The sequence below is a fragment of the Stomoxys calcitrans genome, chromosome 2, assembly GCF_963082655.1.
Source record: "Stomoxys calcitrans chromosome 2, idStoCalc2.1, whole genome shotgun sequence".
In the NCBI taxonomy this organism is placed as follows: Eukaryota; Metazoa; Arthropoda; class Insecta; order Diptera; family Muscidae; genus Stomoxys; species Stomoxys calcitrans.
Window position 1 is genome coordinate 129270112 of NC_081553.1, and position 125311 is coordinate 129395422.

Below are 125311 nucleotides of genomic sequence, written 5' to 3' on the forward strand. Positions count from 1 at the left end.
TTTCAACAGATAGTCGGACATGGCTAGATCGTCTTAGATTTTCAATCTGATCAAGAATATATATACTTTATAGGGTCGGAAATGGATATTTCGATGTGTTGCAAATGGAATGATAAAATTAATATACCCCTAGTGGTAGGTATAAAAATGAGGCCTCTCATTGAGGCTTCATTGAGCTTAAAACTTAAACCGACTGGAACTGTTCTTGTTTGAGGTCTGTGATGCGTAGAAACCTAAGGTTATATAGAAATCAACACACTACCAAGAACAGAAGGATTTACATCGAATCAAGGTCGAAATTTCAGAGGAGAAAATTTAATACTATAGTTGGAACCTAAAATTGTTAGACGCGGTGAAAAGTAGCTAGAATTGGTGGTATTTGGCTAGTTCGACGAAATATTTCAATAAAGCTTGATTCCATTATTCAAGAAAGGAGACCCGCATCTGGTATCTAACTATAGAGTGCTATCGCTTATCGTTACAAAATGCCAAATTTTTAATGAAATCCTACTGAATGGTAACAATGGGTGGCTTGAGAGAAATAGCATTTTGAAGGAATTCCAGGCAGGCTTTAGAAAAGAGTATTCTACAACAGACAATATATTTAAATTTTTGAACATTGTGTACCTCAACTATTTGAGAAACAAATTTACGATTGCCTTTTCTTCAGCCTTTGATTTTATCCCAAGAAATAGTCTTTGTTTAATCCACGAGTCTCCGTCTCTCTACGAAATAATTCGGATTTTAAAGCTTTTGTATTTACAAGAGCACTAGGAGTAAAATTCGAGATGGAAGTAATCAGTAGAAACAGGTGTCAAACAGGGATGTATATTGAGTTCGTTATTGTTTTCATTATATCTAAACGATCTCCTTGATGTTCTGGCCGGTGGTGTTACTGTACCTAATGTTAACATTATGATTTTGCTCTATGCGGACGATATTGTGATATGGTCGGATTCCCCGGTTGGTTTGCAGGAAATGATAAATTCTTTACAGGACTATTATGAGAAATGGAATTTATAGCACATTTACACGTTTAATTTTTTTGATCTGAATTTAACCAAATCCAAAAACAAATCCTCACCGTTTACACTGCGTTTTTGGGGATTTAAGTGGCATGTACAAGTGTACATGAATGTGCATATGACACACATCCATACACAATTCATGAAAATAGGTGCATAGTTTGGTACTTTTATCGATTATTCAGCTATTAAATCGGGTTTATTTAGGATTTAAAAATAAGTTCTGCAAAAATGGGGACTATCTTTATATGGTAAAAACGGCAAAAAAAAACAAGATTTGGCACTTAAATCTCGAAAAGGCCATAAATCCGGGTTTGGTGGCTAATGTAAACATACTTCTATCAACTTATTTGTCCAAATCCAAAATTTAGTAGACAGGAATATCGAAAATATTAATTCTTATAGATACCCCGGTGTGGATATTTGTTATAACTTGTCTTTTAAGAAACATCTCAGGAACAAACTTTCTGATTGAAAAATGTCAATAAATTCTTCATGTTCAATATATTTGAGCAAAGCAAACATATCGAAAAACAACAACCTCAAGATATTCAATGCGTGTTCAAGATCTGTTATGTTTTATGCGGTACAAGTTAGGGGGTTTGAACAGTTTGATGATGTTGAAAAGTTATTTAGGTTTTTATAAAGAAGATGTTGCACTTGCCGATCAACACTCCAAACTATGTACTGTACCTTGCCGACTGGATTCAACTCTCTCTCTCTCTCTCTCTCTCTCTCACTCTCTCTCTCAATATTTGCAACATCGCTGAGTGTGCATTAAAATTACATAAACAAGGTTTCACGGCTTAGGCTACACAGATTACCTCACATACTAACTGCGAAAGTGATGAACTTAAGGTTTACTCGGCTGAACAATGGTCGGGTACAATGGTCGGGTATATGTGATACTCTCAACATACAAATACAATTAAGCATGTACTCAAAGGCCACAATTGTTCTTCTTAAAGTAAAGGATCACAATGACTTTCGTGCAAATGCAATTAATACTCCATTGGATGATCTTTATACTTGTTTAGATTACAGTCTAACTCCAATTTTATAAGAAAATTTTTCATCACGTGCTTCAAGCTTGATTATAAAAGCTAGAAACGGTCTGCTTAATTTGAACTCCCGCTGTTTCAGAAGTAATAACGATTGCAACTTGAACGAATCCGAAAATACCCTAAACTTTATAGGCATCTGCCCAATATACAGAGAGTAACGAATACGAGTAGAATATTTCACTCCATCCATACTAAATGAAACCGGAGTAATAAATATTCTAAATGGCACGAAATATACTTTATTGTCTTGACATCTACGGCCTTATGCACAAAAATCTTTTATTATTGGTTTAAAATCTCTTTTAACTATTACACACTTTTTGCTTTATAAAGCGATTTAAAAAGTTCTTATTTACAAACACATAATAACAGTCAAATAACTATTGAACGTTTTTCGAATTTTTTGATGTTTTTTCTGGTAATTCCGGTTATTTTAGAAGGACAAATTGTTAATAAAGATTGAAAAAAAAAAACATTTTTTTTTTGGAATTATTGGTGCTGATTTTAAGATTTTTGTAAAGGCATTAGGATTTTTAACCCGTCTTTTGCAGCTATGGACATACATATCTCTAAGTCAGTCATGAACTTGCTGTGCGCTCTAAATCGTAAATAGTCAATCTATTCAAGGAATTCCCGAATCGTATTCCTATTTATGCCCTAATTGGGTTCCACAATCCGTTCCCCACGCCCCTTAACTTGGACTGCCTTGAAAAACTTTACAATCATCAAGTTTATTAATAGCAGTACATTGGCTCTTGCAGCCGAAACCCTTTTATTCTCCTTCAGTATGCTATGGCCCAGCACCAAATCGATGCGGATTTTGTCATACTCAGGAAAGGCGAGAACTTCAAGACAGTGCGTGACTTCAATACCTTGGTTGTTATTTCTCTATTGGACAACTGTTCATAAAAACTTTCACCCTCGACGTTCTTGCGTTGACTCTGCACCATCTCAGATTATTGGTGATGATCTGTAAGATTTTTAAAAATATTACGAAAATGTCATGTTCAGAGAAGGCGTCAATTGCCTCCTTACACTCCAAGGCAGTTATTTTCCCTACCGCCTTATCGCACTAAAAGCCGTTTTCTATCTCGAAAATCTTGCATTAAAACCGTACTTCCTGAAGCATTCCTGCTATGGTCAGCAAGAGGAAACAGAACTCCGTCTCTGGGTTCTCTCTACTAGCTTTGATCCGTCAGTGTAGCATGAACAATTAGATTTCTCTTTGTTTTAAAGATGGGGTGCTTTACGCAGCCTTATGTACTCTGCCGGCCTTTTTCCTTTTCTTTTCTTTTCTTTTCTTTTCTTTTCTTGTCTTTTTTTTCTTTTCTTTTCTTCTCTTTTCTTTTCTTTTCTTTTCTTTTCTTTTCTTTTATTTTCTTTTATTTTATTTTATTTTATTTTCTTTTCCTTAAACAAACTTATTTATTATCTGAGCTTCAACCACTACTGTTGTTCCTGGAAAATATTTCTATTCAAAGAAATATGTTCCACGATCCCAACAAATCACAATCCGCTCTCCATCCAAAGCAAAACCCTCGGTATTTTCAATTGTTTTATTAAAGGAGAAATAGGCAAGTTAGTGTTTGTGAATACAAAAAAAGAACATTTTACCTTTTTTTGGTTTATAGAACGATTTCAAAGCTTTGTGAATGAGGCTGCTAGAATCTTGCATTAAATATGAAGAAGTAATACAGAATGAATATAACTTTTAAAATCATAAGTCCACTATTTGTATATTATACAAAGGCGCACAGCAAATATGCTTGGCCATATATAGATTTAAACCTCGTTTACACTGCTAATTATATCCGGATTTAAGACTCTCGTCAGCATTAAATCCGTATATAAAGAGCAGTGTAAGCGAGGTTTTATACCTTTTAGTAATATTGTACAAATTGCGAAAAGTAACAAGTAAAACGGCGCACAGTGGGCCAAATGGCAAAAAAATTGGAAATAAGTCTACAACTTTTTATCTGTTGATTTTAGCCATACAAAATGTTCTAGACATTTGTAGAGGAGGACATAGGCTTTCAGAAAAGTGCTGTTGTTGGTCCATATCTTTAATACAGGGTGAGCTACAGGGTGTCAAAGTTGACCACTTTTGACTTCTCCAAGCTTCTGGGGGCCATAACTTTTGATCTACTCAACCGATTTACATGATTTAGGACTCTAGAGAAAGAGCTTGACAAGATCTAAAAAACTTATGCATAAAGTACCATGCCATCGTGTACTGTTAAGGAGTTATGAATTGTTTAATTTTAAAATATGAAAATTTGGCCTTGGTTTTTTTCAGTGTTTTTTAAATAACTCCGTCAATTTTAAAGCTATAAACTTCATACTTCACACAAATTATGCCAGCATATGTGTGCATAAAATACAAAAGGAATCACGTGAATATCTTTGGCGGTTTAAAAATGGCATCGTTTTCAATATGAAAAATATTTTTTTTGTCAAAAAATTGCAAAATTTTTCAAAAAAGATACTCCCATTTCCTTTAAGTTTTCGCAAACTTTGGCCATCAAAGCATTATCATTTCTTTCCATTTTCACAAAGTCGAGGTATTAAGAAAAGTTTTAAGTGCTAATTTGGCTAATTTCGATATCAAACAACACCGTTATCTTAAGACCAAAATGGCCAATTTTTTTACTAAACTTCAAAAGTTTCTCACTGGAAAAAAAGTTCCACGGGGATTTTTTCGCTTTTTTTGAACTTAAATGAAAGCTTAAAATGTTCCCAACATTTTAAGGTATGTCTCGCCATATCCTAGCCATAAATGAGATCGTAGCGATCAAAATACTGAAAAAAGTCAATTTTCAAGTAGTGCTATATTCATTGCTAAAAAACAAGTATTACGTCACATTTTATTGCAAAGATGTTAAATAAACTTTTATTTGGTAACACTTCTTCTACAAAACACAAAAAGAATCATGGAAATATCTCTATTCTATTCCATTTTATGGAACCGGCAATAAAAAAGTCAATTTTTCAAAAAAGTCGAATTTCCCAAATTTTGTTTTTGTTGTCCTAATTGCACATGACACACTATAGCCATATTTACGCAACATACCTTATCGTAAAGGAAATTTTCATACCTTTCCAACGATGTATAAAACATTTCTCAACTCGGATTCTATCTACTCTAAAATTCATTTACACTTCATTAAACTCTATATAAAAATGTCTATTTGTGAAATGGAACCTTATATGGGGCCTACACTAAAACATTGATAGATTTGCCCAGGGTTTACAATACAAATGTGTTAGAATAAAAAAAGGTCTCCTGCCAAAGTTTAAAAAAATTGGAATAAAAATATGTGTTTTAGAGCGAAAACACTTCGCATCGGCGTGCGTTTATATGTATATTAGCTACTCCCAAAATAAAAAAGCATTTTAGTTTTGTATTATTTGATTTTATTCTCTACCAAATAATCTAAGGTATCAAAATTTAAAAGCTCTTTAATTTGAATGGCATCGGGATCGTCCTTATCTATATCGTCACATATTTTTGGTAGCCATTTAGTTCTGATGCTGTATAGTACCGGATCAGACGATAACAATAAATATTGAAGTAAATCATAATTTTGGTTAAATTTGGTGCTCTTTCGGGTATTGAAAAGCCGGAACTGTTTAACATCTCTATTACGGGATTCCTGAGCTTCTTCTGTAAGTTCTCCTAACGGAAGTATGTTGTATTCCACAATTTCCTTGCCATGATGTAAGACTTTATGTACTGTCGGTGTTAAAGCTTTCCACGAATATAAATCAGATAAAATGTTTTTTGTGTCATTACTATAAGCTTCAAATTTGGTTGAATTTATCATCTTTTTGCTATTGATTACAGCCAAAATCACTTTGAATCGTCTTAGCAAGTGTTCATCAAGACCGGTTATTTTAGATGTCGATACGGGGTCCTCAAAAAACCGCCTTGCCGAGTTGCCATCATTTGTGCTTCCGTATCCGTAAAGAGGTTTATCTATTATAAGTCCCTTTTGTTTAAACTCCAACTGGATTCGATTCTTCTCTTCCTGCCTCATTTTGTGAAGATCTTGGTTGTTTCTAGCAGAGACATCGCGGTTTCCAGGGCTAGTCCGATATTTAAGGTCATACGATAAATGCAAACAATACTCCATGAATCGAATTCTACAGTGCAGGGGCGAAATACCGAAATTGAGCGCATTTTCGTTTACTAAATTTTCATCAGACTTGTCCTCGAATTGCCCATTCTTCTTGCCACAAATATTGCATCTCCAATTGGACAACAATGCTGTTTTGAACGTATCTTTTATTAAATTTGGCGGATGTGCCGCCAATAGTTCCTCTTGTTTTTTCTTTTTGGTTTTCTCCGTAACTTCGTCGTATGCTTTGCTAGGCCGGCCGGGAATCAGCGGTTTAATTTCAATAAGTAGATCCGATTTCAGCCACTTCTCATACATTTTGAAAAACTTGATTTTTGCGAATGAACATTCTGGCAACCTTCTCTCAAATGATTTGTAGAATTTTTCAAGTTTGTCTAAAGCGTCTTTATTTAGCCTTATTCCATATATGTGGTCCAAAGTGTAAACAAGTTCCTTAAATGACTCCGTGTATGATTTGGAATCATTTTTGATGTCCCATACAATTTTCGAAAGAGTGGAATACTTCAGTATGACTTCCATAACTTATAAATGTCCTTTACGCCTCTACAAAATATAATGAAGAAAATTTGGATTTTGTTCAAATATTTATGCAATATATTCACAATTAATGACCCATTTCAGGTATCAGACGCAATCGTAAAAAGGGGTCCAAAGTGCCTCTTTTTACTTACTCTTCTATAATTATTTACCTGGACTCGAATTTGGTTAAAAAAAATGACAATGAATTTTTTATGGGTAGGTTTTTTCACATTCATTGATACGGTGGATTTCCTGGGAATTCGACATAGCGAAACAGGTAACATTTGTCTGCATCAAATCTTAACACAAATATATATATATATGCAGGTATATTTCTAGGTTACTTTTTATTCAAAAATCATCAGCTTACATTAAAAATAGATGTAGGTACTATACAAACGCACGCCGATGCGAAGTGTTTTCGCTCTAAAACACATATTTTTATTCCAATTTTTTTAAACTTTGGCAGGAGACCTTTTTTTATTCTAACACATTTGTATTGTAAACCCTGGGCAAATCTATCAATGTTTTAGTGTAGGCCCCATATAAGGTTCCATTTCACAAATAGACATTTTTATATAGAGTTTAATGAAGTGTAAATGAATTTTAGAGTAGATAGAATCCGAGTTGAGAAATGTTTTATACATCGTTGGAAAGGTATGAAAATTTCCTTTACGATAAGGTATGTTGCGTAAATATGGCTATAGTGTGTCATGTGCAATTAGGACAACAAAAACAAAATTTGGGAAATTCGACTTTTTTGAAAAATTGACTTTTTTATTGCCGGTTCCATAAAATGGAATAGAATAGAGATATTTCCATGATTCTTTTTGTGTTTTGTAGAAGAAGTGTTACCAAATAAAAGTTTATTTAACATCTTTGCAATAAAATGTGACGTAATACTTGTTTTTTAGCAATGAATATAGCACTACTTGAAAATTGACTTTTTTCAGTATTTTGATCGCTACGATCTCATTTATGGCTAGGATATGGCGAGACATACCTTAAAATGTTGGGAACATTTTAAGCTTTCATTTAAGTTCAAAAAAAGCGAAAAAATCCCCGTGGAACTTTTTTTCCAGTGAGAAACTTTTGAAGTTTAGTAAAAAAATTGGCCATTTTGGTCTTAAGATAACGGTGTTGTTTGATATCGAAATTAGCCAAATTAGCACTTAAAACTTTTCTTAATACCTCGACTTTGTGAAAATGGAAAGAAATGATAATGCTTTGATGGCCAAAGTTTGCGAAAACTTAAAGGAAATGGGAGTATCTTTTTTGAAAAATTTTGCAATTTTTTGACAAAAAAAATATTTTTCATATTGAAAACGATGCCATTTTTAAACCGCCAAAGATATTCACGTGATTCCTTTTGTATTTTATGCACACATATGCTGGCATAATTTGTGTGAAGTATGAAGTTTATAGCTTTAAAATTGACGGAGTTATTTAAAAAACACTGAAAAAAACCAAGGCCAAATTTTCATATTTTAAAATTAAACAATTCATAACTCCTTAACAGTACACGATGGCATGGTACTTTATGCATAAGTTTTTTAGATCTTGTCAAGCTCTTTCTCTAGAGTCCTAAATCATGTAAATCGGTTGAGTAGACCACTGTGCGGCGTTAAGTTTGGTCGGGCCGAACTGTGGATACCCACCACCTCGGGTATATATGTAAATCGCCTTTCGTCATAATCCGGTGAAAAATTTATAATTTATATCAAATTCGACACGAACATTGAGTGGTCTAATAAGTACAAACCATTGTTCAATTTTGTAGAACAAAATATTGGTTTTTTGGTAGCCATATCCAAGTATAGACCATACCCAAGTATAGACCATATCCAAGTATAGACTTGACCATATACGACACGGATGTGCCAAATTTCACCGAAATCGGATTATAAATATGCCTTTTATGGGGCCAAAAACTTAAATCGAGAGATCGGTCTATATGGCAGCTATATCAAAATCTGAACCGATCTGGATCAAATCGCGGAAAGTTGTCGAAGAGCCTAACGCAACTCACTGTCCCAAATTTCGGCAAAATCGGACAATAAAAACTAATTTTATGGGCGCAAGAAATTAAATCAAAGATCGATCTATATGACAGCTATATCCGAATCTGGACCGATCTGGGCTAAATTGAAGAAAGATGTCGAGTAGTCTAACAAAACTCACTGTATCAAATTTGCGCAAAATCGGACAATAAATGTGGCTTTTATGAGCCTAAGACCCTAAATCGACGGATCGGTCTATATGACAGCTATATCCAAATCTGAACCGATCTGGGTTAAATAGAAAAATTATGTCGAAGGGCCTAACGCAATTCACTGTTACAAATTTCAGCATAATCGACCCTAATTTCAGCATTAGACCCTAAATCGGCGGATCGGTCTATATGGGGGCTATATCAAGATATTGTCCCCTATAGCCCATCTTCGAACTTAACACAACTTATGGACACAGAAAGAACATGTGGAAGGTTCCAACTCAATATCTCTATTTTTAAAAACTGCAGCGTGATTTCAACAGATAGGCTAGATCGTCTTAGATTTTTACACTGATCAAGAATATATATATTTTATAGGGTCGGAAATGAATATTTCGATGTGTTGCAAACGGAATGACAAAATGAATATACCCCCATCCTTCGGTGTGGGTATCAAAATTTTTAATCTATTAATAAATAATAATAATAAACTTAACCAAACAGTTTTACTTGTTATAGCTTTTACACTCAGATAAATTTTTTAGGATAGACAGCAAACATATTTGCTGTAGCAGCAGAAAGTCCGCTGAGAATGGGACAGCAGTAATTTTTACTAAAACAATAAAAAATTTCTGCTGTTTTCAAACGATAAAAAGTTAACAAATGTCATAAATATTTCAAAAATTGTTATATTCTATCTTAGCTGTTAATTTTACAAGCATATAATGTAAAAGTTTTTTTTTCAATTTTATATTTTTGCTAATTTTTGAACAAATTTAAATAACAGCAGACAAAATAACACTCAATCCAATTTGTTATTCAAAACAAAAAAAAATATTTGCTAAAACAACCGTTTTTGTCTGCTGAAAATGGGAAAGCAGACATTACTGCTGTTTCAGCACACATATGACTGCTGTATTAGCAAAGGGAATTTACAAGAGCAGGCGTCCTCCAAACACTAGGCCCCAAAATTGGTTATCAAATTCGTTTTCTAATCTCAAATACCATTCATTTGAACCACATATTAGCATGGTCGAAACATTTTTACATTTTGGGGAAGGTGATGTCCTAAATGCATGGTCCTACATTTGGATATCAAATTCGTATTCTACTCCCAAATACCTTTATTTGAGCCCCATATTGCGATTCTCAGTAAAATATAGCTGTTGGGGTATTTTGGGAAAAGGGTAAGTGGGTATTAATTCTTGCTCTACCCCCCAATATCTTTCATTTGAGCCCCACATTGACATGGTCTGTAATTATGCCCGATTTAGGGGTGTTTTGGGGAGTGGGATGGTCCCCCAAACACTAAGCCCTTTAAATATATCAGCAACGTTCTCTAATCTCATATATCTATATATCTTTTTTTTGAACCCCATATTGCCATTGGCCTCAAAATTTGATATCAGATTCGTTTTCTAATCTCTAACACCTTCATTTAAACGCCTTATTGCGAAAGCCAGCAAATATGTCCGGTTTGGGGTATGGACCCTAAAACTATGAATATCGAGCTCCACTGTCTTGAAGGCCCGAATTGTCTTGGTGAGCAAATACGACCTATTTGGGGGTTGTTATGGTGGTAGGACGTCCCCTAGACAGTTGGTCCCGTATGTTGATATCAGAATCATGGTATACTCCCAAATATCTTTAATTTGAGCTCCATTTGTTCATGGTCGGCAAATATGACCGGTTTAGGGGGTGTTTTCTGGGGGGATGGGGCGGCCACTCAGTGACTTGGCTTTGAAAATATACATCAGATACGTGTTCTACTCTAAAATACCTCTCTGGTGCATATATACATATTTGGTAGGCTTTTGGGGTGGGGTTCCCCCTTAGGCACCCCATCCAAAGTTTGGATACCAAATTTTTGTTTATAGGTTACTAGAAGAGAGCACACAAAATTTCGCTTGAATCGCATCACCCATCTCCAAGATCTGGTGTTTCTGAAAATTAGGGTAAGGGGGAGGATCCGAGGAGGAACAGAAAATGTACACCTTTTTGCTCTATGTAGAGAGCTGCAGATAGATAGTTTGAGGCGTTACAAACGGAGGAATGGCATATTTTCATTCTATGATGGTGAGTATAAAAATGGACTATCTTCTAGTTTAAAATCTCGTTTATTGTTAACTGCATTTTTCATCTTCCAAACGGAAAATAAAAGGAATATCATGATCCTAATCAGGCGCATTACTTTATTATCGAAAAAATGCAAGTTAAAAGTACAAGGTCTAAAATGAGTTATAAAGTTTGGGATTTATTCCATTGGCAGATGGTATCCGTATTGGCCTTCCCAAACATTTAATTATAATGTACAATACAATATATTGACATTACATCACTGCAAACAGAATTACGAATATATACACAAAGCTTATGTGTAGGCATTTCTCCCAAATACGACACTCATAAAGACACACAAGTACATACCGGAGACATTACTAAGCGGGTGGCACTTCAAAATTTTCTACTTTGCTTTGGGTTTTTGGTTACTTGCCTCGTTTTTTGTCAAACATTATTGTGGGAGGGGGTGAGTAAGAATTGTCCAAACCATATTTTATGGATTCGTAAGCCTAATTTGGAATTCATAAATTGAGGACTTTGATCGCATTGGGCATTTGTTTGTGTGTGCATTTTAATAACCATTAACATATTTGTGTGTGTGTGTTTAAGAAGTTGCTATGGTATTGGTGCTAGTGTTACCTGCCGGAAATAAGATCACGTCGCCAAATGTCCAACGTCAAAAGTTTTATTGAACGGAAGGAAAATCACCTACTCACGCTCTATTCAAAAATTTCACTGAGGTTTAGATCAATCGTCAGATAGCTCAAATTGAGCGGCTCCCTTTTCTTGGGAGGAAATTGTGAATTATGATCATTTTATATCCCTTATGTACATTGAGGATTTCCAAATTGTGGTCTTCTTGGAAGGTTCACGCTGAGGCCTCCACAAGAAACTGGGATACCAGATATACGGTAACAATGTAAGCACCGGAAACAATAGCCCACGTTCGCGTACGCGTACGCGGGAAGGAGATGGTGTTGGTCTTGGCACTTGGTGGTTGGTTACCAGCCGCCGTGCTTGTGTGTCTGCCTAATCGAGCGCGAATAGGTAGGTATCGATGACTATTATGGTAACATAGGTTCATATAAAAATCTCATACAAAAACACACGAGAAGACAAATTTTTACCAAGTCCAATGGCAATTGTTGACGAAAAGAAGCAACAACTAAAGTCCCAATTAAGAATGCAGATCAGGTGCCCGACTGACTATATGAATAAAACGGCAGCACGCATTGGACACAACAGTACCTTCAGTCACTCTAGCAGGCAGCCAAGTGTGCGGCAGCGTCGGAATCATCGTTGTGCGAGAGAGTGTGCGTTGGCCTATGTGCCTGCCATCGAACACACATTGACAATTTAAACGTTAGTGGTATGGGTAAATGCGATGGTATGTGCGTAAGAGAGAATGCGCCTTTAAGCCGTTGCTGCACAGTGGACTGTAGTTTACACGAAAGTACATGAATTACTTTTTTGAACACACAAAATTTCAATGATAACATAATACTTTTACTAAAATTGTTTCATAAACTATGAGGGAACGTACTACTGAATCAAATCAGCGACTTTTTTTGCTTCAAAATCTATAATCTAAAAACAGTAATCACGAAAAAATGTATCGAGTGGAGTGCAGTGGGTCTAGCTGCAAATGAATGCACAACGTTACAATACCCTGCTCCACAGTTTTGGTGTAGGGTATAAAAAGTATGAATTTAGTATATATGTATGTGCATACAATTGCAATCGCAACAGGAATTCTAAAAAGTCGAAAAAATAAAGGAATTATTATATACATATGTATATTTATTTTTTCCCCGTAATGTGTTAATAAAATTTATTTATTATGATACCCGCTGTACTTAATATTTTCTTATACCCACCACCATAGGATGGGGTAATACTATTTTATTTATTTATTTATCCACTAAGTAACAATTAAAATTGTAAAGTTGAAACCTAAGGGGTAATTTAGTCATTCCGTTTGTAACACCTCGAAATATTGACTGCAACCCCATATAGTCTATATATTCTGGATCGTCTGGTCATTTTGAGTCGATCTAGCCATGTCCGTTCGTCTGTCGAAATCACGATAGCGGACGAACGCGTAAAGCGAGCCGCATGAAATTTTGCCTAGATGGATTATGTAGGTCATTGGGGATTGCAAATGGGCCATATCAGATTTTGATGTAGCTCCCATATAAACCGATCCCCCGATTTCTTGAGCCCCTGGAAGTCTCAATTTTCATCCGGTTTGGATGAAATTTGGAACAAAGGAACTTGAGTTAGGACTGCCAATATCCATGTCAAGTATAATCCGAATCGGTTTATATACAGATATAGCCCCCATATTAACCGATACTCGGATTTGACATCTTGAGCCCCTGGTAGCCGCAATTTTTGTCCGATTTGGATACAATTGGGATCAAAGACTTGAGTTATAACTTCCAACATCCTTGTTGCGTATGATCCGAATCTGTCCATAAGGATATAGCCCCCATATAAACCGATGCTCGGATTTGACTTCTTGAGCCCTTAGAAGGCTCAATTTTCATTCGATTTGGCTAAAATTTGGATCAAAGACTTGATTAATGACTTCCAACATCCATGTCACGTATGATCCGAATCGGTCTATAAACAGATATAGCCCCCATATATACCGATCCCCGGATTTGACTTCTTCAGCCCTTAGCCTTCAACCCAGAATCCTATCTTATGACTTGCAAAAAACCAAAAACCTATATAATGACTTACAACACCAGTGCCAAGTTCTTTACGAATCTGTCAATATGTTGGTATAGGCCCCCTCAGTTCTTGAGACCAACATAATTCAAATGCAAACTCAGTTAATAAGGGTAAATTTTTAGCGGAATCCATAGTGGTGGGTACCCAAGATTCGGCCCGGCCGAAGTTAGTACGCCTTTACTTGTCTTAATTTTACTCCACCTGGATATATAATTCATTAAAGCTAGCCATAGACGAACGATAAATTCGAGCAATTTGTTGGGTTTGTGGTCGCGTTTTTACGTCTGTGGGGTAGTTTGCGAACAAATTGCAAGTTTTTGAAAATTTTCAAAAACTTGCAATTTGTTGGCAAACAAATCATACGTGTGTGGGCTACTGCGCAAATTTTAAGCCATTTTGCCATTTCAGTTGCTCTTCAACCATTGTAACGAAAGGTCGTGTAGTGCACACAAAAAATGGCAAGCAAAGACTTTATGATAGAATTTTTTGATGTGTTAAAAAATGAAAATGCCATTTTCTTGTTTTTTATGTTCTATGTCGAAACATGTATATATAATTAAAAGCGCAGCTGCATCAGCCGCTGCATCGTCGCACATGTTTTTTTAAGTTTCCTATCAAAAGAAAAAAAGAAAAGAAAAGAAAAGCACAAACCGAAGTTCAAACACAAAATGAACATCATCCGCTTCGTAGCATATGCTTACTCTTCAACGTCAGCCGAATTATGATTTGTTCGAGCGTGTGTGGAGAAACGGTATGCAATAAATCGCAGCAATAAATTTGCAAATCACACCAACAAATCGTTCGTCTATGGCTAGCTTTAGACAAAACAATTGGAACTTAGACAGTTGTATGCCATATACTCGTATGAATCAATCTTGTTTTAATATTTTGTAACAAAACCCTTATTTTGGGATAAAGGCCTGACATTGTCATGGCACGGACAGGATAAAAAAAGAAATTATTTCCTGTGAAATACAATGGAAGCCACCGTAGCGCAGAACGTCTGGGTTCGAATCCAGGCGAGAACATCATACAAATTTTCAGCGGTGGTTTTCCGCTCCTAATGCTGGCGACATTTGTGAGGTACTGTACCATTTGGTATGGCAGCCATGTAAAAACTTCTCCACAAAGTGGTGTCGCACTGCGACATAATAATTGAGCTTAAACTTGAATCGGACAGCACTCATTGATATGTGAAAAGTTTGCCGCTGTTTCTTAATGTAATGTTCGTGGTCAAATTTGTATTGTTTTGAAATACAATTAAGTGTCAATTCAATCAGACTCACTCAGACAATTTTAAGTCCATTGTGATACTACGGTAGCGACAGACCCGGGCCTCCGGTGGGAATCGAACCCACAATCTCGCACTGGCAATCCGAGTACTCTACCAATTCTGCTAACGGGGCGCCATTGCATTACATTACAGCAGTGCTTGAGGCTGTTATCCAGTTTATACCAAAAATTCGATAAAGAGGATCCAAACCTTTGCCAGAAAAAGAATCTCCGAGGATAACGTCGCCACCTCCATCTTCGACCGTCTTAGGTTAGGTTGAAAAGACGGCTCGGATTTTAATCCGCCCCATGCCACTATGGGCATACACCTATGCCAATAATCGCCCATAGCTTTACTCGCGCATTCGTCGCCCACGCCCTTAACTCGGCCTACGTCGACCCGAAAGGCTTCGGGCTAACCAACTTTATTGACGGTAGTTCTGTGGCCTTCACTGCCAAATCGTCTGCTTTCTCATTCCCAGTTCGGACGTATTAACTCATTAATCTTTTCGCAGACGTTTTTCTCTAGGCCTTCATGACAATGGACTTCAGGCTTATCGACCAGCAAAAAGCCCTAATATCAAAGCGCAACCTATTTTGGACGGTGGACAAAACAAAAATCTTTATTTTCAGCAACAAATCAAAGTTAATTAGAATCGGTATTAAGGATTGTCTTAAAATGTTGTTTTCTTCTATAATCCATAATTTCGTTCGCTTGTCCTTAATTTTTGTTTTAAACAATCAATTTAAACAATAAAAAATTTAAAAATTAGTTAATATTGAAACATATTGAACAAAAAAAAAAAAACAAACTTTCTAATGGAAATGTCAAATTGCAACTTGCAACACTTAGTGTTTCCTAGGCCAGATATTTATATAGCAGCCCTCGAATATGTATAATACATTTTTTTTATAATTGTTATACCCTACATCACTACTGTGGTATAGGGTAATATAACTAATATAACTAAGGGAAAATGATTAAGCTTTCGATAAGTTTAGGGATCAAATCAAAATCACTTTCTTTGTGTACAAAGTACAGATCGCCATTTCCCTCCAATACTCAGCCGGATTCAAATGATGGCTTGTTTGTGCATAACAGACGCACTGAGCCTCTGGATATCGTCAAATTGCTGCGACCACTGCTGTGAGGCTAAGGGAGCTTTCTCTTCGGTCATGTAGAGCCTATGGACACTGTGTTATCCTTGATACAATGTCCGATATACCAGTGTGAATTTCACACTGCCTGAGCAGCTTTTTGATAAAAACTACTGTACCATTATTCCTGATAGAACCCATTGGAACTACAATATCCCTGGTAATAGAAATTACATAGACTTCTATACGGTTCGTTCTAAACAAGATGAATGATGCGAATTAAGAAGTGGTGGAATGGCTAAGATGTTATGTCATAACAACGACAAGATCTAAACAAGATGACCGGGTGGGCTTTTGGGTGTACTCTGATAAATTTGGACTGGGCATATGGTAACCCGACCACTGCGGCGTGTATCAAGTGGAAATATTTGCGAATTAAAAAGTGTTGGAATGGCTAAGATGTAATGTCATAACGACGACTGGTATAAATATCTTCTGAGACAGCCAGGCAGACACTAAATCCTTGAAGAATGTATTTCAGAATTCAAAAACCACCCACGACTGTCGCAGATCTCTCAACGAGATGGCTGAACAGTTCAAAATTCACCTGTTCTGGGTCCTGGGCCACAGAGTTATCCCAGGGAATCGTTGAGCGGACGAGCTTGCGAGAATAGGAACTACCTTACACATTCCCGGGGAACTGGAATCTGTGGAATTTTATTTAATTATGAATAAAATCACCATTTGGTTTTAAATCAAAATGTTTTCAAAAAGCGGTCGAATGGTTCACTGGACTGCAGTTTCTGGGCTATTACACCCTTCATCAGTAGCGGATTTCGACAAATAGCCCAGTCAATTATTAATCTTTAAGAGCTTGAGTAAAATTTATCCAAAGGGGAATTTGCTTTGAGAATCAGAAAAAGGCTGAAGGTAATAAAACCTTTTTGACACTTTTGAAAACATTTTGATTGCTAAGAAAAACAAACCGCATAGACAAAGAACGAAAACTTGGATCTATTACGAGTATCCCATGTATTAACGAATGTTTATGGAAAAAATTTTTTGATTAACTTATATTTCCGGCCTAGACTTCCTCGCAGCAGAATTAATTGATTACTAAACAAGCAAGAAAAGGCAAAAGTCAGCCTGTGATATACGATTTAATACCCTACACCTACCCTATTTAAACGCTTCATCTAATTCTAAACCGGTTTTGATGGACTTTTGCAGAGGTTTTCAGATGGGCAATAAAAAAATCAGTGCCAAGTTTCTACCATATCAGTTCAGAATTGTTTATATATATCTAAACCGATTTTGATAAAATTTTCTGAAAATGTTAACAGCGTTGTGTTGCAATTTTTGTGCGTCTCGGTTGAAAAATGACTATATTATTGCAATATTACTCAAAATCGGAGCAACATATAAAGGGAAATTACATCAAAATTGTTACCGACTTCGGTCACAATCCGTATATGGAATAGAAGTCATAAAAAAAGACATAGCCCAAAATTTTAAAGAAGACCGGTTGATAGGTTAGGTTAGGTTGAAAAGGGGGTGCAGCTATTAATCCGCCCCATGCCACTATGGACATACACCTAAGCCAGTAATCGGCTTGCTGTGCGCTCTGAAAACAATAAAGTAACCTCTAAAAGGAAAACTTTAAGTAAGGAATTCCGTGCTACTTACAAAATCCTTAATTGTTTTCAATACCACTACCCTATGTTTGTTCATGTCTGGTATTGGTATTCATCTAAACAAGATGAATGATGCGAATTAAGAAGTGGTGGAATGGCTAAGATGTTATGTCATAACAACGACAAGATCTAAACAAGATGACCGGGTGGGCTTTGGGGTGTACTCTGATAAATTTGGACTGGGCATATGGTAACCCGACCACTGCGGCGTGTATCAAGTGGAAATATTTGCGAATTAAAAAGTGTTGGAATGGCTAAGATGTAATGTCATAACGACGACTGGTATAAATATCTTCTGAGACAGCCAGGCAGACACTAAATCCTTGAAGAATGTATTTCAGAATTCAAAAACCACCCACGACTGTCGCAGATCTCTCAACGAGATGGCTGAACAGTTCAAAATTCACCTGTTCTGGGTCCTGGGCCACAGAGTTATCCCAGGGAATCGTTGAGCGGACGAGCTTGCGAGAATAGGAACTACCTTACACATTCCCGGGGAACTGGAATCTGTGGAATTTTATTTAATTATGAATAAAATCACCATTTGGTTTTAAATCAAAATGTTTTCAAAAAGCGGTCGAATGGTTCACTGGACTGCAGTTTCTGGGCTATTACACCCTTCATCAGTAGCGGATTTCGACAAATAGCCCAGTCAATTATTAATCTTTAAGAGCTTGAGTAAAATTTATCCAAAGGGGAATTTGCTTTGAGAATCAGAAAAAGGCTGAAGGTAATAAAACCTTTTTGACACTTTTGAAAACATTTTGATTGCTAAGAAAAACAAACCGCATAGACAAAGAACGAAAACTTGGATCTATTACGAGTATCCCATGTATTAACGAATGTTTATGGAAAAAATTTTTTGATTAACTTATATTTTCGGCCTAGACTTCCTCGCAGCAGAATTAATTGATTACTAAACAAGCAAGAAAAGGCAAAAGTCAGCCTGTGATATACGATTTAATACCCTACACCTACCCTATTTAAACGCTTCATCTAATTCTAAACCGGTTTTGATGGACTTTTGCAGAGGTTTTCAGATGGGCAATAAAAAAATCAGTGCCAAGTTTCTACCATATCAGTTCAGAATTGTTTATATATATCTAAACCGATTTTGATAAAATTTTCTGAAAATGTTAACAGCGTTGTGTTGCAATTTTTGTGCGTCTCGGTTGAAAAATGACTATATTATTGCAATATTACTCAAAATCGGAGCAACATATAAAGGGAAATTACATCAAAATTGTTACCGACTTCGGTCACAATCCGTATATGGAATAGAAGTCATAAAAAAAGACATAGCCCAAAATTTTAAAGAAGACCGGTTGATAGGTTAGTTTAGGTTGAAAAGGGGGTGCAGCTATTAATCCGCCCCATGCCACTATGGACATACACCTAAGCCAGTAATCGGCTTGCTGTGCGCTCTGAAAACAATAAAGTAACCTCTAAAAGGAAAACTTTAAGTAAGGAATTCCGTGCTACTTACAAAATCCTTAATTGTTTTCAATACCACTACCCTATGTTTGTTCATGTCTGGTATTGTGTCTCCACCTAAGTGCCGGTATCTGTTAGACGCGAAAGTCGGGCAATGACGAGGAAATGCTCCAATGTCTCATCATCATCCCCACATGCCCTACACATGCTATCGCGTTCCTACCGACCGTTTCACGTCGACCCGAAAGGCTTCGGGTTAACCAAGTTTATTGACGGCAGTCATCTGGCCTTCACCGCCAAATCGTCTGCCCTTTCATTTCACCTTACTCCGTTATGGCCTTGCACCCAAACGATGCGGATTTTGCCATCCTCAGAGGAGGCGTTAATCTCCTTCTTACATTGCAAGACTGTTCGTGACCTTACCGTCCTGGTTGTTATTGCCCTTGTGGGAATTTTGCTGTCCGTAAAAATGTTCGCAATCCGTGATCGCCCGGATCTCCGCCTGCAGTACCGTAATATGGTCAGGCAGTCTAAATCAGGCAGTCCAATGTAAACTCCCAGGCCCACCCTGTCTTCTAGCTTTGATCCAACCGTGTAAAATGATCTTCCAGATGGCAATACAAGGGTTCCGTCAATCCAAGACTGTGCCGATGGCAGCAGTGCCATACACTCGATTTCAAGATTCATCTCGTCGCCCATCCCATCGTCGCCTCTATTATACCCTGATGGTATCAGCTGCTCCCATCCTCAGCGTGATCCTCATCGCTCCGCCTATGCTAAGACAACATGTTCTCTGAACCTGTTGTATGGTTCTTATGTTGCACTTTTTTTTATGATTTATTGAAACGCTACTTCGTTCATATGGCCACCACGGGCACGTAAAAACTTTTCCTCAAGGGGGTGTCGCACTATGACACTCCGTTCGGACTCGTCTATAGAAAGGAGGCCCCTTATCATTGGGCTTAAACTTGGACAGCATTCATCGATATATGAGAAATGTGCCCCTGCTGGAATGTTCATGGGCAAATTTGCATTTGAGTGGCGTAGGGTATAAAAATGGATTGGCATATCGTTAGGACAGGGCGTATTTAATAAAATTTTTTTGCTCCAAAGTTGATTTCAGTTAAATATAACAAATATTATGCCAAAATCTTATTCCGAATTTGTACTCAAAAATGTCATTGTGGTCAACTGTAGAGCAGAGGTTGGCATGTCCGCCTATGCTGCTGAACGCCCATCAGAAAAAATTTTTTCAGCGCTGGTTTTGGCAACTAAAGGTGTTCCCTTGAGCCGTAAGTAGTCGTGTCAATTATGAATCACGCGTAAGTCACGTGATTCGTGAATGAGATCCAAATCTTATCACGTGATCGTGCGTGAGCGTGATTGAATTAAAATTCTTCGTGCATGTGCGTGAATTACGAGCCACAGCGCTAATCACGACTCACAAGAAAATCACGAACCACAAAATATCACGACTTATAAGAAAATCACGACTTAGGTGATTTTAATTGAACTTAAACTTGAATCGGACTGCACTAATTGATATGTAAGAAGTTTGCCCTTGATCCTTAGTGGAATGTTTCTGGGCAAATATAAGCTTAAATCTCATACAAACTTATTTCAGGTATGGAGATCGGTTTCACATATGGAGATCGGTTTTTAGGGTTTGGAAGTTATTATAAAGACTTTTGGCTACAATTGTGCAAATTTTATATAAATTGGAAAGAATTTGCGCTGATCCACAACAATAAGAAGTATTTGTATAGAAGTTTAAAAGCTGCAAGCTTTTCTCGATAGGAAGCGTGATTTCAACAGAAATAGGGGCAGGGCTAGACCCACTTACCATGTAATGGCGATTGAAAATTCATATTCTTTATAGTGTCTTACATCAATATATGGAGGTGTAACAAATGGAATGGCGGAATTCCATTTATTCAATCCCATACTGGAACGTTAAAAAATGTTGAGGTTACCCATTCAACAAGTGTTGACAACTAATTCCCTTGTGCAATTTGAATGAAATTTCATATGCAATTCCCGATTGCCAAAACATGGCCTTATGTGGTGGGGAATTTTGTCTGTAACTAGTTATTCGTCCACTTTACGCCAATCCAAAGAGCAGAGATACCTCTTCCATATCTCAAGACTGAATTTTTCAAAGACAACACATTCGTAGGATTTTTTCTATCCATTCGGAGTAGAATACATTCCAAGCGCCTCGATATTTTGACAGCAAGTTTGGAGTTGTCCCTCACAACTTGATTTTGGGAGATTTTGGTCGTCCCGGTTTGCGTGTGCCACCGTGTTTGCCTTTTAAAGACTTCTTTGCTGGAGCTTCTGCATCCATTCTGACAACATGACCTTGCCAACGCAGCCATTGTATTTTGATACGCGTAACTATGCTATCGTCGTCATACAGCTCGTGATTCATACGACGTCTATATTCTTCATTGACGCAAACTACATCAGGTTAAAAACCATTTTGGACCGGACTTGGCACAGGTTTTAAAAGTCGTAATAGAACACCACATGTAAAATTGTAGACAAATCGGGCAAAAATTGCGGCTTTCGGGGGCTCCAGATGTCAAATCGGAAGGTCGGGTTATATGTGACCTACATCAGGTTAGAGACCGATTTCAATCGTACTTGGCACGGTTATTTAACGTCATAACAGAACACTATATGCAAAATTACAGACCAATTGATTAACAATAGCGGCTTCTAGGGGATAAATACAATATGTCAAATCGGGAAATCGGTTTATATGGCAATATGGCCCATTTACAATGCGCAACGACCTACATCAATAAGATATATTGCGTTAGACCGCTATCGTAATTTCGGCAGATGGACGGACTACATGGCTAGATAGATTCAAAATGCCCAGACGATCAAAAAAAAAAAAAAATTATATATATATATATGATGGGGTCGTAAATCAATATTTCGAGGTGTTACAATTGGAATGACCTGGTTAGTATGCCCTCCATCCTATAGTGGTGGGTATAAAAATATTTGTACTGACGAAAATTCTGGGGACTACAGATTCTGTGGGGGCTAAGGCCTTCCTCCCGGGAACCCCTTGCTACGCCATTGGCATCGCCTGACTTTTGTCTCACCTTATAATTTTTTTGTAGGCCCACTGTAGTTGATTAGTTCGTGACAAAATTGAACCTCTTCAATTGGACCTTTTGATGGATTCTCCCTTTTGAGTAGAGAATCTTGGCATCACGGCTGATTCTTCACCAGCGTAGCAATGCTTCTTTCCTTGAATTTTTCGACTACAGTGCGGGCGGCCTATAGGCCTACAAGTAGCTTCTTCCCATTGTTTTTCTAAAGTTTGAATTTCTTAACCCGTATTCACACTTGGTCATTTAACGTGTAGCATGTATATTAGGTAGGAGGCGAAGACAGTCACGTACTTGTACTCACAAACACAAACAAGCCATGTACATACGTATACGAAGTACGTGTAGATATTGCCAGCCGGCAAGTGCATGTATAGCCTTTCCATTGGCCAAAATAAAAAACAACTGAAATGGTTTGAGGTGTGGTGCTGTGTTTGCCTGGGATCTTTTCAATTAGTTGCCAATAAGACGTTGTCATTAACGGATCGAACTTAATGTCCATTCAATCTTCCCGCAATCTTCTAGTAAATCGTGGCCCCTATAAGTCAACAAAATGAACAAGTGTTTTTAGTTTGAATATCAGTCAACCTTTGGCAACTGAATTGGGCGCGTTTGTGAGTATGTGTGTGTGTTTTTGTATCTGCTGAATGGCAGGGTCCCAAGTGCTAGTGATTTTCTTAAAGGAAGAGGAGACACGATCGCAATTTTCATCAAAATCCATTGGTCAATTGGCAAGATGTCGGCATAGCTGATATGTATTCAAAGTTTCAAAGACCGCTATGCTACATCTGGTCAATTTTTTCAATGGAAGGATCAACGTGGGATTTTCATCGAAAGTGCGAGGTCAAACAACTTGTTAAAAGGCGGTAAAATTCGTCCTGGCCACTCAGGTTAAAACATTTTTCTAGTGCCTACAGTTTTTTAAAGTAAATTAATATGTGAATATATTGCATGTTTATTATCGATTATTGAGTTGGACTTTTATTTTTTTGTATGCAAAGATACTTTAGTTGAATACTTAAAAGAAAAAAGGACAATAGTAAAAACACAGTACAGTTTTTGCGTTAAATAACCACCGTGTTTTATTTTATTTCTATCCAATCCAAGTCCGATGTACTGAAAACAGTACAACAATGCTAATCAATTGCAACACTTGCTAATCGAAAAGCAAATTTATCGATAATTCATTTGCCTTCTCTTCTTTGACAATAGCTACGTTGTAGCAATAGTAATCGTTCACAACAGTGCAATAAACTTTAAATACATAAAAGCCCTGGCATAACAGAAATGGCCAAAATGTTACTACTCTATAATTTAAATTTTTATATAAAGCGAAAGTCAATCATGTCAACGAATAAAAAGTAGATATTAACCACCACTGTGGTACAGGGTATTATGACTTTGCAATGCGAAGAAGGAAAAGATCTAGACCCTTTGATAAGTATACGGATCGGCTTAGAATCACTTCCTGATTCGATTTAGCTAAGCCCGTTTGTCTGTCCATGTATTCTTGTAATCAAGGTCACATTTGTTGCCCGACATCCAAGGTCAGTTTTTTGGTCCAGATTTAGATATATCTCCCATATATATTTCTCATCCTTTTAAAAGCTGTAGAAGCCACAATTTTGATCCGATCTTTAAAAAACTTTTACTGAAATCCTAATACGTGTGTAAATTGCTTCAATATTTTATTCGCCTTGAAGTATGCGGTAGTTAGAACTTGGGTCCTATTGTAAAAACAAATATCTGTTCTATTTGATAGTTCAGTAAGTATACAAAATTAAATACACAAAATTAACTGGGTGGTATACCCTATTATATAGTCGACGAAAAGGTGGGTTTAACGTCCATGGGTTACAATAGGTATAGCCAAACATTGAAAAAATGGGTAGTTGTAAACTATAATTCGTAAGTTAGAAATAATGGGCCCTGCTAGTAATTTACATCAGCTTAGTTTATAGGTGGATTATTTTGATAGTCACATCAAGGTATCTTTTTATATATAAATAAATTGTCCTGTTTGTACAGAAGATTAAAGCCGCTATTGCACGGCAACAGGGCGAAAGCCACAAGAGCATTAAAAATTCTGTCTCAGTAGAAAATTCTTTGGGCAATAAGAAGTTGGACTCCTTTAAGTCGCAAGGCTCTGATGATGTATCACCGGTTGAATTACAAGCTATGTCTGATGGACTTCTTCCTTGGCTTAGGAAGATATACTCTGCTTGAATCAGCATGTCATATATACCTGGTCATAGTCAATCTGAAGGCAGGAAAAACTTATCACACGAAGGCAAAAGATTTTCATTCTATTAGTTTGTCATCCTTTATGCTGAAGACTCCTGAGAGGTTGATAGAAACATATCTAAGGGCAGAAACCTATCGCGGCGGCACCAGCATGCATATACAATAGTAACGACAAATCCATTGATACAGCTCTTCACGACCTAGTCGGCTACTTAGAAAGTTCTCTCGATGTCAAGGAATATACAATGGTAGCATTTTTTTATATTGAAAGTGCTTTCAACAATGTGAAACCGACGTCAATCTTGAAGGAGTTGGAGTTTCTAGGCATCAACCCTACCGTAAGGAAAATGTTTATTAAATAATTACTTACTTACTTACTAAAAGATGCATTACGGCAGTCTTGGGATCTGTGGACCTAAAATCTCCTCTACTTTGAAATATAGTCATTAACAATATATTATTGTTTCTGGAAGAAAAAGGTGTAAAAGTGGTCGCGTATGCTGATGATGTGACAATTGTTGTTAGTAGAAAGTTTCTCAGCACTCTAAGAGATATATTTCAGGGAGTTCTACGTGCTACAGCGAAGTGGGCTACTGAATGTGGTCTAGGTATAAATCCCTGCAAGACAAAAGTAGTTCTTTTTAGCAGCATATAAAAGTTAACTACAGTGGAACCTGTCTCCTTGGGAGGAGAGAATGTTCCATTTACAAAAGCGCAAAATACCTGGGTGTTTTGCTGGACAGGAAATTGAACTTTAAACCCAACATTTTGGAAAGGGCAAGAAAGGTAACTCTTGCCCAATTCACCTGTAAGAGATCCAGTGGTTTAAACCACTTGTCATGCACTAGGTATATACTGCAGTTGCCGGACCTATAATGCTTTATGGTGTTGTGGTCTGGTGGACGGCGGTTCAACAGTCCACCTACTGCTCAATACTTAACTGGATCCAAAGGATGGCTTGTTTGTACATCACAGCCGCACTGAGGACGACACCATATGATGCACTGAATTTAATGCTACACTTAATGCCTCTAGACGAATTGCTGCGACCACTGTCATATCCGATGTTCCAGGCAGTGTGGATTACACCCTACCTGAGCCGCTTTTTGACAAAAAGTACTGTACCACTATTCCTGATAGCACCGATTGGGACTACGATCTCACTAGTAACAGAAGTTACATAGATACTCTATACGGATGGTTCCAAACTAGACGACCAGGTGGGCTTCGGGGTGTACGCTAAAGACTAAGCCTAAAAACTGGTCATATCGAAAAGGTTACCACTGCACCATTGCAGTGTGTATCAAGCGGAGATCCTTACAATTAAGAAAGTGATGGAATGGCTTAGATATAATGTCATAATGACGATTGGCATAAATATCTTCTCAGACAGACAGGCAGCCATTAAATCCATGGATAACATATTTCTGAACACAAAAACCACCCTCGACTGTCGCAGATCTCTCAACGAAGTGGCTGAAGCGTTTAAAATTCACCTGTTCTGGGTGCCGGGCCGCAGAGATATCGTAGAGCGGCCGAGCTTGTGAGACTAGGAACTGCCTTACACATTCCAGCGAAACTGGAATCTGTGGGTATGCCTCTAGCGACATGTAAGCTAAGTTTTCAGGACTAGGCCCGAAGGGCAACGAATGATAGATGATCGCAAAGAAGGGGCAGTGAGCATTCCAAAACTATGTGGCCTAATCAAGACTTGAAGAGGTCTACCGCTTTGCTGGCACTGGCTAGAACAGACGTCTCTGCTGTTGTGTCCGTCATGACAGGTAACTGTCTAGTTGGAAACAATGCTGATGGACTGCAGGTTGCAGGTAGAGATATTTGCAATGCTTGAGGACATCGAAGAAGAAGATACTATAGAACACCTTCTGTGTGTGTGTCCCGCACTTGCAGTCTGAAGGAGTCCCACTTTAGGTTGTCATTTCTTTGAGAACCTCATTTAGTGGATGTGAACATTCGCAAGTTGTTGTGCTTTTTAAAGCGAACTGGTAGGAACTAGAAGGGATCTTCCTTCTTCTGTTTCTGTGGTATCGCAATGGACGAAAACGTCTAAGTGAGTCTGATGACAGACTGCCACTAAAACCTAACCTAACCTACAAACGGAATGGCCATACTAGTATACCCTCATCTTATGGTGGAGGGTATAACAAGTATAAGCGTGCTAAGTTTGGCCGGGCTGAATCCTGGGAACCAACCACCATGGATTCTGCTAAAAGTTTAAACTAAGGATTTAGACCGTACGTGGCACGATTGTTGGAAGCGTAACAGAACACTACGTACAAAATTTCAGCCCAATCGGTTAAAAATTGAGGCTTCAGGGGCTTGAGATTTCAAATTAGGAAATCGGTTTATGTAGAAGCTATTTCAGGTTATACACCTATTTGGTCCACACTTGTCATGATTGTTGGAAGTCATAACAGAACCCCACGTGGAAATGTCAGCTCAATCGGATAACAACTGCGGTTTTTAATAGCTCAAGATGTCAAATCGAGAGATCGTTTTATATGGGACCTATATCAGGTTATAGACCGATTCAGACCGTACTTGGCATGATTGGTGGAAGTGGCAACGAAACAAAATTTCAGCCCAATCGGTTAATAATTGTAGCTTCTAGGAGCTCAAGAAGTCAAGCCGAAGGACCACTTTATATGGGAGCTTTATCCAAATCTGAACCGATATGGCCCATTTCTCGGTACAAAATTTCGTGCAGCTCTACACATTTGATGGCTATCGTGATTTCCAAAGGCGAACAGACACGAGGTTGGTCGTGCAGCTCTACACATTCGATGGCTATCGTGATTTCCAAAGGCGAACAGACACGAGGTCGGGCGGATATGTCTATATCGACTTAGAATGTCAAGACAATCAAGAATATATATTTTTTATGGGGTCGCAGATCAATATTTCGATGAGTTACAAACGGAATGACGATAACAGTATACGCCATCCTATGGTGGAGGGTATAAAAATAAAGAATTGTATATGATAATAAAACGTCAGGCTTGGTGGACGAAACAACGATTTGGTATAGTGTGTGACTATCAGATTCGTACTTGGAAGTATACAAAACCCTTGCATTTGAGTCCCATATTGTTTTTCGGAGGAGGCAATCTGAGACTTGGTGCCTTTTTATGTCATATTCATATTCTTCTTTTCGGAATAACATGCAGGATTTTGTCCATTTGTAGACCATTTAGATAAATTGGTCAATAAGTTGGGTCAGAACGAGGGATGTAAGTTTTACTTGTCTCGTAAAATATGGCACTTGAAAGACAGTACACGTAAAGAATCCCGTTTCGAACTAGGTTGTTTGCTTTGCACTGAACTCTCTAGTTGTGGGTATGTAGAGTACCTTAATCCAATTGACAAATTTCCCTTATGACGTTCTTGGTGGAATACAAATAGCGATACGAGTAGCCAGCCAAATTCTTTAGCCACACCACACAGTTGACAGGGGTTAGGTTACGTTAGGTTAAAATAGCAATCTGAAATCACTCACTAAGACAATTTTTGTCCATTGCGATACCACAGTAGCGATAGACCAAAACATGTGGTGGACATCGGACCCACGTCCCACTCACTGGAAATTCAAGCTTGCTACCAACTCAGCTATCGGCCGCTTTCAACATTTGCCTTACTTTGAATCTAGACTAGTTTGCGATGTTCGTACTCGTCTAAAAAAAGACGGCTGTATATGATAAACCTGTGTAGATTTGGCTTCACCACAATCAAGTCAGGCGGTGCCGACATAATAAAATTTGAACCGATGGACTTTGGCGATGGTATTCATATGTCGATGTAAAACCTGTCGAAGTACACTGCTGATGAAGATTTGGTTCCCAGAAACTACAATTCGGTGAACCTTTCGACCACTTTTTGCAAACATTTTGATTTAAATCCAAATGACCATGGATAAGTTGGCCAATCGTTGCATTATGACCTCAATACCCTATTTTTCTGACCAAAAGTATTTCAGCATTTTATTTGTAGTTGTAAAGCCTTTACAACTTTGAAACTAGAAAGCTGATCATTTTGCACTCTCCAAACGGTATGGAGAAGAGAAAATAAGCATTCATAAAATGCTTGAAATGGCCACCTTGTTAATAATATACAGTGTGCTTTTCTGAGTTATGGTTGACCTTTCAATCTACCGCTCCGATTTGATTGAATTTTTTTTAACGAAAAAGCTTTTTGTGGTTTGCAGCCCAAAGTATAGGCACTATAAAAATAGTTAATAAAATATGTGTTTTTATATATATAACTGGCGTGTAAAAGGCAGACAATTTTGTAAAAAACTATTCAAATGCGACCTACCCCTAACTGAGAATTTGTTATAATTTTTTACAATTTTTTATAAAAACTTTTATTTCTTTACTTTTTGGATGTTTTCTATTGGAATAAATCAAAAATATGTAGAAACTTCATTTTTAATTTTGGTCACAAAAAGTCTCATTGGAACCATAATGCGTTGGTTTGCTAGTTATCCTTGCGGTAACTGCCAACCAAACAAATGATCTTAAAAGCACGTAGACGAAGAGCTTTCATATAACAGATCAACAAAACAGGAACGAACAACTACTGGAGCTATATCTAAACCTGAACCGATTTCTATGAAATCCAGTAGGTAGAGATATTAGAAATTGTATGTGCCAAACGGACTTACATATACTCTGAACGCCTGGCTGGAGGTAAGGGTGGTATTTATACCCAAGCCCGCCAAGGCAAGTTATGCGACAGCAAAGGCTTATAACCCTTTCTATTATTCAAAACCATGGAACTTATTGTGGATAACATGACAAAGAATAGGACATTCAGCGAACTGCTCAAATAAAAATAGTATGCCTATGTCAAGGGAAGGTCGGTTAAGACTGCCCTCACTAGCTTGTGCATAAAATAGAAAAATTCTTCGATGTGAAGACGTACACATTGGCGGTTTGCATTGACATCGAGGGGGCGTTAAACAATGTGCGGACCGATACTGATCCAATCCACCAGTATCGAGTGGACCGGGTCCTTAGGATAAACCATATGCTAAGGAACAGGTGGATTAATTGTGGGTGCCATGCCATAAACAAAAGGGTGAAGATGGCACGGGGTACGCTGACTGAGGAGGGGTTTAAACCCGTAAGCTACGCAGACGATGTTATAATCCTTCTACGGGGTAAGGATCCGAACCAGCTATACAGAAGGCCCGAAAGGGGCTTGCAGATGACATACGACTGGGCTAGATCTAGGAGTCTCAATGTTAATCCAGAGAAGACTAAAATCTGCTTGTTCACGAGGAAGACGAAGGGGGGGCACTTTGACGAACAACGTTGCCTCTATGGAATGATTTCAATATCTGACAAGGTCAAATACTTAGGAGTGATCTTGGACAGGAAACTGAATTGAAAGCGTCACATCCAAGAGCGTATCGAGAGGGATTATAGATGTAGATTAGACCAGTACTTACTTACACCTTAGTAGTTTGTTGCACTGCACAAATCACTTAGGCAGAATCGGTGCGGCAAGTGATAGCAAGTGGGGAGGGTGATGAGACGTTGGAGCATTTTCTATGTCATTGTCCGGCTAACAGACATCGGCACTTAGGTGGAGATACAATACATGAACCTACTTAGGGGCGTGGCATGATTTTCTTTTTCGAGGTTACTTTTTATTACTTAGAGTGAACAAGCCGATTACTGGCTTAGGTGTATGTCCATAGTGGCATGGGGAGGATTAATATCCGCACATTTTTTTCAACCTAACCTAACCTATTCTGAGTCGATCCGTTTACTTATTAATTGGTCTTTCACTATTCTTTTTGGGTGTTACCACAGAAGTGGTAATTTCCTACTTGAACTGAAGTAAATTACTAAGGGTCGAATGATGGTGGTTCAAAATAACCACTGCGCGCTGTTGAAAGGCGCACTCGAAAGGTGACCCGTTATCACTTGATTTGGGCAGCAGCCCTTGATGCGAGTTGAAATTCTTCTTAGTTCTTTAACAGGTGTTTATAGAAAAAAATATGTATGTATTGCCTAAAAATTTGAAAATTTTTACATAGTTTTCAAGATATCGCATTTGATTTAATCTATTTTCACCGTAATAACTTGAACTTAACATGTGCGAACAGAAGTAAACAAACTGAAGTTAGGGGCAAATAGTTGTTAGGCACAATGAGTGTGTTTGAATGTACAACGTTCGTGATGGATGTGTTTGTGTGTGTTCGCAAAATATAACTGACTGTTGCCACAGGTAACTGACCAACCGAAGAGCCAAAAAACGGTGAACAATTCTAAATAGAACAATGAGAGCGCTAAAAGCAACAGCAACAACAGCGAAATATTCAAACAATTAACCACACAAAAAGCATTCATGCTGACACACAAACATATCACATTCATACAAACTTTCAATGTTCATTCAAAGGAAGTCTGAATGGGGGAAATTGATTGACTACAACTACCACCGCCATCATGTTCAACGCGACGGTTGCCCGCCACTCTCACTCAGCCAAGGCAAACAACAACGAAAAACAGTTTTCGAACAGCACCTGACGCAGAGAGTTGGGAAATTGAGTAGTAACGGAAAAACTCGAAATTCTCAATACGGGCGTTCAACAAAAATGTGAAAATAGTGAATCAAAAAAGAAAGTACACATCATCATAGTTGTGAAAACAAAAGAAATACAAATAAATTCAATCGCAAAAAATCGCCGATCACCACTCATTGTGTCTGTGGGAAGTGTGAAGTGAAAAGTGGAAGTATTTCGCAATTGCGAACAATTTCAATTTATATTACCCACAATAATGAAGTTATGCAAAAGTTCGTCCTGTAGATACTTAAGGGCTGCCTGTTGTCTTCGTCTGAGCTGGAAGTTTCAGCAACAACCATTTCTTTGCGAGGAAAGCCATCAGCACCAATGCCACCACCCTAACAACTAGAATTGCTCGATTGTTGTTTTTTCTTACGTCAAAAGTCATTTATTAAGAACGGAATTATAACGAGTGTCGGTCGTGTTAAGTAGCGACAGACAGACGAACAGACAATCATTTCAAGCCGTTGTCATTCGCAGTCGCAATAAACAAATAAACAAAACCGTTTTCCGTGCGCGCATAAAATGATTTCCGAAAGATTTGTACAACTTTTAATCGTTCTCTCTGGGCTCGCTTTGATATTCCCCAATTGTTATGGTGACGTCGGTTTGCCGTTGATACAAATAAGTCATGGTACGTTGCACATACGGTTGATTTTCATGTACATATATGTAAATAGTCCTACATAACATCACCTCAAATGCAAAATGACATTACAAACAAACAGTTGGTTTACTTCAGTCTATTATTTATAGCATTGAAATAAAAACCTTGGATACCCACCAACATGAAAGCTGACGAATATTTACACTAATTAACTTAGTCTATATCTGGATGAATTTGAAGAAATCAAATTCGGTGTACTTTGCTTCTAGAATTAAGGCACTTAAGGGCTCAAGGTGGCAAACTAGAGGATAAGTTTATATGGGAGCTATATCTAATTCTTTACTGGTATAGGCCATTTTTCTTCTCCATCGAACTGCATGAGTAAGAATGATCTGTTCAACCAAGTGGATAGCCTGATTCGATCGAACGTTATACCTTAAGGGGAATATATACAGTAGACTCCGCTTTACTGGAACTAAAAAAAAATCCATATTTTGTTTCAGTTATCCGATATTTTCTCTAAAACGAAGTTCGGATTACTGAAATTTATTTCAGTAAAGCAGTACATTACCCCACAAAAAAACTCTTAACTTTTTTCACATAAAATCCATATATTTTTTTAAGTATTTGTCGTTGAGTTAAAAAAAATTATAAATAAAAGTATTTTGTAAATGTAAAAATAAAAGTTTAAAACAGAAATTAAAAGAACTCTGTCCTCAAAAAAAAAAAAAAATAATAATAATAATAATAAATTAACAATTCAGTCTCTCATTAATAAAAATAAAAAAAAATATATAAAAATTCAGTCTCACAATACAGTTAATATTAAAAATCAAACATTATGTCCTTTAAAATAATCTTTAATTTGACTTTGAGACATTTTTTTTTTAATTTGCATGGGCTATTTTATTTTCAAGCTCATTAAGCAAGTTGCGTGCTTCAAAATTATCCGAAAAACAATCTTTCAATTGGCATATTAACTTATACGCCTCTGGAACAGTTGGTTTCGGAAAAGCCTCATCCATTTTAATTTCTTCATTTTCTATAACAGCTTCACGACCAATTTCTTGTTCAACTATTTCTTCTTCAGTCAAATCCTCGCAACACTCCAAATCCTTCTCTATTTCATTTCCGATTTCATTTTCTAATGTGCCAGAGCATTCAAGATGTAAAAGTTGCTTCGAAATAATAAGCTTTCTATAGAAGTACTTGAATGACCTTATTATGCCTTGGTCCAATGGTTGAATAATTGACGTGGTGTTTGGATGTAAATATTCAATTCTTATGTTTTTTAATGTAACGTCATCGGATATTTTGTGACAGTCAGCATTGTCAATAAACAAAATAAAGTTTTTTTTTTACTGAAACTTTAAGTCAATTTCTTTGATAATTTCTGTCCATGAATGTCCATGTCATCCAAGCTTTCTTATTAGCAGAATAATTTACAGGCAAGTTCTTTCCTTTAAAGCATCTAGGGTTTGAAGATTTACCAACACTGAAGACGTATTTATCACTTCCCTTGTTATAAAAAGAAGTGTGATTCGGTATTTCGAAATTTTACTGCCTGATGGCTGATCGGACCTGTTTGCTAAAGTTTCACCTGGTAGATTCATCGGCATTATTTATGTTATCTTCCGAGTAGTTTTTCAACAACTCGGGCAATATGTTCTTAATCCATTCTATTGCTGCAACAGTATTTGCTGAGTTTTTTTCTCCATGCAGCTTTTTAAAGTGAATGTTTTCTCTTTTCTTCCAACGCTCTAGCCACCCTATAGTTGGTACAAAATCTATATTCATAATATGAGCCAAGTCTTTCGCCTTTTGCATAATAATAGGCCCTGATATTGTTGCTTCCTTTGACCTCATATTTGTAAACCAGAGATGTAAAGCCTCTTCCACTTGCTTAATTGAACCTCCTGTTCGATGTTGAGCAACCCGTTTCTGCGTTACAATCAAACTGTTCGTAAATGATCTTTCTCGGCACTCCTGCTTTAATTTTCTCAATAATTTCAAGTTTCTTTTTCATAGTCAGGCATGTGTATTTTGAAGAATTTCTCTATTTAAAATATACAATAATAGTAAAATAAATAAATTTGTGGTAAATAATTAAACTTGTTTCCTATTTCTACCTTTGTTCCAGACAATTTATTTATTCCGTTTTTATATCTGCAGTAAGATTTATGCCAAAAACATAGGACACACATAAATTACGTCTGCTTCTGTTCGCATTTCAAAACCAACTAATATAACTTAATATGTACAAACACACATTACAAAGGCATACACATTATATACGTTTTGTTGTAAGATGTTTATTCAGAATTTCTGTATATGTATTGTGTCAATTCATTTTTTAACGGACAAACATGCAAAATTTATTCAGCCTTAAATTATGTATCGATTTCCAAAAAATGAAGATTTTATTTTTTTTTCACTAAAGCGAAGTAGGTTTCATGCAAAACATAGATTTGGAGGCACTTTTGTTTTTCAGTTATGCGATATTTTCAGTAAACAGATGTTTCACTAAAGCGAAGTGAATAAGACTAGATGAAGTGAAAATTAGTGCGGGGATTTGTGTCGTTTTCAGTAATCCGATATTTTTCAGTAAAGCGTGTTACGCTAAAGCGGATTCGACTGTATGTCCTTTATTTACAATTGCGGTATATTCAATGTATTAAAAAAAATATATACATATAACCAATATTAAAATGTTCAGTGTGAACATAGGGCATCGACAAGCTCTCTCCATCTAACTCTATCGTTGGCCAAAGACTTGGCTTGTTTCCACCAGAGGACCTATGTGTTATTCGGACGTCCCCCTCTTCGCTATCCTTGCTGGTTCCAGTCTAGGACATTTCTTTCTATAACGAGCCCTTTCTGCGAAAATGATGTAAGCGATATTTTTTCGATTTTTTTATGGATAGCGATAGAGGATATCGAATTACTTCTCCTCTCAAAATATCAGCGCTGTACCATGTACCGCTATGACATGAGAGCGAAAATGGTTTTTGTGCAAGCGCCATTTAAGGTTTGTTTACATTTTTGCGTGACCGCGATATGTCGTTGATGTAAGTGCATTACCATAGTCAGAAAAAATTCGACTATTTTAACAAGAAATTGATTTTTATCTTAAAAGTTTTGTAACAAATTATAACTAACAAGTTCGGCTGCGCCGAATCTTATATACCCTCCACCATGTATCGCATTTGTCGAGTTCTATGCGCAGTATCTCTTTTTAGGCAAACATAGAAAATTAAATAAGAACTGTTATGCTATTGGAGCTACATCAAGTTATAGTCCGATTCGGACATTAAATGAATGCTGAACATTGTAGAAGTTATTGTGTAATATTTCACTTTATTCGGATAAGAATTGCGCCTTGTAGGGGCTCAAGAAGCAAAATCGGAAGATCGGTTTATATGGGGGCTGTATCAAGCTATTGATCGATTCAGACCATATTAGACACGTATGTTTAAGGTAATGAGAGAAGACGTTGTACAAAATTTCTTCCAAATCGGATGTGACTTGCTCCCTCTAGAGGCTCAATAAGTCAAGATCCCAGTTGGGTTTATATGGCAGCTATATCAGGTTATGTATCAATTTGCGCCATACTTATTGGAAGACATAACAAAACACCTCATACGAAATTTCAGCCAAATAGGATGAGAATTGCACGCTCTACTGGCTCAAGAAGTCAAGATCCAAGATCGGTTTATATTACAGCTATATCAGGTTATGTACCGATTTCAATCATACAAAACACAGTTGTTGGAAGTGATACCAAAATACTACGTGAAAAATTTCAGTCAAATTAAACGAGAATTGCGCCCTCTAGAGGCTCAAGAAGTCAAGACCCAAGATTGGTTTATTTGTTGGAAGTGATACCAAAACACCACGTGCAAAATTTCAGTCAAATAGGATAAGAATTGCGCCTTCTAGAAGCTCAAGAAGTCAAGACCCAAGATCGGTTTATATGGCAGCTATATCAAAACATGGATCGATTTGGCCCATTTACAATCCCAACTGACCTACACTGATAAAAAGTATTTGTGCAAAATTTCAAGCGGTTAGCTTTACTCCTTCGAAAGTATAGTTTTTGTTTTTAACAGACAGACGGTCGGACGGACGGCCGGACAGAAATTAGTATACCCCAATTCTGTGATTATGGGATTCCAATTTTTTTGATGGATTTATCTAAATCTGCACGAATTTTTTTGAACTTTGGCTAAGGTGTTCAGAAGTGGGTACTACGGCCTTCTAAGTGAAAATCGGTCGAAATATGTAAAGGGTGATTTTTTAGCTATTATCTTTTTGGCAACACTGGTCTAAACAGCTCACGCCAGTTTCGTGTTTTGTTTCACTGTCAAACATCTTCAGTTTGGTCTATAATTCAACCAAATTAGCAAATTAGTGAATTTAATTATTAAATTGTGTGCTCTGTTAAGAAAGTTAATCTCGAGCTTTTTCCATTTTACGAGCAGTTATTAAATTTCGAAAAATCGAATATTGCGATTATCTATAGTTTTTCGGCCCTGCCATATAGTCGACTGCGGATATGCGGGATCATATACGTAAATCCACGATTCATCACCTGTCACGATGTCATAGACGTGTTTCGAAGCACCGCGATCGTATTTTTCGAGCATTTATTTCGACCAATCGACACGAGCCTTTTTTTGAGCGATTGACGAATCTAACACGAACAAATTTGTTTGATGGTCAAAGGTTCATGCAATATTGAATGTATGCTGGTTCCACTAATGCCTAAAGTTGTCTCAATCTTGCGATAGGTCACATGACGATCTTGCAATATCATTTGGCGCACAGCAACAATGGTTTTTGGAACAACAGCTGAATTTCGACGATCTTCACGAAATTCGTCTTGGAGTGAACTACGACCTCGGTTGAATTCACCATACCATCGATAAGCACTGATCCTTGATGGAGCTTCATCCCCAAAAATTGAATTAAGTTCATCGAAGCACTGTAGTTGAGTTAATCCACGTCAAAAGTTGTAAAAAGTAATCGCACGAAAATGTTCACGATTTAATTCCATTTTTTGGGCGAGACGAATCTTTTCAATCACTGTAAACAATACAAATACTGCTCGTATGTCAAAACTTTCCGAGTGCTTGAAATTTGGAGGGGGTATTTTCCTATAACTTCTAACATGACAAGTACGGTTCATATCGTTCAATAACTTGCATATATATTTGAAAAAGTCATTCAAAGAACTTGAAAAATGGGATCCATTGTGGTGGGTATAGAAGAATCGGCCAGGCCGAACGGACGCTTTTACCTGTTTTTACTTTTATTGCAATATTGCTTTGGATATAAAGAACAAGCTACTCATAAATATTCTTAGTACATGGGAAAATGTGAAATCTACTTTGATTTTTTATAACAACCGCCGATATATCGATATGTTCCGTTTGCAACATATCGATATATCCATTTCCGACCCTATAAGGTATATACAATATATTCTTGATCAGCGTAAAAATCTAAGTCGATCTAGCCATGTCCGTCTGAAATCACGCTACAGTGTTTAAAAATAGAGATATTGAGCTGAAACTTTGTACAGATTCTTTTTTTGTCCATAAGCAGGTTAAGTTCGAAGAAGCGTTATATTAGACTATATCTTCATATAGCCCCCATATAGACCGATCGGCCCATTTAAGGTCTTAGGCCCGTAAAAGCCATATTTATTATCCGATTTTGCTGAAATTTGGGACAGTGATTTGTGTTAGGCCCTTCGACATCCTTCTTCAATTTGGCCCAGATCGGTCCAGATTTGGATATAGGTGCCTTATAGTCCGATCCGCCGATGTAGGGTCTTAGACCCATAAAACCCACATTTTTTATCTGATTTTGCTGAAATTTGGAACAGTGAGTCGTGTAAGACCCTTTGACATCTTTCTTCCCAGATCGGTTCAGATTTGGATATAGCTGCCATATATACCGATTTCTCGATTTAAGGTCTTGCGCCCTTAAGAGGCGCATTTATTGTCCGATGTCGCTGAAATTTGGGACTGTGAGTTGTGTTAGGATCTTCGACATATTTCTTCAATTTGGTCCAGATCGGTTCATAGCTGCCATATAGACCGATCTCTCGATTTAAGGTTTTGGACCCATAAAAGGGGCATTTATTGTCCGATGACACCGAAGTTTTGGGCAATGAGTTGTGTTGGGCACTTCGTCATTCTTCTTCAAATTGACTCAGATCGGTCCAGATTTGGATATAGCTGCCATATAGATCGATCATTCGATTTAAGGCTTTGGGGCCATAAAGGGTGCATTTATTGTCCGATTTAGCTTTGTACAGATTCTTTTTTTTGTCCATAAGCAGGTTAAGTTCGAAGATGCCTTATATCAGACTATATCTTCATATAGCCCCCATATAGACCGATCGGCTCATTTAGGGTCTTCGGCCCATAAAAGCCATATTTATTATCCGATTTTGCTGATATTTGTGACAGTGAGTTGTGTAAGGCTCTTCGAAAATTTTCTGCAACATGGCCCAAATCGGCCCAGATTTGGATATAGCTGCCATATAGACCTATATCTCGTTTTAAAGTCTTGGCCCCATAAAAGGCGCATTTATAATGCGATTTCACTGAAATTTTACACAGTGACTTATGTTAGGGTTTTCGACATCTCTGTCGTATATGGTTCAGATCGGTTTATTTTTAGATATAGCTAATAAAAAACCAATATTTTGTTATATACAATTGATTGGTATTTGGTCCAAATCGGACCATATTTCGATATAGCTGCTATGGGACATAAGTGAACAGCTTTGGGGGGGGGGGGGATTCCAAATATATGATGTAAAGCGAAGGTCGTAGATGAGTGGACTGTATGTAGCAGCTTGTTATTCCTCAGAGTTGGGGAATAACAAGCAAAGAAATAGAATACCCACAGCAACACCGCAAAGGAGTAAAAAGCAAAACACAAGTTTGGTTTCAGTAAAACGTTATAATATGTAAGTTTATTTAAATAGGGTTAGTGGGTTAGGTAGATGTTACGCTAGGGAAAGAGATGAAAAGAGGAGTTAGAATCTTCAAACCTTACCGATCGAACGCTGATGACCAAGTGTTTGATGGTAAGTTTCTAAAAAGGGCATGTAGTCAGGAATGTTCTAATTCCATATCATTCCTTTAGTACAAACTGACATGCCTTTTAGCATTCTATTACAATCAGAGTTGGGAAGTACAATTTAACAATTTAATTCAATTATAATTCAATGGTACAATTAAATTCAAGTATTCAAAACAAAAAACAAAATATAAAATCAAATGTTAAGGACAGGATTGTCCATGCCGCCGGCCTTGCATCTACGCAACATCTTCGCAGATAACTGTTGCCACACATTTCAGCGCCTCAGCGAGCAGCTGTTTCTGCAGCAGCTCAGACGGCTTGATTTCTGGCCGTTGGCTTCTTGTCCTCAACTTCTTGCGTCTGGGGGTGGCTTCAGTCGTCGCTTTCTTCGTGTAGCGGTTGGCAACTTTGGGGCTTACATATGCTGGTGTGAGGGCGGTAGGAGGCACCGGAATTTGTGGGTGCAGCATCGTATGGTGCTGGTAGCCGCATTTTCGACAGGTGGCGGCTGAGTGGCAGTCCTCCACCTCGTGACTCCGGGCCAGGCAGTTCATACAATATTTGTGGTTACGGACGGTCACCCTCCTATCTGCCACCGTCATGCCGCAGAAGATTCGGCAGTAGCGGAGCGAGTGCCTCTCCAAACAGATGGCGCACTCATAAATCTTGTTGAGATTCATTTGCTTTGAGCCCATTTTTTTTTTCTGGAAATGAAGAAGGTAAGTAAGGTTTTTACGGATTAGAAGAAGCCAATGAAATGAGGTGAAATGTGGGGTTAGATGAGGGTTAGATGTGGATTTAAGCGGTGATGTTAGTGTTATTTAAGGCGAGTATGAATGGGAGGAAGATTATGATAGTGATGAGTCTAATGGATCTTGGTCCAAGAGAGGTAAATAACAAAGTTTGACTATGGGACGAGTTATTGTACCAGACGATATCCGTATATCCGCGACTCGAGTATTGTCGTCGGATCCTGGATGAGTCCGGATTATTCTCCCTAAACGCCAGTCGTTAGGAGGTAGCAGGTCATCCATGACCACGACCAAATCGCCTATCTTCAAGTTCCGATCCGAACCTTTCCACTTATATCTCTTATGGAGTGCCTTAAGATAATCTTCCCTCCACCTTATAGCGAATTGGTGATGAAGGGCTTTGAGTTTTGTCCATCTGTTTACCAGGGACAACCTCTGTGAATCCTGCTCAGGAAATGCCATGATAGGGGACCCCTTAATAAAGTGGCCGGGTGTCAAAGCCGTCAAATCACTCGGATCAGCAGAAATCGCTGATATGGGTCTGGAGTTGAGAATTCCCTCAATACGGGCAAGAAGAGTAGCAAACTGCTCGAAAGTGAATCGGTGAGCCCCAGTAATTCTCTTAAAATGGTGCTTAAAGCTCTTCACTGCGGATTCCCACAATCCGCCCATATGCGGTGCGTAGGGAGGAATAAACTGCCATTCGAAGCCATGACTGGAGTACTTCTCGGCTATATCGTCTGCTGAAGTCTTCACGAAAGTCATGAATTCTCTTAGCATTTTTCGGCTGGCGCCGACGAAATTTCTACCATTATCGGAAACTACCCTCTGGGGTAGCCCCCGCCTTCCGACGAATCGTGTGAATGCAGCCTCAAATGCTGCAGAAGAGAGCTCGGAACATGGCTCTAAGTGTATTGCTTTCGTCGCGAAACAGACGAAAACGGAAGCATATCCCTTTACCATGGGGGAGCGGCGTAAAGTAGAGCTTTTAAGCTCGAAAGGCCCTGCAAAATCGACTCCAGTAATGTGAAAAGGAGGAGTCAGAGCGCATCTCGAAGGAGGTAGTGGAGCCATGATCTGAGCACATGGTCTATGCTTAAAAATGATGCACGTCCTGCATCTGTGTATGACACCCTTTACCCTAGGCTTGAGTCTAGAAATATAAAACTCCGTTTGGACCATTCTGCACATAAGTGTGCAATCGGCATGAGCCAGGAAATGATGTAAATGGAGTAGGTACAAGTGGCATAATCGGGAATTTCCGGGTAAGATCACGGGATGTCTCTCATTATATGGAAGAGAAGAATCAGCCAGTCGTCCATCAACTCGCATGACCCCTTCGCGATCCAGAAATGGATTCAACACCTTTAGTGAACTTCTCTCGCTTATTGCCTCGGACTTGCCTAACAGGTCGTATTCATCATGATAAAATTTCCTTTGAGACAGTGAAATTAGGCGAATCTTAGCAAATTTCACTTCCTTATGCGAAAGATATAAAGAAGTATTCTTCTCGGTAGAGCGATATCTACTAAGACAGTTGCCGTAGAATCGAAAAATATAAGAGACCACCCTTAGAGACCGAGTATAAGAAGAAAACCTCTGCAATATGTCGGATTCTTCATTCGTCTCGTGAAATGTCTGTACCTTCGAACGCCTTCCCAACTCCGGCGACTCCAAGGGATTGTTCCTTGGCCATGACGAACTTGGTTGAGTCAGCCAACATGGGCCATTGAACCATAGAGGGTTCATATTCAAATACTGAGGTGTACATCCCCTCGTGCCAAGATCGGCAGGATTATCATGCGTCGGGACGTGACGCCAAACACCATTAGGGACAAGATCGTGAATCTTTGAGGTTCGATTAGCAACATATGTCTCCCAAGACCAAGGCGGCTTTGAAAGCCAGCCGAGTACTATCGAAGAGTCCGTCCATAGAGTTATGCTGCTGATCTCGTAGTCGCATGTAGATAAAACATAATCGACCAACTTGGCAAGGAGGTATGCACCATTCAGCTCCAGCCGTGGGAGACAAACAGGCTTAAGAGGCGCAACCTTGCTTTTGGCGACCAGAAGATTAGAGAAAACCACAGACTTCTCGTTCTGACATCGCATATAAACGCAAGCGCAGTATGCAGCTTGTGAAGCGTCTGAAAATCCATGGATTTCTATGACGTCGTCAGGGACAAATCTAATCCATCTGGGTATAGAAAGGCTCTCCACGTGATATAGATCGGAGACAATTGCATCCCACGCAAGCTGAGAATCCCTGCCGAGAAAGTCGTCCCATTCAAGTCCTTCTAACCACAGTTGTTGCATAAGAATCTTGGCCCTAATAATAATAGGTGTGATCCAACCAGCGGGATCAAATAGCTGGGCAATTGCAGAGAGAATTTTGCGTTTCGTCATTTCATGACTTGACTCAACGGGTTTGACGGAATAACCAAAAGTGTCAGTTAAAGCGTTCCATTTGATTCCCAGCGTCTTAGCTGAACTTGACTCCTGGAAGCGTAAAAATTCAGAATCGTAAAGATCCTCAGGTGAGAGATGAGCCAGTAGCCGATTATCGTTGGCAATAAACTTCCTAAGGGGAAATCCTGCTTGTTTCAAAACCACAAGCAGGTCCTTCTGGGCTTGGACCGCTTCGTCCACAGAGAAGCCTCCGGACAATATATCGTCGACATAGGTTTCTCGTCTGAGAATACCTGCGACATGAGGATAATCGTGTTCTGAATCTGACGCCAGTTGTAACAGTGTACGTATAGCGAGAAACGGAGCGCAATTTACGCCAAAAGTGACGGTCCTAAGTTGATAGTCCTTAACCGGACCATTCGCTTCGGGTTTAAACAATATCCGCTGGTATGGTCTGTCGTGGGGATGAACAAGAATTTGTCTGTACATTTTCTGGATGTCTCCACAGAAAACGTATCGGTACTTCCTCCAATTGAGAAGCACAGAAGTCAAATCAGACTGCAATGTGGGTCCTACGTGAAGTACATCATTCAATGAGTAGCCAGACTTTGTCCTTCGAGAAGCGTTGAAAACAACTCGGACTTTCGTCGACTTGTGCTCAGGGCGTACAACGGCGTGATGGGGTAAATAAAAAGAGTTAAATTTACCCTCCATGGATATCTCACGAGAAGACGTTTCTTCCATGTGATTAAGAGTCAGATATTCGCCTAAAACAGCGTTGTATTGAGATTCTAATTCGGGTTCTTTCGAAAGATTTTGCTCCATACGATTATACTGAGCAAGAGCCAAGAATCTAGACGATCCTAAATACAAAGAGTATGAGAATTCGTCTTTGAACGGTAACCTCACCATATAACGACCGTCCGATATTCGAGTTGTAGTTTTCCTGTAGAATTCTTCACAGAACGCATCAGAATCTGAGACGAGAGGAGACGAGGGTATTTCTTCCTGTTCCCAAAACTTCCTGAGAAGATCGCTTATTGCGGGTTCTTCTGGTTTGAGAACGTTCACAGAGAAAGAGAATACAGTTTCAGCTCGCATTGGGCCACTGAGCACCCAACCGAATATAGTATTGTATGCTGAAGTGTCACCACAAATATTCTTCTTGATTCCTTCAATATTGATGAAACGTTCGGAATCATTGCCAAGAACTAAATCAATTTGGGCTGATTTATTAAAATGGGGATCCGCCAGATCGAGATCTTCTAAATCTGAAGGATGTGGTATTTTGAATGAGTAAGACGGTAAACGTCTGGTTAATTTTGGCAGCACAATTGCTGAAATAGTGAAACGTACATCGTGTTTTTCGGATACCACCACTAATTGACATTCTTTGTCAGAGATCTGAGTTTGTTCTCCAATACCGAAAATTTCGAATTGGGCTTTAGTAGTGGGAATTTGTAATAAATTCTGAATTCGTTTTGAGATAAATGTTCGTTGAGAACCCGGGTCTATTAGGGCTCTAACAGTGAATAATTCTCCCTGATGTTCAATTTGGACTAAAGCTGTCCTTAGAAGAATCATATCGTTGTTTGAGGCAAAATTTGCTTGAACACCGGAAGGACGATTTTGTCTTGATGTAGAAGGAATATCGTCTTGTGACTGATAATTTGGTTCTGCGTCACTTGACTTCGTCTCGGAAGTTTGTGGTTGAGAGACATTATTGTTGTTATCAGTGGTTTTCCTAAGATGGAGAAGACTGTGATGTGCTTTGTGACAAATAATGCATGTATTTTTGCTTTTACAACTTGCTTTTAGATGGTTTGAAGCCAAACAATTATTGCAAATTTTATTCTTGTAGACAAAGTCTATACGCTGTTGTGCTGTAAATTTGCGAAAATCTGGGCAAGTCCTAATTGAATGTTTGGAAACACAAACAGGACATGACGAATTTAGTTTCTCTTGGGAGTGATACGTTTGAATTTTGGCAGATGAGTTATTTGGTGACTGAGTCTTGGCAGAATTTTGAGACGGGATGTTATTCTGTTGTTTCGTAGACTTAATGCTGGTGATGCGTTCTACAACCTCGAATCTGTTTATGAGGAACTCGTCAAGTTGGTTCCATGTCGGTAAATCTCGGTGGGATTTCAAAGATTGTTCCCAAAGAGAAAGAGTTTCATCTGGTAATTTCGTCGATACCAGATATATCAAAATCGGATCCCAACTTTCGACGTCAACGTCAAGTGTCTTGAGAGTACACAGACAATCATTTACTGCCGATTGGATTCTCTGAATGGAATCACTATTCTCTACTGTTGCTGTAGGAATATTAAAAAGCATCTTCAGTTGATTGTCAACAAGCACACGCTTGTTTTCGAAGCGGGATTTCAGAGCACTCCATGCTATGTCGAAATTCTCGTCACATAAGGTGTACCTTTTGACGATTGCACCAGCGGCACCTCTGGTTTTATTCCGCAAATGGTAAAGTTTCTGAGCTTTCGTTAACTTGGGGTGGTTAACATAGACTGCCGTGAACATATCACGGAATGACGGCCATTCCTCGTAGCCTCCTTTGAAAATCTCAGTGTCACAAGGCGGTACCTTAATGCAGCTGTTTGAGACTTCCAGAGACGTGTTTTGAGGAATATATTGCTGTTGTGGTATATAACTGGGGATAAGACTGTGTCTCGTAGACTGTCTAGTATTCCCGCTAGCTATTCTGAGAATATCCAGAATTTGAGATCTGGCTGTGTAATACGCCTCAGAACTGGCGTTGAAATTTATCTTCGCATTTTCCCTGAAGTCCCTGGTGTTCGAAGACCTTGGAGACAGCATAACACCTTCATAAGTTGCCTGTAGCCTTTGCCAACGGCTCTCCAAGTCCTCTAGTTTCACCTCCAAAACCGAGTCGGTTTGGTCAGAAATGTCACTTTGTTCAAATTGTGTACAAAATGAGATCAAGTGATCACAATCGAACAAAAATTTATCGTTGTTGAGGGAAGTCTCCATAGATGCACCGGTGGAATTACTGTGGTCAGTAGACCCCGATGTCGGATTGGTATCCATACATCCAGTGTCCCCTGTGCCGGTCTTAGCACCTTTAGTCGTCAGACTCATCTCGAAAAAAGGGAAGAACAGAACTGTACGACAATGACAAATATGATATGGATGGAGTCAGCTAGAAGCAGAATCGATATCTCGTAGGTTCACCAAAAAAAGATCTTCGCGCGAATCTGTATGGCTTTTGAACCCCAAGCGTGATGTGATCCGTTGAATGAGAAACTGTTATTTTAATTGTAAGTGCAATCAAAATGTAGAGCGATCAGGAAATGTAAGCTGCAGAGCGGGAATGCAACGAATTGCCAAAAAAATACAACTTACAAATGCCAACAATCAATGTAAAAATAGTCTCACTCAAAGCAGAATGCAAAGTCGAAGAATGTGGGCCGATCGGGGTGATGCAATGGATTGCGAAAATTCTGTGAGGTACAGAATTACCAGGAGCAAATGGAAGAACAGATCCCATCTTCTATGCAAAGGTTTGATCCTGAAAATTGTAAGTGACTAGCGGGAATGCAACGAATTGCCAAATATGTACCTTACAATTTCAAAACCACAAGAGTTGTCGAGATTTGAAAACGTTAGGCCTTCGTAGAATCTCTCCATCAAAGGTGGAAGAATCGAAATCCCAGTCACTGAGAATTCCTGAGATAAAAAATTCATAAAAGGCAGCCAAACCCTCCGCTGCAAGAACTCTCGTGGAAATCCAATAAAGGGCTATAAACTCCTATCGAGCAAGAATTCTTGGGAAAGGTACGATAAAAAGTAGTGAAATTCTGCTGGAGTAAGAATTATCGTAGTAAAATGCAGTGAAATAGCAGAATTTCGTTCGAGTAAGAATTTCTCTGAAAAAGTCCCAATAAACGACAAAAAAAAAATTCTTATTGAGTACGAATTTTTGTAGAAATCCAGTCAAACGAAGAGAAATTTCCTCGAAAAATCATGTGACTTCCGATTGGGAATGACGTTTCCAATAGAGCAAGAGATCGACGGGAAAAGAAATCGACGCGAATATCCAAATCGAATCGAAAAACGTCAAAGGGTCCCAAGTCGAAATATTCTTGTCTGCAGATAAATTAGAGATTCCCAAAAAAATGTATTTCCATTTGATAGCAAATTGTATCAAATGCGGACCAATGTTTTGTGTTAGTTCAGAAATGTGTGTTGTTAGTTTTAAAATGATGAAAATAAAGATGTGTTTTATGGTGTTTGTTATTTTATGAAGTTGTAATTTTCATTTATAATAGTTTTATTTTATTTATTTGTTTGATGATGGGAACAATTGTGCTTACGTTTCACAATTTTCCTTATAACGCTAAAATATTTAAATTTATTTTTCGTAGAATGGAATCGTTGTGTTGCTTCTTCACAATATTCCAACAGCTCGCTTTCGTTGAATAAATTTTGTTTATTGTCGTAGAACGGAAGAATTGTGTTTTAATTTCCACAATTTTCCAATAAAAAACGCTTTATATTAAAACATATTTCAATCTCTAATCATCAAAACACTTGTTTGTGAAAAGAGGGGTTCCGTTGGGCTCGTTGTAAAGATACACTGTTGACAATATGTTGGCTTTTTTTCCCTTAACTTTTATTTTTCTCAAATGAATTGTTTTGGTCTTAATATGTTGGCCTGGTGCTGTACCATATGATTTCTAAATTCTTTCTTCATGTAAATATATTTGACTATGAAAGGGCATTGACCTTATGCAGTTTGCTGTTTCTCTATTCGCAAATGATCACCGCTGTTGCCTACGACCGTCGCTGCTCATGCGAGTGGGGGAATGATATGCTGTTACGATGACTGCGTGTACAAATGGATGTATATACACACGTACCTATGTTGACGAATTTGCTTTGACTATTTTTTCCCTTTCGTTGGGCGACTCCTGCATATATACGTACATATGTTGATGAAGTAGGTTTGGATATTTTCGTTTTGTTAGGGACACCGGTACACGTGAAAAATAATACGAGTCGAGTTTAATGATTATATTATCGAACACAAAAATTTTTTATTTTACATTAAAATTTAATAAGAGCTGTTGGAGTTATTGAGAAATAATAGCTTTTCTATAATTTCGGCGAAACTATGAAAATGTTAATTCCGACAAAAAAAATCAATTTTAATTGATTAGGGATTTTATGCAACAGTTGACAATTTTAATTGTTTTTTGTTAAGACCGATGAAAATATATTTTATGTTGACAAAGTCTAAATGTTCGGCATAAACTTTCACTGTTCGAGCATTATTCTCAAGAAAAGTTGTTGTAAAATTTTAATTTTTTTTAACTTTCCGGAAAAAATTATATTGAAATCAATAAAAGCGATGCGAAAAGCCAGCACAATATTAAAAACAAACCAAATAATTTTGTATCAAGAGACGGGGTTTCAATTCATTTGAGAAAATTATCAATGCTTTTCTTTCTTATTCATGGGCATATGATTTGCATATCATGTCTAGGTGTGTTTTACTGTAGATGCAAACATCAATAGTTGATTCTCTGTGTAGCCACAACGTTGTTATTTAAAATTTCGAACGATATAACGATTTATATATTTGATTCTAACTCTTTGTCTGTTCAATTTCGATATTTACTTGTTGTTAACGATGAATAAATGTATGTGGTTTTGTATGTTTGTGATGGAGATGTTAAAACAAATCAACATAAAAATTTTCCAATATTATACGTTGTACTTTTCCTTTAAAAAAAATTACCAACAATTTTTTCCAGTGTACTGTGATCATACGTATGTTCATAGGCTGTATTTCCAGCCTCGCTTATTGCTATTGCCGTGTGTTCTTTGTCTCTGCCAGTGGATAAGGCTGCGAGCTTTGACTGAGTGTCGATGAGTATTTATGTATACACACACGCGTGTATAACCATATATGCTTCTACTTCGTTTTGTTTTCTTTTCGTTGCTTCTAGGGCCAGGCAGTGGCCGTCGATGAACATTCAAGTATACACACACACGTGTATATTTACATACAAGAACTCTGCTTTATTTTTTTTTTTCGTTGCTGTTAGCGGCCAGACATTGGCTTTCGTTGTACACCGATGACTTTATGTATGTACGTTCGTTTGTATATTCAAATAGGCATACATTGCTTTGGCCCTTTTTCATCACAATTGATGTTGGTTGGAATTGATTTTCTTTTTCTTATTAGGTGATCATGTACACTCGAAAAAAAATGCTTTTTGATACAATGCAATTTGATGGGTAGCTTAGTTAATTGCAAAATTTAAGCGATATGTTTATGGGAAATGATTTTAAATTGTAGTGTATGTTGTTGTATTGATTTGTTTTAATATTTTAGTGGAAATATAATTTTATGGGAAAATAATGATAATGTTTGTGTGCAATATGATAAATGAGTAAAGTGCAATAAACTGAAGATGATTAAGGGGCAGTGCAATTTTAATGATGATAGTGCAATAATTCAGGAAAATTTTTGTAAATTACGATTTTAAATAATTTTTTTTTTTTTTTTTATTTTAACAAATGATGACAAAAGGAAAATGGGGGATGATTTATGATGAGGATGAAATGAATATGATGAGATGAATTTGAGGAAAAAAATTTTTTCTTTTTTTTTTTTTTTTTAAATACCTTTTTGTTGTATTATATTAGCCTCCATGCACAACGAAAAAAAAATTTTATTTTCTCCTTTTTTTTTTCGAATTTCTTTTAAACAAAAACGGTTCTTTTTTTTACATGGGCTTTTCTTCTTCTATCTATTTGGATTACAGACTGGGTTTCTTCTTCTTTATTGCCTTTCCTGTACATAAGTGCACCTTATGTATTTGTATCTATATGTATATAAGACGATTCTTTCGGATTTTTGGGCACGTGTTCGACCGTTATATTCACCGTTTTTTTTTTACCGTTATAGCAAAAATTATGGATTTTTCAAACACCCTTTCAACCGAAAAAATTTTGCACTTTGCACTTTGCACTTTTTCTTGAATTTTCTGCAGATTTTTTTGTTGAGTGTATAATTTTATTGGCACACAAACGAACATTTGCAAACAAACGAATTTTGATTGGTTTTTGGCAGTTATTATGTCAATTTTTTTTTTGGCTTTTTAGGCTTTTAATTTGACCATTTTCAACTTTCAAACTAACGAAAATTAACAATTTTTAATGTCGAAACGACGAAAACAACAACTTTGCATTACAAACTGACTTTTTTTTTTTTTTTTCTTTGTTATCTTTTATCACATTTTATCACAGATTTTTCAAATTTATGGAATTTTTGAAATTTTGAGCACTTTTTATGATAATTAGTTCGATTTTCCTGTTTTCTGTACGATTTTTTTCGCGGTTGTTTGCAAATGTTTTTTCTTCAAGAGAACAAAAAATGGTTTTGCACTTACCGGTGCTTCACACAACTAACATGGGAACTTTGGGATTTTGGTTTGGTTTTACCTTCTGTTGTGTGTGTGAGTTTTTCTTGCAGTTTCCAGTGAACGGCTGCGGAGGACCATGAACAGCTTTGGGGGGGGGGGGATTCCAAATATATGATGTAAAGCGAAGGTCGTAGATGAGTGGACTGTATGTAGCAGCTTGTTATTCCTCAGAGTTGGGGAATAACAAGCAAAGAAATAGAATACCCACAGCAACACCGCAAAGGAGTAAAAAGCAAAACACAAGTTTGGTTTCAGTAAAACGTTATAATATGTAAGTTTATTTAAATAGGGTTAGTGGGTTAGGTAGATGTTACGCTAGGGAAAGAGATGAAAAGAGGAGTTAGAATCTTCAAACCTTACCGATCGAACGCTGATGACCAAGTGTTTGATGGTAAGTTTCTAAAAAGGGCATGTAGTCAGGAATGTTCTAATTCCATATCATTCCTTTAGTACAAACTGACATGCCTTTTAGCATTCTATTACAATCAGAGTTGGGAAGTACAATTTAACAATTTAATTCAATTATAATTCAATGGTACAATTAAATTCAAGTATTCAAAACAAAAAACAAAATATAAAATCAAATGTTAAGGACAGGATTGTCCAATAAGGTATCCAAAGTTCGGCCTGGCCGAACTTAACGCCTTTTTACTTGTTTTTTTTTTCATTTTAGCACAATTTGTTTCGTAATTAAGTTCTTTTATGAATCGCCATTGAACGCTAATTATATCCTTGTTCTACACATTTTCTCACTTTAAATCATTGTTGTTGGTTTGTTTATTTTACAAAATAGAGTTACGCCATTTTGTAACAGATGTGAATATATAACTAAAAATATACATATGTATGTACATGCCTGCGAGACAATACATGCCCATAGTGTCTTACAGTTGCAATTTTAAAATATTTGTTGAGAATGTCAGAAATTTTGCAGATGGACAGTGTGTGTTTTGGTGTGGGTATTTTTTTTCTCTTTACAACTGCAATAATAAAATTGTAACATTATTTTTAAGCTTCAAGGTCTCTACAGACTTGAGTTGGCTTGTGTTACATTAACAGTCAAGGACAGCTTATAAAAACAAACCACCTTAGTAAAAATGTTTAAAATTCGGTACAAATTTAAGATAAAATTTTATCTAATTTTATCTAACGGCAAATATGAATGTGTCCGACTCTGCAACATTTGTTTCGGGCATAAAGTTTAAGAACGTGGGTAATTTTATTAAATCAAATTATCAAGTTTTATTTTTGATATAACAAAGTGGTTCATATGGGAGCTATACAAGGCTATGAAAAGATTTAGACCATACCTGTCGTAGTTGTTGCAAATCAAAACAAAACATTCGTGAAAATCGGATCAGCCAAATCGGATAAGACTTTGTAGAGGCTCATGAGGTCAAGTTCTGAGATCGGCTTATATGGCAGCAATATAAGGTTATTAACCAATTGAACCATATATAGCACAGTTGTTGGAAGTCATAACAAAACACCTCATACAAAATTCTTGACAAATCGGATAATAATTGCGCCCTCTAGAGGCTAAAGAAGTCAATATCCAAGATCGGTTTGTATGGCAACTATAACAATGCAAAGACCAATATGGGCCAAATGGGCCCATTAACAATCTCATTCGACATACGCTTATAGAAGTATTTGTGCAAAAAAAAATCTTTCGACAGGCTGTCAGACAGTCGGACGGACAGAGAGCCTAAATCAAGTTAGAATGTCAAGATGATCAAAACTTTATATACTTCATCAGGCTACTGCTTTGCTAAAGCTCGCACATAAACCGATCTGCAGTGTTGACTGCTCAAGCCTTTGTGGGATGTAATTCACATCGAAATATTCAGGTTTTGTTTATATCATACATTTCTTTCCACACCCACGTTGTCAAAATCGATTACATCGGTACGGACTTAGATATAGCTCCCATATATATTTTCGTCCAGTTTGGGCTATTATTGCAATAAAATGGTCATTTGTAAACCGATCTTCATAAAATTTGGCACAAAGAATTCTCTTATGACTATTGTTGCATTTCAAAGAAATCGGTTCAGCTTATAGCTTCCATACATATGTTTCAACGAATTTTCATTTCTAGGACCTTTGTCAGCGTATTTATCAACCTGTATTCTTAAAAATTGTACACAATATCTTCTTATATCTCCTCTCCTTTGTGAACGAATTTTGGTCGAAATCGATTTAGATTTGAATGAATATATCTCTCATACATATTTTCGTTCGATTTTGAGTCAAAATCCAATTTTTATTCATTAACTGATCCTCATTTTTTCTTATGACTGTTGACATTTAAGTGAATCTTATCAGAATCGGCTCAGAATAACTTATTGCTTCCTGCTTATATGCATCGTTCAAATTACATAATAGACCGGTAGTTATAACAATTTCGCATGGATTTGCCCAAAATTAGACACGGATAGATTCGGCCCGGCCGAACTTAGCACGCTTTCACTTGTTTTTTGATTAAAAAATGCATATTTCAGATATGCACACAAAATTCGTTTTCTTATAACAAGTTATGGCTTAATAGAAATTTTGCTCAAATCGGCACATAAACAAAAAGTACATATAATTCCGCTCTCTACTTTTAAGAGTTACTGGAGCGGTAGCATTATATGGACGCTATATGCAATTTTGTAGAACTTCGGTGGAGGTATTCAAATGGAATACCTCTACCGAAGCTCTACAAAATCGGTATGATACGATGATATGATACCTGAGATGAACCTTGAGTTCGAGTGCGAGACACAGCTGCCAGCGGCACAGTCTTGGATTGACGGAACCCTAGTATTGCCATCTGGAAGATCATGTTACACGGTTGGATTGAAGCTAGAGGACAGAGTGGGCCCGGCGATCTACAAAGAGATGCCAGGGACTGAGATCTGGTTTAGACTGCCTTACCCTAATACGGTCCTGCAGGCGGAAATCCGGGCGATCACGGATTGCGAGAAGTGGTGAGGTGCTAACGCGAGGACGTCGAGTGTGAACATTTTTACGGACAGTAAAATGACCATAAGGGCAACAACAACCAGGATGGTAATGTCACGAACAGTCTTGCAGTGAAAGAAGGAGATAAACGCTTTCTCTGAGGATGGCAAAATTCGCATCGTTAGGGTGCGGGGCTATAACGGAGTAAGTAGGAATGAAAGGGCAGACTATTTGGCATTGAAGGCCAGTGGACTGCCGTCCATAAACGTAGTTAAACCGAAGCCTTTCGGGTCGACGCAGGCCGAGTTAATGACGTGGGCTTCGAATATGCATGCAACCCTATGGAACAGCGAAACGGTCGGAAGAACGGCAAAAATCCTATTAGAGGATCCAGATCGTGATAAAACGGGGCTGTTACTGAAAGGAAGTAAGAAGGATGTCAGTATAGCTATTGGTATCATGACAGAACACTCTTTTCAACCTAACCTACGTTTCGAGGCATCTCCCCCACTTTATCTTTCCATCAGGATCTTGGTCGTCCCTGTTTGCGTGTAGCACTGTGATCGGCTACAAAAGACGTCTTTGCAGGGTCTTCTTCATCGATTTCGACAGCATGACGTTGCCAACAGACCGTTGTATTTTGATGCGTTTAACTACGTTATCGTCGTCATACAGCTCGTGGTTCATACGAAGCCTATATTCTCCATTAACGTAAACTGATCCATATATTTTACGAAGAATCTTTCTCTCAAACACTCCAAGTACTGCCTCATTTGATTTCGCAAATACCCATGCTTCGAAGCTATACAACAGCTCGGGTAATATCAGTAATTTGTATAGTGTAAGTTTCAACTGTCGCCAAATTTCAGCTCAATATAGCAATTGTTGAAGGCTGTAGAGTGATTACAACAGGTGGATAGATGGACAGACACACAGACATCGTTAAATTGTTTTAGAATTTTACGACGATCCGAAATATATATACTTTGTAGGGTCGGAAATAGATATTTCGATGTGTTGCAAACGGAATGACTAAATGAATATACCTACTATCCTATGGAGGTGTGTATAAAAATATGCAAAATATTCAAAAATATGCAAACATACACAAAATTTACAGTTTGCATTAAATCCACGAAATATCCAAAAATTTCTTAGCGTTTTCTTAACGTACATTCTACGAAATGAAGTTTTGTTTTTTTTTCTGATGCTCCAAAAAATATATGCATTTGCATAAGTTTCAGATGTCTACTTATAAGGCAGCTGAAGGGTACGGTACCAAACATTCAAAAACACTTTGAATTTTATATGTAAGACAAACAACATCTGTACCGAGTTTGGTTCCATTCGGTCCAAGGCCTGATACGGTTCCCTTGACCCCTTGGAAGGCACAATTCTTATCCTATTTTTGTGAAATTTTGACTGTGGCTCAAATCGGCTCATAATCTCAGCTAGCTTCTATATAAACCGATCTCACCATTTCACTTCTTGAGCGCCTACATGAAGCAATTTTTATCCAAATTTAAACAAGTAAAAGCGTGCTAAGTGTGGCTGGGCCGAATGTTATATGTCCTCCACTGTGGTTAGCATTTGTCAAGTTATTTGCCCAGTATCTCTTTATAAGCAAAACAAAGGATATTGGAGCTATATCAGGTTATTGAGAGATTCGGGCCATACTTGGCTTGGATGATGGAGTCCATATAATAAATCATTGTGCATGGGAACTATATGAGGTTATGGACTGATTCAGACCATATATGGGACGTAGGTTGAAGGTCATAGAGAAAGTCGTTGTGAAAAATGTCAGCCAAATCTGATAAGAATTGCATCCTCTAGAGGGTCAAATCGGTTCATATGAGAGCAATATCAGGTTTTGGACCGATTCGGACCATACTTTGCATATCTATTGAATGCCATAAAAATGTCATAGTACAAAACTTCAACGAAACTGACTTCAAGAAATCAACTCGGGAGATAGGTTTATATGGCAAATATAATAAAACATGGACCGATTACGCCCATTTACAATCCCAACCGGCCTGCTCTATTACGAAGTATTTGCAAAATTGCAAGCACCTGGCTTTACTCCTACGAAAGTTAGTGTGTTTTCGACAGACAGACTGATGACCGGACATGGCTGAATAGACCTAAAATGTTAAGACGATCAAAAATATACAGTGACGGACAATACTAAAGTTCTGGCTTCTCTCAGTGAGTGCAAATCGCAATAAAAATTTTAATATGCACTTTTTATTATACCCACCACCGAAAGATGGGGATATATTCATTTTGTCATTCCGTTTGCAACACATCAAAATATCAATTTTCGACCCTATAAAGTATATATATTCTTGATCAGCGTAAAAATCTAAGGCGATCTAGCCATGTCCGCCCGTCTGTCTATTGAAGTCACCCTACAGTCTTTAAAAATAGAGATATTGAGCTGAAACTTTGCACAGATTCTTTTTTTTTGTCCATAAGCAAGTTAAGTTCGATGATGGGCTATATCATGATATAGACCGATCTGCCGATTTAGTGTCCTAGGCCCATAAAAGCCACATTTATTATCCGATTTTGCTGAAATTTGGGACAGTGAGATGTGTTATGCCCCTCGATATCCGTCTTCAATTTGGCCCAGATCGATCCAGGTTTGGATATAGCTGCCATATAGACCGATCTCTCTATCTATGGTTTTGCGCCCATAAAAGGCGCATTTATTGTCCGATGTCGACGAAATTTGGGAGAAGGAGTTAAGTTAAGCCCCTCGACATACTTCTGCAATATGGCACAGATCGGTTCAGATTTGGGTATAGCTGTCATATAGACCGATCTCTCGATTTAAGGTTTTGGGCCCATAAAAGGCGTATTTATTGTCCAATGTCCCCGAAATTTGGGACAGTAAGTTGTGTTAGGCCCTTCGACATCATTCTTCAATTTGGCCCAAATCGGTCTAGATTTGGGTATAGCTGTCATATAGACCGATATCTCAATTTAAAATCTTGGCCCCTTAAAAGGCACATTTATTATTCGATTTCACTTAAATATGACACAGTGACTTATGTTAGGCATTTCGATATCCGTGTCGTATAGGGTTCAGATCGGTTAATTTTTGGATATAGCTACTAAAAAGACCAATATTTTGTTATACACAATTGAACAATGACTTGTACTTATTAGTATTTCGTCCAAATCGGAACATATTTCAATGCAGCTGTTATGGGGCATAAGGTATACATTTTTCACCGCGGTGGTGGGTATCCAAAGTTCGGCCCGGCCGAACTTAACACCTTTTTACTTGTTTTTTGTTTCTAAACTAAACTCAAAATTTAAGGAATAATATTTATACCAACTACCATAGGAAAAGACCCTAAATTTAACAAGAGCGTGCTAAGTTTGGCCGGGCCGAATCTTATATACCCACCACCATGGTTCGCATCTCTCGAGTTCTTTGCGCAATATCTCTTTTTAGGCAAACAAAGAATAATGAATAAGAACAGAGGAGGAGGGGCGATATCAAGTTATAGTCCGATACGGGGCTCAAGAAGCAAAATCGGGAGATCGGTTTATATGGGAGCTGTATCAAGCTATATATCACACGCATGTTGAAAGCCATGGGAGAAGCCGTAGTACAAAATTTGTGCCTAATCGGATGATAATTGCGCTCTCTAGAGGCTCAAGAAATCAAGATCTTAGACCAGTTTATACGACAGTTATATCAAGTTATGTACCGATTTGCGCCATACTTATCGCAGTTTTTGGAAGTCATATTAAAACACCTCATGCAAAATTTTTGCCAAATCGGACGAGAATTGCGCCCTCTAGCGGCTTAATATATTAAGATCCAATGTTTATATGACACCTATACCAGGTTATGGACCAATTTGAACCATACTTCGTACAAATGTTGGAAAAGATACCAAAACACCACGTGCAAAATTACAGACAAATCAGATAAGAATTGCGTCTTCTAAAAGCTCAAGAAGTCAAGACCCAAGATCGGTTTATATGGCAACTATATCGTGCTGTGAACCGATTTGAACCATACTTGGCACAGTTGTTAATGGGGAAACTAAAACATTACATGCGAAAATTCTAGTCAAATCGAACGAGATTTGCACCTTTTAGAGGCTCAAGAAGTCAAGACCCAAGATCGGTTTATATGGCAGCTATATCAAAACATGGACCGATTTGGCCCATTTACAATCCCAACCGACCTACACTAATAAGAAGTATTTGTGCAAAACTTCAAGCGACTAGCTTTACCAATTTGAACCATACTTCGTACAAATGTTGGAAAAGATACCAAAACACCACTTGTAAAACTACAGCCAAATCAGATAAGAATTGCGCCTTCTAAAAGCTCAAGAAGTCAAGACCCAAGATCGGTTCATATGGCAGCTATATCATGCTATGAACCGATTTGAACCATACTTGCCACAGTTGTTAATGGGGAAACCAAAACATTACATGCGAAAATTCCACCTTTTAGAGGCTCAAGAAGTCAAGACCCAAGATCGGTTTATATGGCAGCTATATCAAAACATGGACCGATTTGGCCCATTTACAATCCCAACCGACCTACACTAATAAGAAGTATTTGTGCAAAACTTCAAGCGACTAGCTTTACTACTTCAAAAGTTAGCGTGCTTTCGACACACAGACGGACGGACGGACAGGGTCTTAGAGGCATATTTCGATGTGTTACAAATAAAATCTCTAAAGATAATATTTATGCCGCAAATGAAACCAAAAGTTCATTTAGTACTTGCACTGTTTACTTACATCTAAATTATGTAATTGATCAATCAGAATGTGTGCTACAGGCAATGTCATGACTGTACAAACAATCGTCACACCAAACACAACGAGTAGATCGAAACAATATAGACATTGTTCCTTAATTCTTGGAAAAACTCAAACTCGATTTGGTTTTGCGCCCCCTTTAGAATGGGCCATCTCTTTGTTAGACATGAATTCAACTAAAATATTGTTATGACATCGATGATGTTGTTGATGATGACGTTGATGGTTAGTTCTGACTGGAATTGTAATACAAAGTCTATCATGTGTAAAGTTTTGTGGACAGTGCGAAATAACTATTTGCTCGTTCCCTGTTTTTCTTTTGCCCGTTTAATGTGCACACTTAATTTAGCTCTCTTGGTGGACTTATTTATTTCCTATGAATGGCACCTAGCAGCGAATATGTGCACTACGGTAATTACAGCAACCAAACAGTTGAATTGGTGAAAATAATAACATATTTATTAAAACATTAAGAACAAATGTTGTGTTGGCTTCCGCTGCTCTGAGGTTTCATCACGTAATGTTATCGCCAAACTAGGTGGGTTGGAGGAAAATTGTGATTGGTTACCAAAAGTGTACAAGAATAAATAAAACTAGGTGGCTAGAAATCAAAAACAATCAAAACAAGTAAAAAGGCGTTAAGTTTGGCCGGTCTGAACTTTGGATACCCACCATCTCGGATATATATGTATATGTAAAACACCTTTCGCCACAGGCCGTTGAGAAATGCATACCTTATGACCCATAGCAGCTATGTCGAAATATGTTTCGATTTGGACCAAATACTTATAAATACAAGTCATTGTTCAATTGTGTGTAACAAAATATTGGTCTTTTTATTAGCTATATCTAAAAATAAACCGATCTGAACCATATACGACACGGATGTCGAGAAGCCTAACATAAGTCACTGTGTCAAATTTCCGTGAAATCGGATTATAAATGCGCTTTTTATGGGCCCAAAACCTTAAATGGAGAGATCGGTCTTTATGGCAGCTATATGCAAATCTTGATCGATCCAAATTGCAGAGAAATGTCGAGGGGCTTAACTTAACTCACTGTCTCAAATTTCGGCGACATCGGACAATAAATGCGCCTTTTATGGGCCGAAAACCTTAAATCGAGAGATCGGTCTACATGACACCTATATTCGAATCTGGACCGATATGGGCCAAATTGAAGAATGATGTCGAAGGGCCTAACACAACTCACTGTCCCAAATTTCGGCGACATCGGACAATAAATGCGCCTTTTATGGGCCCAAAACCTTAAATCGAGAGATCGGTCAATATGGCAGCTATATCCAAATCTGAACCGATCTGGGCCAAATTGAAGAAGGGTGTCGAAGGGCCTAACACAACTCACTGTCCCAAATTTCGGCGACATCGGACAAAAAAAGCGCCTCTTATGGGCCCAAAACCTTAAATCAAGATATCGGTCTATATGGCAGCTGTATCCAAATCTGGACCGATCTGAAGAAGGGTGTCCAAGGGCCTAACATAACTTACTGTCCTAAATTTTTGCAAAATCGGACAATAAATGCGCCTTTTATGGCCCCAAAATCTTGAATCGGGAGATTCGTCTATATGGCAGCTATATCGAAATCTAGACCGATTTGGGCCAAATTGTAGATATATGTCGAAGGACCTAACACAACTCACTGACCCAATTTCAGCACAATCGGATAGTAAATGTGGCTTTTATGGGCCCTAATCCTTATATCGAGAACGGTCTATATGGGGGCTATATGAAGATATAGTCCGATATAGCCCATCTTCGAACTTATCCTGCTTATGTACCAAAAAAGAATCTGAGCAAAGTTTCAGCTCAATATCTCTATATGTAAAGACTGTAGCGTGATTTCAACAGACAGGCGGAAAGACGGACGGACAAGGGGACGGACATGGCTAGATCGTTTTAGTTTTTTCGCTGATCAAGAATATATATACATTATAGGGTCGGAAATGGATATTTCCATGTGTTGCAAACGGAATGACAAAATGAATATACTCCAATCCTTCGGCTTCTCTCATGAGCTTTCGGCCCGACCGAACTTAGCACGCTCTTATTTGCTTTTTTTTTAAATTTCTAAATTTTTTTAGTATATTCATCAATGACAATCCCTTATCTAGTTTTCGAAATAAGTAGCTTTTTTGAAATTGTTTCCTTCTGTTTTCTCTGTCCGCGCCATAGTGCGTCGTTAAAACATAAAATTTTTCTGATGTTTAAGCCGGAATTTGACCCAGGCGTTCGGCGTTATAGGCGGACATGCTAACCTCTGCACCACGGTGGCACCCAATCCTCGTTCTTTGGAGTCTACCAACATGGTCATTTAGTACGGAACCATTGCATGGGAGTCTGCGTACCTTCTATTACATGGGATACGAGTATTGTAAAGGGTGCTTTTTTAACAGCTAAAAGTTAAAAAAAAATTAAATTCAGAAAATACATGAAATCTTTATTTGAATCGATAGTACGATCCATATACATGCAAATGTTGACCGTGATTGCGCTTCAAATGGTTCATCCGCTTAGTCCAATTTCGGCATACTCTTCCAACATTTCGGCCGATATCTCACAAATAAATGCTTCCATGTTGTCTTCCAATGGGTCAATTGAAGCGGGCCAGCTTATGTACAGACATGAGCTTATACATAGCCTCACAGACAATAGTCTTAAGACGTTTAATTGGACGATCTAGGCGATCAATTGACCGGTCCCGATCGTGAAATAAAATGTTCCTCCTCTCAATAAGCCCATTGTTACCGTTTTGTGTGGCATGTAGCACCGTCTTGTTGAAACCACGTGTCAAGCCAACAATGAGCAAGCGCGATGAATTTTCTTAACAGAGCACGCATTTTGATAATAAAATTCAATAATTTGCAAGCGTTCTTCGTTTGTAAGACGATTCATGGTTAAATTGTAGACCAAATTGAGGATGTTTGACAATGAAACAAAACACGAAACGTGCGTGAGCTGTTTAAACCAGTGTTGCCAAAAAGTTAATAGCTAAAAAAGTACTCTTTCAAATGTCTGTATAAGTGGCTGTGGTGGTATAGCACCTTCTGTTAAATAGTAAAATACTTTCTATTAAATAGCGGCTCATTTATTAACATTGTCAGGGAAATATAGGATACACCGCCGTAAACTTTGTCCTTTCTCCTTCCTCATTTATCATTTCCATTAACGTTCTACTTGAGCCAGACTTTGAATACAATCTACACATTTGCAGATGACGGAAAAAAAATTACAAAAAAATTTTGTATAGGTTAGGGTTAGCTTAGGTTGAAAAGAGGGTGCGAATGATAATCCGCTTGGCTTGTTGTGCGCTTTGGGGCCAAGATTTTAAATCGAGATATCGGTCTACATGGCAGCTATATCCAAATTTGGACTGATTTGGGCCATAATGCAGAAGAATGTCAAGGGGTTTAAGTTAACTCACTGTCCCAAAATTTCGGCGACATCGGACAATAAATGCTCCTTTTATGGGCCTAAGACCATAAATCGGAGGATCGGTCTATATGGAAGCTATATCCAAATCTGGACCGATCTGAAGGATGAAGGATGTCGAAGGGCCTAACACAACTTTCCGTCCCGAATTTCAGCAAAATCGGATAATAAATGTGGCTAAATAAAGCCTAAATCGGAGGGTCGGTCTATATGGGGGCTATATCAAGATAAAGTCCGATATAGCCCATCTTCGAACTTAATCTGCTTATGGATAAAAAAAGAATCTGTATAAAGTTTCAGCTCAATATCTCCATTTTTGAAGACTGTAGCGTGATTTCAACAGACAGACGGACGGACATGTCTAGATCGTCTTAGATTTTTACGCTGATCAAGAATATATATACTTTATAGGGTCGGAAATGGATATTTCGATGTGTTGCAAACGGAATAACAAAATGAATATACCCCCATCCTTCGGTGGTGGGTATAAAAAGTAACCTTTGAAAAGAAAATCTAAATTGGGAATTCTGTGGTACTTACAAAATCCTTAGTTGTCGCCAAATAGTCTGCCCTTTTATTTCCCCTTACTCCGTTATGGCCCTGCACCCAAACGATGCGATTTTTGCCATCCTCAGCGAAGGCGTTAATCTCCATCTTACACTGCAAGACTGTTCGTGACCTTACCGTCCTGGTTGTTATTGCCCTTATGGTATATTTACTGTTCGTAAATATGTTCACCCTCGACGTTTTCGCGATATCACTTCACCAACTCACACAAACCGTGCAGGACCGTATTATGGTCAGTCAGTCTAAAACAGATCTCAGTCCATAGGTTCTCTATTTAGACCCTAGGCCCTCTCTGTCCTCTAGCTTTGATCCAACCGTGTAACATGATCTTGCAGATGGCAATACTAGGGTTCCGTCAATCCTAAACTGTCTTCAGAGCCCTAGTGGGCGTGGTCCTCATCGCTGCGCCTATGCTAAGACAACATGTTCTCTGAAGCTGTTGTATGGTCCTTATGTTGCATTTTTCTCCCTAGCAGTCCACCAAACTACTGATGTGTAAGTAAGTATTGGTCTAATCACGCTCCTGTAGAGGCAGTGAACTATGTAAGGAAACGTGGTGCGTTAAATTGGCACACCCCTCGTCTTCCTCGTGAACAGGCATATTTCAGTCTTCTCTGGGTTAACATTGAGACCTCTGGGACTTGCCTAGTCATATGCCATATGCCAGACCATTTCGGACCTTCTGCATAGCTCGTTCGGATCGTTTTCCCTTAGAAGTAACATAACATCGTCTGTGTAGCAGACGGGTTCAAATCCTTTCTCAGTCAGCATCCGTCATTTATGGTGGGTGGGATCATAGGTCATTTATGGTGGTCACCTATGCAAATGCAAATTTTGCCCATGAACATTCCACTAAGGAACAGGGGCAAACTTCTCACATATCAATAAATGCAGTCCGATTCAAATATAAGCTCAATGATAAGGGGCCTCCTTTTTATAGCCTAGACCGATCGGCGTGCCGCAGTTTTACATGCCATAGTATCTCGCAAATGTTGCCTCTGCAAATTTTTTTTCTGATTGATTTTTTTTCCTGGCGAGGATTCGAACCCAGGGATTCATCGTCATAGGCGGACATGCTTATCTCTGCGCTACGGTGGCCTCCATGGTGGTCACCTATAGGGGTGGCGAAAAAGCCCCTGTGGCGTGCCTTATGCCACTTTCTCCCTTATATATATGCCATGGGACACACAATTTATTCACCTGTTTCTTAGCATATGGTTTATCCAGTCTCTAAGGACCGGGTCCACCCGGGTCTAGGGATTGGATCAGTCTCTAGAGACCGGGTCCACCCGGGTTGGATTGGATCAGTGTGTCGGTCTGCACATTGATAAAAGGCCCTTCGTTGTCAAAGCATACCCCCGGTGTGTACATTTTGGCATCGAAGGATTCTTCTATTTTATGCACAACCTCGTGCAGGGTAGTATAAAAATGGGAAAAACAGCAACAACTTCGATTTTTGGAAAATTTTGCAAAATGGTGTACAAGGTATAGATATTAGGGTGATATCTTTTTGAGTTTTTTTTTCTCAAAAATTATTTTCGCTTGCACGAACGAATGAACGTTTGCCTGTTTGTTAATGACTAAAATTCAATTTCTTCCATTTAAATATTTAAAACGTCGCGCATAAACCGCTTCGAAATAAAATTTTTTAAATCGTTTTGTATGTGAGGTATTTTTTATCGTTTCTAATCGTAAGAAGAAACTCATTAAAATATTATACAGGAAAACTAAGCTGTAAAAAAGACCGTTATGAGTACTCAACAAGGATTCTTTTCCAAGCAAGTAATTGTTGGACCTTGTTTATTAGGGTGATGACTTTTTATTTTTTTCCCCAAAAATTATTTACTGTTGCATGAATGAATTAACTCATGTCTATTGAAGATTCGGCCCACCACCATGGACTCTGCTACAAAAAGCAGGGTAATAACGTAGGAAATGCTCCAACGTCTCATCATCTTCCCCATATGTCCTACACATGCTATCACTTTCCGCACCTATTCTGCATAAGTGAGCTCGTAGATCTATGTGTCCCCTTGTGATCACGAAAGTTATACTGATCTCCCTCGTACTTCCTTTCAGTAAAAGTGTCGTCTTTTCACCCTCCAAATCTCCCATAGGATTTTCGCCTCGTTTCGCGTTCGTCGACGCGGACTTAACTCGGACTGCATCGACCCGAAAAGCTTCAGGTTAATCAATTTTATTAATGGCTGTCCTCTGGCTTTCACTGCCAAATCGTCTGCTGTTTCGTTCCTCCTTACTCCTCTATGGTCCGGCATCCAAACGATGCGGATCGTTCCATCCTCAGAGAAGGCATTTATCTCCTTGTTACACTCCAAAACTGTTCGCGACCTTACCGTCCTGGTTGTTACTGCCCGGAAGGCCAGTTTACTGTCCGTAAAGAGGTCTCCCGGATCTCCGCTGCAAGATCGCATTATGGTCAGGCAGTCGAAAACAGATCTCAGTCCCTGGGTTCTCAATGTAGACCCTCAGGCTCACTCTGCCGTCTAGATTTTATCCATCATTGCAGCTTGATCTTCCAGATGACAATACCAGAATTTCGTCAATCCAAGATTGTGCGGCTGGCAGCAGTGCCTCGCACTCGGCCTCAAGTGTCGTCTAAGCCATTGGATCGGAAACCTCTTGTATTCCTTCCTATCGTCGCTTATGTTATATCGCAATGGTGTGACCTGCTTCTACCCTCTACCCATCCTCCCAACGCCTCAAGCCTCTTGGCCGCATTTGGTGCTTCACACTACATCTGTATGTATATGGGTCAGATATCCAGAATAGTCTCCAGTGCCCTGGTGGGCGCGATCCTCACCGCTCCACCTATGCCAAGACAACATGTTCTCTTACATTCTCCATCGCAGTCCACCAAATTACTCAGGTATAAGCAAGTATTGGTCTATTCACGCTCCGGTAGAGCCAGTGGGCTGTTTTCAGTCCGTCTACATAGTGCCCAAAATCTGAGACCCTTCTCGGTACGCTCCCGAATATGAGACTTTCAATTAAGTTTCCTGTCCAAGATCATTCTTAAGTATTCGACCTTGCTAGACATCGAAATCGTTCTGTTGAGGAAGCATTGTGTGGGAAATTGCCTCACCTTCGTCTTCCTCGTGAACAAGCATATTTCAGTCTTTTCTGGGTTAACATTGAGACCTCTATTTCTGGCCCAGTCGTATGCCATTTGCAAGACCCATTCGTTCTTTCGGCATAGCTGATTCGGAAGAAGTAAAAAAAAATCACAACCGGTGTACGAATGGATATGATATGACATTTTACCAGGTCCAACTGTTGTCTTATCAACGATTCGCAGACTTATTATAATCGTCAATAATTATCGACAGTTTAAGTATGGCACCATCAAGAGCTCTTGACGTTATCGACATGAAGATACAATGTAATACACTTTGGGTTGGATGGTTGGTTAACATGGTGGCTATAAGTCAACATTAGCCTCAATTATTAAGTCGAAATACCGTTTTGAAAACCACAACGTCCACTATGATGGCTGCTGTCTCGCCCTAATAGTCGAGAATTTTTCCGAAGTTGCCTAAATCAATCTGAAGTGAAGTAATGGACGACTGCTGGTGGAAGCTCATTGAGGGGGTGCGTGATAAGATATTGGAGGCATGCTCATATGCTCTGCCATCACGATTCACGAGAAAAATCACGACTCACCGGAAATTCACGACGCACGAGCATATCACGATTTATGGGAAAATCAGTTAAATAAATATTTTCCGCCAGCAGTGCCCTTAAAAGTCACATTAGGTAACGACAACACCTTGTGCAAAGACTAATCCAGCTTACCATAGTGAAATGTATGAATCGATTTATATGACAGCTATATCTAAATATTGAGTATTTGGCCCATTTACAATTCCAACTGACCTAAATCAATAAATGGAATTTGCGCAAAATTTTGGGTGTACATTGTAATATCGACTTAAATGTTTTGACAACTAACAAATAAAAAGGCGTTAAGTTCGGCCGGGCCGAACTTTCGATATCCACCACCTCGGGTATATATGTTAACCACCTTCCATCAAAATCCGGTGAAAATTACATACCTTATGACCCATAGCAGTTATATCGAAATATGTTCCGATTTGGACCAAATACTAATAGGTACAAGTCATTGTTCAATTGAGTATAACAAAATATTGGTCTTTTAGTAGCTATATCTAAAAATAAACCGATCCGAACCATATACGGTACGGATGTCGAAAAGCCTAACATAAGCCATTGTGTCAAATTTCAGTGCAATCGGATTATAAATGCGCCTTTTATGGGGCCAAGACTTTAAATCGAGATATCGGTCTACATGGCAGCTATATCCAGATCTGCACCGATTTGAATTAAGTTGCAGAAAAATGTAACACAACGCACTGTCCCAAATATCAGCAAAATCAGACAATAAATGCGCCTTTTATGGCCCCAAAATCTAAAAAAGAGATTGCAGCTATATCCAAATCTGGACCGATCTGTACCATATTGCAGAAGTATGTCAAGGGGTATAACTTAACTCACTGTCCCAAATTTCGGCGACATCGGGCAATAAATGCGCCTTTCATGGGCCCAAAACCTAAAATCGAGAGTTCGGTCTATATGGCAGCTATATCCAAATCTGAACCGATCAGTGTCAAATTGAAGAAAAATTTCGAAGGGCCTAAGACAACTCACTATCCCAAATTTCAGCAAAATCGAATAACAAATGTGGCTTTTATGGGCCTAAGACCCTAAATCGGAGGATCGGTCTATATGGCAGCTATATCCAAATGTGGAACGATCTGTGCCAAATTGACGAAGGATGTCGAAGGGCCTAACACAACTCACTGTCCAAAATTTCAGCAAAATCGGATAATAAATGTGGCTTTTATGGGCCTAAGACCCTAAATCGGAGGATCGGTCTATATGGCAGCTATATCCAAATCTCGACTGATCTGGGCCAAATTGACAAAGGATGTCGAAGGGCTTAACACAACTCACTTTACCAAATTTCAGCAAAATCGGATAATAAATGTGGCTTTTATGGGCCTAAGACTCTAAATCGGAGGATCGGTCTATATGGCAGCTATATTCAAATCTGGACCGATCTGAGCCAAATTGACGAAGGATATCGAAGGGCCTAACACAACTCACTCACTATATCAAGATATAGTCCGATATAGCCCATCTTCGAACTTAACCTGCTTATAGACAAAAAAAGAACTTGTGCAAAATTTCAGCTCAATATCTCTATTTTTAAAGACTAGCGTGATTTCAAAAGACAGACGGGCAGACGGACGGACATGTCTAGATCGTCTTATATTTTTACGCTGATCAAGAATATATATACTTTAAAGGGTCGGAAATGGATATTTCGATATGTTGCAAACGGAATGACAAAATGAATATACCCCATCCTTCGGTGCTGGGTATAAAAATATAGTATATGTATTCTTTGCAGAGTTTGAGACCAATAATTTAGGGGGATACAACCTGAATGACCAGGTTAGAATATCGCCCATCGTCTTGTGGAGGGTATACTCTCTTTACGGCAACATACACCAAATTAGGCAACCAATAACTGCAATGTATTGCAGGTATTTATGAAGGGACCTCAATAGTAAAAGGAGTCCTCATACATTGATCAAACAAACTTTTTGGAGCAATCGAATGATAAGACAGCGGAGAAAACTTTAACAAATGGTAATCCCCATCGAAAGGGGAGAAACAATTCTACATAACGTTGGCAACAACACAAAGGTAAACATGTTGTCAATAAACAAATGCCGGCATAGTATCTACCAATTGTACAAAAACGTTTGTTGGTACCAACATTCATATTATGAATGACTGCTGTACTTCAATACGCCCCTACCTTTAGTTATTGCATTCCCATAGTAACACTAACCAATTATGTAAACACGACATTATTCATGTCTCCAATAAATGTTTAAATAGAGTTTTCCTCTTCTTATATTTCCAGATGATGATGACTTTGGTGACGATTACCCGGAACTACGCGAAGAAGTGCATTTGGAAGATTTCTTTTGGACAGGTTCCGGAGATGGGCCACCTGATTACCTGAAGCAGGTCCATACGGGCATAAGCAAGGGCAAAGATGTTGTGGTTAAAACCGAAACGGTTGTAGCCACCGTTTATGTGGACGGTAATAATGTAAGTATGTTTGAAGCGGGGAATGTGTTTGTGCTTAATGATAGTTATTAGTGAATTGGCTTGAAGGTTCATAGGCAATTATGAAAGTCATTTCACACAGTTTAATTATACCCTCCATCCTAGGATGGAGGAATACTAATTCCGTCATTCTGTTTGTAACTCCTCGAAATAGTCGTCTAAGACTCCATAAAGTATAGGTATTCTTGATCGTCATGACATTTTATGTAGATCTATGTCCGTCTGTCTGTAGAAAGCACGCTAAATTTCGAAGGAATAAACCTAGGCGCTTCAAATTTTTCACAAATACTTCTTATTAGTTTGGAGGCCACCGTAGCGCAAAGGTCCGTCTATGACGCTGAACGCCTGGGTTGGAATCCTGGCGAGACCATCAGAAAAAATTTTCAGCGGTGGTTTTCCCCTCCTAATGCTGGCAACATTTGTGAGGTACTGTGCCATGTAAAACTTCTCTCCAAAGAGGTGTTGCACTGCGGCACGCCGTTCGGACTCGGCTATAAAAAGGAGGCCCCTTATCATTTAGCTTAAACTTGAATCGGACTGCACTCATTGATTTGTGAGAAGTTTGCCCCTGTTTCTTTGTGGAATGTTCATGGACAAAATTTGTTGTATTTGTATTTGTACTTATTATAAGTGTAGGTCGGTTAGGATTGTAAATGGGCCATATCGGTCCTTGTTTTGATATAGCTGCCATATAAACCGATCTTGGATCTTAACTTCTTAAGCCACTAGAGGGCGCAATTCTCATCCGGTTTGGCTGAGATTTTGCATGAGGTGTTTTGTTATAATTTCCAACAACTGTGCTGAGTATGGTTGAAAACGGTCTCTAACCTGATAAAGCTGTCATATATACCGGCCTGGGGTCTTAACATCTCGAGCCTCTAGAGGGCGCAATTCCTATCCGATTTGGCTGAAATTCTGCTTGATGTATTTCGTTATGACTTCCAATAACTGGGGTAAGTATGGTTTACATCGGTCTATAACCTAATATAGCTGTCATATAAGCCGATCTTGAATCTTGGCTTCTTGAGCCACTAGAGGGCGCAATTCTTATCCAATTTGGCTGAAATTCGGCATGATGTGTTGTGTTATGACTTCCAACAAATGTGTTAAATATGGTTTAAATCGGTTCATAACCTGATATAGCTGCCATATAAACCGATCTTGGATCTTAATTTCTTCAGCCTCTATAGGGCGTAATTATTATCCGATTTGACTGACCCAACAGCTTGATGAAAGCACTCCTTGTTCCGATGATATAATGGCGCAGTGGCAAACTATTGTCCACTCCATGGAAAATGCCGCGAACTCCGTACTTGGGTACCGAAAGCCCCCCCAAAAAAACCCATGGTACGACCAAGAGTGTCGAGATGCTACTGAAGCCAAGAATTCGGCATATAGAGCAACCCTGCAATCAGTAGCAACGCGCCATTTGAAGGAGAGAGGAGAAACGTCTATTCCGCAGAAAGAAAAAGGAAATGGAAAGACGTGAGTGCGAGCGAATTGAGATGTACAGGAGTCAGAATGAAGTCCGGAAATTCTACCAAAGAATTAAACACCAAACCGATGGCTTTTAAGCAGGTAATCCTCCTGCGGAGACAAAGAAGGAAATCTGGTAACTGACACAGACAACATGCTGAGGATATGAAAAGAACATTTTACCCAACTGCTAGTGTCCGATATTGGCGGCTAAGAGGATACCGCAGAACCAATCCCTGATGATGGTATAGAATGGTTACCTCCTAGTCAGAATGAGGTCCAAGTAGCAGTAACCCGACTAAAGAACAACAAGGCAGCAGGAGCCGACGGGTTACCCGCTGAACTATTTAAGACCGGAGGCGACACGCTGATAAGGCGTATGCATCAGCTTATCTGCGCAATCTGGCTAGAAGAACGCATACCCGATGATTGGAACCTCAGCATACTATGTCCCGTACATAAGAAAGGAGACAAGACGGATTGTGCCAACTACAGAGGAATAAGTCTCCTCCCCATCGCATACAAGATACTCTCGAGCGTACTGTGTGAAAGATTAAAACCTAAAGTCAATGAGATAATTGGGTCTTTTCCAAATCCTGAAAAAGACCCGAGAAGGACAAATCAACACCTACCACCTCTTTGTTGACTACAAAGCCGCCTTCGATACTCTTTTACTTTCGAGGGTATTTCAAGCCATGTCTGAGTTTGGTATCCCTGTAAAATTAATAAGACTCTGCAGGATGACACTTGCTGATACGCGTTCCTCAGTAAGAATAGGAAAGAATCTCTTCGAACCATTTAATACCAAACAAGGTTTCAGACAAGGAGACAGCCTCTCGTGTGATCTCTTTAATATCCTGCTGGAGAAGATATGGCATACTAATCACCTACGGCGACGATATCGATATCATAGGTCGGTCACCGGAAGTAATAACTGCAGCCTTTGAAAGAATCGAAAGAGAGACAGTGGAAATGGGTCTGGCAGTAAATAGAGATAAGACGAAATGGATGGTTTCCACTCCCAAAAAGCCTTGTACAACCGAGCAGATAAAGAACATGGAGAAAGTTGGGAACCACAACTTTGAGATAGTCAGTAACTTTATCTACCTCGGCACCGCCGTAACCGAAACGAATGACACCAGTTTTGAGATAACTACTACTACTTTGGATTAAGTAAGCAGTTTAGCAACAAGGCCACCTCTCGACAGACGAAGACTACACTTTACAAGACATTGATACTACCCGTGCTGTTATATGGGAGACACCTCGAAACTTGGTGTCAGAGATTTTAGAATGAGCGCAGAAGATCGAGGTACTTGGAACGCTATTCTACGTTCGGCTAGTGGAAGAAATATTCGGTCATAGTCTATTAAAGTAAAGTAAAAGACTGCAATTTTGTACAACGGCTTCTCCCATGACCTTCAATATACGTGTCAAATATGGTCTGAGTCGGTCTATACCCTGATACAGCTCCCATACGAACCGATCTCCCTATTTTACTTCTTGAGCCCCTAAAGGGCGCAATTCTTATTCGAATTGGCTGAAATTTTACACAATGACTTCTACTATGGTCTCTAACTTTCAATTCAATAATGGTCCGAATCAGACCATAACTTGATATAGCTCCAATAGCATAACAATTCATTTCTTTCATTCTTTCGACTGGGCCATTTCTTCAGATAACACGCTCATCAAACGCACTTTTCAATAAGCCGATTGTAACTTGTGTTGTGTGGCCTGTGGCACTCTCCTGTTGAAACCACATGTCATCCAGGTCCATTTATCAATTCAGGCAAAAAAAAAAAGAAACCATTGAGCATGGTGTGGTACCGTTGTCCATTCACGGTAATGTGACAATTGGCATCGTCGGAGGAGTAGTATGATCCAATGACGCCGCCGGCATGCAAACCGCACCAAACAGTTATGTTTTATGTTAATGTTTATTGTGGTTTATCCACATTATCGTGAAGCACATGTGCACCTGACCTGATAACGCATATTTTGATTATTGACGAACCCATTAAGCCGAAAATTATCTTAGCCATTGAAGATGGTTTTGCTCTTAAAGTAGTGGTCACAGACTCAAAATTCCAGTAGTAAATTTTTATGATTTGCAGACTTCGTTCGTTCATGTTCTTTGCCGCAATAACAATGTTAAGTTTACTAAATAAATTGACAGTGGCAGTTGGATGATAAGTGATACTTACTTATGATGAACTTGACAACTTCGAATTCAATTTGTGAAGGCTCTCACAAATTGAATTCGAAGTGGTCAAGTTCCTATTGGAAACCCCTTTATTTATAAGCAGAAACTTAAAAACTATCCATCTTTTTTTCCTTCCCGCCAATTGCGTTTGACAAAATTTCTATTAAGCGTAGTAATAGGGGTCGCTATATATAGACAGTTCGTATTTGAAATTGGGTATCTTCAATGAAGATTGGAGTGTAGACTAGGGTTTTGTTTGAGCATTTTTACTTTCGTTCAGTTGATCTTATTGATCGAAACGTTTGTTATTTAGTAATGAAAAAAGCGCTAAAGAATGCCTCACTTTTTCACTATTGTCGAAGCTGCTCGTCGCTTGCCCAAAAAAGGCAAACAAAATTAGGCTTTTCTTCCAAAAAATATCATCATCAGTACTATAATACTAGTATATAATATTTAAATTAATTTACAAATTTACTTATGTGTTGCAGGAAGTTGATATTCCCATTTGCCTGGATTGTTACGGCGAAGGAACAGTGGGCATCGATGGGACATGGACAGCAGCTGGTATGCCTCCTTTAAATTTTTCTGCCACTGATAGACGCTATTGGCTGCTGACAGTAATGTCAGGATTCTATACGCAAAAAGACAATCCTATGCTTGAGGAGAAATTGGCCAGGTTATACCGTTTAGCCTTCACAAGGTAATAGTTGCATTTAGAATTAAAAAATATACTATGATTGGCTGTAAGTAATGTTCTGAAATGGGTCAATCCTTATTTTCATAGGCAACAAACTAAACATTTGGGCATTAATGGAGCACAGCAAATATCGGGGATATCTTTGACGGCTGGACGTGACCGACGACATAACAAAGAACTGGATGATGCAGACAATGTCTTAACAACAACCAAAGGTAAATTTAACGCCATTACATCAAGGCCGTAAGATGAGACAAGGGCTTAAAATATATGCTACGAACGGATTTGTTATTATCAATAAAAAAATTTGGCATTGGTTTGTTTATATATACCCGACGAAATTGTCCTAAGTGGATAAAACAAAATTTTTATCTAATCAATTTGGCTTATTAATCAATAACTATCAGGTAAGCTTTTAGAATGAAGGCTCCAGTTAAAAACTTGGGAAATGGACTAAGAAACTGATCGACTATAGAGCTCAATGGTTAACAGTTTCTTTTACTGTGAAATGTTTAGAGTGTATATTATTTTTCTGTACTGAGATAGGGGATATATATAAAATTTCTGTCATTCCGTTAGCAACATATCTAAATGTTTATCTGCGTCCCTATAAGTTATATATGGATACACTCCTCGCAAAATTGTAAAATAAATTAATTTAAATCACGATACAGGATTTGAAGACCATGTGGGCTTTGGGATGACTCTGAAGAACTAAATCTGGTCATATCGAAAAGGTTACCAGACCACTGTAGTGTGTATCAAGCGGGAATCCTTGCAATTAAAGACTTGGTGGAATGGCTAAGATATAGTGTCATAACGACGACTGACATAAATATCTTCCCAGATAGCCAGACAGGGATGACATCTTTGTGACATAGGTTAGGTTAAAAATAGGGTGCAGATATTAAACCGCCCCATGCGACTATGGACATACACCTAAGCCAGTAAACGGCTTGTTGTGCGCTCTAAAAACTATAAAGAGAGAGAGAGAGCAACCTCTAAAAAAAAAATAAAAAAAAAAATGTTAGGAATTCCTTGCTACTTACAAAATCCTCAATTGTTTTCTATGCCACTCCCCTAAGTTGGTTCATGTCTGATATTGTGTCTCCACCTTAGTACCGGTATCTGTTGGACGCGAAAGCCGGGCAATGACAAAGGAAATGCTTTAACGTCTCATCATCTTCCTCGCATGCCCTACACATGCTATCACTTGCCGCACCGAGTTTACATAAGTGAGCTCGTAGTCTTATATGTCCCGTTATGATACCAATAGCTATACTGACCTCCTTCTTGCTTCCTTTCAGTAATATCATCGTCTTCTCACGATCTGGATCCCCCTATAGGATTTTCGCGGTCCTACCGACCGTTTCGTTGTTCCACAATGTTGCATGCGCATTCGTCGCCCACGTCATTAACTCGGACTGCGTCGAGCCGAAAGGCTTCAGGTTATCCAAGTTTATTGACGGCAGTCCTCTAGCCTTCACCGCCAAATCGTCTGCCTTTTCATTTCCCCTTACTCCCTTATGGTCCGGCACCCAAACCATGCGGATTTTTCCATTCTCAGAGAAAGCGTTAATCTCCTCCTTACACTGCAAGACTGTTCATGGCCTTACCGTCCAGGTTGTTATTGGCCTTATGGCAATTTTACTGTCGGTAAAGAGGTTCACACTCGACGTCCTCGCGTTAGCACCATACCACTTCACGCATTCCGTGATCGCCCGGATCTCCGCCTGCAGGACCGTATTATGGTCAGACAGTCTAAAACAGATCTCAGTCCCTGGGTTTTTAATGTAAACCCCAGATCCACACTGTCCTCTAGCTTTGATCCATCCGTGTAACATGATCTTCCAGATGGCAATTCTAGGGTTCCGTCAATCCAAGACTGTGCCGATGGCAGCAGTGCGTCGCACTCAACTTCAAGGTTCATCTCAGGTATCCGATCGGAAACCTCTCCTCATCTTTCCAGGTTTCCTTTCGTCGCCTTGATTATACCGCGATGGTATGAGCTGCTCCCATCCTCAATCCACTCTCTCATCGCCTTAAGTCTCATAGCCGCAGTGGCAGCCTCACACTTAATCTGTATGTCAATAACTGGAATAGTCTCTAGTGCCCTAGTGGGCGTGGTCCTCATCGCTCCGCCTATGCCAAGACAACATGTTCTCAGAACCTATTGTATGGTCCTTATGTTGCACTTTTCCTCCATAGTAGTCCACCAAACTACTAAGGCGTAAGTAAGTATTGGTCTTACCACGCTCCTGTAGAGCCAGTGGACTATCCTTGGATTCAGGCCCCATTTCGAGCCAACGGCCGGTCTACATAGAGCCTAACATCTGTGAGCCTTCTCAGTACGCTCCTGAATGTGACACTTCCAATTCAGTTTCCTGTCCAAGTTCACACCTAAGTATTTGACCTTGTCACATATCGAAATCGTCTGATTGAGGAAACGTAGTACGTTAAATTCTCCCATCTTCGTCTTCCTCGTGAACAGGCATATTTCAGTTTTCTCTGGGTTAACACTAAGACCTCTGGGTCTAGCCCCGTCATATGCCATATGCAAGACCCTTTCGTCCCTTCTGCATAGCTCGTTCGAATCCTTACCCCTTAGAAGTATTATAACATCGGGTTCAAATCCCTCCTCAGTCAGCATCCGTAATAGGTCATTCATGGTGGTCACCCATAGGAGTGGCGATAAAATGCCCCCCTGTGGCGTTGTGGTTTTGCTCTGCACTCTTAACGAATAGAGTGCAGAGCAAAACCATGGATGTCGAGAGACCAAGTACTTTTACAAGGGGTCTCACTGTGTTGAATTTCGGTAAAAAGGTCGTAAGTTCTGATATTGACTGTAACTGGTACGAGTGTTAAGAAATAGTAGTTCCCTTTTAAAGGCTTTTATTCGAATTTCTTTCTTTGATTTTTTTTAGATGCTTTCCTATATATTACTCTGATATTTATTAATAAATAAATTTCGTTATCTAATAATTTCATTAAAAGAAAAATAAAAGCTGCCACACATACTAGCGCTTATAAGGGACGTTTTTACCTTACAGATGACTTTCAATTTATTATTTTTTGAAAAATCCGAAAAAAGGCAAAACGCATCTTAGCATCTTTACTTTTAAATTTTTAACATATTTATACGCTCCTTTTTGCAGGGCATTTCTGTGTCTTTATCCAGCGTTCATGCTTGCCCTTGTCTCGAAGTTAATTTTGTTGCATTCAATGAGATTTAGACCTTCATTATACATTTTTTATTAAGTTACTATTTAAGATACAAATTCTTGTAGATCAAGAGAAACAATCTCACCAAAGGAATTGTTATCTTAAACAAGTAAGAGCGTGCTAAGTTCGGCCGGGCCGAAACTTATATACCCTCCACCATTTGTGGAGATCTATGCGCGGTATCTCTTTTTAGGCAAACAAAGAATATTGAATAAGAACTGTTATGCTATTGAAGCTTTATCAAGTTATAGTCCGATTCGAACGATAAATGAATGCTGAACATTGTAAAAGTAATTGTGTAATATTTCATTTCATTCGGATGAGAATTGCGCCCTCTAAAGGCTCAAGAAGACAAAACCTCAGATCGGTTTATATGGCAGCTATATCAGGTTATGTTCCGATTTGAGCCATACTTAGCACGATTATTGGAAGACATAACAAAACACCTCATGCAAAATTTCAGCCAAATCGGATGAGAATTGCGAGCTCTATTGGCTCAAGAAATCAAGATCTCAGATCGGTTTATATGACAGCTATGCCAGATTATGAACTGATTTGAATCATACTTAACACAGTTGATGGAATGAATACCAAAACACCATGTGCAAGATCGGTTATATGGCATCTATATCAAAACATGAACTGATTTGAACCATTCTTGGCGCAGATATTAAAGTGATACCAAAACAACACGTGCAAAATTTCAGTCAAATTGGTTAAAAATTGTGCCCTCTAGAGGCTCAAGAAGTCAAGACCCAAGATCGGTTTATATGGCAGCTATATCAAAACATGGACCGGTTTGGCCCATTTACAATCCCAACCGACCTACACTAATAAAAAGTATTTGTGCAAAATTTCAAGCGGCTAGCCTTACTCCTTCGAAAGTTAGCGTGCTTTCGACAGACAGACGAGCGGACGGCCGGACATGGCTATATCGACTTAAAATGACATGACGATCAAGAATATATATACTTTATGGGGTTTCAGACGCATATTTCGAGGTGTTACAAACAGAATGACGAAATTAGTATACCCCCATCCTATGGTGGAGGGTATAACAATTGTAAACTTGGGCATCATTAAGTAAAGTTCGGCATTCTAGAGTTTTTAAAGGAAGGACAAAAATTTGTCAGTGCAAGAAACGGACATAGCTAAATCAAATCTGAAAGTGACTCTTAGTCGATTTACTTATTTATACTTATAAATGGTTTTGCTCTCCTCCTTCTAGGTGTTACAACCAAATGCACTAAGTTATAATACCCTGTAGGGTATAAAAATTTCGCGATGTTGTTTATATAATGGAGGATCACACAATTTGTTTGCTTTACTAATTTAATTTGAACACTTTCGTTTAAAACTTAATTACAGATCCATCAGACTACGATGTCGAGCTATTGGATATGGCCACCAACAATACTCCGAGGAATAAACATCATTTAACTTCCTCATCCACATACCCGATTAATACGAAATCTGAGTTAATAACATCCTCGGAAGAGAATATCACTGAGACCACGACACCTGGCTATCAATATACCGAGGCAGATATGCAAGCAGAATCTCCAGATGTAACAGCACATGCCACCACTCAAGCTTCGTGGGAATTGATACAAGAGAACGCTCCAAAGTCGGAAAAGCAAATGATGGAATCGTTGGTACAGCCGCCAACGGTGCGTGTACTACAGCCACAATCAAAGCCCAACCCAACACAAAGCCCTCCCTCATTGTTGCCACCACTGAGTATTCGTGACAACCAGGTGCGTGTTGTCATTCACAATATCACGCAATTGACTGAAGATGATGTGGAACGAAGCAATGCCGATGGTGATGGCGGAGCCGCGTTTGGTACGTCTGGCATATATGATGGCGACATCAGTGATAAAACGTAAGTCAAAGAAGTTTTTGATTGTTTGGACTGGTTGATGAAAGGCATATCACTTGGTTACATGCAAATCAAATGTTCTTAGCTCTGGGGGAGGTACTTGGCCCCAGCGACTGCCGGAAATCTATTTTCTATACACACACTATACACTCTCTACCTTTCGTCATACAAGAGTGCATCTGAATAATGAGCACTTAATTTACATATATGAATGGGACATTTAGAAACATAAACATAACCATAACAAATAATAAATTTAATTTTATTGTTTTTATTATTTTTCATCATAAATATATAAAACTCTCACATGATTTTTTTTCTATCTATGCTTTTACGGACTTTTATTTTATTACTTTTGTATGTGAACAAAGGATAGACAGACAGACAGGCAGACAGGCAGACAGACACTCATTCACACATGAGTTATGCCGAATACGGCATACGGTTGCCATCGTGCGACCAAAATTCACCTAATAAACCAATATATTTATATTTAATGTCGCAACTCAAAATTATAGGCGTGTTGGAAAGGACTCTTATATAGCAATAACTTATGCTAAAGGACTTGGGACTTGGGAAAGGAAGTTTGTTTGCCTCAGGGCAACAAAGCCGAAAAATTTCAGAAAAACTGCCAAGCTTTCATTTAAGAAAAGTTTAAAAACTAAGCTCTAAATAGTTGAGGCAGGTTAGAATGGCAGTCGTCACACTCATTTGGACGTTTGCGTACATTGTAATATCACAAGAACAGGAGAAGGAAGATACCTTCTAGTTCCCACAGTTGAACCATCTGGACCGCTTTAAAGTCCAATAACTCCCGAATGTTCACATCTGCTGCGGGAAACATACATGAGAAGTGTTGCCGTTTTTGGTAGATTCCTACCAAAATTGGTAGGTTTGGTTGGTAGGCTGACCTCAATTTTTGGTAGGTTTTTCCAACATATAAATACAAAGTTAATCACTGAAAAAATAGCCGGGGATAACCTAAAATTATTTAACTTCTTGTCGTTTTTGTGTATTCGTTAAGAGTGGAGAATAAAACCGTGATGGTCGAAGAGCCAAATACTGTTATAAGGAGTGTCATTGCATCAAAAGGGCGAAAGTTCTGATATTGACTATGACTGTTACGAGTGTCAAGGGATCTCTTCCAAATTTCATAAATTCTGGGTAAGAAATGCGGCTTTTGTGCGGTCAATAGAGAAACAGGGCTATATGGCAGCTGCATACAAATATGGTCAGATCTGGTCTATACTCAGTTGTTCTGGAGTCCATGCATCTCCCTGTAACGGCGAAAATTGGTAGCAGGAGCACTTTCTGGTCTCAAACCCCTAAAACTGGAGATCGCTTCATCCAAACTCGGCAGTGCTGTTTATTGAAATCGTGAAAAATACGACGTTTATAAACTCAAGTTTTCCTATCGGGATATGGGTTTCCATACATATATAGTTTCTTTGGTTGCAAATGTATAATTTGATGTATTGCAAATGGAATCGCAAAATGGCAAACTCTTCGGTGGTGGGTATGAAAACATATACCGCGTTCTTGGCTTGTAGAACATTTGGTAGGTTTTTATCGGATTTGGTTGGATTTTTCTCAAATTTTGACAGGAAGTAATTTTCTTGAGTGACAACACTGCACATGAGATGTTCTATAGCGTCCCTTTCCCCGACTTCCTCACAGCTTCTGAAGAAGTCGTTACTTGCTACCTTGCCTGTCAGAATGTTTTACGATCAGACAGTGACTTAATACGAAGGACATAATGACTGAGACGACTGTTCTACCCAGCAAATTTATTGGGTTGCCCAAAAAGTAATTGCGGATTTTTTAAAAGAAAGTAAATGCATTTTTAATAAATCTTAGAATGAACTTTAATCAAATATACTTTTTTAAACTTTTTTTCTAAAGCAAGCTAAAAGTAACAGCTGATAACTGACAGAAGAAAGAATGCAATTACAGAGTCACAAGCTGTGAAAAAATTTGTCAACGCCGACTATATGAAAAATCCGCAATTACTTTTTGGGCAACCCAATAGATTGGCCACATCATTTTGGAGTATTTGTGGCCATCTGTAGAGATGGGTTTCTACTGGTTAAATGTCCAATGCTTGGGTATTTATAGGGTAAATTGTTTAATGGGATATTTATAAATTTTCGTATATTTTGGGAATTGAAATCATTTTCCTAACAATTTTTGATAATTTCATATTAACTTGACCTGATATCATAAAATCGGAAGTTCTATGAAGCCGCTATATAGACCGATCTCCAGACTTAAAGTCTTGAGACAAAAAATTGGTAATTTTTCATCCGATTTCGATAAAAATTTGCACAGTGAGTTCTGGAAGGCCCCTATCCATTTCTGTGAGGTGTAGTCCAGATATTTGGTTACAGCTGCCCTATAGACCGACCGCCCAATCTCCCGATACAGGGTATTAGGGCCATAAAACATCCTATTATAACCTACCCCTACCTTTTGCTGTCAAATGTGGTCCAGATCGAACCGTATATCGGAATAGACCGACCCCCCCCATATAGTGTATTAAGCCTATAAAATGGGAATTTGTCATCCGATTTCGATGAAATTTAGCAAATTGGGTTCTGGTAGACCCCTACACCTATTTGTTGAATGTGAGATCGGACCATACATGGATATAGCTGCCAAATAAACCGATCTTCCAATATAAAGTATTAAGCTCACAAGAGGAGCATTTTTCATCCGATTATAAGCTCAATACTCTATATTGGAAGATCAGTCTATATGGCAGCTATGTCCAAATATAGTCCGACCACATTCAACAAAGAGGTGTAGGGTTCTACCAGAACTCAATGTGCCAAAATTTCATTGAAATCGGATGAAAAATTCCCATTCGATTTGTTCATTACACTATATCGGGAGATCGGTCAATATGGCAGGTATACCCAACTACGGTCCGATCTGGACCACATTGTACAGGAATTGGTAGGGGTCTACCAGAACCTACCAATTTTCATCGAAATCGGGTAATAAATGGATCTTTTATGGCCTTAATACAAAAGCTGGCAAACTATCGATAATCGCAACATTCGATATTTCTAATAACAAATATCGATACTATCATTCATTTTCACCACCAATAAAAGTAAATCGGGTGATCGGTTTATATAGAAGCAATATCAATGCACAGACCGAATTAATCTAAATTTAATAAGTCTATTGGAATTTAAGAGAGAAATTATGTTAGCACAATCGGATGAAAGAAATATCGATAGTGCCATCGATATTTTGGCAGCTCTACTTAATACCCCATATCGGGAGATCGAGCGGTCGGTCTATAGGGCAGCTATATTTAAATATGGTACAATCTACACCACACCTCACAGAAATGGGAAGGGGTATTTAATTGCCTCAAGACTTTAAGTCTGGAGATCGGTGTATATAGCGGCTATATATAACTGAATTCCGATTTTATGAGATCAGAAGATGAGGTTTATATACAAAGAATACGAAACCATCAAAAATTGTTTGGAGTTTTTTTTATTCCAAATATATCTGCAAAATTATAAATACCCAGGTATTTACCCAATTTACCGGATAAACACCTCTTGCATACTTACCCATCACCCATCTTTAGTCATCTGTCATTCGTTGTCCTTCGGGTCTGATCCCGAAGACTTAACTTACATGCCGCTAGAAGCATACCCACAGATTTCAGTTCCCCTGGAGTATGTCTAGTCTCGCAAGCTGTCTGCTCTAAATATCTCTGTGACCTGGCCATCTCAGTGGGAGATCTATAACAGTTGACGCCCGTTTTTAAATTTAGAAATATATTGCCCAGGTGGTGACTGGCTGTCTGAGAAGATATGAATGCTAATCGTCGTATCCAGCCATTCCTCCACTTCCTTAATTGCAAGGATCGCCGTTTGCTAGACTCTACAGCGGTCTAGCAAATTGATATGACCAGTTCTAGCTCTTCAGAGCACACCTCAAAGCCCAAATGGTCGCTAGTTTGGAACCATCTGTATACTAGGCTATGTCTAGTATACTAGTCTTTTACCAGGGATATTGTAGTTCCAATCGGTTCCGGACATATTGGTACAAAAACAGGCTCAGGCAATGTGTAATCCACACTGTCTACTACATAGGGCATTGTATCAAGGATAACACAGTGTCCGTAGGCGCCGCATGAGCAAAGGGAAAGCTCCCTTAACATAACAGCAGTGGTCGCAGCTGTTTGTCTAGCCACAATGTCCATATCAGCCATGATATTTTTGATTCTTTTTAGACCTCAAAAATATCAAATTGAAGAAGGAAGTCAAAGAACCTAACACAATTCACTGTTTCAAATTTCGGCGACATCCGACAATAAATGCGCCTTTTATGGGCCTAAAACCTTAAATCGAGAGATCGGTCTATATGGCAGCTATATCCAAATCTGGACCGATATGTGCCATATTGAAGAAGGATGTCGAGGGTGAGGCCCAACACTACTCACTGTCCCAAATTTCAGCAAAATCGGACAATAAATGTGGCTTTTATGGGCCTAAGACCCTAAATCGGAGGATCGGTCTATATGGCAGCTATATCCAAGTCTGATCCGATCTGAGCCAAATTGAAGAAGGATGTCGACGGGCTTCACTTATCTCAATATCCCAAATTTTGGCGACATCGGAAAATAAATACGCCTTTTATGGGCCCAAAACCTCAAAACGAGAGATCGGTCTATATGGCAGCTGTATCCAAATCTGAACCGATCTGAGCCAAATTGAAGAAGGATGTCGAAGGGCCTAACACAACTCACTGTCCCAAATTTCAGCAAAATCGGATAGTAAATGTGGCTTTTATGGGCCTATTACCCCAAATTGGCGGATCGAAATATATGGGGGCTATATCAAGATATAGTCCGATGTAACCCATTTTCGAACTTAACATGCTTATGGACAAAAAAAAAAAAAGAATCTGTGCAAAATTTCAGCTCAATATCTCTATTTTTAAAGACTGCAGCGTGATTTCAACAGACAGGCGGATAGACGGACGGACATGGCTAGATCGTCTTAGATTTTTACGCTGATCAAGAATATATATACTTTATAGGGTCGGAAAAGGATATTTCGATGTGTTGGCGGGTTGGCATATTTGATTGCTGTCCTGTTTGTTTAGTTGCAATTTTATGGTGCATATGATGAAATCCTGAATAAGTTTAGTCACACTCCCCATTCGGTCAATGTAACAACATTTATTCTGTAGGGCTTTTTCCCAGAATCAAAACCATGTTATTTTTTTCCTTTTCATTGGCTTCGAACCCGTATGGTAAGTCTAAAATCGCATTATCTATTCCAATAAAATGCGGGTTAATAATTGCTTAAAATAATAAAGGGTGATTTTTTAGCTATTATCTTTTTGGCAACACTCATTTAAACAGCTCACGCACGTTTCGTGTTTTGTTTCACTGTCAAACATCTTCAGTTTAGTCTATAATTTAACCTCGAATCATCTTCCAAACAAACAACGCTTGCAAATTATTGAATTTTATTATCGAATGCGTGCTCTGTTAAGAAAGTTCATGGCGAGTTTCTTCCATTTTACAACGAAGCTTATTTGTGGCTCAATGGGTACGTAAAAAGCAGAATTGTCGATTTTGGAGTGAAGATCAGCCAGAAATATCGCGAGAGCTATCAATGCATCCAGAAAATTCACAGTTTGGTGGGGTTTATGGGCTGGTGGCATCATTGGATCGTACTTCTTCAAAGATGTTGCGAATCGTAACGTAACTGTTACGATATCGTGAGATGATATCCGACTTTTATTTTTTGATTTGTCAAAAATATATGTAATTTTGTTCCATGTGCAGAAATTTTGGATGTGGAACAAAGTTCACAAATTAATAAAAAAAAATAGTAGATATGGAACAAATTTATATCCCAATATCTCAAGAGATTCGTCAAAATTTTTGAAAAAAAGAAAGAACTTGATAAATTCAGTCCATGGTGGAGTGTGTTTTAGATTCGGTCCAGCCGAACTTAACAAATTTTTATTTAAACTGTGAATCAATTGGGAAATGAAGTCAATTATTTGAACCCCCTTTGAGACTGAGAGGTAAAGCTAACAAATATTTTATTTTCTTTATACCTTGCAGAGACGAACGACCCATTGCAAATCAAACTGAGTTAATCTATTCGGTATTTGTGAATGGGCGTCCTGTGCTGGCTGTAACAGCGGCCAATGACATGAAATTGGTCAGTGAGGCTGAGGTGGCTACCGTTATGGGAAAAGAAATTTTTATGAAGGCCGAACGTCAGTAATTAGACCATTTGATGAAACTTCGTGTAATTAACCAGATCTCTCCTCCCAATTATAGCTTACATGCGTGAACCTCAGGCCACTCCATTGGCACCGGCCACACACAGCGGTTCAGTAGGATTCATTGACTCCATCCAGAACAATACTGTCCTAATAGTGGTGAGTTCTATAGCCATTGTGCTGTTATTTCTTCTGCTTATTGCCCTGTTGCTGATGGGACGTTCTCATGTAAGACATAAAAACCAGGATATCAATAGGTAAGTTTTGAACTTTACTCTTTGGTAGATAATGTTTTGTAATATTTCGTCTATGTACGAGTGTAGAACTACCAGCCGTAATGAATTAATCTCTGAAGTCCATTCAGTGCGTCCCACATCGACCACCACGGTTCCGGATACGGGTCGGACCACTGCTGAATCCCGGGATGGTGGTATTCAGAATTTTTCCTTTGAAAATGAGAATGGACGGGCAAACCGCGAGCCCCGCATACATTTTCCAGGGCCACCAACAACGCAAAGCACTCGCAGATCATCCATCACTTCTACTGACAATACATCGGACTCTTCCGTTTATTGTCCCATAAATCCACCAGCAGCTGATGTTCAACGCATACTGGACGAGAAGTCCAGCGGAATGTTTGAGCGCAATAAGGCTCGTCGCCAAAACCAGTATGACCGAGCCGAGCAGAATGAGGAAGCCGTGTATACCACAGTCATATCGGAAAAGAAACGTGATAAGTCCCGTCACAAGCCGAAGCGCCGCTATATCTCAGAAAATCGTGTGGGTTCACTGGAGACAAGTCCCGTGCAAAGTCAACGCGAGTATTCAGGCGACGAGGCTAGGTCCCCGGACTTGGAGAGAACCTATGTAAATTTCGAACGACCAAATGTCGAAGCCTTCAATCCCCATAACAACTATCATCGCAATAAGTTGCTGCATCAGAAGACCATATACACCGATAGAGAAGGTCTGGAGCAGCAGATCTCTAATGAGGCTGTCAATAAGGAAATCATCAGAGCTTTGCAGCCAACTGAAAAATCATCAGATTCGGGCAGCATAGGCTCGTTCTTGTCCATGCAGTCGGTGAAGGCTTTTCCAAAAACTGCTTTGCCTGAACCTCTGAATCGTGTTCTGGAACCAGTCTTCGTCACCTATTATGACAATGTGGAAAATGTTCAGCAGCCATCGTCCAAGACCAGTAGAGCTCAACACAAAAGGCGTTCGAATCGTGATGGGTTGGATGCAACTACCATTGCCACCATAGAAGGATTTCCCACACCTAAGGCCCCACAAAAAGTGCCACGATTCGCCTCACAAAGTGACAATCCCGATCCCGGGGTTGTGGGGCCCATAGTTTGGGAAAGGCACAAGAAGAGACTCAGTGCCGATGATTTATTGGACAATGGTAATTACGAACGAAGAGAACGTTACTAAAACAACTTTTCATGTTTCCCCCTCAACTTTTTCATCTTTCATTTGCCACACTTGTCCTTGTCCCAAACCAATTCAAACCACAACACTTCACACTTCAAACACAACACAGACTATGAAGAAGGCGATGCTGCTGCACGTAGCCAAAGAAATTTTGATTATTATAGTCCTTCGAGAGATCCGGCTGCTATGCGTAATCATTACGAAGGTTTGCTAGAGGGAGCCATACAAATGTACTCCAGCCAAGATGATTTGCCCATGCCACTGCCCAATCGAGATTTTACCAGCAATCGTAAGCCCACAAAACGAGAGTTGCGAGGTTCTTCAGCGGGTGCCTCCAAGTGAGTGAAATCCCATTACCGACATTTTAAGCATTCTTAAGCTTCTCTTGAAATATATTTACAGCAGCAATTTTAAGTCGCAGACCTGCGACAATCGTCCTTCGACAGCTCAACCGGCGAAAACCTCTAAATCAAATCACTCCACGCAGCCACCTTCACCCACTGTCGGCGCCTGGGATGGTAGCAGTTCATACGGATCCCATTCTCCCCTGGTGAGACCCATGAGTGCTGGCCCGTTTCATCGCCCAGTAGAATTTCAGGCCCAAAATCCATCATCACGTCACGTTCAAGATCTTTCAACAGCACCTCTCATTGAGGCTATACAAAATGAATTGCGCAAATTCCAAAAAGAATCCAATTAAATCTCCTACTCTCATCTTTCTTTCATCAACCACACAGAGCATTTTATTTTCAATCTAAGAGTGTTTTTGAATGTAGCTGTTTTCTATTGACATTACTTTCACAAATTGTACTGCATTTAAAAATAAAAAAAGATATGTACTTAATGTAGAGTGTAACAAGAGAGGTCGAACTATTTTTCACTGTTTCCATCAGAAGGTCTAGGGCCTGGGGCGTACTTAAGGAGGTAAGTTTTCTTTGGCCTACCAACTGAGGCAGAACATTGAACCCCATAAAAAGTTTGGCATGTAAATGTAATTTTGTAAATATGTAGGAACATTGCTTACTTAAGTTGCTTTAAGTGATAAAGGATAGAGTTTTGTAACAAAGAAGCATACGTGGCGGAAATACACACAACTGTTTTTAAAACCCTGAGTTCGAATCCTGGTGAGAACATAAGAAAATCCGAAAAATAAACCGATCACCGGCTTAGGTCTATGCCCATAGTGGCTTGGGCGGATTATAATCCGTACCTTTTAATTCACCCTAACATGACCTGAGCACATGAAGTTCAATCATGAGATTGCTCTATATGCCATCTATCCAAAAGTGGACTAACTTAGACGGTTAGATAACTTAACCTGCATATGTACAAAATATGGTCATGAGCTAAATTTCAGCTCAATACCTTTTTATACCTTACACCACTACTAGTACATTTGTTTGTAACAGCCAGAAGGAAGAGAGATAGATATGAAAGTACAGGGTGCGCCAGAGAAACTTACTCATGAGCGGCGAGCTGTTTGGTTATGGGGTTGTGAGGGGGCACATCTGTAGGGGGAAGTCCCCAAGTTTATTTCTCTCTCCTGGAAAAATTCGGTTCAGATTTGGATAAAGCTCCCATATATATATAAACATAAATTCCTCCGATTTGGACTAATATTGCGAAATTTTGCACAAAGGATTTCCTTTCAATTCTCGACATTGCTGTTAATTTTCTTAGAAATCGGTTGAGATTTAAATACATCTCCCATATGTATAAATCAGCCATGTTCAATTCACATCTATTGACCTTCAACAGCAGTAATTTCACAGCGCCATCTACAACATTTACCTGGACTACACTAGATCGCATCGAATGGAAACAACATCAGCTCCTCTAGTATTCTTATCTGCCATCTCATCATCAACATCTTTGTTCATCTGTTTAGCGCTCTCTATACCCACCACCGAAGGATGGGGGTATATTCATTTTGTCATTCCGTTTGCAACACGTCGAAATATCCATTTCCGACCCTATAATGTATATATATTCTTGATCAACGTAAAAATCTAAGATCTAGCCATGTCCGTGCGTCTGTCTGTTGAAATCACGGTACAGTCTTTATAAATAGAGATATTGAGCTGAAACTGCACAGATTCTTTTTTTCCATAAGCAGGTTAAGTTCGAAGATGGGCTATATCAGACTATATCTTGATATAAACCCCATTTTGACCGATCCGCCGATTTAGGGTCTTATGCCCATAAAAGGCACATTTATTTTCATATTTTGCTGAAATTTGGGACAGTGAGTTAAGGTAAGACCCTCGATATATTTCTGCCATTTGTCCTAGATCGATCAAGATTTGCATATAGGTGTTATAGAGACCGATCTCTCGATTTAAGGTTTTGGACCCATAAAGGCGCGTTTATTGTCCGATTTTGCCGAAATTAGGGACAGTGAGTTGTATTAGGCCCTTCGACATTCTTCGTCAATTTTGCTTAGATCGGTCCAGATTGGGATTTTGCTACCTATAGAACGATCTCTCGATTTAAAGTTTTGGGGCCATAAAAGGCGCATTTATTATCCCATTTCGCCGAAATTTGGGACAGTGAGTTATGTTAGGCTCTTCGATATTTTTCCGAAATGTTACCCAAATCGGTACAGATTTGGATATAGCTGCCATATAGACCGATATCTCGATTTAAAGTCTTGGCCCCATAAAAGGCGCATATCCGATTTCACTGAAATTTGACACAGTTTGATACAGACTTATGTTTGGCTTTTACACATCTGTGTCGTATATGGTGCATGCATCGGTTTATTTTTAGATATAACTACTAAAAAGACCAATATGTTGTTATACACAATTGAACAATGACTCGTATTTATGAGTATTTGGTCCAATATGGCATAAGGTACGCATTTTTCACTGGATTGTGACCAAAGGTGGTTTACATATATACTCCGAGGTGGTGGGTGTCCAAAGTTCGGCCGGCCGAACTTAACGTCTTTTTACTTGTTCTATATGTGCTAGGTAATGATTACACAGTTCTGTGTAAATGGTAATCGATAGATGCCAATCATCGAAAAATTTCAATGACTTTGATTTTTCAGCCATGACTGTCACTGTGTACATGTGACGCATACACCCTTATTTTCATCAATACTATTACAATAGCTACGCATCATGATGTGTCATGTAAACTGGCCATTAGGCTATTGATATAACTACATGGTATAAAAGTACGTTTACATTGGCCACAAAATCCGGATTTAAGTTTAAATCCTGTGGTTTTTTGCATGTTTTTACCATACAAAAATAAATCCCGTCTTGTAGGATTTATTTTTAAATCCCAAATAAACCCGATTTCAAGGCTGAATTTTCAAGGTTTCCAAGACTTGTGTATGGTTGTGTGTGATATGCACATTCATGTAAACGCATGTATGCTTATGCATCCCTAAAAACGCATTGTAAACAGATAGGACTTGTTTTTGGATTTAGTTAAATCCAGATCATAACGATTTTAATGTAAACGTGCTTTAAGGTGCTTGAGTGCTACTTGCATGCTAAAGCTGAAAACTAGGTGCTAGAAGATGGAGAAGGAGTGCAGAAGATCAAGACGCGTTTTATATATATTTTGAGTTTGTGTCAACGATGAGCCAATGTATCAAACGATCTATGACAGCTAGAACTAAGATAACCATCGAGAAGGTTAACCGACCATTTTAATGTTTATCAAGCAGATGTCCTTGTGAGAGACTGAAATTCATAGGTAATAATTTCAGTTCAAGGTTTGCATCACGACAATTTCTATGGAATATGCGAAGAATTGAAAGAAGAGCAAACTATAGTTCATGTTCATACAAATGTATATTTATCTCTTATTTCTAGGATACATGTTTCAATTAGTAGATGTGAATGTTCTGAATCAATTAGGCGTTTTAAAGCAATTTGGTTAATTAAACGGGAGAACATGGAATATATGTCGAATCTTTTATTCCTTCAGTTTCTCAATTTGCGATTGACCAATACCCAAAAATGACTCCAGTAACCATACATTGTATTTTATTTTGAATTAAAACGATTGTTTTTTAATGTAGTTGCGATTTATGGGAAAATGTATTTATTCGTTATTTTGTTTTTAAGTATTTACTAATGTGTGGCATTTTTCATTTAGTCAATAAGTCACAAAATATACAATAACATTTGACCTAGTGTAAATGTAAATATGTGAGTACATCTATAAAAATTCATACATTGTCTAATCGTATTTACAATACCTTTTCATTATGTTACTGTTTTCCTTTTTAGACAATCGATAATTGTTAGGAGAGTCGATGTTTCAGCATAGATGTTTCAAGTAGATGCTCATTTTAAGGCATAAGCTGCCCAGTATGGTTGTTGTAGTATGAAATGTTGTTGTATTTTTAAGTGTAAGGACTTTCATGAGATACCAGGCCAGCCGCGATAGGAAGGACGGGGACTATGATATCAAATGAGAGCCCACACCAGCCCACGTGATTGTTTTTTGAAGGACAAAACATCAACTCTATGACTAAAACTAAAATTGAAGTATGTAAGTCTATGTCCTACCAATATGTTCATAATAAATAAATTTACAAATTTTGTCAATGTTTTATTTAAGGGGGTAATAAGGCTAACCATTCTTTCTGAATAACAAACTTAAGAAAGGATTTTGAAAATTCAAAAATTGATCTCTTTGCAATGGAGGTTCATGTTTTCTATTTTTTTTTGTTCGTTTGTACAAGTACATTAATGGTGTGTGTATATAAGTATATTTATAAATGTCTCTTTGCATATATGTATATATATTGTGTATATATGAATGTTTTTGCCTGGAAGCCTGCAGTTTGCATTTTTTGTTTTGCAAAGACGCTTCAGTATATAGTTCTTTATTATTATATCATGTTTGGGTGTATGTATGTATTTATGTGTGTAAGTATGTATTTAGGTGATCCACATAGTCATTTCGGTATTTGCCAGGGTCGTCGTCATCACATTGCCGAACTTAAAAGTCCAGGCCAATTTAGTATTCCTCTTTTTGGCCTCTGGTGTTATCGATTTTTTGATTGTCCACACTGCGTTTACCCAAACGAGGACCAAACCATACACCGCTTGTGGCACTTGGTTCAGCTTTTTTGGTGAGGGCTCTTTGTAAGGCCATTAATAGAGCCAATTTGCGCATTTCTGGGTCCATGCGTCCCACTCTTGGCACTGGATATAAATTTGCTTTGCGTTTTACATCTGATTTTGGGTATTCTGTAAGTAAAACCATTGGAACATTTTAGTAGTTAACACCAAAGTAAGATATATGATGTAAAATGGTTGAACAAAGCGGCTTAAAATTGGTTTAAATTTTACCTAATTAAATCAATTGATGTTTGGCCTTAATAGGTCAAATCTGATAAAAGTTATATATGGGAGCTATATCAAAATCTGAACCGATTTAGATTAAATTTTGCACACGTATTAAGACGTCACACGAAACACATCATGCTAAATGTGGTAAGGAGCGGACCAAACTTTGTGGCTTCTACAGCTTTAAAAGTGCACATCGGATGAAAGATACATATGTGAGCTACATCTAAATCTGGACCGATGTGTTCGTCCTTGGACCAAAGAAGAGACTTATGCAAAATTTTTTGAAAGTCGGACAGTCGCATTACCTTGATTACAAGAATACATGGACAGACAGACAGACGGACAAACGGACATAGCTAAATCGAATCAGGAAGTGATTCTTAGCCGATCGGTAAACTTATCGATGGGTCTAGCTCTTCTCTTTCTTTGCGTTGCAAACAAATGCACAAATCAATAATACCCTGTACCACAGTGGTGGTGTAGGGTATAAAAATATAAAATGCAACTCTAAACTTATCTTACCAAAACCTTAGTTAACTCTAAATCTTTGGTAAGCCTTTGATGCAAATACTGCTCTTTAGCTTGAGAGGAAGGCTTGCAACTATCTTTGTTTAGCGAACCTGTAAGATATTCTGCCAAATTCCATATACATTTTGGAAAAGCTCATCGGCATTTCCTCTCGTTTTCCTCCCCAAAGTTCTTACTTTACTTCTATTGGCTCGTATATACATGTTACGAGGAATATTTCTCTCAAAAACTTCAAGCACTGCTCGTCTGATTTCACAAGTACCCATGCCTCAGAACCATATAGCAACACGGTTAGTATCAGTGTCTTGAATAGAGAAATTTTCGTCTGTCAAGAGGTGGCCTTTTTTCTAAACGGCCTACTTAATCCAAAGCAGCAACTGTTTGCCAGTATTATTCTTCCTTTTATTTCAAAACTGGTGTCATTCGTTTCGGTTACGGCGGTGCTAAGGTAAATAAAGTTGCTGACTATTTCAGTCAACAAAAAGATGATAGGTCCTTCTTGGGTCTTTTCCAGGATTTTGCGCGGTGTGAATATCTGGTCTATGGTGGATTTACCAGTTCTAAAGCCACATTGATGGGATCCAATTAACCTATTGATGGGGATGTGACTTATTCCTCTGTAATTGGCACATTCCGTCTTGTCATCTTTCTTGTGTACAGAACATAGAATGCTGAGGTTGCAATTATCGGGTATACGTTTTCTAGCCAGATTGCGCCGATGCATACGCCTTATCAGCGTGTCGCCTCCCGTCTTAAATTTTTCAGCGGGCAACCCATCGACTCCTGCTGCCTTGTTGTTCTTCAGTCGGGTCACAGCTACTTGGAACTCATTCTGACTAGAAGGTAAACATTCTATACCATCATCAGGGATTGGTTCTGCGGTATCCTTTTTGCCGCCATCGTCGGACACTAGTAGCTGGTAAAATGTTCTTTCCATATCCTCAGCACACTATCGGTATCAATTACCAGATTTCCCTCTATGTCTATGCAAAAGGTTGTACCTGTACCAAAGACATCGGTTTGACGTTTGATTCTTTGGTAGAATTTCTAGATTTCATTCTGACTCCTATACTTCTCAATTCGCTCACACTCACGTCTTTCCATTTAATTTTTTTTTTCTGCGGAATAGGCGTTTCTCGTCTCTCCTTTTCTCCCGTTGCTACTATCCTCAACCTTTGGACGTGTACATAATTCAACTCTTAAGGATTTATCTTATTTATGAACTAACCTTCATATTCCTCAAAAGATCCTGGATAAAGCACATCAAATGCGGACGCTGCTGCTGCAGCTGCGGCGGCATCTTCAGCATCTGGGTTGTGTAAACCGGCGTTTGTTAAACTTGGATCGCCACGACCGACGCGTGGAAAGGCATAGAGACCTGATGCACCACCAGCCCTACGGTTTTTTGTTTGCTCCAACTCTGTTGAAAAAGACAAAAGAAAAGCACATCAAACGTAGGGAATTAACAAATGGGTGTCGGTAAGAATATTTTATAAACCTTAACATTTGGCGTAGGAGATATAAATTTCACAAAGTGATTTTCAGCTTTTAAGGGCACCAAAATATATGGTATATTTTTAAATGGTTCATGGGTAATTATGAGATAAAGGTGGCTTTTATGGGCCAACGACCCAAAATCGGAGGATCGGTCTATATGGCAGCTATATCCAAATCTGGACCGATCTAGACCAAATTGACGAAGAATGTCGAAGGGCATAACACAACTCACTGTCCCAAATTTGAGCAAAATCGGATAAAAAATGTGGCTATTATGGGCCAAAGACCCTAAATCGGCGGATCGGTCTATATGGGGGCTATATCAAGATATAGTCCGATATAGCTCATCTTCGAACTTAACCTGCTTATGGACAAAAAAATACTCGGTGCAAAATTTCAGTTCAATATCTCTATTTTTGAAGACTGTAGCGTGATTTCAACAGACAGACGGACAGACGGACGGACATGTCTAGATCGTCTTAGATTTTTACGCTGATCAAGAATATATATACTTTATAGGGTCGGAAGTGGATATTTCGATGTGTTGCAAACGGAATGACAAAATGAATATACCCCTATCCTTCGGTGGTGGGTATAAAAATACTATTCATAAAGGGATGAATCGAAGGAAACTCTTTTTGGCGACATACAAATGCTGTCGTTGATTGCTTTTGTAAGTAAAGTAACTGTAGCAGTTTTCAATAGACACGATGCGACTTATGTTCTAGCCAATGTCAGTAAAGCGATTGATCTTATCAAGTTTAGAGTGGACCACCCTAACTTGTGACCGTTTGTCATCCGTTGCCCTTGGGCCTTACACCCAAGAATCAGCTTACATGTCGTTAGGAGTATAACCACAGACTCCAGTTCCAGTGTGTAAAGAAGTCCCTAGTTTAGCAAGCTCCTCAACTCTAGAGTTGCCTGAGGTTGTCTTTGTGCTGAGCACATAAAACAGCAGAATTTTGAGTTGTTCAGCCATTTTGTTATGAGATCTGTAACAGTGAGATATCCTTTTGATACACACTACAGTGATCGGGTAATTATTTTCAATATGCTGAGTTCTAGAGGGTGATTTTTTAAGAGCTTCAGGAAAGTTTTTCAAAATAAAAATACACATAAAGTTCAGAAAAAAGCATGAAATCTTTATTTGAATCGATAGTACGGTCCATATAATTTAATGTTTGAAGATTTTTTCATGCAAATGTTGACCGTGATTGAGCCTCAAATAATCCATCCGATTAGTCCAATTTTGGCACGCTCTTTCTAACATTTCGGACGGTATCTCACAAATAAATGTTTCAATGTTGTCTTCCAATGCGTCAATTGAAGGGGGCTTGTCTGTATACACATAAGCATTAACATAGCCCCACAAAAAATAATCTATATTCGTTAAATCGGACGATTAAGGCGGCCAATTGACTGGTCCAGAACGTGAAATAAAATGTTCACCGAACTCGCCTCTCAATAAATCCATTGTTACGCGTGCTGTGTGGCACCGTCTTGTTGAAACCACATGTCATGCACGTCAAGTTCTTGTATTTTGGACAAAAAAAAGTTGGATATCATCTCACGATATCGTTCACCATTCACAGTTACATTAGGATTCGCATCAACTTTGAAGAAGTACGGTCCAATGATGCCACCAGCCCATAAACCGCAGCAAGCTGTGACTTTTTCTGAATGCGTTGGTAGCTCTTGCAATGGTTCTGGCTGATCTTCACTCCTAAATCGACAATTTTGCTATTTACGTACTCATTGAGCAATAATGAGCTTCGTCGCTCAATGAAAGAAACGGACGATGAACTTTCTTAGCAGAGGACGCATTTTAATAATAAAATTCAATAATTTGAAAGCGTTGTTTGTTTGTTAAACGATTCATGGTTAAATTATAGACCAAATTGAAGATGTTTGACAATGAAAGAAAACACGAAACGTGCGTGAGCTGTTTAAACCAGTGTTGGCAAAAAGAGAATAGCTAAAAAATCACTCTTTAGTTATTTCGTGTATATCTCAAAGCCTACCTGTACATCTTTAATGGAATCATCCTAATAGAAGTCTACAAACCTAATATTACCAGGCTGTTTGGAAGTAGGGCTTAATAGAAGTAGCCCTGTAGAATCTGTGCCAAGACTTATGCTAATACGTCTTCCGGAACGGAGGAACTACATCTGCACAATTTTTACCAAAACATCCAATATTTCCCGGCCATATATTCTTCCGTAGATATTTCATTTATTTAACAACAAGCACAACAAGATTATATCTTATATTTTACTGTGCTGGTTCACAACAGTGCAGTTTCATCAATTAATTCCATTATAAACTATAACTTATAAAAAAATAAATAAATAATTTAAATAATTTATTTATTCTCCTGGTAATTAAGGGCGTTTTTTTTTCTTTAATACTCTATTTCTTACATCCGTTACTACCCATATCTGGTGATAGCATTAGCATCGCTACCTGTGGCATTAGCAACACTGCCCATATAGAGTACAGCTAAGCAGCAGTGGCATTTATTAATTTACTGGCTGGCTATAAATATGCATTTATTGTTTTATCATCAGCTAGTGGCAGCTGGATAAAACAAACAAATAGCAAATAAAAATTTGTTAAGCTTGGCCGTGCTGAACTTAAATTAACCATTATCTTTTATAACAACTCCACTACCATGATTGCTGGTCTGAATCATATTTGATTCAGGTGTCGAAAACTCATAGGTATAGTATCAGGGAAATCGGGCAATAATACCTCTTATTTGAGCCCATATGATCAGCAAATCCTTCCTATATGGGGGTGGGGTGGCCTCATAGACACTTTTCCCCAATATTGATATCAGATTCGTGCTTTGCTCCCAAAGACCTTTCATTCGAGCCCTATATTGCTGTAATCGTTAATTTGTCCTTTTTGGGTATGGGTGGCCCCTCAAACATTTGGTCCCACATTTTAATATCAGATTCTTATTCTACATGCAAATACCTTTTATTTAAGTCCCATATTGCCATGGTCATTAAATAAGTACTGTTTGGGGTAGGGGTTGACCCCCAGATACTTGGTCCCACATTTGGATATTAAATTTGCATTCTACATGTAAATATGTTTCATTTGAGTCCCATATTGCTATGGTCGGTAATTATGCCCGATTTAGGGGTGTTTTGGGGGTTGTGGTGGTCCCCCAAACACTTAATCCGACATTTGGATATCAAATACATTTTCTACTCTTAAATACCTTTCAGTAGAGTCCCATATTGTCGTGATTGGTCTATATATATATATACCCCATCCGAAATTTGGATACCAAATTTTTGATTTTGGGTTACTATAAGAGAGCACACAAAATTTCGCTTAAATCGCACCACCCATCACAGAGATCTGCCGTTTCTGAAAATTGGGGTAAGGAGGAGGGTCCGCCCCCTTCGGGTAGCAACAAATGTAGTACCCTATTTTCACCACGGGATCCTTATGCACCATCAGTGAAAATTTCATGAAAATCGGTTCAGCCGTTTTTTAGCCGTTTCGGCAAAGGAACACACAAACAAACGAACCTACATACAACCACAAATTGATTTTATTCCCTCCACCATAGGATGGGGGTATACTAATTTCGTCATTCTGTTTGTAACTCCTCGAAATATTCATCTAAGACCCCATAAAGTATATATGTTCTTGATCGTCATGACATTTTAAGTCGATCTAGCCATATCTGTCCGTCCGTCCGTTCGTCTGTCTGTCGGAAGCACGCTAACTTTCGAAGGAGTAAAGCTAACCTGATATAGCTGCCATATAAACCGATCTGGGGTCTTAACTCCTGAGCCACTAGTGGACGCAATTCTTTTCTGATTTAGCTGAAATTTTGCATGAGGTGTTTTGTTATGACTTTCAACATCTGTGCTAAGAATAGTTCGAATCGGTCCATAACCTGATGTAGCTGCCATATAAACCGATCTGGGGTCTTGAACTCTTGAGTCTCTACAGGGAGCAATTCCTATCCGATTTGGTTGAAATAATGCATGACATGTGTTGTTATGACTTTCAACAACTGCATTAAGAATGGTTCAAATCGATCTATAATCTGGCATAGCTGCCATAAAAACCGATCTTGGGTCTTGATTTCTTGAGCCTCTAGAGGACGCAATAATTATCCGATTTGGCTGAAATTTAGCATGAGGTGTTTTTCTATGATTTTCAACAACTGTGCTAAGAATAGTTTAAGTAGGTCCATAACCTGATATAGCTGCCATATAAACCTTGGGTCTTGACTTCTTAAGCCTCTAGAGGGTGCAAATCTCGTCCGATTTGACTGAAATTTTGCACGTGGTGTTTTGGTATCACTTCCAATACCTGTGCTAGTTATGATTCAAATCGGTTTATAATCTGGTATAGCTGTCATATAAACCGATCTTGGATCTTGACTTCTTGAGCCAATAGAGCGCGCAATTTTCATCTGATTTGGCTGAAATTTTGCACGAGGTGTTGTTGTTTGACTTCCAATAACTGCCAAGTATGACACAAATCGGTACATAACATGATATAGCTGCCATATAAACCGATATAGGATCTTGACTTATTGAGCCTCTCATCCGATTAGTTCCACATGTTGTACAGCGGCTTCTCTCACTACCTTCAACTTACGTGTCTTATATGGTCTGAATTGATCAATACCTTGATACAGTTTCCATATTAACCGATCTACAGATTTTGTTTCTTGAGCTCCTACAAGGCGCAATTCTTATCCCAATGAACTGAAATGTTACACAAAGACTTCTTCAATGTTCAGCATTCATTTATGGTCCGAATCGGACTATAACTTGATATAGGTCCAATAGCATAACAGTTCTTATTCAATATTCTTTGTTTGCCTAAAAAGAGATACCGCGCATAGAACTCGACAAATGCGATCCATGTGTGGAGGGTATATAAGATTCGGCCAGGCCGAACTTGGTACGCTCTTACTTGTTAGATATAAGATTCTGAGTAGCTGGTGCAAAAACTGTTCTAGCGAGCGAGATAAAAACATGTCCCTTCCACTCAACAGTGTATATAAAAATCCATTTGAATGAGGTATTTAATTGTGGAAACATTCTTATTTTTTGTAAGATGCCACAATATTTTTTATATTTGGTTACCTAACACCGAGTAATAGTTGTAAGCAACTTACATAGTGTTTAAAAGGCATACATAGGTAAGGGAATATCACAAATAGTCCATCCCCAGTTTTTATGGCCAAACCATAGCCCTAGGGAAGATTTTGTAGGCATTTGTCTTTTCAGAAACGCATGCTGTTTTGAGCCAGAACAGGGATTGATACGTTCCCTCATCAAGAGATAATATCTACCAACATGCCACTTATTAGTCATCCCTTGACACTTGTTGCTTTGATTTCGCTTTGATGGACTATTAAGCCATGGCAATCAATTGCTCCTGGGGCTAATCTCGTGCCTTCACTCTGTAGTATTAGCCACTCATGCCACCTGTGTTCTATCTGTGACCGTAAAGTGATAATCTGCCATGTGGTGGCATATGCTTGTATGCCCTGCTGTCTCTATGAAATGCGACGAGTGGGACAATGCTAATTTATTTACATTTAAATTTGCATAATTTGAACATTGATTCAATGGGCAAAAGGACTACATCAGAAATCGTTCCTTTTAGGGTGCAGTGAACTACGTGAGCAACGTTCACTCTATTTGGATGTTTAAAAGGGGAGCTGATTGCGATATATAGATAATAATTAATATGGAATTAGGTGAAAAGGAGAGACGATTTTCAGTAAATGTTTTGCTTTGGGGTGAAATTTCTTACAGTACAATGAAGAAAAGAAGGATATGTTATGACAATTTTAGTACCCAACAAGTAAAAACGAACTTAATTCGGCCGGGCCGAATCTTGAGTATCAACTACCATGGATTTTGCTAAAAATGTACCTTTAATAACTCAGTTAGTATTTGAATTATTTAGCAACACCCAATTCGGAAGTTGGTTACGGCTTCTACGGACTCAAGAAGTTAAATCGGGGTATGGTATATATGGAGCCCTATATCAGTATAAAGACTGATTTGAATAATGTTTGACACGGATATTGGAAGTCATAGCAGTAGTCTATTTGCCGAATTAGATGAAAATTGAAGCTTCCGGGGGCTCAAGAAATAAAATTCGGGAATCGGTTTATATGGGGGTTATAAACTGATATAGACTGATATTGACCGATTCGGAGCATATTTGGCACGGCTGTTGAAAGTTAGAGCAGAAGTCTTTGTGACAATTTTAGCCAATCTGTTGAAAATGGAGGCTTCTAGGTCCTCCAGAAGTCAAATGTTATGAAAGTCAAATGAAGTTATATGGCTGCTATATCAGTTTATAGACCGATTCGGATCATACTCTGCACAGATATTTAAAGTCCTTGTACCAAATTTCAGACAAAGCAGGTGAAAATAGAGGCATCTAGGGGCCCAATAAATCAATACTGCAGATCGATTTTTATATGCAAATCTGATTATATGCAAATCTGAACCGATATGACACATTTTCAATCCTCAACAAACAACATAGATAAGAAGTATCAATGCAAAATTTCAAGCGGATATCTTTATTCGAACGTTGTTTTAATTTCGACAGACGGATGGACATGACTAGATCGACACGACGATATATTCATATATACTCTGTAGGGTCTCAGATCGGTATTTCGAGGTGTTACAAACGGAATGACTTCATAAGTTCACCCCCCATCTCATGGTGGTATATAAAAATGGCAGGTTCAGCTAAAGACTTACTGGAGCTGAAGATTTACGTATTCCAAAAACTAGTAAAAGTGTGCTAAGTTCGGCCGGGCCGAATATTATATACCCTCCACCATGGATCGCATTTGTCGAGTTCATTCTCTGTACCTCCTTTTACATAAACAATGGATAAAAGAAAAGAATTGCTTTGCTAATTGAATTGAATGTTGGAGACCACAGTAGAAGTATATGAGTAAAATTTCAGCCAAATCGAATGAGAATTGGACCTTTTAGGGGCTCAAGAAGTAAAATAGGGAGATCGGTTTATAGGGGAGCTGTATCAGGCTAAAGACCAATTCAGACCATATTTGACACGTATATTGGAGGTCATGGTAGAAACCGTTGTACAAAATTTCACCCAAATCGAATAAAAATTAGGCCGCCTTGAGCCTCAAGAAGTCAAAAAACCAGATCGGTATATATGGCAGCTATATCAGGTTATGGACCGATTTGAACCATGTTTGGCACAGTTGTTGGAAGTCATAACAAAAAACGTCATGCAAAATTTCAATCAAATCGGATATTAATTGTGCCCTCTAGTGGGAAAAGGAGTCCAGATTCAAGATCGGTTTATATGACTGCTATATCAGGTTATGAACGGATTTAAACCATACTTAGAACAGTTGTTGGATATCATAACAAAACACGTCGTGCAAAATTTCATTCTAATCGGATAAGAATTGCACACTCTAGAGGCTCAAGAAGTCAAGATCCCAGATTGGTTTATATGGCAGCTATATCAAGACATGGACCGATATGGCCCCTTTACAATCTCAACCAACCTACAGTGATAAGAAGTATTTGTGCAAAATTTCAAGCGTTAGCTAGCATTACTCTTTCGAATGTTAGCATGCTTTCGACAGACAGACGGACGGACATGGCTAGATCGACAAAAAATGTTATGACGATCAAGAATATATATACTTTATGGGGTCTTAGACTAATATTTCGAGGAGTTACAAACAGAATGTCGAAATTAGTATACCCCCATCCTATGGTGGAGGGTACAATAAATTCAATTTATATATCCTGTAGGCAATATTCTACACTTATCGTATGAGGGCTTTATTTAGATAGTTTAGTATGACATTCTAAATCGATCTACCCATGACCGTCCGTGTATCGGAGGAAGTCACGATAGCGGTCGTAGGAATAAAGATAATTCTTATTGGTTTAATTCGTTATGGATTGAAAAAAAGGTTATATCGGACCGGATTTGGATATAGTTCCTATAAAGGGTGGTCCTTCCACTTCTTGAGCCCACTAGAAACAGTAATTATTATCCGACTGGGCTGAAATTCTGCTACGATTCCAAAAGCCGTGTACGTTCGCAATAGGTCCATAGAAGCCCTCTACGTATTTGGTGTCTTGAGCCCCTGGAAGCCGCAATTGTAAGTCTATTTGGTTGAAAAGTGGAACTTTGTGTTTTCTTATGAATGCAAACATGCATGGTAAGTATAGTCAAAATTAGTCTTTAATCTGACATGGCTCCCATATGAACCAACCTCCTGAATAGCCTTTTACGGGCCTAGAAGCTGCGATTTTTGCCTGGTTAGGCAGACATTTGTTGCATAAAATACAACTATGCTGCTCATCACCTCCTCACCACCACTAAGGTGGTGTGTACCCAAGATTCGACCCGGCCGAACTTAGCATGTTTTTACTTCTTTCTAATATGACTTCCTAAAAAGGCTTTTGTCACCCGTCCAGCAAAGGTTTATGCAGTTACCAATTGTTTCAAGACGTTATCGGAACATTTTATGATCAATATTTCTAAAACTTTAGCTTTTTACTCAATCTATTTTTTCAAATTGCATAAATTTTTAATCGTCCAACGACATCAAAGCGTCCACATTTTCTTACTGGGAAGCAATCCATACTAAATGTTAGTATGTAATAAATGATTATTTAGAGGAGTATTATTATTTATTAATCTGGTTCAAATAAGATAATAATCAGTATTTGTCCTCAGATTATTACCAGCCACTGGAGTCCCGAAGGTCAGCTAGTGTCTTGGTATTAATTTTATTTTTATGTTTAATATGATTTTATAAAAAGGAAAACAAGACGATGAAGACTTAGGTTTGCAGTCTCTTTATTTGTCAAGATACGGTAAAGAATGACAACTTATAGCTAAATGTATTGACTTATAAAGGGACAAGTAAAATCATGAAAACAATCTAGTATCCAATGGAATTAAAATGGAACAATTTGAAACAATGAAATACAAAAGTAAAACATATTTTCTCTCAACAAAAATTACAATTTATGAGGGTAGTTGGGACAGTTAAGGAAAATATAAATTAAGTTCAAATTGTCAAACATATAATTATAATAATCAACATTCATAAAAATCAAGGTAAATAAATACGGCCGTTACATCCTCCCCCTCTGGTGCATTAATCGCCTCGATGATGTCACCAGGACTTTAATGGTTAGTCTTGTTCGTCAATCGTGTGGACCTTCTGGGTGTAGAAGTGTGAGTGTTGTGTTGGTTGCTTCTTCCAGTAGTGCCCGCATTCGGTTGATTGTTGTGTTGGGTTGCTGGTGTGTGCAGCCGTTGCTGATGTGCGTTTGTATTGGTTGTTGTTTTCGGACGACCTCTTTTCCGAATCGGGTAGATTGGTGCAGAAGCATCGCCTTCATATGGTGTGAGCGCTGAAACATGATGTGTTGATATTGGTGTGTTTGGGTCATCAGTCTTAGCTATTGTGTAACAAGCTGATCCTTTTTTCCCAATAATAAGATATGGCCCATCACGTCGTGGTGTAAACTTTGAAGTTAAATTTTGACTTGCTTTGCTTAAGACATGCGTTGAGACCAATACTTTGTCGCCAATTTGATAATCATTTTGAGATTTGCGTTTTCGATCAACGTTTTCTTTATTTTTGTCTTGCATTTTCTCTTGTGTTTCATTAGCGATTTCAAGGGTATCTGCTAATCTCAATAAGTGTGGTGTGATTTGCGGTATAAAGTTCTCACTTTTGATTATGGCTTTGAAGTCATAGTGCACTTCGGTAGGAGATCTCAATTCTCTTCCAAACGTAAGATATGCCGCAGTGTGCTTTGTACTATCACATTTTGCAGTGTTCATTGCGAAACGAATTGATGGCAACATTAAATTCCATTGGGTATGATCCTTGCCAACACAAATTGACAGTTGGGTTTTAAGATCCCTGTTCTTTCTTTCCACAGGATTCGCTTCTGGGTGATACACTGGAGTGAAAGTCTGCTGGATTCCCAAACAAAAAGTCAATTTTTGCATCAAGGCAGATATAAATTGAGATCCGTTATCAGTATGAATTCTGCGTGGAACGCCATATCGAAGTATGATTTCGTTCAGTAAGATTAAAGCACAATTTTCTGCCGATGCTTCTTTAAGGGCAAACAATTCCATCCATCTGCTGCAGATGTCTTCGACGGCGAGGATCCATTGATGTCCATTGCTAGTTCGTGGTAATGGTCCAAATAAGTCAACGGCTATAATTTCAAATCGCTGTCTACTACTGACGGTTTGCAACAATCCAGCTGGTTTCATATTACTCGGCTTGTACTTTTTGCATTCGTCGCATGCTTTCACATATTTCGTGATATCCGATCTAATTCCAGACCAATAAAACAATGGGGCAATACGAGCAATAGTTTTGTCTATGCCATAATGTCCTGCTGTGGCGTCTTTGTGGTATTTTTGTAAGATTTCTTCTCGTAAAGAGTTTGGTATGACAAGCTGGCCGTTTTCCGAGTCTTGTTCAGAGCAATAACGATACAGAATTCCGTCGACTATTATGTAGCCACGACTTGCGTGTCTGTATGAATTTTCATCATTTTGTTCAAATGAGTCAATGATTTTCTTGAGCTCGGGATCGTCAAGCTGGGATTTGCGAAATTCTTCGGATCCTTTTCTAGGAAAATCGATATCAATCGAGTTACATTCGCATGAAATGCAACATTGTTCGCTTTCGCATGGTGGACGAGAAAGAGTATCTGCTACGACGTTTTGCCTTCCAGGGGTATATTCGAAGCGTAGATTATAGCTTTGTAGAAATAAAGACCATCGTGCTAGTCTTCCTGTTGGAGATTTTAAAGCAAAGAGCCATTTCAGCGGCTGATGATCAGTTAAAATGGTGATTTCCGAACCTTCTACATAGCCTCTAAATTTCTGTATAGCCCAAACAACGGCTAGAGCTTCACGTTCAGTTGTTGAGTAATTGCGTTCTGCGGGTATAAGCAGACGGCTGGCGTACTCTATAGGGTGTTCTTTATCTTTCTCCCCCTGCAATAGTACAGCCCCGATCGCGTAGTTGCTCGCGTCTGTTCTAAGAAGGAATGGTGCCGATTCTTGAACTTGTTGCAATACTGGAGGAGAACTTAACAGCTGCTTTAATTTATTAAATGCCTGGTTTTCTTCGTTCCCCCAGTTCCATGTAGCTTTCTTCTTTGTCAAATTCGATAGGGGTCTGGCAACTTTGGAAAAATCGGGAATAAATCGCCTAAACCAAGAGCATGTTTGAAGAAAAGACATGAGCTGTTTCAAATTCTTCGGTTTTGGCCGATTAATTATGGCTGCAGATTTCTCTGGGTCAATTTTAATACCGCTTGTAGTCAAAATATGTCCCAAGTATTTGACCTCTGATCTGCAGAAAAAACATTTTCTGTCATTCAAATGAAAACCAAACTTTTTAAGCTTCTCGAAGGTTTGATCTAAATCAGACAAATGGGTCTCAAAATTTGGAGAGCAAATAATAATATCGTCAAGATAAGCCAGTATTAAGAGCTTTGGCAGACTTGAGCGAAACTTGTCAATTATTCTTTGAAAAGTGGCCGGAGCGTTCTTGAGTCCAAATGGCATTCGGTTAAATACGAATATACCGAATGGTGTGGTGAAAGCTGTTTTAAGCTTATCTTCTTCTGCAAGTTTTATTTGCCAGTACCCAGATTTTAAGTCTAATGTCGACATATACGGTGTTGCTTTAGCTGCATGAAGTAGGTCATCAATTCGAGGTAATGGATATGTGTCGGTGACAGTTATAGCATTTAATTTGCGATAGTCTACGCACAGTCGAATTTCATTATCCTTTTTAGGTATAAGTACCACTGGAAATGCCCAGGGAGATTCCTTTTCTTCTATGATTCCATCTTGCAACATTTTATCCAATTCTGCCTTCAACTTCACTTTCATAGCTGGTGAGATCCGGTATGGTGGATTGGCTATTGGCAGATGATTTCCGGTATTAATTTTGTGCTCAATGTTGGCTATTGGAGCAACAATATTTTCAAATATGTCGTTATGCTTATTGATAACGCTTTTCAATAAATCTTTTTGACTTTCAGTCAAATGTTCAGCTTCGTTTTCTCGAAATTCAAAATCGATCGCGTTTAATGTAACCGCTTGCGGTAAAACTTCAGTTTCCGCTTGTTTTTTCATTTTCTTCAATGGAGGGAATAAATTATTTTCATTTGGGATTTCAAAATCCTGTGGTATAGCATCAGCAAATATTTTTGTGATACCTCCTGGAGAGTAGTCGTTGGCGGGAAATTCAGCAACATTATTTGGATGTGTTGGGTCTTCTTCGCCATATGCTACAAACCATGATAAAAAATCTTGAACGTTTTCTTTCTCCCTTTCGGTTTTTGTTGTACTAGCATTCATTTGACTACGTTTTTCAATAGCCTTAGATGGCGTACATTTAAATTCAAAGATTTTGGATGGTTCGTCAACAAAATGCCAAGTCCTTTGTGCTAAATCCATAACCATTCCACATTGCTCCAGAAAATCTATACCAATTAGGGTTCGATTGTTTCTTGCCTTTGGCAAGCAAACAAAACGAATTCGTTTAAAACGTTTGCCTATAAGAATACAGGCTATGGTCGATAAGACCATTTCTTTTCTCGAACTTCCGTCAGCCAATGTCACCTCTGCAAATACTTCTTGAAATGGGACCTCCTTTTTCTTCAATAACATAAAAAGTTCGTAACCAGCTATGCTTGTCCTGGCAGCTGTGTCCAGATAAGCTTCTTGGTCCGATCCATTGACATTTATATTTATGGTTGGAACATTTCTACCAACAATTGTGGTTTGAATACTATTTAAGTTTAGTTCCTTTGGGCTTTCCATTATCTCTTTGTAGTTGCATTTTGGACAGTTTGACCTGTAAAATCCTGCAGCACCGCAGCCATAGCAGTTCAATTTTACTTCATCTTTGGTCTTTCCCCTCTTTTCGACCTCTATTCGCTTGTAACATACATCGGCTGTGTGGTTCTTTTTACGGCAGTATGAACAACGAACATTTGTCTTTTCTCGAGAAAGTTGGGGTTTAATGACAATTTCTGTCTTATTTTCAGTCATGAATAGCTCTATTTCTCGAGCGCTACTGAGAAGGTCCTGAAACGTTTTCACAGCTTCTCTTGGCACTTTCTCCCGAATGTTGACATTGATTTGATAGTAGATCATATCAATAATAGCACGCTGGGAAACTTTTTCTTTTAATAATGCAAATAACCGCCGTTTTCTGCAGATAAAACTGTCAGTGCTTTCAGTCGGTTTCTGCTTGTCCTTAAAAATTTCGGAGTAAATTCTCCAATCAGATTTGATGGGCGCAAATGCACTTCTTAACAGATTAATAGCATCCTCGAATGTGCTAGCCTCATCTTTAACTCCTTGCCACCATGATGATGCATATCCTTCTAACAAAAGGGGCATACTAATAAGAGCCAAACGATCAGAAATGTGTGTCGATTCCTTGTAGACCAGGATTGTTGCAATAAAATCCTCCACATTTTCCTTATCACTTGAGCCGTTAAAACGTGCGCTGCAAGTACTAAATGTGGCGCTAATTTGCGGTCTTACTTGGACATTACTTAACAATGATGCAATTAACTGCTCGTTTAAGTTGTTATTATTTGACGAACTCTGGCTATTCCGATCGGAAAAATCTGCGTTCAGTGCTGAATAAGCCGTACTAGCATTTGGAATATTAGATGACGATTGATGCATATTTGCTGGGGCTGAGCCTTGAAATTGGAAATTATTTTGATGTGAACTGGTCGATGGCATAGTCCTACTAGTTTCGGTATTAGCAGACTGATCAATTGCCACTTGACCCATGTTCGAATTCTGATCGTTATTTACCGTAGAAACTGCATTATTTCCATTAGAATTCATGGTGTTATTTGGGTTTTGGCTATCCACAATACCTGCGCTTAAAGAATTCATGGTTGTTCTTGGCGTTTTCTTCATTGCAAGAATTTTCTTTATTAAGGCTTGATGGTAACCCTGTTGAGTCTATCTAAGAGAATATCTTTCTCCAGAAGAGTATGTATGTATGTTCGAATCTTAAAGATTGATGGAACGTAAAACACTTCGAATTCCAGTGAGAGCAAGAGAATTTAATCGACACCAATGGGAGAAACAGCTAAAGCTTTAAGCAAGACTTACTCCAACAACAACTTGTGTGTGATGAGCGAAACCAACATATGCACAAGCACAAGTTACGAAGTGATATTGGAACAGCGGCTTGGTAGGCAATGTGTATATCTCTTGATGTGATGATCACAGCAAAGCAACAACACACTGGTAAAACGAAATGCTGGGAAGAAGAAATGTTTTCGCAACAACAAAACCCTTTGCCTAGACTGTTGATAGACTGGAGCTGAAGCAACAGCAATGAGATGTGGAGTTAAAACATGCGGGAGTCACAACAACAACAACCAACCGTGGGCGATGACTCACGTATGGTGATTCCCTTTTTGTAACAACAACAAACAACTCAACCTGATGATAGCGACGGCAACAGCAGCATAAGTGGACGGCAATTGAATAAATGCGAAACACGTTTCTTCTTTTATTTTGCGAAAATTATGTTTTGCAAAAATTTAAATATTTTATGCAAAACTGTTGTAGAATTTTCAGCAAAATATTTAAAAATTTTACGGTGGGCGCCAATTGTAATAAATGATTATTTAGAGGAGTATTATTATTTATTAATCTGGTTCAAATAAGATAATAATCAGTATTTGTCCTCAGATTATTACCAGCCACTGGAGTCCCGAAGGTCAGCTAGTGTCTTGGTATTAATTTTATTTTTATGTTTAATATGATTTTATAAAAAGGAAAACAAGACGATGAAGACTTAGGTTTGCAGTCTCTTTATTTGTCAAGATACGGTAAAGAATGACAACTTATAGCTAAATGTATTGACTTATAAAGGGACAAGTAAAATCATGAAAACAATCTAGTATCCAATGGAATTAAAATGGAACAATTTGAAACAATGAAATACAAAAGTAAAACATATTTTCTCTCAACAAAAATTACAATTTATGAGGGTAGTTGGGACAGTTAAGGAAAATATAAATTAAGTTCAAATTGTCAAACATATAATTATAATAATCAACATTCATAAAAATCAAGGTAAATAAATACGGCCGTTACAAGTAGTATTTTGGTTTTTAAAGTTCATTGATTAAATGCTTTTGAGTTGAGTTACTAATTAGACTTAATGCATTCTTGATGTACTTAAGGTGTCCTAGCCAACAATGAAGGAGCAGCCCCTATATTTTCTTTCGTTAAAATCTGTCGCTGTATTGACGCTGAATTCTTTTGACACCTTTCTAATTAAGTTGGCTTGGAATAAGACATTTTGTACATTGTCCTATTGCCTGTAATGTAATCATTGTCCGACTGGGGTTAGTTGAAATAATAACGAAACGTTAGCATGTCGTCATGAAGGAAAGATGGTTTGTGTGATGATGTGCTTCATGCTAATCTCCTTTAGTTTACTTTACGTGTCATTTCAGTCAATTATTCCTTTCTGTGCTAATGACGGCACTATTTCTAAACACCTATGCTATGTTATTTATTGATGTTTAGAATTGATTCTGGAATATAGCATAGGTGATGCTGTTTCAATAAAACAGTGAGTAAATAACAAAATGTGCGTAACAAAAAAAAAAAAAAAAAAAAAAATAGATTTTAAAGTAAAAGCGGGTAGTTCCATAAACACTTACTAAAGGGGTTTCCAAAAAGAGGTATTATTTTAAAGCACCCAGTATTTCGGAAGCAGTCACTTTTGATGATCTTATTATTTGAAATTTGACAAGTATAAACTACGCCATTATTAACAAGTAAAAGGGTGCTAAGTTCGGCCGGGTCGAATCTTGGGAACCCATCACCATATTCGGCCGGGTCGAATCTTGGGAACTCATCACCATGGGCATAATTTTATTGTACATGCCAAACTTCTGTCAAGCCAGCAAAAATTAAAGCTTCTAGGAACCGAACAAGGATGATCGAGAGACCGGATTACATGGGAGCTACATCAGGTTACAGACTGATATGGACTGTATTTGGTACAGCTGTTGGAAGTCGTAACAGAATACCGCATGCAAAAATTTCAGCCAAATCGGACAAAAATTGCAGATGGTAAGAGCTCAAGAAGTCAAATCGGAAGATCGGTTTATATGGAAGCTATATCAGATTATAGACCGATTCGAAACGTACTTGGCACATTTGTTGAGAGTCATAACAAAACACTACATGCTCTATTTCAGCCAAATCTGACAAAAATTGCGGCTTCCAGGGACTCAAGAATACAAATAGGGAGATCGGTTTATATGGGAGCTATATCAGGTTATAGACCGATTTGAACCGCACTTGACACAGCTGTTGGATGTCAAAGCAAAACACTACATGCAGAATTTCAGTCAAATCGGACAAAAATTGCGGCTTCGAGGGGTTCAAGAAATCAAATCGGGAGATCGGTTTATATGGGAGTTATATCTCAATCTGAACCGATATTACCCATTTGCAATCTCCGACGACCTACATCAATATTCAGCATCTGCGCAAAATTTCAAGCGGATAGCTTTACGCGTTCGATCTTTATCGTGATTTCGGCAGACTGACGGACGGACGTGGCTGGATTGACTCAGAATATCGAGACGATCAAGGATATATATACTTTATGGGGTCTTAGACAAATATTTCGAGGTGTTACAAACGGAATGACTAGATTAGTAGACACCCATCTTATGGGGGTGGGTATAAAAATGGAAAATAATTAACATGGAGGCCATCGTAGAGCAGAGGTTATCATGTCCGCCTATGACGCTGAACGCCTGGGTTCGAATCCTGGCGAGACCAATATTTTCAGCGGTGCTTTTCCTCTCTTAATGGTGGCAACATTTGTGAAGTACTATGCCATGTAAAACTTCTCTCCAAAGAGGTGTCGCACTGCAGCACGCCGTTTGGACTCGGCTATAAAAAGGAGGACCCCTATCATTGAGCTTAAATTCGGATTAAATCGGACTGCAGTCATTGATATGTTTTTTGGTTGTAGTGAAGTACATTGTTATTGTGGATAAGCGGTTTATGGTTGGTCCGGTGGGGTCGTTGGACATTTCATTTCGACAATAAAACAGTTATGTTGAATAGGTTGCGGTATCGAGAGATGATTAATAATTTTTATGGTCATGGTTGAATGGTATTGAATTGGAAAACTTTTACTTTCAACAAGATGACGCTACGTGCCACACAAGCATCGAAACCATTGATTTTTATGGGAAAAATTTCCAAGTCGTGTTATCTCTGGAAGAGGTGATCACAAACGGCCAACCAGATCTTGTGATTTAAAACCTGGCGACCTCCTTAGGTTATGAAAAATTTCATGAAATGCCTTTCTTTTTACAATGAAATAAACATCCGATCATCTATATCACTTTTTTTGAATACCAATAATAGTATTTGGTCCAAATCGGACCATATTTCGATAAAGCTTTATAATTTGTTAAGTTTTATATACCCTCCAACATTCATTTGTTTATTTTATTTATTTAAGTTAAAATCACACACCACAAGATGTATTAGTGTTATATTAAGGCATAAGGTATTAGGATGCACTTCTCTATTAGATGTTAGTGAAAATTTTTGCGTAATCATGTATGATGAAATGGTGTCGTTTTTTCGTCTTTTGGACCAGAGTAAAGCGTCTGATACCGTCGATCATCGTATCTTATATTAAAACTGCAATAACTGTTTCATTTTTCTCATTCAGCTAGTAAACATATACTGTCGTATGTGTCACAAAGATCACAAGTGGTAATAACAGAAATCGATGCTCCAGTCGACTTGAACTGATTCAAATTGAATTGTTGCAGGAAAATTTACAAATTTCGTAGTTATTTTTTCGACAAAAGTTGTTGTTTTTTAAAATCATTTTTATCTGTGTGTGGATACGCGAATTCTGAAGTTGCTGTGGAAGGTCATTAATATACATAGAGAAAATAAGCGGACGTAAAACAGATTCTTAAGGAACGCCTTTATGAACTGATAATGTTGACGAAGCAGTCTCATTGAGTACAACTGATTGTATTCGTTGGGCAAGATACGTACAAAGCAATTTGATAGCAGTGGTAGAAAAGGAAAACTGTTCCCGAAGTTTAAGGTTGAAAATTTTATGATCACCACAACCAAATGTCTTTGAATGATCTAGTAGAACAAGGAATGCCATTTGGTTGCTGTCAAAAGTGGGTTATCTGACTGATAAACAGTCTTGCTTTCAGTCTAAATATAGCTGTGTCATAGTCCTGTTAGATGTTTAGAATGGGGTATACTAATTTCGCTATTGTGTTTGTAACTCAGCGAAATATTTATCTGAGACCCAGCAAACATATTCCTGATCGTTTTGACATTATATTGGCCGTTTTCGCATTCTCCGGTTACAATTTATCGTATTGATATTCTTCTGGTTAAACTAGTTTGGTTTTATAAATAAATGATTGTTGTTTTTTCTAACGTTAACGTTAAATCCGACAGATGGGTTTTTGTTAGTGACTTATCGTCACGGTAAATACAGCTGTCCAAAAGTTTTTCGATTTTACTTCAAAGTTTGTCCAAATTTTTTGGTACGCAATTGCTGGGTATTTCGAATGCACGCTAATTATGTACAAATATTTCCTATTAGTGTAGATCGGTTGGGGTTGTAAATGGGCCTAATCGACCAATGATGTGATATAGCTGCCATGTAAACTGATCTGCTGACTTGACTTCTTGAACCTCTATGTACAAGTCCAGCAGATCCTTCTGTAAGAAAGTGGACTATTTTAAGATGTAAAGCATATACCCCAGACAAGTAGCAGCAGAGGAAAAGACCAGAAAGAAAAAGGCCAAGTTTCAGTTTTTATGTGTTTCAGAGTATTTGGGTGTGTGAGTGTTAAAGGCAACATGAAAATAATTTATGGCTTATCAAAGAAATCTATTTCAGGAAATTTATAAAGAAGTGAGATAGATAGGGGTGCAACTTAAGGCAATTAGGGTTGCCGGGTGTTAGATATACAATCTGTTATACTAATAATTCATTTTAAATAACAATTCGATGAATTCAGTAACTTTAATCTAAAATGGTTGGTAATCCATGGAAGACAGTTGTTGTCGAACCGGATTGAACTAGGTTTTCCACTCTAAAAGAAGCAATTCTTATCCGATCTGAATGAAATCTGGCATGTCGCATTTTTTTTTGATTTTTGATAACTGTGTTAAGTATGGTCCCAATCGATCCATAACCTGATGTAGCTTACATATGAACCAATCTCCCGATTGGGCTTCTTGGCCCTCTATAGGTCGCAATTATTCGATATGGCAGAAATTTCCCATGAAGACTTTGTTTTCGGCTTCCAAGATCTACGCTAAATAAGATCTAAATCAGTTCGTAACTTGATATAGGTCCCATATGAACCGAAAACCTGATTTGGTCTTGAGCCTGTAGAGAGGCAAGTATTATCCGATTTGGCACACATTCTAAACGTAGTATTTTGAAACAGCACATGACAAGTACGGTCCATAACTTCATACGGTTCCTATATATTTTAAAAATACATTGAAAGAACATGTCAAATGCGATCTGTGGTGGAGGGTATATAAGATTCAGCCTAGCCGAACTTAACTTTTACTTAATTATATCTTAACACCTGGTATATAGAATATGGCGACCCCATAAAGATACAGTCGAAACTGTATAAGTGAAACGCTTAAAATACATCGACTTAGTTTCACTTATCCGTAATTTTCACTTTAGCGTACTTCGTATAAGTGTAATCAGTTTTAAGTAAAGCGATAAAAGCATAAATGCAAGCGAACTTTCACGTCAAAGTACTAATGATGTGTGAAATTACTTGAGATGAAAAGGAGCAATGCTCAGTAGAACTTTTTAAAGGTCAGAGATCGATTTTTATCAATGACGCGATATTTTATACCCTCCACTATAGGATGGAGGGTACTCATCATTGTAACTCATTGGAATTTTGGACAAATACTTCTTATTAGTGTAGGTCGGTTGGGTTTGTAAATGGGCTATATCGGTCCATGTTTTGATATATCTGACATATGAATCGATCTGGGATTTTGACTTCTTGCGCCACTAGAGGGCACAATTCTTATCCGATTTGGCTGAAATTTTGCATGACTTTTTTTATAATGACTTCCAACAACTGTGCTGAGTATGATTGAAAACGGTCTATAACCAGATATAGCTGTCATATAAGCCTATCCGGGGTCTTGACTTCTTGAGCGCAATTCCTATCTGATTTGGCTGAAATTTGCCACAACGAGTTTCGATATGACTCCCAATAACTGTGCTAAGTATGGCGTAAATCGGCCTATAACCTGATATAGCTGCCGTATAAACCGTTCTTGAATCTTTATTTCTTGAGGCACTAGAGGGCGCAATTCATATCCGATTTGGCTGAAATTTCGCATGAGGTGCTTTGTTATGACTTTTAACAACTGTGTTAAATATGATTCAAATCGATCTATAACCTGATATAGCTGCCATATAAACCGATCTGGGATCTTGACTTCTTGATACTCCAGGGGGCGTAATTATTATTTGATTTGGCTAAAATTTTGTACAACGGCTTCTCCCACGACCTTCAACATACTTGTAAAATATGGTCCGAATCGGTCTATAGCCTTATACAGCTCCCATATAAACCGAACACCTTATTTTACTTCTTGAGCCCCTAAAGGGGGCAAATTCCAATTCGAATTTACTGAAATTTTACACAATGATTTTTTCTGTGGTCTCTAACATTCAATTCAATTATGGTCCGAATCGGACTATAACTATCGATCGATTGCAAATGGGTCATATCGGTTTTTATATCGGTCTATAAACTGATATAGCCCCATAGCCGTATTTGACTTCTTGAGCCCCTAGAAGCCTTAATTTTTGTCCGATGGTTGTTAAATTTTTTTAACCGATCCCCGGTTTTTACTTCTTGAGCCCGTAGAATCCTTATTTGTCATTTAATTTGGCTGAAATTGTGTATTTTACTACGACTTCCAATAACCGCACCAAATTCGGCCCACATCGGTTTATAACCTAATATAGCTTCCATGTAAACCGCTCTCCCGATTTGACAGCTTGACCACCCGAAGCCGCAATATTTGCCCGATTTGGCTGAAATTTTGCACTTAGTGTTCTTTTTCGACCGCATTAAGGACGGTTTAAATCTGTCTGTATACTGATGTGCCGCAATGCGACACCTCTTTGGGGACAAATTTTTACATGGCACAATACCTCATAAATGTTGCCAACATTGCAAATTGCAAATATTGCCCTTGAACTAGGGAACAGGGGCAAACTTCCCATATATCAATGAGTGCAGTCCGATTGAAGTTCAAGCTCAATGATAAGGGGGCCTCCTTTTTATAGCCGAGTCCGAACGGCGTGCCGCAGTGCGACACCTCTTTGGAGAGAAGTTTTACATGGCATGTACCTCACAAATGTTGTCAGCGTTAGGAGGGGAAAACAACCGCTGAAAATTTTTTCTGATGGACTTGCCAGGATTCGAACCCAAGCGTTTTTTTATGGTCTCGCCAAGATTCGAATCCGTGCGTTCAGCGTCATAGGCGGACTTGCTAACCTTTGCGCTACAGCGGCCTCCTATAATGACATATGTAGCTCCCCTACAAACCTCTCTCCTGATTAGTCTTCCATGGCCCTAGAGGACTGAATTTTTGGGTGATTTGGCAGAAATTTAGTACCTAGATTATACATATGTCCTTCAACTAAGTTAATTTGCGTAAATTTGTAGTAGAATCCATGGTGGTGAGTTCCCAAGGTTCGGCCCTGCCGAATGTAGAAAGCTCATTCTTGCAACTTACTGCAGTATCTGTGTGGACATAGAAGAAGAAGAGACTATAGAAAATCTGCTGTGTGTGTGTCCCGCATGGCAGTCAGAAGGAGTTCCACTTAAGGTTTTCATTTCTTTGAGCACTAGTCTGAATTAGCGGATGTGAACATTCACAAGTTGTTGGGCTTTTTAAAGCGATCTGGACGATAGGAATTAGAAGGCATCTTCCCTCTCCTGTTCCTGTGGTAACACAATGGAAGAAAACGTCTAAGTGAGTCTGTTGACAGACCGTCATTTAAACCTAGCAATCCTACAATCAAATACTAAAAATAATAGTATGTCAGATACTTATGGTAACTTCATAATATCCGTATGCCGATTGCATTTCATTTAGGGTTAATTGTATAAAATCTCTCATTGTATAAAATCTCGACAGCTCGGTTTTGATATTAGACCCATGGTTTCTTTGGCAAAAGTTATTAGAATAGGTTGTACATTATGATTTTAAACCCTCAAAAAACTAATGTCGGCTTTGATAATCGACCCATGGTTCTTTGGCAAAACTTTTTAGTATAGGTTGTGCATTATGATTTTAAACCCGCAAAAAACTAATTTGGATTTATTTGATAGTAAATGTTTTTGTTGTTTGTTTAATACGTTTAAAAATGGTGTTGGTTTCTTGGTTTTTATACCACCGAAGAAGTACGGGGATATATTCGTTTTATCTTTCCGTTGCACTCATTGAAATATCCAATTCCGAGCCATTAAAAAGTATTGCGTAAAATCTCATGCTTTTGTGTCAGTTTTTGTGGGATAACATACGGGTATTATTGTTTGTGCACCACAGTTTTTACTTTTGATAACTTATTATCCAAATATATGTAGTCAAAAATTACTTCTTTAGGTTTTTTTTTCTACTGCTTAGATTAAAATGTCATAAAATCTTTGCAGTATTTCATAGTTTCTAAAATTTTCGCAGAACGCAGTTTTGGTTGATCACACTTACCTGCATTTGAATGGGCCGCAATGGTAATGAACAAAACCGAGTACAAAATAATATCGGTGCACTGCAATGATTTCATAATCATTTTGTCTAAAAATTCACAGCAGCACCAAGAAAATAAAATATTTTAACTTTAACGTAACTTGTAGCACTTCGCGGATGTGGTTCAGTTTTGTTTTGTGTAAATGGACAGGTCCTAATCACTTAACAATGAAACAATGGCTTTAACAAAATCCTTTCTTTTTTTCTCACAAGCACAAAAGGATCAATCAACACTTTGGGGTTTTTATTCTTGTTTCTTGTGATGTGAGGCTTGTGGTGTTATGAGTTTTTGTTTGGAAGCGTCTTTGGTGTGGAACGTTCAAACAAATTATGCTTGAACACTGTTTCAAAGATGTCCTTTTATATGAAAATATGGACAAAGGTATGGCCCTAAGCAGCAATGACAACGGCAGCAGTAAGAGCATCATCGTCATAGCTAGCCATCATTGTCCATGGTCGTCATATTTCTGCTCAACATGTTGACATGAAGAAACACCAACGCTTCACATAAACACACACAAATACACATTCTGTTGGGAATATAAAGGACCACAACAACACCATCGAAGAGGAGAAGGTGTAATGCAAACTACCAATTGGAAAGACATCTACGAGTATTTGTTGCTTTTGCAGATGGTGACGATGATGATTCGTATGGTGTTGCTGTTTTATCATATCTTTCGGTTTTTTGTACCTTCTTTCGGAGGGGTATTGTTGCTTGCCAAACAAAATAGGAACAATCACAGATCCATGCCTGTACACATTGCATGTGTACTGCCTTTGATTTTTGATAGGTTTGTGTGTTGGATTGTGTTTTGGGGTTTACCCTGTTGTTGAACGTGAACGAGGACTGGATACAAAAGTTGCCATGTATGTATAATGCAACGATATCAGGGTATCGTTGAAAATAGCCAAGATATTGTACTTTATTTTTTTTAAGGTGAAGACACATTATAGGGTGGTACTAATTTTCCATTTCAGTTGTTTGTACAAAGCCGCCCAGAATCGAAAACAAAATCAGTAAGTAAAGGCAAAAGTCGGGCGGTGCCAACTTTGTAATACCCTACACCTACCCTATAAATACAAATACCTCTAATTCTGAACCAATTTTGATGGACCTCGGCGGATGAATCCACATAGATATTAAAATTCCTGTATCAAATTTCGAGCAAAGCAAACATGCAAAAAATATAATAAGTACGGTTGAAAAATGACAACAAATTATCCAAAATCCGACAAACATATACATGGGAGCTATATCTAAATCTGAACCGATTTTTACCAATTTCAATAGGCTTCGTCTCTAGGCCGAAAAACATGCCCAGTAATGTCGAGAGTCATTAGAAAATCCTTCTTGCAAAATTTCGAGAGAATTGGGTAACAAATAACCATTTTATTGCATTATTACTGCAAATCGGACGAAGATATATATGGGAGCTATAGCCAAATCCGATTTCTATGAAATTAATATTGAGAGTCATAAGAAAATCCTTCCTTTGGTTAAAAATAGACAATTTGTTTGCATTATTACTGCAAATTGGACGAACATATATATGGAAGCTATATCCAAACCTGAACCGATTTTTACCAATTTAAATAGGCTTCGTCTCTAGGCCGAAAAACATGCCCATATCAAATTTGAAGACGATCGGATGAAAATTGCGACCTGTAGTTTGTACACAATTTAACATGGACAGACGCACATAGGTAAATCGAATCAGAAAGTGATTATGAGTCGATCGGTACACTTATCAATGGGTCTATCTCTCTTCCTCTCTTTGTTCAAACAAATGCACCAAGTCATAATACCCTGTACCACAGTAGTGGTGTAGAGTATAAATGGCTAGAATGGTAAATACAGAATATGAAGGTCGAAAGTTATATAAAACCAGTAAGGAAGGGCAAAAGTCGGGCGTTGCGAACTGTATAATACCCTACACCTACCCTAAAAGTACAATGTGGGAGCTATATCTAATTCTGAACCATTTGTGATGGACCTCGGATAGAAATTCTTACTGCCAAATTTCGAGAGAATTGGTTAACAAATAACCATTTTAATGCATGAGCTATATTCAAATCCAAACCGATTTCTATGAAATTCATCTGTAATGTCGTAAGTCATAAGACAATCCTTCCCACAAAATTTCGAGAAAATCGGTTAAGAAATGATAATTTTATTGCAGTATTACTGCAAATCGGACGAATATATATATATATATATATATATATATATATATATATATATATATATATATATATATATATATATATATATATATATATATATATATATATATATATATATATATATATATATATATATATATATATATGGGAGCTATATCTAAATCTGAACCGATTTTTTCCAATTTCAATACGCTTTGTCTCTAGACCGAAAACATGACTGTACCAAATTTGAAGACGATCGGATGAAAATTGCTACCTGTAGTTTGTATACAAATTAACATGGACAGACAGACAGACGGGCATAGCTAAATCGAATCAGAAAGTGATTCTGAGTCGATCTGAATACTTATCAATGGGTCTTTACCTCTTCCTTTTGGGTGTTACAAACTAATTCACTAAGTTATAATACCATGTACCACAGAAGTGGTGTAGGGTATAAATATGATGTTTGCAGTTCAAAAAATATAATAAAATTATATTCTACTTTCGTTCCTGGTATCAAGCACTCTGCAGCGACCACCTAAAGAAATAAGTATATATTAATAATATATTAAAAGATTAGGTTATGTTAAAGAAGAGAGTACGGATTATAAACCGATCCATGCTACAATGGATATATCTTACACGTAAGCTAGCAATCGGCTGAACAAACCTAGGTTAGCAATTCCGAGCTTTCATGAAATTCCTTATCGTTCTCCATTCCATACTTCTAAGTTCATTCATGTCTGGTATCGTATAAGCGCCTTTGTGACGGAGTCTCTTAGCCGCGAAAGGTGGACATTATCATAGGATATGTTCCAGCGTCTCAACTACTTCCCCACATGAACTACGCTGTCACCTTCTTCTTCCTACTTCCTCTCGGTTATGGTCCCGTTTTCCCAGGATCTAGATCCCCCAGTACAATTTTCGTCGTCCATAATGCTACATACGTTCATTGTGCATGGCCTTAACTAATACTGTGTCGCCCCGAAAGACTTCGGATTCACCAAGTTTATGATGGCAGTCTTCTGGCCTTCAAGGCCAAATCGTTTGCCTTTCCATTCCTTCTTACTCCGTCCCTTACAATGGCCCGTCTTTCAAATGATGAGGAAGATGCCTTCCTCAGGGAAGGCGTTAATGTCCTTACACTCCCAGATTGTTTGTGATTTTACTGTACTGGTTGTTATAGCTCTAATGACCAGTTTACTGTCCGTAAAGAAGCGTTACGCTAAAACCCTTCACGCATTTCGTGATCAAGCAGCGCTTCGCCTACAGAACTATTTTATGTTCAATGCCATTTGGTCTTCAATGTAGACTCTCAGGCACACTTTGTCCTCTTACCTCGTATATAATAACCGTCCAGATAACAATACAAACGTTCCGTCAATCCAAGACTGTACCGCTGGCAACATTATCTCGCACGGCACCTCGAATTCCAATTCAGGCATCCGAACTCATTTTTATACTCATCAACATACACATTAGAAATATTACGAACAATTTTTCAATTAAAAATTTAATTGAAAATAAAAATGTTTTCAATTAAAAAATTAATTAAAGCAATTACTTTTTAATTGAATTCGATTTTCTTTTCAATCACGATCGTGATTGATATTAAGGCAATTTTAAATAAAAAATTAATTGATTCAACATTTTTTTTAATTGATTCTGAACTTTTTTTCAATTAAGATCGACATTGAAGTATTTGTCATTTTCAATTGAAAAATTAATTGATTCAATCATTTTTTTTAATTCTTAACGTGATAAAGCTGTCATATAAACCGATCTCCCGGTTGGACAGTTTGAGCCTAAGAGGGCGGAATTATCATCTGATTTGGCTGAAATTTAGCATGTAAAAGTTTGTTGGGTTTTTAAATCGATCTGTATGGTTCAATGATAGGAATTAGAAGGTATTTATCTTCTCTTGTTACTGTGGTATCACAAAGGACGAATATGTCTAAGTGAGTCTGATGACAGTGGCTGCCTCATACCTTTCCTGTATGTCTATAGGTCCGAAATCCAGAACTGTCTACAGTACTGTACTGTACTAGTAGGAGTGGTTCTCATCTCCCTACTTATGCTAAGACGACATGTTCTCAGAGCATTCTGTAATGTCCTTACGTTGACTTCTTCTCCGTCGGCGTCCACAAAACTTTGCAGGCGTAATTTGTTATTGTTTTAATTAGACTTTTGTAGAACCTACTCGGATTCAGGGCCCATTTTGAGCCACATAGTGTCCAACATCTGTGCTCGTTTTCATTACGTCTCTGGATGTGACTCTTCCAGTTCAGTGATCTATTCAAGATCACTCCCATATATTTGAATTGAAATGTGCTATTGAGGAAACGTGGGGCCTCGAATTTGTTCCCCTTCGTCTCATAAACAGACAGATTTTAGTGTTCTCTGCGCTAACGTTCAGATCTCTAGGTCTAGCCCAGTCGAATGCCATTTTCAAGGCGCTTTCGGCTTTCCTGCTCATTCTGACTTCTGCCACTTAGAAGTAAATATTATATCGTCGTCCAAATAGCATATAAAACAAGTAAATGCGTGCTAAGTTCGGCCGGACCGAATCTTATATACTCTCCACTATGGATCGAATTTGCAAAGTTCTTTGGCCGGTATCTTTTTATAGGCAATCAAAGTATAATGGATAAGAATTGCTATGCAATTGGAGCTATGTCAGGTTATAAACCGATTCGGGCCATACTTGGCTAGGATGTTAAAGACAATAGTAGATCCCACTGTGCAAAATATTAGAGGGCATAGAAGAAGTCACTGTGCAAAATTTCAGCTAAATCGGATAAAAATTACGACCTCAAGAGGCTCAAGAAGTACAATCTGGAGATCCGTTTATATGGGAGCTATATCAGGATTTAGACCGATTCGAACCATATTAAGTTCATTCGTTAAATGTGATAGAGAACGTCATAGTACAAAATTTCAGCAAAATTGGATAAGAATTGCGCCCTCTAGAGGTTCAATAAATCAAACGGGGAATATATGGGAGCTATATCAGGTTTTGCGCCGATTTGTACTATACTTTGCACATAAGTTGGAGATTATTGAAGTCATTGTGCCTTGTGCAAATTTCAGCCAAATCGGATAAAAACTGCGCTCTCTAGAGGCTCAAGAACTAAAATCGGGAGATCGGTTTATATGGGAGCTATATCAGCTTATAGACCGATTCGAACCATACTAGGTACATATAATAAATGTCATAGAGTACTTCATAGTGCAAATTTTCAGCCAAATCTGATAAGAATTGCGCCCTCTATAGGCTCAAAAAGTCAAATCTGGAATGTGTGGGAGCTATATCAGATTTTCGGCCGATTTGAATCATACTTGGCACATAAGTTGGAGGTTATTGAACAAGTCATTGTGCATTTTGCAAATTTCAGCCAAATCGGATAAAAATTACGCTCTCTAGAGGCTCAAGAAGTACAATCGGGAGATCAGTTTATATGGGAGCTTTATTAGGGTTCGGACTGATTTAAACCATACTTGGCACATCTGTCGTAGAAAACGTCATATTACAAAATTTCAGCAAAATCGGGTAAGAAATTCGCCCTATAAGGGCTCAAGAAGTATAATCGTGAGATCGGTATGGGAGCACTATCAGGTTTTGGACCGATTCGCACCATACCTTGCAAGTATGTTAGAAGTCATAGAAAAAGTCATTGTGCAAAAGTGAACAGTGTCACAGTAGAGGTGTTGAATATAAAAAGTTTTCGATGGGCATTCATCTGCCAGGTTTTTTTTTGTTGGACTATTTTGTAACTACCCTCGTAGACCAAATAATCCCATATGGGTGCTACTTTTTTAATTCTTGGCAACTCACTTATATACATACATATACCCAAAACAAAAATTAACATGCTGGCCAAAGGACTAACAAAAAGACAAAGCAACCTACATATTTGGGATAATGAGATGCTACTTTTGACTTTACCATGTAACATTGGGACTCCCTTACAAAGGTTCAAACAAAATACATGCTACCGTAGTGAAATGGTTAAAGGTTTCAATATTCAATTAGTATTTGTTTTTTTAAGAAGATTCAGTTTAAAAGAATGAACTGATTTTTAGGGGTTTTGTTGTTAACCAACAAGACTTTCCTTGTAATAACAACAAATGATGGCCTTTTCTGTGCGTATGTTGTTCTAACCAAAATCGTTATGAATTAATTAGGGATTTGATGCGCCCAATTAACAATGCGCATGCGTTTTATAACGAAGTACTTGCAGCTTTTTCATCTCAACAGGTGTTTTACATATTGGGGAAAGTTTACGCAGCATTTTGAAAAAATGGGCAACATGTTGCCAGCAATTTCACAGTCAACATTTTTGTAAAATGTTGAGCATAACAAATGGACATTCATTCAATTCAGTCAATGTTGTAGTTATACCAGAATATGGTTGACTTTAATATCGAAGTGCCCTTTGTTTTTATTCAAAGCGTGGTATATTTAAACGATAAAAAAATAAATACAATTAAATCAAAGTATACCAATACCATTTGAAGAATATTAAGCAAATAAAATAAAACATTTACTAGGTTCGTTTTAAATCGCAGATGGATGTTTTTGACGAAAGCTGCTTGAGAAAAACTATTATAAATGAGTATTAGAAATATTAAAATCTGAGCTGTAGCAATTCGTATGAGAAAGTCAAAAGAAATATTTTTAAACACAGTTATTCTGTTTGGGACACGTAGAGCGATATCCGGAGTGAACTTCTTGAAGCCATATAGGCTAAAATTAAACAATTCGGCATTTGCACAAAAGCCTAATATTATTCATATAGAGTTTTATTTAAAGATTTTATTTGAACTGATCTTCCCGTTTAGTTGTTGATCTCATAAAATGTTGTGATTTTAAAGGTGCCATATCCCAAGCAAAATAAAGTCATATAGGAATACATTGTAGTGTTTGGATCCTTTTAATCAAAAATTGCATTAGTTTCCATGTTGTCGCCGTCATTTGTTTGAAGTGTTCGCTTACTAAGGGCAATAAGTGCCAATGGTGAGCCTCAAGGCTGGACTGGTTCCATAAATAACTGAGGAAGAACATCACGTATGAATTTTATACCCTCCACCATAGGATGGGGGTATACTAATTTCGCCATTCTGTTTATAACTCCTCGAAATATTCGTCTAAGATCATAAAGTATATATATTCTTGTTCAACATGACATTTTATGTCGATCTAGCCATGTCCGTCCGTCCGTCTGTCTGTTGAAAGCACGCTAACTTTCGAAGGCGTAAAGCTATTCGCTTGAAATTTTGCACAAGTACTTCTTACTAGTGTAGGTCGGATGGGATTGTAAATGCGCCATATCGGTCCATGTTTTGATATAGCTGCCATATAAACCGATCTTGGATCTTGACTTCTTGAGCTACTAGAGGACTCAAATCTTATCCGATTTAGCTGAAATTTTGCATGATGAGTTTTGTTATGATTTCCAGCAACTATGTTGAGTATGGTTCAAATTGGTTCATAACCTGATATAGCTGTCATATAAACCGATCAGGAGTCTTGACTTCTTGAGCCTTTAGAGGACGCAATTCCTATCCGATTTGGCTGAAATTTTGCATGACGTATGTCGCTATGACTTCCAACAATTGTGCCACGTATGGTTCAAATCGATATAAAATCTGATATAACTGTCATGTTAACCAAATATGGTTCAAATCGCTCTATAACCTGATATAGTTGCCATATAAACCGATCAGGGATTTTGATTTCTTGAGCCTCCAGAAGGCCTAATTATTATCCGATTTGGCTGACATTTTGTAAAACGGATTCTTCCATGTCCTCGAATATACGTGTCAAATATGGTCTGAATCGGTCTTTAGCCTGATATAGCTCCCCTGTAAACCGATCTCCCTATTTTACTTCTTGAGCACCTAAAAGGTCAAATTCTTATTCGATTTGGCTAAAATTTTACGCATATACTTCCACCCATGGTGGTGGATATATAAGATTCGGCCCGTCCAAACTTAGCACTATTTTACTTGTTACTACTACAAGGCACCAGTACTTTAAGCTAAGCTACGTTGTAGTAGCTGCGCTACCAATACTTAATGCGCCCATTTTATTCGTACCTGGCTGAACGTCTAAATTTCATCTAAATCGCAAACGTATGGCAACCTCCTGTTCTTAAAAAGTTAAATCAAAAGATTGGTCAATGTGGAGGGACGAACGGACATCTCCGATATGGACAACTCCCATAACGGAAGGCAATATATAAAATATTGGGACATAGAACAAAACATTTTTTTTAAACAATATGCAAAAAATTCATTTACGTTTTTATGAGTTATAACATTTTTATACCCTCCACCATAAGATGGGTGGTATACTAATTTCGTCATTCTGATTATAACTACTCGAAATATTCGTCTGAGACCCTATATAGTATAGATATTCTTGATCGTCGTGAAATTTTATGTCGATCTAGCCATGTCCGTCCGTCTGTCTGTCGAAAGCACGCTAACTTCCGAAGGAGTAAAGCTAGCCGCTTGAAATTTTGCACAAATACTTCTTATTAGTGTAGGTCGGTTGGTATTGTAAATGGGCCATATCGGTCCATGTTTTGATATAGCTGCCATATAAACCGATCTTGGGTCTTGACTTCTTGAGCCTCTAGAGTGTGCAATTCTTATCCGATTGGGATGAAATTTTGCACGACGTGTTTTGTTATGATATCCAACAACTGTGCCAAGTATGGTTCAAATCGGTCCATAACCTGATATAGCTGTCATATAAACCGATCTGGGGTCTTGACTTCTTGAGCCTCTAGAGTGCGCAATTCCTATCCGATTGGAATGAAATTTTGCACGACGTGTTTTGTTATGATATCCAACAACTGTGCCAAGTATGGTTCAAATCGGTGCATAACCTTATATAGCTGTCATATGAACCGATCTTGGGCCTTGACTTCTTGAGCCTCTAGAGTGCGCAATTTTTACCCAATTGGGATGAAATTTTGCACGAAGTGTTTTGTTATGATATCCAACAACTGTGCCAAGTGTGGTTCAAATCAGTTCATAACCTGATATAGCTGTCACATAAACAGATCTGGGGTCTTGACTTCTTGAGCCTCTAGAGGTCGCAATTATTATCCGATTTGCCTGAAATTTTGTACTACGGATCCTCTCATGACCATCAACATACGTGTTTATTATGATCTGAATCGGTTTATAGCCCGATACAGCTCCCATATAAATCGATCTCTCTATTTTACTTCTTGAGCCCCCAAAGGGCGCAATTCTTATTCGAATTGGCTGACATTTGACACAGGTCTCCAACATATAATTTAATTGTGGTGCTAACCGCACCATATCTTGATATCGCTCTAACAGCAGAGCAAATCTTTTCTTATATCCTTTTTTGCCTAAGAAGAGATGCCGGGAAAAGAACTTGACAAATGCGATCCATGGTGGAGGGTATAAAAGATTCGGCCCGGCCGAACTTAGCACGCTTTTACTTGTTTTTAATATTTTAGTCAGGTTTCATCGGTGTCTTTCAAATTGTGGGATTATTGGGAAATCGTTTGCATTGGAAAGTTACAAGAAACAAGTAAAATCGTGCTAAGTTCGGCCGGGCCGAATCTTACATATCCTCCACCATAGATCGCATTTGTCGAGTTCTTTTCCCGGCATCTCTTCTTAGGCAAAAATAGGATAAAAGAAAAGATTTGCTCTACTATTCGAGCGATATCAAGATACGGTCCGGTTCGGACCACAATTAAATTGTTAAAATTGTTATGTTGGAGACATGTGTAAAATGTCAGCCAATTCGAATAAGAATTGCGCCCTTTGGGGGCTTAAGAAGTAAAATAGAGAGATCGATTTTTATGGGGGCTGTATCAGACTATAGACCGATTCAGACCATAATAAACACGTATGTTGATGGTCATGAGAGGATCCGTCGTACAAAATTTCAGGCAAATCGAATAATAATTGCGACCTCGAGAAGCTCAAAAAGTCAAGTCCCCAGATCGGTTTATATGACAGCTATATCAAGTTATGGACCAATTTAAATCATACTTGCACAGTTGTTGGATATCATAACAAAATACTTCGTGCAAAATTTCATTCAAATCGGATAAGAATTGCGTCCCCTAGTGGCTCAAGAAG

At 38.3% G+C, this 125311-nt stretch overlaps 2 protein-coding genes across 3 annotated transcripts; one reads left to right on the forward strand and one right to left on the reverse strand.

Moving 5' to 3' along the window:
• The first annotated feature begins 31170 nt into the window (after positions 1-31170).
• LOC106087194 (uncharacterized) lies at positions 31171-85509 on the forward strand. Of its 2 annotated transcripts, none has more exons than XM_013252156.2 (10): positions 31171-31855; positions 67306-67496; positions 71685-71896; positions 71981-72108; positions 76484-77000; positions 83107-83264; positions 83329-83527; positions 83594-84675; positions 84814-85042; positions 85107-85509. In XM_013252156.2, the coding sequence occupies exons 1-10, from the start codon at positions 31747-31749 to the stop codon at positions 85402-85404; spliced, it is 3123 nt and encodes a 1040-aa protein (XP_013107610.1). In that variant the 5' UTR covers positions 31171-31746; the 3' UTR covers positions 85405-85509. The 2 variants fall into 2 exon arrangements, with proteins under 2 accessions (XP_013107610.1, XP_013107612.1); XM_013252158.2 differs by having other exon boundaries at positions 85110-85509.
• Positions 85510-88718: 3209 nt separating this feature from the next.
• LOC106087182 (cardio acceleratory peptide 2b) lies at positions 88719-115329 on the reverse strand. The gene is made up of 3 exons (XM_013252142.2): positions 114968-115329; positions 91785-91976; positions 88719-89926 (listed from the first exon to the last, which is right to left on the reverse strand). Exons 1-3 carry the CDS (start codon positions 115047-115049, stop codon positions 89694-89696), a joined length of 507 nt encoding a protein of 168 aa, XP_013107596.2. The 5' UTR covers positions 115050-115329; the 3' UTR covers positions 88719-89693.
• Positions 115330-125311: the final 9982 nt, after the last annotated feature.

Coding starts and splice junctions, on each gene's coding strand:
- LOC106087182 (XM_013252142.2), bottom strand. CDS start 115,049: ATGATTATGAAATCATTGCAGTGCACCGATATTATTTTGTACTCGGTT. Junction 91,977..114,967: donor TGCGGCCCATTCAAATGCAG/GTAAGTGTGATC, acceptor CTTTTTCAACAG/AGTTGGAGCAAACAAAAAAC. Junction 89,927..91,784: donor ATCTTTTGAGGAATATGAAG/GTTAGTTCATAA, acceptor TTTTACTTACAG/AATACCCAAAATCAGATGTA.
- LOC106087194 (XM_013252156.2), top strand. CDS start 31,747: ATGATTTCCGAAAGATTTGTACAACTTTTAATCGTTCTCTCTGGGCTC. Junction 71,897..71,980: donor TACCGTTTAGCCTTCACAAG/GTAATAGTTGCA, acceptor TTATTTTCATAG/GCAACAAACTAAACATTTGG. Junction 77,001..83,106: donor GGCGACATCAGTGATAAAAC/GTAAGTCAAAGA, acceptor TATACCTTGCAG/AGACGAACGACCCATTGCAA.